The 144179-nt window shown below is 35.8% G+C and overlaps 3 protein-coding genes across 4 annotated transcripts in view; 1 reads left to right on the top strand and 2 right to left on the bottom strand.

The window, feature by feature from the left end:
- The window catches only part of LOC115212731 (dihydrolipoyl dehydrogenase, mitochondrial), a 23971-nt gene extending 13413 nt beyond the window's left edge, over window positions 1–10558 (top strand). Inside the window, exons 7-14 of the mRNA XM_029781376.2 lie at window positions 1586–1687; window positions 1927–2151; window positions 3232–3368; window positions 4246–4307; window positions 6553–6680; window positions 7176–7313; window positions 9038–9127; window positions 10199–10558. Of these exons, the coding sequence (XP_029637236.1) occupies window positions 1586–1687; window positions 1927–2151; window positions 3232–3368; window positions 4246–4307; window positions 6553–6680; window positions 7176–7313; window positions 9038–9127; window positions 10199–10264 (948 nt within the window). The 3' untranslated portion in view covers window positions 10265–10558. The remainder of the gene's footprint in view (window positions 1–1585; window positions 1688–1926; window positions 2152–3231; window positions 3369–4245; window positions 4308–6552; window positions 6681–7175; window positions 7314–9037; window positions 9128–10198) is intronic.
- A 6713-nt stretch (window positions 10559–17271) lies between these two features.
- Window positions 17272–27523, bottom strand: LOC115219775 (ankyrin repeat domain-containing protein 45-like). Its single transcript, XM_029790032.2, has 4 exons — window positions 27051–27523; window positions 22261–22428; window positions 20189–20274; window positions 17272–17700 (listed from the first exon to the last, which is right to left on the bottom strand). Exons 1-4 carry the CDS (start codon window positions 27340–27342, stop codon window positions 17542–17544), a joined length of 705 nt encoding a protein of 234 aa, XP_029645892.1. The 5' UTR covers window positions 27343–27523; the 3' UTR covers window positions 17272–17541.
- An 8846-nt stretch (window positions 27524–36369) lies between these two features.
- Window positions 36370–117930, bottom strand: LOC115212900 (universal stress protein in QAH/OAS sulfhydrylase 3'region). 2 transcript variants are annotated; one of them, XM_029781705.2, is made up of 4 exons: window positions 117621–117930; window positions 42647–42724; window positions 40113–40207; window positions 36370–37809 (listed from the first exon to the last, which is right to left on the bottom strand). In XM_029781705.2, exons 1-4 carry the CDS (start codon window positions 117685–117687, stop codon window positions 37615–37617), a joined length of 435 nt encoding a protein of 144 aa, XP_029637565.1. In that variant the 5' UTR covers window positions 117688–117930; the 3' UTR covers window positions 36370–37614. The 2 variants fall into 2 exon arrangements, with proteins under 2 accessions (XP_029637565.1, XP_029637575.1); XM_029781715.2 differs by lacking the exon at window positions 117621–117930 and adding an exon at window positions 78147–78678.
- Window positions 117931–144179: the final 26249 nt, after the last annotated feature.

The raw sequence follows: 144179 nt of genomic DNA, 5'->3' as shown, positions 1-144179 counted from the left end.
CAGAGTTCTCCAGAACTAATTTTGCTAATTAATAAATGTCATCAGGCCAGGTATTGATAAGCTTCAGGTGAGTTGAATATCTTGCTCAAAGAAATGGCAACTGTGAAAAAAAATATAAAGTCAGAGCTGTGGGTAAAGTGTTTTAATTTATCCACTAAGTTATTATCTTAGAACCAATTGTTAATAATAGCTTTTAAAGTTGCAAATATGTAGGAAGTTTTTTGAGCCAAGAAATATATTTCAAGTGTAAGCAGCTTTTTATACTCTACAACAGTGGTTCTCAACCAGTTTTTATCTACGAACCCCTTGGATTATTATTGTACTCAGGTGGATCACAGAGCCATTTGATGTTTAAAAACTAGTTTTATTGATACATCTCTCAAAATTCCTATTTTGTTTGTCACACAGTCATTTGTGTAGGTAGAATAATGTAAACATTAGAGAAAGAAATCTTGCTGTTTCTTGCAACTAAGACATCTAGAGCAAAATTTTTTCATGGTCCCTTAATATACTACCGTGGACCCCCAAAATCTTATATGGATCCTGATTGAGAACCACTGCTCTACAAGATTCAAATATCAAGTACTCTTATATCTGAGGCAATACAGCATATTCAGTAACACATTACTATGTGGTTATGGAGTTCACTTAATCACCACATTTCTAAATTCGATTTCATTGTGTGATACCATGAACAAGTGTCTTCTATCGTAGCCATGGACCAACCCATGTCTTTCAAATTAAATTGAGCAGACAAAATTGGAAGCCTGTCTGATCAACTACATTTGTTCTTGAATTGTAAATTTTAATGTCACCCCATTTTAACCCACTGCCTGTCTCTTGGTTGATTGCTTTTAATGAAGTCTCATCACAAGCATTCAGACCAAGTTTCCAGTCTGAGAATAACCCATAAAACAGTTTTCTTAATTTCTCATCAGTCCTGCAAAAATATCTTTGTCTCTACCCTTCCTCCTCTAAACTATAAAAAACAAAGGCTCTATCTAGAAGAAAGCTAATTTTCTAATCCCTGAAATCTTCTATCAAAAGTATTATTCTCTAGTCTATTATGTTATTGTTACTTCTCCATCTCTGCTACTCTTACTTCACTGCTATCTTCAATATGGAACTAACTGCCAACCTTTTCATTGTATTCATTTCTTACAACCTACACTGAGTTTTCTCTTCCTAACAGCAAGTATTACTAAAGGCCTTTCTTTCTCATTAGTAACTTGTCTCCTTTTTATATAGCTAAAAGAATTATGTTATTCTTACGTTTTTCTATTACTATAAGATAACATTTGTCACATTGAAGAAATTGATAGGATTCTGTGAAATACATTCATCATGCGTTATGGCTGTCTCAGTATAATGTTGGCCAAGATTAAATTTCATTGTTTGATCATCTCATTTTTTTATGAACATTTACAATTCAGACAGGTGATCCTGAAAATTTGATGGTTTCAATCTTAGTCCTTCTTCAATGAAATATTCAATACAGAATTAGATGATTGCACCTTGCTTCTATTCAGACTTGTATATTGCACCCATTTTATGCTAACATTTTCTTTTTAAATTTTTTTTAAAGGTGAATGAAAAAAATATAGTGTCTTCAACAGGAGCTTTGTGTTTACAAGAAGTTCCTAAAGAGCTGATCATCATTGGTGCTGGTGTCATTGGTGTAGAATTGGTAAGAGAATGATTTTATTTTCTTTAATGTGTCCTTTACTTTCACCAGTTTACTTTCAAAAACAGCTACTCTTAACTGCATTGGCTTTATTTTCCAAAAAATGGATCAGTTGATGTTACTAGTTTTCTCCCTTGCTTACATCTCAAAGTGTTAATTGCCAGAATAATTGTTGTTAAATTATTCTCAGCTCATTGTTACATACTTACGTCTATATTGTATTTCCTTGATAATGATTGCAGGGATCAGTGTGGTCAAGGCTTGGAGCTAAAGTCACACTAGTAGAATTCATGGGTCATATAGGAGGTCTTGGAATAGATATGGAAATCTCTAAAAATATGCAAAGAATTCTTCAGAAGCAAGGTTTGAAGTTCCGTTTAGGTACCAAGGTGATGGATGCTTCAGAAGGAAGTGATGGCAAGATTTCAGTATCACTAGAAGCTGTTAAAGATGGAAAAACTGACCAGGTAACTCTTTTTTTATTCCCCTTCTTCTTTAGCCTCAAGTTAGGCATGAACTTGCAGATTTATAATCAAAAGTATTCCAGTGATAACCTTCCTAGCCCACTTTTTGTCATGAAACTAAGCACACTTCATCCTTCTTCAGTCACTATAGGTTACTATCATATCTAACCGACACACATTATCTGTCTTCTAATATATGCAGTGTGCAATCTTTTTAATCCTGTAGGATCTGAAACATTTTCATCCCACATGTCTCCTTAATATATTTATTAATTTCCAACCCTTCAAACTTTAGTTAAATATAGTCGCTAGACCTAGTGAAAGATGCCAGTAATAAGTATGTACTAATCTTATTCATCCACTTGATATGATTTTGAACTTTCTTTTCTTTTTAATACATAATGAGAGGAAATGGCAGAAGTTGGGTGGTTAAGTTGTCTGTTACTGCTGAAGTTCAACCTGAACTGAAGCCATAGAGCTATATTCCAAAACAAAACAGTTGTCTCTACCTGCCTCCGTGTATCTAGCTACATAATAGCTGCCATTTTTAATCATTAATCATGAATGTAAAACTGTATTCTTATACTTTGAGATAAGTTATTATAGGAATATTTATGTTATTCAAGAATTTAGTTGCTAAGTAGCTTAAGTCATCCACATGTCAAGCAGATTTGTAGCATAGAGATAATTGAATGTTTAGTTCTTAACCTGTAAATCAACCACACTAAATGGAGGTCATGCTCAGGAATAATCTTCATTGAGTATTCAGTTGTACAATGTACAATATAACAGATTAAGTTTGTTGTTCACTGCTTTTTTTTTTTTTAACTGCAGTTTTCAGTCTCATGGCAGTCATGTTTGTGTGCTTGTGTGAAGTATGAATGGTCAGATATTTAAAAAGTATTAAAATATAAAAATAAAAAATAAAATTACACATTGACTATTATTAATAGTAAACCATTAAAAAAAATACAATTACACCTTATGCTAACAAGTATAAAAATATTTCAAACCAGAACTATAGTGATAAATTTTGAAAAATTTACCATTATAAGGCTTAATGTATCCAATATTTCATTTCAGATGTCTTGTGATGTTCTTTTGGTCTGTGTTGGACGACGGCCTTATACTGAGAAGCTGGGCTTAGAAAATTTTGGCATTCAGTTAGATAACCGAGGACGAATTCCCATTAACAGCAGATTCCAAACATCAGTTCCTAAGTACTTTTTGACTCTCTCTTTCTCTCTCTCTCTCTCTCTCTCTCTCTCTCTCTCTCTCTCTCTCTCTCTCTCTCTCTCATCACTGTATCAACCAAACTATCAAATATTATACACTGCTCATCACAATGCACTTCCAAGTCTTTCATAATTGCACCTGTCTTTTCTACCTTGGCCCAAATTATTTTACTAAATTGTCTTCTTGTCATCATGGATGCCTTCCAAGTCGCCTTTTCCAATCTCTTGAATACCGCTCAGCAGATAACAGTCCATCTGTTATCTATGAATCTTGCAACTTGTGCTTCAGTATTCTGTGATCATATCATTCACTCTGCTCCATTCTCAAATTATCTCATTTCAGAGACACTCTTGCAATGATATTCCTAGCATGGATCTTTCCATGGCCCTCTGCATTGTAGCCGATTGATGTTCTTCCTTCTTCAAGTATTTTATTTTCATGCATTTCATTTTAAGGCCTACTGCTGAACTGTGGGTATAAGCATGGTCTGCTACTGATCTGTGGTTTTGGCAATGAATATGATGTCATCTGCAAAAAAGTTGTTAGTAGCTCAACATTGATGTTCCTATCTCTTGTTCGGTCAGTGTCTTTGATAAACATTTCCAGACACGCAGTGAAGAGCTTTGGAAAGATGCTGTCTCCTTCTTTGACACCCTTCTGAATTGGAACTCATACTGGTTGTGATAGGAGAGATATATCAATGGATAACAACATACAAACATTATCAATAATGCATCCAGAGTTCACATTCCTGAGCTGTTTGGTGTATTGCTCCTAAACTCTTTGCATTGCCATTATGTAATTTAAAGAAAGTAACCTCTTTTTAATTTTAAATTTAAAATCCCTCTTATTTCTATTCAGCATATATGCTATTGGAGATGTTGTCCAGGGCCCTATGTTAGCTCATAAAGCAGAAGACGAAGGTAAGCTGTTGAGTCATCATTATTTATCTGCACTATAGCATCTTTTCAAAAATTTACTTAATACATTTTTTCAAACTATTTTTTTTTGTCGTTAATACTCACAGGGTCTTGGAATCTGTCTCATTGGTTATATTTCTTGTATCTCCTCCCTTTCAGACTAAGGTAGACTTAAAATAATTATGGAAACTTATCCACTCATCTAATCAGCTAATGTTTCATCTATGACTGCCAGAAAGAGACATTTTGATCTTAGCGAGTCATGGAGAGGTTATCTTCATGATTAGAAAACAAATGGTCGCTCAAATTAATGTGATCAATATGAGGATGGAAATGTTCAGTATAAGGGACAGCTTATTAATGTAGCAATCCTGCAGTGGGTAGTTATGATGTTCAGTTGGGGTTAGGAAGAGAGAAAGTTGTATAAGTTTCAAATAAAGACAGTCGATAAGTTCATTCAGCCTTTCCTGGTGTATTAGTAGTAGCAGTATCAGTGTTAGCAAAGGCTGAGTGTAGGCACAGTATGATTACTTCATCTCGTAGGTGATTTTTCTAAAATAATAGTACAAGCTTCTAATTCTGAAACAGCGAACCAATGGCTCATAGTTGAGTTTTGACATACTGCAAAATAAAGTTATCAATCCTTACATTTCCTGGTCTCGATGGAGTTACATACCTGCTTCTCAAACGTGGCAGGCACTTCCTTTTACACCAGCTTTCTATTTTCTTCCAGTACTGTCTCAACAATGGTGCTACTCCGGAGCAGTGGAAAACTGCCAGTGTCATTCCTCTGTTCAAAAAGGGTGACCGCACATCACCTGTCAACTATCGCCCAGTCAGTCTCACTAGCTGTATTGCAAAACTGATGGAATTGTGTGTCAGAGAAACACTCTGGAACTTCTGGAGCTCTCACAGTCTCATCCGACCCTCACAATATGGATTTGTCCCTAACTCCAGCTGCAGTGACCAGCTTGTCGAGTTCCTTGAGGACATTACTCAGATCACTCATGGGTGGATGTTGTCTACCTTGACTTTGCTAAGGCTTTCAACTCTGTGCCACACAAAAGGCTTATGGTGAAACTCTCTGCAATGGGTGTGGGGGATGACCTTTTTAACTGGTTGAAATCCTTCATCCTCAGCCGAAAGGAGGTAGTCACAGTTCTAGGACAGCACTCTACACCATATGAGATGTCATCGGGTGTACCACAGGGATCTGTCCTTGGTCCCCTCCTGTTTGTGGCATACATTAATGACATAGATGCCAATTTAAAGAATGCCACAGTATTGAAATATGCAGACGACATCAAGCTGTACCTTGAAATCAAGAGGACTGATCCTGATGTCTACAACTCTTTCCTGCAATCAGACCTAGACACAATGCAGCAATGGATCACAGACTGGCAACTGAAACTGGCTGTGGACAAGTGTACCACCATGCATTTTGGGAGAAAAAACCCTGCGTCCACATACTCCCTCCACAACACTGATATCAAGAAATCCTCTTGCGAGCGTGACCTAGGCATCACTGTCAGCAGTGATTTACGTTGGACAAAGCATATCTCTAAAATTGTCAAGAAGGCCGAGGGTGTCTTGGCATCACTCAACAAGACTTTTGTTAGCCGCTCTCCAGCCATCTATTTAAAACTGTATACAGCTATGGTACGACCGCACTTGGAATTCGCATCATCAGTTTGGAATCCCTATCTTGCTCAGAACATTGACCTCCTGGAATCTGTCCAGAGACGTGCAACCAAACGCATACCCTCCATCAGACACCTACCATATTCTGAGCACCTTGTTTCCCTGGGCATGGATTCACTGAAGCTCCGGCGTCTGGCGACGGACTTGGTAAACACCCACAAGGTTATCAACCACCTCACCAACAACAACACTGAACACCTTTTTGATCTCCATGTGTCTAACACACGTGGACATGCCTACAAAGTCAGAAAACAGCACAGCTCCCATGACTTTCGGAAACATTTTTTCACGCTCAGTGTTGCTGAAGCATGGAATAAACTGCCTGCATCAGTTGTTGACTGCCATGACACTGCATCCTTTAAGGCCCTCATGCTTCCCGAAATCCGTCGAAACTACACCTGATTATATATACACTTTAGATGAGTTGTAGTACACCTGAGCACTGTACACAATTATCATTATTATTATTATTATTATTATTTCTTAATATTTGATTTAACCCTCTAATAATGTACTTAACAGTAAAAAGATAACTCTTCATTTACAGGTGTAGTCTGTGTTGAAGGTATTTCTGGTGGAGCTGTTCATATTGACTACAACTGTGTGCCCTCTGTTGTATACACTCACCCAGAGGTAGCTTGGATTGGCAAAACAGAAGAGCAACTGAAAGAAGAAGTAAGACATAATTTGTATTCCCTGTAATTAGTCTCTTTCTAATTTATTTGAACTCCACAATAGAAGGGTGAAGGATAGTTTGAACTAGGTGTATATTTTTAATACATCATTTGACTCTCACCACTTCATTGAAATTAAAATGTAATGTAATCTCTGTGGAATATAAACAGAGGAAACTAGATGCTGTAAATATCTAGACTGACTTTATAAGTTTTCCTCAAAAGGAAGGCAATGTATGTTATTCTAATGAATAAAAAAGATATCAAATGTTCTGTAGTTCCAGAATTCCCAATCAAACACTTGGTACTGTCCTGTAAAATTAAATCTACCTGACAGTCAGCTCGTGTGTGTGTGTGTGCATATGCATGCATACATGTATAACAAAAAAAAGTGAAGTGTTTTCTTTTTATATTCTGAATGTTTCTTTTATAATGCTTATTAGTATGATTATAGCAGCATTTGTTAAATCGATGTCTTTTCTGTTTTTACCAACAGGGAGTGAGTTATGTTGTTGGGAAGTTTCCATTAATGGCTAATAGTCGAGCTAAGACTAACAATGATACTGATGGCCTTGTGAAAGTCCTTGGACACAAAGAGACTGACCGATTGTTAGGCGCACATATAATTGGCTCTGTAAGTTGAACAGTTAATGTTATCGATTATAATGATGTTGTCTTGTTGAGATTTTTGTTTAGTTCCAGGTTAGCCCTAAGTGAACAGATCAGTAATCAAATATATTCCACTTGTGATCAACCATCTCATTTTCATGAAACTTTAGTTGAGTTGACGAAATAAAAGTAATAATTCAGTTAAAACTCAAGAAAGAAATATTGTTTTTTGGTGGCTCATTTACAAAATTTAGAGTTAATACCACTACAGAAGACTTGAACTTTAAAATTGAATTGAGAATGGTAATACAAATGAGAATAGTGTGACTTAGATTAAGGTATAAAATAATAAAAATAAACTAAATTGTAATAAGTCCCAAACAAAAATAGTTTCAAGAAAACCAGATGTCCGTGTTAAACAGATTTAGATCCCTTCAAGTCAATGTGGTTTCAAAATGAACAAACACCATGCCTTGTAGGCAAAGAATTTAAGTATTTCTCCTCAGTATAATTAATATCCCTTATTGACATCAAAGTATAAATAGTAACATGAAAGTAATCTCATACAATTGTAGAGTTTGGATTAATTTCAGAGCTAAACCTTCCATTCATAATATTTTCTTCTATATTTCTAAGAAACTTATATAAATTCATTAGCATCAATATGAAAGTTATGAACACTATAACATTTGATGTAGATAGTTGTGGATACTAACAATTGCAAACAGTTCAACCACTGCATCAAACAGTGTTGATGTGATAGAAGTAAATATGAAAAACAAGTCTTCTTCATTGAAGTTATTGAAGCTGATAACTTTGGGCAGTAAATTGCAGAATGAATTTAGAGAAATGACTAAGGGAGTGTCTGTGACAGTAACTGGAAACCTTTGTTGCTGACATCCATGTAAGAAAGGTGAATGATTTTAAAATTCCATAATTGCTATCCATTGTTATAACTTTTACAAAATATTGATACGAAAAAGTCATTTATAACCTTCAGAGAATTACTTTTTATATGAATGGTCCAAAAGACAATGATTTGGCACCTGTATCAGATATCTCTGTTCATTTGCCTTTCAAATGAATTTTACATCCAAATTTTCTTTTTACACACTGATTGTAGTAAACCAAAATAATACTTAATATTTTCTGTAACTCTGGAAGCAATTCAAAGCTCAAAAAAGCATCCTCTTAACTGAAAATTGTACTTAAAACATTCTGTTTTTTTTTTCTTTTGTTTATAAAATATTTTGCTGTTATCTTGGTCATGCTTGCATTTATGAAAAACTAGAAAACTGATAGAATAGCCAGGATAAGATTGAATGAGAGTCATTGGATATGTAATGAGGAGTGTCTTTTAGTAAATGTTTTATAATATTTTGTTTTATATTTTTTAAACTTGTGAGGAACTAATTTTTATTTATTCACTTACTTAACATTTCATCATTTTTAAACACAAAATTGTTTAATAGTTTTGATTGAAGCACATACCAAACATTAGCCAAACCTCAACACACACACACATCTTATTCTATGATATATCAATAATTGGTTTTGTCAGATAAAATGCGTTGCAGTATTTTCTCATAAACTGTCACACAAAAAATTCAAATACTTACCAAGGTCTTTTATCTTTCTGAGATCAGAGCTAAACATGTACTGAGATCAACATTAACCAACTGTGCCTCTTACCAAGACATTTGTAACTTTGTGCCAATATAATGAATTATTATTATTTTGTATTTTAAGGTTGCTGGTGAGTTGATTAATGAAGCAGCTTTAGCTATGGAATATGGAGCTTCTTGTGAAGATATTTCTAGAGTCTGTCATGCCCACCCTGTAAGTATTGATTTCTCACATGGAGCCTGAATGATATGTTTTTTTTTATAGCTATTTGTGTATCCTGGCTCCCTCAGCAGTTAAGGTATCCAATTAATCACCACATACACATGGGTACAACCTTTTAAGTTGCAATACTATTGTGTATATTTCAGTATTCTTAGATAGAAATGTATTTCACAAACTTTGTAGCATTAGGAAGAGAATTCAGTATTACGTGTATATTGTTTTGCTCAACTCTATTGCCATGCCAACAATAAAATGTAGATGTAATAAAATTTTTAAATTATTTATGATACTTTATATTATATTGCAGTAAGTGTCATGATATAACAGTAAATTCTGAACAAAGTTTTTCTGCATCAGTTTTATTTTCAATCCTTTCTACTCTAAACACTTCTTACAACAAGGGAAATTGATATCAGGATCTGAAGCCATACTGATAAACTACTGAATATCATAAGACTTGAAACATTGGTCTATCTGAATACTGTATTTTCAAGTATACAATTTGAATTTTTCAGGCCAAAATAGTAGATTGACTTAACCCTTTGGCATTTAAACTGACCATATTTGGCCCAAATATTCTACATGCTTTATATTCAAGCTGGCCAGATTTAGCCTCTCACACCTACTCTACAATGTCATTCTAAAAATAACCAGTCACACCATCGAAATCTCAAAGCTACAAGATAATGTATGATTAATTTGAAAACAATGTGAATAAATAAGCATTAAATTTGACAGAATAATCTGAATGCTAAAGGATTAAACACAAAGATGGCCTCAGTGGCCAAAAATTCCATGTGAAGTGCAGCAGAATTTGGAAAGATAATGACAATGATTGAATGTTTACTTTATATAGTACATTGACTTGTATGCTGGAAAATACAGTATAAGGTGCTGAAATGTTTTCATCTGTTGGACAGATGGTATAGGACAATCCTATACCATCCAAGTAAACATAAAACTGACTTTGCTTTATAGCTATTATTAAATATTTATGTCCTTAGATTTTATATAATTTTTCTTCTTTATATTATTTGCTTTGTTTGTTTTTTTATTTTCCAGACGGTTTCAGAAGCATTCAGAGAGGCTAATTTGGCAGCTTCTGCTGGGAAAGCAATTAACTTCTGATGAAACACTCCTACTTTGTTTTTGTTTTTTTTTAATAGAATACAGTAGAAACTATTCAAATGTTGCTCAGTTCCAGATTAAAAAGAATGAGACATTTTAACATCTAATCAACCTGATGACTCCACTCTTGCAAAAAGAAAAAAAAAAGAAAAAACTGAATTTTTACAACTATTTTCATTTCACATGAGTCATTAGAGCCAGGTCCATATTTTCCTCTGGAATCCTTAACACCTCTGTATCCATAAAAAGATAATTAATAAAATGTTACCAAGTTATCTTGGTTGTCTAAAGCAATGCAATGTTGAGGCTATAATATATTATGTAATAAATGAATGAGTTATACATTAAATTATATATGTATATATGTGTGGGAATGTGCATTAATTTATTATTTCTTATGCCTAAAGATTTTGTATTGTATGCCTATAAATTTGAGATATTTGTATAGTTGATATTAAGGTTCTCTCATTTTGAATCTATTTGTCTACTCAGTTGCCTGACTAAAGTAAGTCATAACTGAATATATATATATATATATATATATATATACACACACACACACCAGTAGACCAGTAGATATAAATTTTTTTTCAAACAAAAGAAAAGTATTACATTTCAAAAATCATCTAACCTACTTAGTCAAGAGAAAACAATGTATACCACAAATTTTCTCTCTCCCTTTCACCAAACACATTTCCTAAGGATTATAAGTAATGTTCAATTATCAAATGAGTTGATTCAGCACAGAAACTAAGTCTTAGTGTACTGAATGAAAGGAAGGATATGATTTATTTATTTCTCGTATGTTTACTCTTTTACTTGTTTCAATCATTTGACTGTGGCTATGCTGGAGCACCGCCTTTAGTCGAGCAAATTGACCCCAGGACTTATTCTTTGTAAGCCTAGTACTTATTCTATCGGTCACTTTTGCCAATCCGCTAAGTTACGGGGACATAAACACAACAGCATCAGTTGTCAAGCGATGTTGGGGACAAACGCAGAGACAAACATATACACACACACACACACACACACATATGTGTGTGTGTGTGTGTGTGTGTATATATATATGTGTATGTGTGTGTGTGTGTGTATATATGACAGGCTGCTTTCAGTTTCCGTCTACCAAATTCACTCACAAGGCTATAGTAGAAGACACTTGCCCAAGGTGCCACGCAATGGGACTGAACCCGGAACCATGTGGTTCGTAAGCAAGCTACTTACCACACAGCCACTCTTATGCCTATACTTACCATACAGCCACTCCTACGCCTAAATATTTTTCTGACAAGTTCTCATCTTGGAAACTAGATATACATGCATTATCCAATGAGTTTTTAAATAAATGTCTTCTTGAATAGTTAAAAAAAAAAGGTTTAAAAGAAACAAAATTTTTCAATCAAACCAGCCAAGCCAGGGCAATAAGAGGTAGCAGTGTATTTGTGATTACAAACACCAATGTGAAATTCAATCCTACAGCTGTTGGGATTAATATTCAATACTAAGTTTGTTTCAGTTAAAAAAACCATTTCTTTTCGTCTGACAAAGCTATGAAAGCTATTCCAATAATTATTGTGCTAATAACCAATCCTTTACTCTATTTTTCTGAAGTAAACCAAAATAGGATTTTCTGGAGTAGTCAATTGTTTAAATTTTATGAGCTATGCATATGCATAAGACAAATCTGTAAAAAGACTGAAACAATTATCTAAAAATAATTTTAAAAATCTATATTGTATCAAACATCATTTTAAAATACAAATGTTACTATATTCGTCAAGTTAGGTTACATACCTAGTGATGGTTATGTATGAGTAGCCTTCATGTAACTGCTGGCTAGTAGATAAGAAGGGAGATAATTTTTAAAACTTTTATAACATTAAAAGCAGCGAGGAAACTATAGCACTCATATTAGCACAATGACAGAAATTTGTTGGGATGGAATATAATCAATTGAATCAGTCTTGTTTCGTGATAACTTCTTTTATTGGCCTTGCAATGTTGAAAGGTGAAACCTACCTTCACCTAATTTGAATTTGGGAGGGAGATGGGGGGAGTATTTACTCTGCCCTTTCTGTTACTTCACTTAACCTTCAGCTGTGAATCAGTGGAGCAGGTGACTATTTAAATATTTCTTGTCAGTTTTAAGTCATAGCTTTGTCAGAACTGTCACAATTTTAAATGGTGAAACTTTTTCTATAATCTAAACTGACAACTTTCTATGTAATGCTTGACACTTATTTAGATTAAATAACAAATTCTTTGTATTTTATTCATGGTTTGTCTTCATAAGAAAGAACTTCACAATTTGTTGAATAGATTTCAGTCTTAAATATTGATTGAAAAACATTTCAAAAAACATTTTCTAATTTGATCTTCCTCACAAATGTTTTTTCACCTACCAAGAACATTTTTTGCAGCTTTTTAACAGTTGTCAGTTTAATTTCAATCACTTGGTTTCCATGATGGTATGAGGCTATATTGACATTATGACCTCATACCATTATTGGATATTTAAGGCAACAAACTACTCATTTCTTTTTAAAATGCATGCTGAGGAAAAATTAATTTACTTATCCCTTTACTATATGAGGTACCCCCAGTAAAGACATTGCATATAGGTTGTTATAATCAACTAATGTTTACTGTCTTTATGACAATACAACATCTGGTATAGTTAAGAACCTACAATTAGTCAGGTTGAATCTGTATTCACTCATACTTCGAACATACTTGTAACAATTATATATCCTGAACAAATGAAACCTTCCTCTATCCAGGACATTCAATAAATCATGAAGAATCCAACATTTCCAGCCAAAATCTGGAGCAATAAAAAATTTGATTATTTGTTTAAATAGGTAACTTGTCTCTTTGTTTCGTTTTTTTTTTTTTTTTCATTACAGAAATTCTGATATAAAAAAATTTCAGTGTTTCAATATACAAAATTTGTTAAAAAGTCACATAACTTCTAAATGTGAAACAAAAACAGCTGTGGAATAGTAAAACATCAAAATTGGACAGAAATATTTATGAAAACTTAAGGGATTAAACATTGCTTTTTATTTCATTACATATTTTTTATGAATTACATCAATTGATGCTCAAAATATGTGCTTGATCTAAATACAATTGTCCATTAACTATAGATCAATGAAAGAGAACTTATAATTCTGTTCTTTGGAAATTAGAGTTTCTTTTGATATATCCAATGACAGCCTTTCTACTTAACTGCATTTGGATATTTTCTCAGATTGGTCTATCTTTAGTTCGCAATTTTATAGTTTATTCATTGTCCATCACATCGGGTATAAAATTGATATATCAATTGACTAATTTTCTTGGAGATCTTATATTCAGAAATTCATTGTTACAGACTATGAATTTAATTTCTTTCTCCACCAGTTCATAAACTCATGTGTACATGTTGATTTGTAATTCCTCTGTCAGAATATTAATGGTTCTTATTTGGCAACCTTAGATTTAGAACTGTTTTTCATTATACTTCTATCTAAAATCAACTTCTATATCTTGCAAGCCTGAAAGATCATCGTATAAGATGATTCTTTTACTGATTTGAAATTGGAATTTAGCTTTGCTGGAGCACCACCTTTTAAAGCTTTAGTTGAGCATATCAACACTCTGCCCCTACCACCCTTATTTCAGTCTGCTACTTTATTGATGTACCATCATGCAAAAGGGAATGTTAAATGATGATGATGTTTATCAAACTGCTAAGTTACAACACTGGTTTTAAGCTGTGCAAACATAAACACATTATCATCATCATTTAACATCTGTGATGATGATGACATATCTAAGTTTATGTTTTCACTGCTTAAAACCAGTGTTGTAACTTATCAGTTTGATAAACATCATCATCATTTCAGCATGTATACAACAGGCTTCTGCACAGCTTTCATCAACCAAATTGGATTCACAAGATGTTACATAGTGGGGGTCAAACTTGGAATCATATTGTTGCCAAGTAAATTTATTTACACAACCACAATGGTCATATCTCTAAAGTTAATATTTTGATTTAACTTTTGAAAGACTAAAATGGTGTGATTACATGTTTGCCCTTCCCAGAGATATTAACAATATAAATTAGGTTAAATGACATCAACCATACATCATGGGCTCTGCTCATCAAGAGCTTTATCTCTAATCTGTGTTATTTATATATTGCAGATAATTACAATTAAATGCTTTCCCGGTGAATCACACATATTTTATCTCATAGTAGTCTATATTTTCAGAATACTAAACTTTTTTCAAAATGGCTATGCTACAAATTTAGGTAAATTTACATTACAAATTAGTAAAGGTTTCCTTTCTCACTTTCTCTGCAAGAACCAACTTTCTACAATTTGATCTAACACCCAAGTTCAAGTTTACTTTTTTCTATTTTTGGCTTTGATAAAATCTTAGTACATATTTCTTCCCACATTATTCTTATTACATATCGATGATGTTTCTAATTTCCTGTAACTTTCTCAGAACGTACCTCTATTTTCAAACTTGTATCACATATCAAATATAAATCCTCATAATCTCTAATGATTTGCTATGGTAACCTTACATCTATAATATTGCCAAACCTACACCCAAAAAGCTATATCCACTTTTAGGACCAGAAAATACTTAAGTGCTGATCAGTTACTAATCCTTTACAAAGCTCAAATGTAACTCATACAAGAATACTTCACACAAATATCAAATGGTATCGCTGCTATATTACACAAACATTGTAGATCACACAAAAATGCTTTTTGGTTTATTGGCAAAGACTGACCTGCCAACACACAACTGATAGCCAACTAATACAATGCTACCTCTATTTTGTTTCTTCTGCCACCATTCCTTTGAGCTAGCAAGATGCATATTACCACCACCCAAGCTCACTTAAGTCACCTGCCTCTCCCCCTCTCGTTTATCTTTTTGTCCTGAACTTTTCACTAAATGATTTGCTCCAGAATCTTTCTCTTAGAACTGTGTCCTATTGTACCTGTCTTCATGTCTGTTTTTCCTTCAGTTATTAATTGACAGAATTTCACACACAATATTAACCACACCAATTGCATCAGTCAGTGAGGACATAAAAAAAAACATCAATGTCTGCCTTTCTTCAGCAAATGAATTACAGTTGATTAGCCTCAGAAGCCCCAAATAGACATAAAAGTATTTCAGCTGTGATGCACTTTTTTTCTCTGTCATACAGTGTGTTACCAGCACTTGGTATTCTGAGTTCAAGTGATAGACTTACTCCATTGCCTGGTTTATCACTGTCACCTCACCTTGAGTGCCTCATCAGAATCCACTCTATTGCAAGCACTTGGGCCAGGACTCCAGTTTCAGTATTCCTTTCTCCCTCCACACCAACTGTCTCAGAACCCCTGTAAAGAGTCATAACCACAGCCTTCCATCCTGACTAAAATTTTTTATAAAATTAGGTCTTCATTATCTAATATATATTTTGTAAGTCAGTAAGATACGATGTGAGAGGGATTTAGCTGCTATATATAGCAAAGCTGGGCAACCACATTGAGGTTATCTTGTTGGCTTCTGTATATATACAGAGTTAGCAGTTATAACAACCGACTAAGGAATAAAATATTCATATATACTATCGCTATCCATTACCTGTATTATTTCCAGGCCTTGATGTGCAGGCACACCAAGCACATAGAGTGCAAGTAACAGGATACACAAGAGTTTATCAGGAACCAATGCAAATAATCAGAAAATGGAGAAAACCTCAGATTGACAAACACATTTATAGCTTATTTATTAATACAAAGCATGACAACAAATATTTGTTATGGCATGTTTTATATTAATAAGCTATAAATGCAATCTAATTGATGTGTTAGTCAATCTGAGGTTTTCTCCATTTTGTGATTTTATATGTGTATATATATTATTTAATTGCAAAGAGAACATTTGGAAGAGGTAGATCCAGGAAGACATGGGACAAAGTGGTGAGAAAGGATCTACAAATGTTGGGGCTCACAGAGGGGATGATGGGGCACCGAGACACCTGTCAGTTTGCTGTGCTTGAAAAGACACATGAAGCATGGTTGCCTTTGCATACAGGCTCATCCCTTGTAACCCTCTCCAGCTGGGCATCCCTAATCTTATGGGCATGTAAGTGCTGGTGTCACATAAAAAGCACCCAGTACATTCTGTGAAGTGGTTAGCGTAAGGAAGGGGATCCAGTCATAGGAACCATGCCAAAACAGACATGGAGCCTGAACAGCCCTTCAGCACACGCACCAGCATTCTTTACACTCTCCTGTCCCAGAAAGCACTTTCTCTTTGTCCTTCTACTTCCAATAACTTCAAAAATATAACCACGCATAGATTATTGGCGATTTTTTTTTTCCTTCCTTCTTTGCCTTTTGGACTTTACCATTTCTGAAGAAGAGCTATGCTCAAAATGAAAATAACTACTCTTTTCCTTCTCCAAGCATCATATTAATATTTTGCTTGTGCTATGTCCTCAAGTTTGTGTGTTTTTTTGTTTTTCATTTTTCTCTGATTTTTAAAATTAATTATATATACATATATATATATATATATATATAGTGTGCATACACTGAAAATCTTTTGTTCTACAAATTTAAATATAAAGGGCACTCCTAGCCAAGTGTGTACATTGCTTGGTTTCAATCTCCAGCTGTTAATATTCATTTCTCCATTATTAATACTTTTCATTAACAAATAAATGCCACAACTCTTATTTCTTACATAAGCTTTAGTTTACATGCCTACTTAGAGAAAGCAATAGGACCCCATTTCAGTGTAATGATCCTAAGACACTATGACAGTCAAAGAGAACTAGATCTTTAAACACACATAGGAAAAGTATCATTATACATATTTTCTTTCTATAAATACCTTTCTATTGCCATTCCTTTTAACTGCTATTCATTTGTTCCCACCTTAGTTACATCAATATGAATTTTTTTTGGATGATTTGTTTTCCTAAACAACTAATAATATCTCTGTTATTTTATGTTCATTTTATTAGAAAGGAAAAAGTATCAAATGGTAGTCTAAGATATAATTACTCACCTCTGATAAATAATTTTCTTGTCTTTTTGAACTATCAGCAATTAACATTGATTTATTTCCAATACAAAGGAAACCCTATAAATTGGCTGATGAACAAGTATTCATTATCAATGTCTGGATAATAAATCAAATCAATAATATTAAGAACAGAGTGAACTGGAATCTCTGAAAAGGAATCTATTTTGGATAGTACACCCTCAGACTGTTGATTTATTCAGATTTTTGGTAACTTTAGATAGTACAGCAGACAATGCAGTATCCAAAGCAACTTGCTGTGAGATGAATTCTTGTGTTGTTGCTGTAGGAGTATTTTCAACCCATGCCAGTTTTTCTTTGCAAGAATTTATAATAAGGTTCTGGTGATAAGAGAGAAACAGGATTTATTTCAGCCACAAAATTGGTAAAATACAATTTTACAGGTTAATTCCTACACCGTCACTTAATGAGCAAGGTAATTTCCATATTACCACCTAATTTTCAGGTTAATTTCTCTATATTCCTCTAATCACTAAGACAATTTCCATGTTATTCTACATTGCTACTAACATATATCTTCTATACAAGTCATACATAGTGCACCATTTATATACCATTGTTTCATGAAGTCAAAAATAATTTTAGATCCCACATACTCAGTTTTAGAACCTATCTGTTTTAAGTATACAGATTAATTTCAAGTTTAAAGTTTATGCTTAGTATTAAATATAGAGATAAAACTTTACAGAATACTGGTAAGTTTAGGTGATTAAAATATAAGGAATAATATCAAACAAATAAAACTTGAAAACAAACCAAATGTTCTTCATTCAATAATACCCCAGCATAGGAGGTGACACCATATAGTTATATCAATCTTTACTTTCAATAAAATTAAGGTATTCAGTTCATTGATAATGAATATAAAAGATTAAGTCTAACAAAATTTAAACTAAGAACCATGAGACTGCATAAACAAAGAGGCTGTAGAGTTTCCTTGTTCAAGGAGTCAACAATTGGTAAATTAAATTGGAATCATTAAAAATTCTATCACTGAGTATTTCTTTTAACTTTGGTTTTACAATCTTGCTTGGTTTTTAAAATTTATTTTGCAGAAAATATGTTGATATGGCTGTAATAATTATGACCAAAACTAACTTATTGCATTCTAAGTGAATAACTTGGTAAGAATCACTGAAATTTATTGTGCATGTAAATATGAGTGTATATATATATGTAGGTCCCGGGTTGAGTCGGGGTTAACCACAGTAAATAAGGTACTCAATACATAGCAGAGTAAATTAATTTATTTTATAGAAGGAGCTTCTACAGGACTAGAACTGTTTCATTTGAATGAAACAGTTCTAGTCCTGTAGAAGCTCCTTCTATAAAATAAATATATATATATATATATATATATCATATTATATTATCTTAATATTTCACTTAGGCATAGTGGGACTAATAACTTAGTGTAGACCTCAATATACATATGGTCCAGAACACAATGTTAGATGAGTATAGAGTGGTAATAGGAAAAAATGATGATGCTGGAAAAAAACAAAGGTTATGTAATGAACTTCATTAGCTTACAGCTGTTTCTGTTATAAGATGTAGTGGACTGTTAGTTGAGTACCTGGGTAACATCCTATACTACATTAGTTGCATTATTTACATTTGACGAATATTTGTCCTCATCTTGTTTGTTGTTAACACAATGTTTTGGCTGATATACCCTCAAGCCTCCATCAGGTGTCTTGGGGAAATTTTGAACCTGGGTTCTCATTCCTAAGGTATTTTTTTTTCCGATGTTGTTATTATTATTATTATTATTATTATTATTATTATTCAGGTCACTGCCTGGAATAAAACTCAGAATCTTGGGGTTAGTAGGCTGCACTCTTAACCACTACGCCCATGGGCATATGGCGTAGTGGTTAAGAGTGTGGGCTACTCACCCTAAGATTCCAAGTTCGATTCCAAGCAGTGACCTGAATAATAATAAGAAGAAGAACATAAATAATCAACACCAATTATGAAGAAAAGAGGGGATGAAACCAATAAACTGTCTACAGTCTGTCTACCCTATGTGAAAGGCCTCTCTGAAAAGATTCAAGATATGTAACCCATATGACATCAGGACAGTATTCAAGAGTAATACAACACTTTGCAAATATCTCCCTCGGGTAAAACCACCATTAGAAGAGAATATGACCAAAAACTGTGAGTACTCCATCCCATGCAGCCATGGTAAGGGCAAAACATGCCACCCCACTCAAAATAAGAGTAGAGGAACATCACAAAGCTGTGACATGAGGAGATATTGATAAAATCGAGTATAGTTGATCATGTATGGAAAAATGGAGACCACCTCCCCCTGTAGGATGAAGTTAAAATAATAGACAGAGAACACCGCTGGAAAATATGAAAACTAAAAGAAGCAGCACATATGCTAGGACACAACAACCTCCTAAGCAGACTGAGTGCAGATATGAGTATCATATGGTAACTGGTATTAAGGAAGGATAGAAAAATATTAGATTTATAAGCCCTAAAATTCACTCCATAATTACCCACAGGCATATGGCATAGTGGTTAAGAACGCATACTACTAACCCCAAGATTCTGAATCCGATTCCAGGCAGTGACTAATAATAATAATAATAATAATAATAATATCGAAAATACCTTAGGAATGAGAACCCAAAGGCTAGAGAGTATATCAGCCAAAACATTGTGTTAACAACAAACAACATCTGTCAAATGTAAAAAATGCAAATAATGTACATAATTCCTCATCTCTTAGATATAGAACTGTGTCATTCAAACCTAATCTAAGGATATTTAAATATTTTGCTTCTGTCTTACCTTTTCTTCCCTAGAGGGTTTTTTCTCTGGTTCAATAAGTACATCTTGTATAGCTTTTATTCTGGCCAAAAGACTTTCTTTGGCAACTAAAAACAAGAACATTAAATTACAATTACTTATTTTCAACAGTGAAATATATTTACTTACAAATCAGCAAACCTACTTCAGAAACAAAATTAACTCATACAAACATAAATCCTATTTAATTAAAGATACATACAGCAGTGATATGATTAAAATAAAGCTATGCACATTTATATTAAACATGTTCGTGTACACTCAAAAACAGAAAAACTTTTGCTCTGTTGACTGACTTAGAAGAGATAATTTCCATATAAATAATGTGTGTAAAAACACCAAGCTGAGCTTTGAATGAAATAATATGTGTTTTTGCATTGTTAGCTGCAGACACAGAATCTGTCATTCATAGCCCACTAAAAACTGCCATTCTTATGTGTAAACAGTAAATAATAAATTTGCTGAGGTGTGCAAAGCTTTGCCAAGCAGTGAGGGTGCTTTCAATTAATTAATGCTCTCTAGACATTTTCAAACTAAGATGAATACAAATAGCAATTTTACCATTTTTATCCTATCAAATTAGATATGGAGTAGATTCACAACTACGGTGGCCATCAATTCCTTTGAATGAGGGCACAGAAAAATGCTATTAAGTCAGAACAGTGTATTGTCCCAATAATCTCCAGGTCATGTTACAATGGCAACAATGATGGTTATGATGGTCTTTCTATAGCATGGTTTGAAGAAGATCTGTCCATTATAACTAGCAACTAAAGCAACCAAACAGAGGCTTCCATCTTGTTGTTTAGCCCCAGGTTAATCCTGTGTGGGCAGACTTATGATCAAATGCATTCCAGCAATAACTACCTTGTGTTTGTCCAGTCCACTCCATATTACATTATCCAATGTGCATTTATTTTCTAAAATAGGCTGTGATTTAAGAAAGTATGTGGCCTATTGTCTCATGGTGTTGCACACAATCACAAAGTGTGAGATTTTGGTTCCCAGATTGGGTGGTGCATTGTGTTCTTGAGTAAAACACTTCATTTCCTATTACTCCAGTTCACTCAGCTGTAAATGAGTAACCCTATGATGGACTGGTATCCTATTCATAGGGAATGTTGTGATCTTGGTCACTTATGCACCATGGAAACTGGATACAGCTATATGGGTCCTAGAATTTGATACAGTATTTACTGGGCATGATCTAAGAAATATCTGCTTACTATTTCTAGAAGAGGCTAAGTGACTGTGTAGAGGCTCCCTCAATGGCCTGAAAGTCACCATTATTGTCATATTAAATCAAGTATAGGTAATGAGTATTAGTATGTCATGTTATAAGGCAGTGAGCTGGCAGAGCGGTTACCACATGGGGCAAAATGCTTAGCAGCATTTCATGTCTTTACGTTCTGAGTTCAAATTCCGCCATGGTTGACTTTGCCTTTCATCCTTTCAAGGTCAATAAAATAAGTATCAATCAATCACTGGGGTAAATATAATCAGCTTACCCCCTCCCCTAAATTGCAGGTCTTATGTCAAAATTTGAAACCAATATGTCATGTAATTGTTTAATGGTTAAATATGAAAGCAAGCGTTAGCTGCACCATTTTAACTGATATCTTTCATAAAAAAAAAAAAAAGAAAGAAAAAAACACTGATATACTTAATATCAATATCACCTTATCGTCGTATAACAATTTATGTTAGCATCTGAAATTATACAGTACTATACAATCCCTGTAGGAATGAAAAGTTAACAACAATGAAATAATTATTACAGCTAGCTTCATTAGAATTAGCATCGTTCTCTCTCTCCCACTTTCTCTTCCCCCTCCCTCATATATTTATTCACTCTCTTTACCTTACATACTATGATAAGAGTACACTTGTACATATATACACAGACATGCACATATAAACATACATACATGTACATATGCATGCATAGATAAACATAAAACAAACACACTTTTAAACATTCATTCTAAAGTTCTAGAAGAAGCCCCTATATTAAAACCCATAGAATTTATATGAAAAACTACAGGATTTCTTACAAGCCCAGTCAATGAAGTCAATGCATTCAACTTTTCCATAACGTTGGGCTATATCCTTTGGGCTTTCACTACGGATATTAGTTATTGTAAGATCAGCACCAAACTCTGTCAGGATTTTGAGAACAGCAACTTGACCCCAGGCAGATGCATAATGAGCAGGAGTGTACCCTAAAAATAGAAACAAAGGGTGAAAGATAAATATTTATTTATCCTTTGCTCTTGTACATAAGCAGAGACAAGCATTTGACTATTCAAAATCATATCTATGTATTAATGGTTGATCAGTCCTTCATTAGTTTATTGACCTTTAAATAGCTCCAAATAGCAACTGCAGAACACACAATAATTACTTACAATACAACTACACTTTTTAACAAGTTTTAATTAAGTGTTTGTGTGCTGGAGCATTTACAGAATACTTTAGTGGGTACTCAGAAATGCCTTCATTGCACGGTTAAGAGTAGTAGGAAATGGAGACTAATGTAGATTACACAGTCAAAACAACATACTTGCAATGTCAGACTGACCTAAAAATGACCTAGTGGATAAAATGCAACGGTTATTATTATCTTACAGGTTTTCAATCTACATAATAATAATAATAATGAAATTATTGTGTATAGTGCTCAGGTGCACTACAATTTATCAAAGTGTCATGTATAGCACATAAAATTATGTACAAATGTCAGGAAAGTGAAATATATGAGTCATGATATACATGTGTGCATGAATGTGGAGATGGGAGGATATCAGGTATACGAGGGACGTTCAATAAGTAATGCCTCTGACCCACTTGCAGTTGTTTGACCTAGCTGAAATGTTGCATGTGCAATTATTGATATCTTTATAGATTAAGTGGCAAATTACAGCTCTGAACTAATTGTGGTTTCTGATTTACAGGTGTTTGAACTGAGTCAAGTGTGAAATGGAGCCTGTTGAGTGTCGAGTAGTGATCCGGTTTTTGTATTTGAAAGGATGCACACCACGGAAGACTTTTGATGAAATGAAAGTAACTTATGGTGATGATGCCCCATCATATGACCTTGTAAAACGCTGGCATCGTAAATTCAAACATGGTCAGAACTCTGTGAAAACAGCTCCCAGATCTGGTCGTCCCCCTTCTGCCATTGATGAGGCATCTGTCCGTCAAGTTGAGGCAGCCATTTTGGAAGATCGACGCATAACTATTCGCCAAATAGCCCATGAGGTCAAGATTAGTACCGGTTCTGTGGAAACTATCATTCATGACCATTTGCATATGCAAAAGGTGTCTGCCAGATGGATTCCCAGGTTGCTCACACCTTTCCAGAAGCAAGAACGCGTTGAGTGCTCGAGGATGAATTGGAAGATGTGCCAAGAAGATGAGTAAAAATTTTTCGAAAGACTGATTACACAGGATGAAACCTGGGTCCATCACTATGATCCAGAGACCAAAGCCGAGTCAGTGCAGTGGAAGCACCACGACTCACCTCCTCCAAAGAAGGCAAGGGTGCAGCCCTCCGCTGGCAAGGTCACGCTCACAGTCTTCTGGGACCAGGACGGAGTAGTGATGACAGATTTCCTGGAAAAGGGTACCACAATTACAGGAGCCTGTTATGCTTCACTTTTGAGGAAATTAAGAGAAGCTATCAAAATCAAGAGGTGGGGCAAGATCAGCAAAGGCATCCTCCTCCTGCAAGACAACGCTCCGGTCCACAACTCGCGTGTCGCCAGATCAGAAGCACAGGTGTGCGGCTATGAACTCCTCCCCCATCCCCCCTACTCTCCTGACCTTGCACCCTCTGATTTTCACTTCTTCCCAGCCATGAAGTTGTTTTTGAAAGGAAAGCGTTTCCCAAATGATGCAGCCTTGATTTCTGAAGTCACGTCGTGGTTGGAGGACCAAGCTGGGGTCTTCTACAAAAATGGTCTCCAGAGCTGCATCAAACGATGGGAGAAATGCGTAACTCTGGGTGGTTCCTATATAGAAAAAGACTAATAACTGTGCCAAGTTTCGTTGCTCTACTGCTATGGGAGGTGGGTCAGGGGCATTACTTATTGAACGCCCCTCGTAGTGTTGGCAAATTTCAGGACGCATAGAAGTTTTAAAGGATGCATTGCCTCGGCAGCCAACAACTGATGCAGGTAGTTTGTTCCATGCTTCAGCAACTCTGAGTGGGAATAAATGTTTCCAAAAGTCATAGGAGCTGTGCTGTTTTCTGACGTTGTAGGCACACCCATGTGTGTTAGACACATGGAATTCAAAAAGGTGCTCAAGGTTGTTGTTGGCACAATGGTTAATAATTTTGTGGTTCTTTACTAAGTCAGTTCCCAGATATCAGAGCTTCAATGTATCGATGCCCAGTGAAGCAAGGTATTCAGAGTGTGGTAGATGCCTGGTGGAGGGTATTCATTTGGTCGTACATCTCTGAACAGTTTCCAGGATGTTCTGAGCAAGATAGGGGTTCCAGACTGGTGATGCAAATTACAAGTGTGATCACATCATAACCATATACAGCCTTAAATAGATAGCTGGAGAGCAGCTGACTAAGGTCTTGCTGAGTGATGTGTGTGTTTGTGTGTGTGTGTGCGCACGCGCGTGTGTGTGTGTATATATATATATATATATATATATATATATATATATATAACAGTTACAACATCACAACCATTATGATATATACCCAAAGTTGCCATATGTTCTTTGATGTGTTTTTGTCTATATAGCTGAGCATTACCATTGCTTCAGAGTTTTCTGGTTATTGTAAGAAAATATAAATTTATAACTTTGTGCCAATCAATATAGGAAATAAATATTCATATGAAATATAATAATTTCAAGCTTGTGACAGAAGAAACGTCTACTTGAAAGAAAAAAAAGAAAAATTGAACCATTCCAGTATCTTGCACTGTATCAGACATTACTACATAACACTGCACTATACTTCACACAAATACAAACACACTGTGATATTTCAAGGTTATCACTCTTCAATGGTTGATCTATAACTATGGCATTGGATTGGCAGAAATGTTATGCCGTATTTAGTTATGTCCCTTTATGTTTCATGTTTAAGTCCTGTTAACATTGACTTTGACTTTCATCCTCACTGTTGTGTGAGCAAATGAAGTAGTGGAACGAATTCATCAGATCTAATCCTTACTTGTAAATGTGAGGCCTTATGTGAGTGAATGCTTGGAAATCAATGTTAGGTTATAAAATTAAGACAAGAATCAAACTGAAGACTCCAGGATTGAATTACCAACACTGAGATGTCTCACTGATGCAGGAGCAACTATATAGTTCCTCTCGCTTGACCTGCAATGTGTCTTTAAAAATAGGAAAAAACACATTATGCCTTAAAAAAGACAAAGTAGTCATAGCTGGAATTGTTGTGAGATTGACCTGGGACTCTAAAAAACTATCAATACCATACATGCAATTTGTATCAGCTTAATCAATGAATGATAACTGATAGATTGTTATCAAGAAAAGAGATTGCTGTAACAGTTGTGCTTACAGGAAAATGATGTCTACATCAGTTACTAAATAATTCAAAAAGAATACTTTGTGTCTTACCTGAAAGACAAAATTAATATTGGTTTCTAATTTTGGCACACGGCCGGTAACTTCAAGGTAGGGGCTTTGTTGGATACATCAACCCCAATGCTCAACTAGTACTTATTTTATCGACCCTGAAAAGATGAGAGGCAAAGTTCACCTCAGCAGAATTTGAACTCAGAACATGCAGGTGGATGAAATACCACTAAGCATTTTGCCAAGAGTACTAGCAATTCTGCCAACTCACTGCACTAAAGACAAAATTAATATCATATGGCACTATTTTAGAGACATTTATAAAGAAATGATTTCTTACATTAGGACTTCATCATATATAGATCTTAGGAGAACAGAAGTCGAATTCAACTCCCAGCAGGACTGTAAAAGGGCTGTATATAAAGAATGTAAAGTGGGTGCAAATAATTACTACAAAGCTTTTAAGATACTGTAACATATCAACTATCCACTGCCTTTTAAAAATTTATGACATGTTAATGATTGAATTTCCCTTATTAATTTATGACTTTTCAAATACTCAATGAGAATTTACTAAGATATAGTCTTTCTTTTCCACTGATTTCTTTTGACTAGACTCAAGGCTTCATATCATAGGAGAAGGAAAGAAGGCGGATACAAGTCAGTACATCTCTCAATTACATCGTTGTAATGTAAATGAATAAAAATAGGTACAAGTGAGAATTTTAATAGGCTCACTGATTCAGCTTGTTTGCCTCAACTCTATATCTTACAAGTTAATGAGATGATACTTGGAGTAGTAACTAGAACCTTAATATATATACTCTTTTTTTAAAAAATAACTGAACATCTGATGAGATTTGGAACCACAGATTCTTGAGTTGAGTAGCTGACCATTAGAAAACGTATGTCAGTAGGATTGATAGACCTATTGCATTCCTTCCTTGTGTTAAGTGGGTGAAAAACTAGTTACTACCTGGGTAGGTTGCTAGTAAGTAGCTTCACAGAAAAATTAACGAGCACCTATTCTCCACAGTTACCTTAACTTAATACAGAAACTGAATCAATAAATATAAACGTCAAGAATAAATTTGAATTCACGAATCATAAGCTGACTTTCCAACCCTTTCATTTTAATGTTTAAAAAAAAAAAGATTTTGTAAATGTAATTGTTTCAAATAAAGCTGTCGTGGAGGTAGAATGAAGTATGGTAAAGTACGTCTGTGTGGTGTATGGGACATGAACTTCAGAGGTGAACTAAGAAATCTGATACCTTCACAGTTGGCTAGGTTGACGTCCGCTCCCTTTGACAACAACTCTCTCATGATGTCAGTTCGTCCCAGAATAGCGCACAACTCCAACGGTGATTTACCCGTAGCATTGCGTTCGTTCAATAACGGAGGCACTAACATTTCATTTTCTTCATCGTTTAACGTATCGACCAGAATTTTAACGCTGTTATGTAGAATACAATGGGTGATAGGAGTTTCGTCTGGGCTAACATAGATTTCTGAAGTACTGACTTCTTCTGTCACTTCTACATCTTCAGTTATTTTTTTCATCATTGCTGCGATAAATCTTGACTTTGTTGTTTGAAGAATGAGATGAACAAGAAAATAATTTAGAAAAAGAACTCATTGGACGAAGTTTCCGACTGTTGTGACGCCATATTGTTAGTCGTTGTTATAGTTACCACCAGCTGACTACTTTGAAATTATCGCGGTAAGTTTGTCTCACACTTAATCTCAAGCTCAAACACAAAACAAGTATTTGATATAGGTTTGTGATGGTATCGAATAAATAACATTTCTCACCCCACTCTTTCTTTCAGTCATTGTATCGAAAAGTAATATCTACCTAATTTTATATCATAGCTATTTGAATCCGTTCATATTTCACCAAGCATTTTACAATCTTTAAAAACAGACTATCAGTAAATTTGTCGGAGCTTCAGTCAAATTCCTTGCATTATTTATTACCGTTATCGCCTTTCATCTTTCCAGAATCGATAAAACAAAATGTAAAACAAGCAGCCGGAGGTGGGTGATTTCCCCATCATCTATGTGTGTGTGTGTGTGTGTGTGTGTGTGCGAATCATCTGACTTCTGCCTGGTCAGTCTTTCAAATGAGAATCCTTAATCTAGGTAAAAGGTGGGTACCACAGCTAGCAATCCCTTCCGTTCAGAGAAACCAAAATTTAATCTTTGTGACCAAGGGACTACGACGATCTGATGGACAATAACAAGCGTGGGAAGAGCAAAGAATTTATCCTTCCATACTTCGGACTCTATTGACTGATCACAAGTTATCAGGATACCCACTTGACTGGAATACGCACATATTGCTTATCATACTTTCAGGGTCGATAAAAATAACAATCTAAGACGGTGGTGTGACGGAAGTGTAAGAAGGTTGGGCTGTATACTTTGTAGTATTTGTTCCGGTTCTGAGTTCAAATCCCTTTTGATCGAAAACCTATCCCACTTTTTTTTTCTCTCCAAAAAGAAAAGCTATACTTTGTAATCTGTCCCGTCTGTGTGCAGCCCTGTGTGGCTAATAAAGAAACATATCTATACACACACACACACATTAATAATAGGCAGAAATTACAGTGACAATGGCCAAATTCATGTTTGATAAGTGCCAATACACGAAACTCTCAGCTTTTGACTTACTCTCTAACTTCTGCCGATGATATATCTCTATCTCTATATATATAAAACTGAGAATGTGTGTCTGTCTATCTATCTATCTGTCTGTCTGTGTGTGTTTCCCTAAAACTTAAGAACTACACAACCAATTTCATTCAAATTTTACACATGCCTTACTTAAGGTCCGGGGAGTGTCATCGGCAAAAAAAATCTTAACTTTTTCCCTAGGGCGACCCCACAGCAATATCATATCTTCTCCACTATTTCAGTATTACGTGTTAAAAGTGAAACAAAAACATCTCTCTTTTGTAATGCTGACACTTTCACTTTAATACTGAAACTATTAAAGTGAAAGTATATATTTGACACTTCCTTCAGATACACAGACACCCACACACACATGCACACATAGATGCACACACACACACACATACACTCTCTCTCTCTCTCTCTCTCTCTCTCTCTTCTCTCTCTCTCTCTATCACAAGACAATGTTAAAAAGAAATCCAAACAATTTTTTGAAAAGTGATATTTTGTTCCCCTTGGAGTGACCAGCTGGGTTTGCCATTTCTAAAAATCAAGAATCATTTACTATTGAAAGACTGCCCAACTGCAAAGATATCAACAAATTTTTTCTTCTTTCTCTCCTTCTTCCTTTCCTTCTCTTTTTCTTTGACACTTCTTTCAGATACAAACACACACACACACACGCTCTCTCTCACTTTCTCCCCATTCCTCACCCTCTTGTACTATCTTATATCTCTCCCCACCCCTACACACTCAATAATACTATAAAAAGAGACAAAATTCGTACAAAAGTTCAATTTGACAACTCCACTAGAGTGGATGAAAGCGCTAATATATGATATATGATTTATAAAATCATGTAACATACTAATAAATAGCTGTAAATATAAAACCATCCAGATTTCTGAGTACCTGATTTCTTCTAATATACTCTTTATTCTCTTTTACTTGTTTCAGTCATTTGACTGTGGCCATGCTGGAGCACCGCCTTTAGTCAAGCAAATCGACCCCGGGACTTATTCATTGTCAGCCCAGTACTTATTCTATTGGTCTCTTTTACCGAACCACTAAGTGACGGGGACGTAAACACACCAGCATCGGTTGTCAAGCAATGCTAGGGGGACAAACACAGACACACAAACACATACACACACATATATACGACAGGCTTCTTTCAGTTTCCGTCTACCAAATCCACTCACAAGGCATTGGTCGGCCTGGGGCTATAGCAGAAGACACTTGCCCAAGATGCCACGCAGTGGGACTGAACCCGGAACCATGTGGTTGGTTAGCAAGCTACTTACCACACAGCCACTCCTGTACCTATATATGTACATCACTTAGGCATTGTGAGACTAATAGCCTGGTACAGAAATCAATATGCATTTTAGAACAAGGTGTTAGACAAGTATAGAGCAGTAGTAATAAAAATGACGACACTGGGAAAACATATCACCATTGTTTTTCCTGTGTCACCTCTTTTCCTTTTGTGTGTGTGTGCATGTCTGTCAGTGTGTTTGTGCATACGTGCATGTGTGTGTATGTGCATGCATGTCTCTCTCTAACTGCAATTCTTCCTTGAGAGCACTAATCCTTCTCACTGCTTGGAACCATTTCATTGAATATTACACCACCATACATCTTTTTCTCTCCCCAAGCTGTAAGTTTTTTTCCAGTTCATGTCAGCATGGAAAAACAAACACAGAACAAACAAACATGGATATACTAAATGTAATGGAATATATTTGTTTAAAAATCATTAATAGTCTTGTTGTGAAATGCTAGTTAAGTATATACATTGTGAACTCTTGCCTGCTTACTGAAAAAGTATCTCATGCCTACATAAAAAAAATGCTTTATTTGGTTTATAACTATGTAGTCTAATTTGAATTAATGATAACAACTGCTATGATAATGAACAAACAGTTCATGTGTGGGAGTAGGAGAGAGAGAGAGAGAGAAAGTTGTTCTTTTCATTCAATGAAAGTATGAAATTCTTGGAGAATGGAAAATTGGGTAGTCATGCCTTTACAAAATGCCATTGTTGGCAAAAATAGGTATTGATACTGTTATAGTCTCAGTTTGTTAAAAACCTTCCATCATTCAGACAGGAATAATTAATGTAATTATGATGCATAATGGAATTTATACAACCATGAAGTTATAGGCTACAAGAAAGAATTAAAATTAATGTTATGATATGGATGTATAATTATGAGAAAATAATTATGCAAAATATGTTAAAACTTTGTTTTTGAAACACACTCATGCAATCTGTTTGTCTGTCTGTCTCTCTCTTTCTCTTTCCCTCTCCATATATATATATATATATGTGTGTGTGTGTGTGTGTGTGTGTGTGTGTGTGTGTGTGTGTGGTGTGTGTGTGTGTTGATGCAAACCAGAATGATAGAACTCAGAATATGAGTATATGTATATTTTTACTAATATTTAGCAGAAGTAACAGAGTGACTCAAGGTACAAATGCCAATGCATGAAACTCTCAGATTTTAAGTTACTCTGTTACTTCTGCTAAATATTAATATATATATATATATATATATATATACATATTGCTTTAACATGTCTTTTTCATGCAGATATTAGATGAACATTATTTTTACAGATATCCTTTTATGACTTCAACAACTTCAGAGAAAATATCTCTATCTTGTGTCATTTCATGTTAGGCCCCAAATACACAAACACTTATTGCTAATCCACATGGTAACAGTAATCAACAAACAGTTAATACATACACAAAAATAAACAACCATACACTTCTTTTGTTGATGTCATAAGAATTTATAAACTTTGAGAGAATGTGAAATAATTCTTTTTTAAAACATTGGATCATGAAGCAGATAAGCTATGAATTATTATTTATAGGTTATTTATTTCATGATCCAACATTCCAAAAGAGAATTGATACATTTCCTAATGCTGTATGATGCTTCAGTCTATCTTTGAATGGTTCTGTTAGCATTTTAGTTTTTCTTTGAGAATAGCATACTTTCTTCTCAACTGTTCTACTTTCTGAAGGAGGCTGTGTGGTAAGAAGCTTGCTTCCTAACGACATGGTTCAGATTCTATCCCAATGTATGGCACTTTGAGCAAGTGTCTTCTAGTATAGTCTTGGGATGACCAAAGTCTTGTGAGAGGATTTAGTAGATGGAAACTGAAAGAAGCCTGTCATATGTATATATATATGTGTATGTGTCTATCTTTGTGTCTGTGTTTGTCCCCTCACCACTATCACTGCTTGATAACCAGAGCTGGTGTGTTTACATCCCTGTCACTTAGTAGTTCAGTAAAAGGGACAGATAGAATAATATCAGGCTTTAAAAAAAAAATAAGTATTGAGATCACTACATTCAACTAAAATCTTTTCATGGTGGTGCCCCAGCATGGCCTCAGTCTAATGACTAAAACAAGTAAAAGATACAAGTGATCGCCCTAATCTTTCTTACAGTGGAATGTAACTTACTCTAAGAATATAACTTACTCTGAGTCAGACAGACACCGAGACAGGCAGGCAGACAGGAGAGTCCCTTCACTTAGTATTTGACTTGTATTTTATTTATTGATCCCAGGATGACAAAAGACAAAGTTGGCTTTCATGCTATTTAAGCTCAGAATACAGAAAGCAAGAACGGCTACCACAAAGCACTCAATTCAATGCCCTACAGCCTTTGCCAATTCACTACCTACATACTCAGTAGGGATAAAATCCAATTACTTATGTACAACTAAGGTGGTCTAATCACAACATCATGTAGGGAAACAATTCTTCAATTAATTCTGACATGCATTTGAATAACATAACAGTCATTTACAACAGTAAAAATATTTGGATTGAGACAATTGACTAAATGTCTTCTATTCAAAGGAAATAAATATTATGTACATAGGTTCTCGTACTTAAGGAAGAAGTCAATGTTTTTTTAATCTATATCATTGATAAAATTTTCTAGTCTTGATACATTTAGTATTAAAATGAGAAGTAATGCTGATCAATCTATGATTGAGTACTTGTATGACAGTTGAAAGTTATTAATATTGGCTAATTTTACATTAAAGAGTGGAACATAAAATTTTCTGCATTTCAAACCACTTTATGGTCCCAGCAGACAAAATGGAAGAAGTGTTGCTCTGGAGGATGGTGAAGGAGATGTGTTGGAACAGTCACTCCGATCTACAGGGCTAACAATTGCAGATGGCCTTCTCCATCCCGATAGTAGTAAGAAGGGATAAGGTCAGGGGTGGGGGCCAAGAACGCTGGAGGTCTCTACTGTCAGAGAGTGACCGATACCCTGACAGTTTACTTCTCTTGGCCTGACAAGTAGCAGAGACTGGACTATTTTCAATGTTATATTTTGAGTACGTACAACTAGATGTTAATGTTGTCTTCTAGCTGTATCACAGATTTGCTTTCCTAAATCTTAATTCAGTATTGAGATGGGTTGTTATAAACCCATTATCAATGAGTGTCATAAAGTAAACAGTATGCTCCTAACAAGTCAATGATGAAAGTTTTACATCCTTATTGAAGCCCTTTTACTTTATATACACTGTTGATTTATAGGGAACATCCTGAACATCCCAACATTTCATATTCAATGCTATAATTCTGCTATATTGCATTTATTTTTAAAAAATTATAAATCTGATAAGAGTGATGTATGTCTTTTCATTTCTCACAATCTCAGTTTCAAATCTTGTCAGCAACAGTTATATACCTCAGTCCCACTAGGATGAAAGGTAAACAGAACAAATAGGAATATACTTGACTATACTTCCAGTAATTAAAAAGAAAAATCTAAGAGAATTTCAACTCAGGAAAATGAAAAACAAAATTAAATATCATTAGTACATTGACTAATTCTCTGTTGTCTGCTCCATCAAACTGTTAATACTAACTATTCTCTTTCAATTTCTCAAAACTGTTGATTAGTCTACATCTGTTGCATTTTAAAAAACAGCTTTCATGATGATATCTACTTATCTAAAACATAATTACAATAGGGTAAGATTGTTTTAGTCTAAGTTGTTTCTAAGAATGCATTAAAAACAAGTATTTCTTCTTTCATAATATAATTTTGCTAGACAAGCATGATGTGTAATGTACCATTATAATTTTTTTCACTTACACATCCATTTTTCTGTGCTTTCATAGGATGGATCTTTTCCAGTACATCGTCTTGCCTTTGTTGTGATCTTGTCATATTCTTCATGCAATTTGAACTCCTGAGTTCAGTCTTCACCACTTCTTCCTATAACTTACACTTTTGCATGTTCCTTCCACTTGAATCACTTGGCACTTCTATACCCAACTGTTATCTTCAACATGTTTTACATGTCCTTACTGGTGTAGTCAACTTCTCTTATTTGTGCTCCATTAATCACGCACACTAACATTATAGATATAGTGAAGTGTGCTTGCCTCATCTCTTACCACTCTTCACACACTCACCATATTTAATATTATGCTACAAGCATCATACAATCTTCCCTTCACTCAAAGAGAAAATGCCTTTGTTGTTAATAGAAGCAATAGGTCTCTGAACTTGGTTTTTGCATATCAAGCATAAGTGCTCTGATTGCAGCAGAGTTTTGCTTTCATTGTTGCAAAAACTAAAACTTTAGTTTGCTAGGTTTGAAATTTTCTACTCTAAATCTGACAGATTCAACAATGAGAACAGGGTTATAAGCATACAGTTCCTTGGTCAGCTGGTCTTCAATTCCTGCATTAGGGCCTGGATAATGATAAACAAGAAGCCGACTGTCACTAAATTCATTGCTAACTCTCAACTTGCTGACAGCATCTTTGTAGATGATTTGCAGTTTCCCAAATGATGTCGACATTCACATTGACAAACTGCTTTTCAATGCAGAATACCTCACACCACTGATTCTCTCATTACATAACACATGCAAACCTTTATATTTCAGTTCCTCTCCGAGATATTAAGCTTCCCTTTTATTTTTTGCTTTTTCTTTTCTACCAATCTCTTTCCCAGGCTTGTCCCATAGCATTTATGGTCCTTTACTGTACCATTCTACACCATATCATTTTCCATTAAGCTGGAACCTTGCACCATCCACAATAAAAGTCTATATGGCTTACCTTTTCAGCTTATTGATAGCTGATCAAGTAGATGGCAGGTTTCATAAAGTTAGTGCAGCAAATAGTTATGTCATTTACATGATACAACTCCAAGAGACTTGATCTATAGTCATTCCTTGTACCATATGCATGTACTTCGGATAACCATCATGGTGTTATCTGACATTTTAAAAGTCAGTAGCCATGATAACATTGCTGTTGTTCATTACTGAGATAGCCTACAAAACAATCAAACAGGCTCTTTTGTTCACCTAACCCTGATTGTAGTGCATATGCAGAAATCACTGTAGCTCTCATTGCTTATAACTAGTGTTACATACACTATCTGAATTACTTTATCTCACCATTTCTCTGTGCAATATGCTTACACTACCCATTCCAACGCTGTTACTAATTCAAAAGAATCTGTATCTGTGAAGAATGTAAAGACTCCATTCCATTTTCTTATACACAGCACACATCTACTTCACTCTGATTTAGCATCTCTACAATCTCTACTTTCATTATATCAACATTGATAATAACAGTTCCGAAGTGTTTAACCAGACAGAATAAGAAAAGTTTTGGTGGTGGAGTTTGGGAGTTGTTTGATGCCCATCTCCTGCATCTTAAAGGAAGAAAAGGACTTAAATGCCCTTACTATATTGTGTCATGGTTTATTCAGATTACTGCTTTCTAAATGAGTTTCTTTCATTGCAGTTTAAGGAGTCCATCTCCAGCCAGCAACATTTCAGTTACTGTTCTCTAGTCAGATTGCCTTCACTACAGCTGAGGAGCCATGTTTCTCCATAATGTTCCTAGAGGTACTCACAGAAGTGAGGAGAGCTTTATAAGTCGTAGGTGCTTAGTTCTAGGTCAACCACTATTGAGCTGGACAACAAAGGCCACAGTACAGTTCTATATTTAAGAGATGAGGAATTATGTGCATTACTTACATTATTTACAATTGACAGATACTTGTCCTCATCTTGTTTGTTGTTGACACAACATTTTGGATGATATACCTTCCAACCTTCATTAAGTGTCTTGGGGAAATTTAAAACCTGGGTTCTCATTCCTATGGTATTTTTCGTCATTGTTGTTGTTCAGGTCACTGCCTGGAATCGAACTTAGAATCTTGGGGTTAGTACACCATATGCCCGTGGGCATGTGGCTTAGGGGTTAAGAGCGCGGGCTACTAACCCCAAGATTCCGAGTTCGATTCCAAGTAGTGACCTGAATAATAAGAATAATAATAATAACAACATCCAAAAATACGTTAGGAATGAAAACCCAGGTTCAAAATTTCCCCAAGACACCTGATGAAGGCTGGAAGGTATATCAGCCGAAACATTGTGTCAACAACAAACAAGAGGAGGACAAATATCCATCAATTGTAAATAATGTAAATAAGAAGAAATATTTGTCAACAATAAAAGTTATTTAAAATTTTGGTGAATAGTGCTGAAGAAATAAATCATTATTCTCTTATCTAAATTTTATGGCTCTGTTCTGCTAATCATAAACATCTTTGATGTCTCCAAATTTCACAGTTTGCTCCACAGATACACATATAAAATAATTGACAAAAACCCAAAAGAGTTGTCATAGCCTGAGGGTTTTGTCAATGAAGTATTTACAGAAGAGAGAAAGAAAATTAACAAGAAAAGAAATATTCATCAATGAAAAAGTTAGTTGAGAGTTTGGTAAATTGTAATGGTATTAATAAATATTTCAAGTTTGATATCCTATCTTCATTTCAGTGAAATTAAAAACAAATCTTCTACAAGTAAAAAGAAAACAAAACATAGAATTTATTAAAATTTTTATTATCTTTTATTGAACAATAAAAAATAAAATTTAAAAAAAACTATTGAGCAAACTATATTTCTAACAATGGATTCATAGAATTCAAATGAAGGTTTTGATATCTGTTCAACAGGATGATAACTCTTGAAATCATCTCTCCATTTTGGTAATAGTTATTGGAAACTTTCATAAAAATGCTTGCTCACAAAGAGATATTAAGATTTTCTGTTAATAAACATATGAGAGTATAATTAGATATGTAGAAAACCAAAAGAAAGTTAGGGAAAATGTTAAGAAAATGATTGTTATAATGATATAAAAGACTGCAGTTGAATATATATATATATATATATATATTCAAATATGAATTAGAAGTAGTGCTAATATTGTAAACATTATCGATCACACACACTCAGTGTATGTGCTTTGGATGTTTACCACTAGGGATGACAAACCTCAAAGTGCCAGGTGTTAAAACACCTGAAAGTCATAGACAGGCAAAACAATACACCCCAAATTCCATTCAGGAGCAATGGAAATTGAAATTTCACCACTTTTGTGGCTTATCAACATCACATACCTGAACCAAATCAGAGGCAAATGGAATTGCCAGTCTATGACTATAGACAAATAGTGTAAAAACCATTTGCTGGTATGCCATGATGATGATGAAAGAATGAATTCAAATATGAAATAGAAGTAGCGCTAATGTTGTAAACATTATCGACCACACATATTAAATGCATGTTTTTCTCATTTGCCAGTAGGCTGCGGTTTAGTGTGGTGGGGATGACTCCCTTGAAGTGCCAGGTGTTAACACACCTAAAAGTTATTGACAGGCGAGACAACTTGCTCCAAAGATATATGTATATATATATATATATATATATATATTATATATATATATATATATATATATATATATATATAAACACTCCCTTAAAAAACTATTTTTACTTTAACAAATAGTAACAGATAAACCTGAATAATTTTTAAAGTTTTTAAAAAATGAGTAAAATATTTATGAAATCCATGGCTGCATAAGCTAATTATCAAAACTATTCTGTGAATACTAAGTAAAATAAGATTTTAAAGAAATTAAGAAGCAGCAGGCAGAAAACACTACAAGAATTTCTTCTGGTTTAAGTAACAAGCATTGTTGTATAAAGAGAGTTTAGTTAGTACTATAAAAGATTAAAAAAGTAAAAGAAAATAGAAAAGAGGAATGTCACTGATTTAAAAACTGATTACTCTTTGCGGACAATAACAACTGGAATTTGAGCATTATGGGCCACATAATCACTAACACTGCCCAGTATAGTACGGCCTACAATTCCAAGCCCTCGGGTACCAGTTACAATCATGTTTGCTTTCTCTTCTTTTGAAGCAGCAATAATTGCTTCCTTGGGTTTGCCAGTGAGTCTTAAAACTTTGCCCTTAATCTGGAACATAATGAGATAAAGAGAAATATAACTGAGATGTTAATACTTAAAGAGAAATCTAGTTATTCAAAAAGATGGAAAGGCATGAAAAAAATGTTCACAAAACAGAGCAGAGCTTCAAAACTTTTCCTGTTAGTGATATACTTTTTAAAAATAAGATATTTTGCAGTACATTAATTAAACGTTGTTGGCATTATGAAACTAAGGAAATTAATAAATAAACAAATATCATTTCATGTGACATCAGTCACTTACTTCAGTCAAAAACATTCATAAGAATTAACCAGATTTGACATAATTTCATAACACACTTGGATATTATCAGTGACATACCAAAGTGTGATGGCACACAATTTTGGAAATCTCTGAAATTGGGTATAGACTTATAGAATACTATTTAGTAGTTCTAGTGATAACAGTGTTTTTTGTTTTTAAGGTTTATATTTGTAATGACTGTTTTATGAAGTATTTTGAATAAATTACAGCATACCAAGTAATCATTTCTTTTCAATGCTCATTTTCTCAAATGGTAGTTTATTGTCAATAGGAGGAGGTAATAGGAGTTCATGAAAGATATACAGCACTACTATATGATATGCATTGCAAATGACTATCACCAAGGTCAGCACTCCCTTATGTTTCAATTCTGACATTAATTGTAAATTAATAATAGGTGTATATGTGTCTAGGCTCAAGTCATTGACCTGTGAGTCTACAGGACCAACACAAAACTTTTACTATTTCAACAGCCCCTCATGTTATGTTTGGCTTCTCCCTTCTATAGTCAAAAATCAAACAATACACAAGTGCATAGTCATTGAAATTTCCTGACTTACTGCACTTACTTTAAAAGAAACTCCCTTGTTGCCTTGTGGTGTAGTTGAGAATCACCATCATTATCATCAACCTTTAATGTCCATTTTCCATGCTGGCATGGGTTGGATGGCTTGACAGGAACTTGCAAGGCCAGGGGCCACATCAGGTTTCCTAGTCTGTTTTGACTTGGTTTCTATGGCTCAATGCCCTTCTTAATGCCAACCACTCCACAAAGTATACTGAGTGCATTTTATGTGTCACCATCACCAGTGCTTTTAACATGGCACCAGTACTCACACCAAAGCTTTTTACATAGTACCTTGGTTTTAGGATCTCAATTCTGTTGTGGCAGGCAGGTGTTGATGTAATATGATTTATACAAGGAATTGCCAGTCTATGACTATACAAATAGTGTAAAAACCATTTGCTAGTATGCCACAATGATGCATATGTATTAGAAGCAGTGCTAGTGTTGTAAACATTATTGATCACACATATTCAATGTATGTGTTTTGCTTGTCCACTTGTAGGCTGTGGCTTAGTATATTATGTTATTTAGCCCCAGGTTGGTATTGATTGAGCAGACTTATTATCAAAGGTATTCCAGCCCAGAACATCAGGTCTATTATTCAACTGGTGTTAGACTTTCCAATGTGTTCTACCTAGAAATAGCAGGCCAACTATGTAGATATCCCTTCATTGTTTTGTATATAATAAGGTATGGTGTATAATAGCATGGCATGTTAGGGTATCGTAATACAGTAGAATAAGGTGTAGTACAGTATGTGGTGTGAAATGGATCAGTGTAGTATGGTATAATATTATATATAATAGTATCTCTGAAATACTTTGTGCAGTAGCTAAAGAGAAGAAAGATTAAGTTAGTCCTAACATGAACTGATAGTACAGAACACGCACTAAGTGTCAATACTGTTTGTATCAAAAATTATACTTTGGTATAGAGAGAGTGAAGGTGCATGGGTCAGTGGAGAGGGCATCAGGTCCACAATCAAGAAGTAATGAGTTTGAATCCCAAACCAGGTTGTGTGTTGTCTTCTTGAGCATAACACGTTATTTTACATTGCTCCAGTTCACTCAGCTGTAGAAATGAGCTGCAACATCACTAGTGCCAAGCTTTATCAGTCTTTGCAATTCCCTTGGATAACATCAATGGCATGGAGAGGGAGGGGCTGGTATGCACAGGCAACTGCTGGTTTTCCATTAAGAACCTTGCCTGGACTTGTGCCTTGGAGGGGAACTTTCTAGGTGCAATCCCATGGTCATTCATGACTGAAGGGAGTCTTTACTCTTTATACTTTGATAAGAATGTTCTTGAGTCTTCATTTTTTAATGTAAAATGATCACAACCAGCAAACAGCAGCAATCATACAACCAGTTAAGTGTGACACCAGTAATTAATACTACTTAACTATCCCTCTCCATCAATATTACTTATTCTTCCTAAAAGTATTTAGTTGAGAACTTACAGACTTTTTCTTCAGAATTTCAGCAAATTTGGCAATGAGGTGTTGCACACCATCTTCAATTACTTTAAATTGGTTACTAATTGTAACAGGGTCACCTGTTTCAAAACAGAAAAAAAATATACATATATATTTTAGGAGAAGGAATTAGAAATCTAAACAATTATAGAAAAACAATGTAAAACAAGAACAATTTAAAAAACAGAATTCAATTGAGTTGGGTGGCAGACTTCACCTGATATCTAATTTATACTACTTTGCATCTTGAGGGCTTTCGGCAGAATCCAATCTGTTGTATGCATTTGAACTAGGTCTCCAGTTTGAGATTAATTTCCTTTGACCAGTGTCAAAGGCCCTGAAAAAAAGAAAATGACAGTCCTCTTCTACCCCTGACTGAGCCTTAAAAAACAAAAATCCCTGACTATAATTGTTTACATGAAAATCTTGCACTTATACATATGAAAACAAACAAGGTTTTATAAATCAATGAGTTGTAATAATTACTCAATGAATTGTAATAATTACTATTTCATTATTAATGTCATCTGTGTGAACTATGTATGTATGAATATTACAATGGCCATCATATTTTATCCATAATATTATTCAGTATTCTAAGACAAATTTACTGTAATTAATAAATAAAAGGTGATGCATAATCAATACTTTCTCCTAAGATGTCTGTTTTCTATGCTGGCATGGGTCGGATGGTTTGACAGGAGCTGACCTGCTGAAGATATGTTCAGGCTCTATGTCTGTTTTGGCATGGTTTCTGTGGCTGGATGCCCTTCCTAATGCCGACCACTTTACAGAGTGTACTGGGTGCTTTCGTGCAGCACTGGCAAGGTTGTAGGGGACAAACCTGTATGCAAGGGCAACCATACTACTTAGCTTGATGTATCTTTTCAAGCACAGCAAACTGCGAGGTGTCTCAGTTCCCTGTCAACCCTCTGAGGATCCCAATGTTTGTAGATCCTTTCTCACCACTCCATCCCACATCTTTCTGGGTCTACCTCTCCCACATATATAAAAAATAATTTCATTTTAAACAGATTTTAGAAGGAAAGGATAAATGAAATGCTCAAGATACCAAGACTATATATTACAATTAAATGCAGATTATTTAGATCATAGGTACTTGACGTTTTATAATTCAAATCCCTAAAGGATTGCTCTATATGTCCTAAGACATATGTTGCCAAACTATAAAAATCATCATAATCAGTTCTATTCAGAGCCACTATGGCTTCAAAAGATGTTAATAACTTGGTTTTATGTCACATGTGGGTAACCATGAGAAATTAGTAATACTATAGACTATGTCTCATTCTGCCACCCTTTGGTTCCCATACTGTCAAGAAGAATGGTATCCCCAGTAGAGAAACCCTGATATGTATAATTACACAGCTACATCCAGTTCTCCATTAATTTGGAAAGAAAACTATATGTTTAACAATTAGGCTAATTAATTTTGATGTTTGGAATATACATGTAAAAAAGCAATTTTTGAAGAGCTTTTCTATTTTATTTTAAAATGCATGGAGGAAACTGCCAATTTAAAGCAAGTTACCTTAAAAAGAAAGTATTAATTGACTCAACAAGACATATACAGACCACTTCAAATACATCTTTGAATAGTTAACACACAATAATAAGCCGAATATACACAAACACACAAAATTTAGTCTGAAGCTGAGATACAGTACACACAAAATACTTGCAACCAATCCCAGACTATTGCAGTTTATCCAGTCAATGTTCAAGTTTGAACAACTACAGATTATTTTGCTAGATGATGGTGGTGTGAAATATGGGTGAAGAAGAATTCAAAAAGCTGGAGAAACTATTGGAACAAGTACTTCATAGGAGCCAAGGGAGGAGAAGCACAGTATAGATGATAAAGGAGAGTTGCATTTACTAGGTATGTTGAGTAGATCAGAGGAGGGACAGAGATCTAACAGACTTAGACCACAACACACTGCTGAGCAACAGGTTATAACAAATTAACGAAAAAGAGCTTTTGCCTTTGGCTTGATGTTTTTGTTAGAACAGTCTTGACTGTTTGCATATATGATAGCTTTACTATATAGATATGCTAACAGTACCTAATGTGGACATATTTCTACTTTGTAGTGAGTCTGCAAACTGTTCAGAGTGATATATTTTTCTTGTCTTAAAGATGGAACAACCAACCTTTGGTAAACAATGATAGCACTGTCATACCTATGTAATGGCCATGAAAAGTCATATTTCTAGAGGTCTGATTCTTCTGGGGTTTTTTTCAGCTGTATGTTATTTAATGAGTAGGAAGAGTGTTGTGCTATAGGAGTATTTTATTTCATATGAATTGTATATGGTTTATCAAGAAAGACAAAGCAGGCAACTGTAATACTCATGCCTTAGATAAGAGTTATTTTACTTTTGGTTCCCCAACAAGTTACCAAAATTGTTGAACATAACTATTAATTACAAAGTGAGATCACAGCCATATGGCTGAAAAGAGTAAAAGAGAAAAAAGGAAAGAAATCACTACTCACCTGTAGTTAGAGGCATGGGCTCAGGACAGTGAGCACAGATCAAATAATCATTTTCTTTTAATATATTTTCAATAGTCCCTGTAATAGAAGAGAAAAAATGCACTGAATTATTAAAAAAAAAAAGTCAATTAAGGGATAAATCAATATTATCATCAACATAGATGTTAATGAGCAGCCTGACCAGTATTATCTCATAGTTCTTTGTAATTGCTACTTGTCACTTCATGAAAACATCATGTTTACACCTTCATATTCAGCACAACTCATGAGCTACAAGAATGTAAAACTTTTTCAAATGCAGAGCTCAAAATGGCAGGACACAAACATGCAATCAAGGAAAAACACAAATATGCAGAAAATACACACATGACACACACATACACATCCATCTTAAGAAAGAAAGATTAAATGCTTTATTGTTGATTCTCAAACACTCTAACTTTATAAAATATATCTTGGATAAGATTAAGCAGCAGTGATCTCTGGCCACCACTTAATAAAATCAATATTGCATGTTTTATTTTATTGTTCATTTAAGTAAACATTTGTTTGATTATCAGGAAAAATGTCTTGATGTATGAAAATTGCCAGAAATTACATGAAGAAACTTGCCAGGATTCAGTTTCAATTTGATAGAACTTGTTTATGGTTTTTAAGTATGATAAACAAAGCAGGTTACATTAATATAAAAGTTGGGGTGACCAATGATTTTATGTCAAGAATGGGATGTTTTCACAAAGACATTCCTAAATCCCAATTCAGGGTAGTTTTTGAAGTGGATATTAATATCATTTCAACATTATCAAAATGATAAATTATGTCATTCAAGGAGGAAATAAAATCTACTTCAAGCACTTATGAAACTCAAGACATTACATAACTACAGAATCTTGTCACTACTGTAAACAGTAAAAAGTTTCCCAAGCAAAATATGTCCCCAAACTTACACCAAATAGTCATGAAATAAGAACATTCAAACACGTTTCGGGAGCTTGGTGGCAATTTTTCTAAAGCATTACTCTCCTACTATTACAATTGTGCGTTCGGATGGTTTTCTGGCACACAAGAAAACCATCCGAACGTGGCGGTAGCCAGTACCACATCGACTGGCCTCCGTGCTGTGGGCACGTAACAAACACCATCCGATCGTGGCCGTTCGCCAGCCTCATCTGGCACCTGTGTTGGTGGCACATAAAAACACCATCCAAAGACCCGGCAAGACTAGTCAGGCCATAACCCGTGGCCCCTACCTGGGACGTAGTCAGTCCACCTGTGCATACCTTCCTTCTTATGACACTTGTGAAGACCTGTTGAGGCAAGTATGTGACACTTGTGAAGACCTGTTGAGGCAAGTGTGTGACAGTTGTGAAGACCTGTTGAGGCAAGTGAAAATCAAACCAAATCAAAATAGATGAACATCAATGGAATTTGTATCTTTGTGGTACCAGTGCCGGTGGCACACAAGAAAACCATCTGAACGTGGCCGTAGCCAGTACCGCATCGACTGGCCTCCGTGCTGTGGGCACGTAACAAGCACCATCCGATCGTGGCCGTTCGCCAGCCTCATCTGGCACTTGTGTCGGTGGCACATAAAAACACCATCCGAGTGTGGCCGTCTGCCAGCCTCGTCTGGCACCTGTGTCGGTGGCACATAAAAAACACCATCCGAGCGTGGCCGTTCGCCAGCCTCGTCTGGCACCTGTGTCGGTGGCACATAAAATCACCCACTACACTCTCGGAGTGGTTGGCGTTAGGAAGGGCATCCAGCTGTAGAAACACTGCCAGATCTGACTGGCCTGGTGCAGCCTTTGGGCTCCCCAGACTCCAGTTAAACCGTCCAACCCATGCTAGCATGGAAAGCGGACGTTAAATGAGGATGATGATGATGATGATACACAAACAAGAACTAATAAGTAGATTAAAAGCTAAAATGGTTTTTTTTTCAAACTTGATACCATTCATGTACAAACCTAAACAACAAACACCAACTGAAAAATGTGTCTGGTACCTTGATGATGCTTGTTTGGGAGACCCTCCTGACAAAGTGCTTGCAACTGTGAAGACGATTATTGAGGAACTTGGTCATAGAGGTGTTAACGTTAACAGCTCCAAATGCCAGCTCTGGTTCCTCAATCACCCAGCTGAAATGTTTATTTGTTGATTCTCTTCACTCAATCGTGATTTCTCCTTCATTAGCATGGTGCTCCCTTGGAGCCCCAATTACTGACCTAGCTTTCAAGTCTATCTTTAGATCCAACATGGCTAACCTCGAACAACTTTTAAAAAACCTTGAAGTAATTGAGCCCCACTAAGGTTTTTTTATACTTAGGAATTACTTGTCGATTCCTAAGCTATTGTATTTTCTGAGAGTCAGTCCTTCTTACAGATTCCTGTCATCCCTCCAATAATTTGATGACCTAATCTTCAGAAAACCAAAATGATTGGTCAATGTCTCTCCCCAGGCTCCTGCGACCAAGATACTTTGACCAAACTTCCCTGTTTTCTTTCCTCCATCCACACTTGCTCCTCTTTGATAGGGAACATCCTCTCCTCTCCAACATAGACTATTTCCAACAGGGAGAAGGATGAAGCTCTATCACAGTGGAGAGAGCTGGGTTTGTCAGTTCTGGTTACAGTGGAGGATAGCCGGAAACAGAGAATGGGACAATCTGCGTTCAAGTGTCACTTTCAACTTTATCCTTCATCAATCTGATCGATTTTTGAGGTGTCGCCTACTTTCAGCTAGTGCAAAATTCTCAGGGGACTGGATTGATGCCCTGCCTGTGGCTAACATTGGAGGTCTACTCAGTCTATATGAATTCCACATCTCCATCACACTCAGAGTGAGAGCTGACATCCGTAGGGGACTAAGATGCCGCTGTGGTAGGCCCTTCCACCCAACAGGTCTTTAAGGTCTGTCTTGCCACCTAAATGCTGGTCGCTTCACTTGTCACACCAAGCTAAACCTAATGGGCCCTGGCTCGGATTAATATCCTCTCAGTTCTGGAGCCATCAAGGAGTTATAGGAGTTTCAATGAATTTGGGAAGTTGTGATCTTCATGCATTCCAGTAGCACAGTGAAAGTAAATGCAAGAAATAGGCACAGGTGTGACTGTGTGTCAAGAAGCTTGCTTCCCAACCACATGGTTCTGGGTTCAGTCCCACTGCGTGGCCAAGTTTTTTCTACTATAGGGCTTTACTTGGGCTGACCAAAGCTTTGTGAGTGGATTTGGGAGATGGAAATGGAAAGAAGCTCACCATATATATATATATGTGAGTGTGTGTGTTCATATATAACATATAAACATGTACATTTTTTAGAACATTGTCATTTTATAAGATTTTGCTGGCAAATTTTAAAATTAACATAAACATTTATTTACATGATAGAAAATTACCAGAGAACTTGCCAATCACCCTCATGGGCATCACTTGATGGCTTAGTAAGGCGAGCTGCCAACCTTGACAAGAACTTCGTGGTCAGTGGCCCAGTCCCTCCGAATGTCTCAAACACCACAGGTTGGAAGAACTAGTTCACTGTCATATCTCAATACTTCAGGGTTTTCTCCATTCAGCTGTGAAAGCAGTAACCCTCCCATTAACTACAGCATCCAGGATGTGGGAGGGAGCAAAGGACTCACAGATTGTGGTGTCCCAAATGAAGCACCTACCTTTAACCCACTTGGTCTCTTTCCATCAAGTGGGTTAAAGGTAGGTGCTTCATTTGGGACACCACAATCTGTGAGTCCTTTGCTCCCTCCCACATCCTGGATGCTGTAGTTAATGGGAGGGTTACTGCTTTCACAGCTGAATGGAGAAAACCCTGAAGTATTGAGATATGACAGTGAACTAGTTCTTCCAACCTGTGGTGTTTGAGACATTCGGAGGGACTGGGCCACTGACCACGAAGTTCTTGTCAAGGTTGGCAGCTCGCCTTACTAAGCCATCAAGTGATGCCCATGAGGGTGATTGGCAAGTTCTCTGGTAATTTTCTATCATGTAAATAAATGTTTATGTTAATTTTAAAATTTGCCAGCAAAATCTTATAAAATGACAATGTTCTAAAAAATGTACATGTTTATATGTTATATATGAACAAACACACTCACATATATATATATATGGTGAGCTTCTTTCCATTTTCATCTCCCAAATCCACTCACAAAGCTTTGGTCAGCCCAAGTAAAGCCCTATAGTAGAAAAAACTTGGCCACGCAGTGGGACTGAACCCAGAACCATGTGGTTGGGAAGCAAGCTTCTTGACACACAGTCACACCTGTGCCTATTTCTTGCATTTACTTTCACTGTGCTACTGGAATGCATGAAGATCACAACTTCCCAAATTCATTGAAACTCCTATAACTCCAAGCTAATTAAAATCATCATCAACTGGATACACTAGAAGTGAATATGGGTGAAAAGCAGATCTTAATAGGATGTAGAGCAGGAATATTTCAACGACAAATATTTTTCATTGGAAACAAGTAAAGACACAACTGAATTATGAAAAATATCACTTGCAATTTACAAAATCCTTTTAAGCTAATGAGAGCTTCTACATGGTCTATTAGAAATAGAAGAAAAACATCCCTCAAACCCAATCCTACCATCCTGAATAAGAACAAATGAGTTAATGTAGTTCTGAATACAGTATACCTAGGAAAAAGATGGGCTTCTTCCAGTTTCTGTCCACCAAATCTACTCACAAGGCTTTGGTCAGCCCAAGGCTATAATAGAGGACACTTACCCAAGGTGCCATGTAGTGGGACTGAACCCAGAACCATGTGGCTGGGAAGAGAGCTTCTTACCACAGAGCCATGCCTATGCCTGTATATATTAACGATTTAAAAACCTAAAATCATAATTCATACATGTGTGTACAAAAAATAAATTTTTCTGAGAAATAATATATATGAGGTAATATTTTATACATCCAGCTGCTTTCCTCACCATTTTTCTGTCTGTATTCTCTATATATTTTTGTTGCTTACAAGCTTTTCTTCTACAAATGTTTTCTAGTTTTTTTTTTTTTTACATTGCTCTAACATTATTGCCAACAGCTACTTAAAGCCTTCTCTACTCCCCCACTTTGTTTTTAATTGCTTTCAACATTCTTGCTAACAACTAGCCATTCACTCCTCTACCACACCTTATTTGCATGTGTGTATATGTGTGTGTGCATGCGCATACGTGTATGTGTCTGTGTATCAATTCAGTTAACCTCATTTCTCAATGCTCTCAACAGTTTTGCCCTGGTTTTTTTACTAACTTTAATCATAATATTACTCCCTATCCTCCATACAGCTCACACCTTTCAAACTCACTCCTCTAACCCTTTCATTCTATCATTTTCATTTTGTGTCCAGTAATAAGACCACTTTGGGCAGATGCAGCTCGTTACTATTTTTCTTAGATTTTATTGCTGTGCTGTTTGGTGCCACTTTCCCATCTATCTTTCCTAGCAATAGATTTTAAATACGAATGTGCACAGATGACTGGGAAAGGGTCATCACGTAGAAGTGAAAGTAATAGTGTCAAAATAAGTTCTAAAAATGAGATTTTGTTGGATGTTAAACTTGATGTAACTCCTACTGCCCATTTCTCATCACACAGTAGTCATCATCTTGTGTGGCGAGTTATTAATTCTACTAAGATATTATTGCATTCTTATTTATTTCCTTATGCATTTCTCTGTAAACATTTTTTTCATGTATACATACTGTATTGTGTATGTTTAAAAATTGTTACTTTCATGCTTAGAAGTGGTTGTACTCCTCATATATCCAACCTCTAAAAAGTTGACACATAAGTTTTTAGTTTCATTACTCTGCACAATCTTTGTAAATTATTAGACCTCATTTTAAAGTTATTAACCTCTTAGTTTAATTCTCTATTTTGAGTAATTCTTATCCAGAAATTAGATTTCTTTATCAGATTTCTCATGCCCTTATAAAAATACAGAAACACATTCTCCACATGATCTATGTTAGCTCTTTTAATCCATCCCATCCTAAACAGCCTCTACAATACTACACTAATATGTATCAAAGTTGAAAGAAATTTGATTTTAATATAACAAAGTTTTCTTTAAGAAGTTGGAACAGAGAGTAGAGAATAAGCTACTTGGCAATATATTTTGACATCTCACTGTGTGAGTTCAAATCCTATTGAGGTTTTTTTACAAGTAATAAAAGATAATCAAGTTAAGTTAGAACAGTAATGTGATGTATAAGAGATAAAAGTTATGTTACCAGTTTGACAAAATAGAATAATACCACATTGGCTAGGTTAGTATGTATGTAAGAAATATCAGAAGGCAATGCTTTTCATTAATAAACATAACACTTTTATTCCTTGATGCTAGATCACACATGTAGTAGTAGAAAAGCATATCCCTAGGTAATTAAAGGTTCATGTTAAATAGCGTGTAGTGAGACATAAGTTAATTTCTAATAACGTACAAGTTAGTTTATTTTGTAACTTGAAGATTTCAAGAATATACAACAAATCCAATAAGTGGCATGCAAAGCAAGTTAGAATCTTGCCGAAAAATCAGAGACAATATCTTGTTAACTTGAAAGTCCAACAGCAACTAGATGTTTTAATCTTGGTCATCCAATGGCAACTGGTTTTTTGCCTTTGAAAAACATGTGCTTCACTGCTGGGTGGAAGTTGCCATGTGTATTCTTATGCAACCACGAGTAAATGGATAAAATGGGCATAGCACAAATGTGTTATGTCATCAGAACAAAATAGTGTTAACATGACTCACTACAGATTTATCTATTTTACTCTCCATACAACTGAAGATTGATAAAATAAATTATCAGTCGTATAATAAATTATCAGTTGAATCAAGTACTCTCCTATTCCCTTTCAAAACTTTAAATTTGGTCTAATAAATTATAATGTTAAAATAGAACAAGCCAGTTCAATTTGAAGAGATAGCTAAAATTTCAGTCACAGCTGGGCAGGTATAACTAAAATTTAGTTGTCCTTGAACTCCTTCAATGTGTCTTACTTTTGTTTAGTCTCTACATATAGCTTTGTATCTAATAAAATAAAGCCAATATTTCAGGTGAAAATACGATAAAATATCTTGAGTCGTAATAGTGTGACAGTACGCTATGAATTATTCATAAGGGAGGAGGGGCTAAGCTAAGGAATTTGAACACAATCAAGCAGGGAGAAAGTAGACTATACAAAATCTCTTAACACAGCAAATCAACAACTAAAATTAATTTTTCAAATGAAATATGCTAGCTATTCATTAGAATAAATTAAAAATCAAAAGAGTAAGTCACAACTAATTTATTATGTATGTTGCTCTATGTCTCCTAACATAGAGAGAGAGCGTAAGCGAGATTATATTCTCTTATGACAATAAATTATAAATACCATCATGCAATTTATGTGAGAGAGAGTGTGACCCTTCAATGCAGAAAATTATATACATATAATGGCTGTTGTGCAAATATGGTGTTTTCTCTCTTTCTTCCTGCCTTTTCCAACAGCTTCATCAAAGATTTGTGCAGGTGGGTAATCAGACATCTGCAAATACCGACAGCTTGTGAAGGTGACGTATTGTTCACCATTTCCCAAAGCTGATATGAGCAACTGTGCTAATTTTAAGCTAAGAAAATATTTCTGTTACTTTTATTACTATTACTATTAAGAGTCTTCTTTAACTTCTAGGAAGTGTACATAATCTCTCTCTCTCTCTCTATTTGTCTCCATGCAAACATAATTGGTGGCCCTCCATTCTCCCATCCCTAGCTTGACAAATTTGAGCAGCCATTACTCAAACTATCCTTATATTGCTTCTCAACTTGCCAACTTTTCCTTCCACTCCACTTGACCATGGAGGTTCCCTGTCTAATACTATGAAGATAGCCTAATTCCCAGCTGTCTGCCATAGTCACTAAGGGCAAAATGCAACAATCTCAGGCAATTCCCATCTACTTGGTAATCAAATACCTAACCCTAACCCTACCTATGTCAGGGAGAGATGTGCTACCATGTTATTCTTGAAGCATGACTAGTCTAGAAATTCAGGTACCCCAAACAAACTTACCAGTTCACTATAATTCCCAAACCTTCAGCTACCACACTGTGAGCCCCCTTAACAGTATATTATACTGTGAGCAAGAAGCATTAAGGAGAGGCTTGACTCCACATCTGACTAGGAGGCTGGGCTGTACAGTAACTAAACTGGGAAAGCAGTAATTGTGAATAAACTTCTGCAAGTGTGAGATGTGGACTCTGCAAGACACAGCAACAGCAATTCTGATTAAAAATTGATGCAATAAGATGAGATCCATCAATGCTGCCAAACAATCTCTCTAATGGTAGCGGTAGAATAAAATATATCAAGTTCATGTTATAAAAACATTTGTGATAGGAAGGGTATCTAGTTGTCAAACAAACAAAAATAACATGCCAAAAACATGACAGTCAAATCAATGAACAAACCTAATTCTGTATAAAAAGCCTCCCATTCTAGTGTTGTGCATAGCAGTGTGGTGACCAAATGGGAACATCTGGCCATGTGCATGAACCCTTTGGCCATTTACATCAACTCAACTCTTCTTTTCAGATGCAGAAAATTGGCATTAAACAATCCTAACACCACCAAAAATTCTCTTCTCCCTGTCAGGTGCAAAACTTCAAGGTTGCCACCTTCAGCTTTGACACAATGAAAAGTAAGTCTGAAGAGGATACAGAGATGTTAAAGTGGAGGCAAGTAGATAACTGCTGAGTACAAGAGATAAGCTGGAGGGGAGTTCAGTCAGACTCCTCATGGGCAAATAACATAGGTGCAAATTCTTCCAAGTAATTTAGAGAGAGAAATGTAGACAGAGATATGAATAAAGAAACTCAAATAGTCAGAATGTGATACAATATTTACCATACAAGTCCCTGTATAATATACATCTCAGTTGGTGTACTTAACTTATCTTAAAAACATATAATTCTACATATAACATGCAGTGTTGCACAACTGTTATAGGATTAGATAATCTATTATAGTCCAATGTACTAATTTTTCAATACATTATTTTAAATAAAATATGTGAAGGTATAATAATATAATTATTTGAAAAACGAAAAAGTTTTACTTTATTTCATAATAAAAATGCATTGAGAAAAATAGGTGGCAGCCTTATACTATATGCCCACTAGTTTTAATATTGATTTTGGTAGGGTAAAGTGTGTAATTAAACATGGTAAGTTTAGGCAAGTCAAAAGCAACATGACAGCAACAATAATCTTTGCAGGTGTACTACAATCAGGACTGACAGATGAGTGAAAGGTTATTTGTATAGAGCCTTCTTGTAGACTATCTTCCTAACTGATGACAACTTTAATGGACATGCTTAGCAACACCACAGTGGCTAATCTGACAGTCATGGAAGCTATGGTTATGGTATAACAAATGAAGATAAATTAAGTCTCTTAAAGTTCTGTGAGCCAAATTACCTTATTTGCAACATTAACTTAAAGGAAACAGCTAAGCACCCACTTTATCACCTATCACTCAAGTGAACACACACAAACAAGTCAGACTTCAGAAAGAATGTAGAAAGTTGAAAGATTCCTTGGATAGATATAGTTTCAAAGAAGTACTAGATGATGTACATATTGAGAAACAGGTGGAGATAGAAACCTATAACATAGAGACAACAGGGAGTTTCTATAAGACAACCTACTCTAAGTCACAGCCTATATCTGGTGGACAGAGCTAGGTTCTACCCAAGCAGAAGGGGATATAGCCATGGAATGATATGGTAGATAGTATCATAAAAACTCAAAGACAAGCCTGGAAGGAATGGAAAAGTGAAGTACAAAGAGCAACACTAGGTAGCTAGAAGGAGAGCTAGATGTATTTATGTAGTCCAAGATATACAAAACTAATGGAATTGTCACAGATGGAATGCCATTAACCATACATCTGTTGAATCAGAGCTAACTTATCATTAAATAACAACTCCAGAGAAATTTAATACAGACTGCCTGTGAAAACCTTTGTATGCTTATGACCTATTTCTCTTAGCTGAATCTGTTAAAGAGTTAGAGAAAACATTATAAATGTGGAAGTAAGTTCTAGAAAATGTTAGAAGTTTTAGTTAACTAGAAAGAAGACAGAACTGTACTGCAATCTATGAAGTGGCTATGCTTACCTTGGAAAAAGGAACAGAAAATAATTCAATACTCTTGTTCACTCAATGTGGACAAAAGATGCAAAAGTATCAGAATGTATAGGAAAAAGGAGTAAGAGCAGCCATGAATTAAATTCTTAGAAAGGCTTAGGTTTCTTTGTAGTTAATGAGTTTGTTTACCTAGGTGACCTAAGCAGTACTGGAGGAAGGTGTTCTGGAAGTATAAAAACCAGAGAAAGGATGGAGTGGGAAAAGTTCAGCAAGCAATCTCTGCTGTAAGTGAAGGGATTCTCTCTCCAAGTAAGGATCAGGTACACTAATAATAGCAAAACATGACCACTGAATGCAGAGCATGTGAAAAGGTTAGAAAGAGATAAAGGACTAAGTTAAGCCTGATGGGGTTTCTACTCACAATGTAAAGGCACATATCACAATATTGTAAAGCATTTCAACAAATGTACTACCTTATCTCCCAGACACTACCCAAACAATTAATAATGATAATAATAGGTACATCATCAATGTTACTAAATTATCTTTTGAATAGATCTATCTTTGAATTGAAAATGCTTTTAACTGTTGACCTAGTTTTTTACCCATAAAAAGCAAAAAGATTTATCCCTTCTCTTGCATTTTAAATTATTTGAAATCATGAGAATATTTTTTCATCTCTAATTTCACTTGAACTCCAGTTACAAAGCATCATATATATTCTAATGTGCTGTTTATCAGCCCTTCAATTTCAAGATGACAGCAACTGATACAGGTTATAAATGCATTTATACAATTATTGATCAATAACTATCAAAATATAAACAAAATAAAAACAATAGCTTTGAAAATCATGAAATCTAATGGTCAATATAAGAATCAGCATTCGAGAGATGTATAGCAACATTATGCAGACAATATTTTAGTTTCGCCATTGTCATAAAGCCAATCAGAAACTGGTAGTCTGTGAGCTAATTTTTGGTTGCTGAAACAGAAGTAAAACTACTGTCTATCCCAACTCTTGTAGTTGTCATAGGCAGCCTTAGGTAAGATCTCTCTCTCTCTCTCTCTCTCTCTTCATTAGTAATTAAATTCTATCTTGGCTTAGCCTCTACAGCATAACTTCTAACAGTTTAAAAAACGAACATTTACTTCTTTAGCAATCTGCTCATAAACATTTTGACCTAAAGACAATAAAATATACCTTGATTATTGTGATAATTTAAGAACTACTATATTTACTGCATCTAAATAATGTTACATTGCATACCTGTATTCACAATCACATAGTGTGTAATTTTAATTGCATTATTCTACCAATAAGAAACAAAGCATTCTATTTTCTCAATATATAGTTGAAATACAGAAAATAAAAGGAAGAATTGTATATAATTTATCACTATACATAGCTCTGGGAACAATTCTGTTAAGTTTCCACGGATGCCTTACTTTCAAATGTATTCAATTTTCAATGTTTAATTTAAAATGGTTCCAAATTTAATATTCTAAGTCATTATCAACTTAAAATGTTCTTACACTACAAGAATGGAATGAAAGCATTACGAAATATTCTATAGATGAATTACCACCTAAGGCTGGCATTCAAATATCACAATATGTGAGACTAGAATTAATATCCCCTGAAAAAAGATTATAAAGTGAAAATGATTTGTGCTGTTATATCACATTGACTGACTCTTCCTTTTACATTTCTCAGAGGAAATTCATAAATACAGACAATTATCATGAGTACAACTATTATAACATTGTAATCAGTTATAATTGCTCTTAAAAGTCACAAGATATTCCAAATTACAAACTGGTAGAATATTGGTCTTTAGAGATTTGAAACTATTGACACATGAATATATATGTCAGTGCACTTGATGCTCATATCATAAGTGACATTTTTGAAACCCAAGAAAAAAAGAAAAAAAACTATTTTTATACACAGTGCAATATGTATACATGAAAATATTTGAAGAGAAATAATAATAGTAATAATGATAATGATAATGTAATAGGGAACATTAGTACCACGAAAGATGTTGACTACTGTGTGAGGGATTGTGGTGATGGTGGAATAAGAGTTACTGGAAGGACAAGGGACACTATTTTCTATCTTACATTTCATCTAATTGAGGAGCAAAAAATCTTTTTATACAGTTCAGTGTAGAAACTGAGCACATTGTTAACCCCTCTTGTAAATTTTATGCCACATTCATGATCAGGGTGATCAGCAAAAACTCTATAAGTACCAACCTTTTAGCAATATTCTTTGCAGTCCATTTAAGTGGAGTTGGTGAAATTTCTGTATTTTCATTTGTATTCTCAGTTTACTTTTGTTCTAACAGCATCAACACCTAATTAGATAAATTTTCTCTATAGAGAAATCATTCAACTACATCATCCTATATGACTTCTACAAAGCGTCAACTAATCATTCAAATACAGCATCCTATATGACTCCATTTGCAAGTGTCATATCTTTCCAATTTTGATGTAGATATTCTATTTGTGATAACACTGTAGTTATGGATGTTGTCTGGCCTTATATTTTTACCAAGTACCATTCAAAGTTGAAGGTTTTGTCATCCCATGAATCAGTATCCATTACGTTGAACCTTTTTCATAAATCTCTAACTACTTCCATAAATTGTTTGAAAGTTCTTAACAGATAATATATGCCTTGAAGTTAGATATCACACCTTGATTCATTGGATAGAATGAAGAAGTTGTAGTGTTAAGGACAAATTCTACTCTCACATTACCAGAAAGCTCATTTAAGTTTACTGGCTGGTTTGGTGCACTGTCTAAAAGAAGCAATGCATTTGGAAATATTATGTCTGGCATTCTCTTTTTGAAAAAATATCCAAGCAGGTAATTGAGTAAATTCTTCAGCACTTGATTTAATTTTCTCCCGATTGTCATGTAATGATCTCACTGTAGATGTTGCAAGTATCAATGCTTTGCCAATGAGGTTGATTTTCTTCTTCTACTTCAAGCCCTTTTAAAACATCGAGTTTAATATCCAGTGTAATCCTAAAACAATTCCTTTTTGCCCTACTACATTCAGTTCCACTTGATGATTTCTTTCTAGATAAGTTGAATTGAAGATAAATCCAACAGCAGGAGCAATCAATAACTATCCACATCAAATATGCAGTGAAAAATAGCACTAGGAAAGAACTATTTTGTAATAGCAAAAGATTGTTGTCTTATTCCTATAGATGTAAGAATGGAAATGAGAAAATGAAAAGGAACGAGGTAGAAGAAAATACTTTATGATTACAGGTTCATGGGCACTTCACCAATGTACCTCTAAATTGCACCATAAAAATGCACCATCAACTCACACACATACATGTACATACACAAATAGTTACGTTGACATACAACCCACATAGCTACAGACATTCTGATATTATTATTGTTGTTGCTAGTTGGCTATTCAAAAGTTGGTAGGTTGGTAGTGGCACTTGTAGAGGTGTTAGTTGCATTGGTTTTGATGTTAGTGCTGGAGGTAATGATAATGGTGGGAATATTGTAGGTGATTGTAGTGGTCATAATGTTCTTTTAATTTTATTGGTATTGCTGTTTAGTCCCAAATCAATCCTCATTGGCCTAAGATCAAAGACATTTCATTCAACATTTAAAATACACTAGAGTACCACATTATCTCAAGTGATTATTTTAGATGCAGTTTCTTATCTTATGCTAGTGTTGCTCTTGTTGTGCATTAAGGATGTAGTTGTATTATGTTTCGTGTTGATGTTGGCTGTGTGAGTATCAATGGTTGGAAGTGGTGATGGTGAATGTTGAGACAGATTGACAAAAAGAGAGATAAATGCTCATTGTGGCCAAAGAAAATGTATATAGACAGATGCACAAATATTTATGGTGAAAAATTGCACCTGACACTTCATGTTTATAGTAACACATACACACACACAGATATATAAATATATATATATATATATATATATTATATATATATATATACAAACATGCATACATATGTTTGTGTTTGGGTGTGTGTGTGCACAAGCACATGCAAGTGTTTATATATACTTTACTTTAAACAGAAAGTATGAGAAAGTTTTTACAGGAAATATTTGTGTATGTTTTCTTGGATTGGAAACCTTGTATGTATCATGATTATAGTTCTTCAAATTGTTAACTAGTTTCATCTTAGCTAGAAAGTTGAGAAGCAGCTTTCTTGCTCAGAAAAATGTGTAGCTTTTTAAGGTGACCATTATCACCAGTGAAAGAATGTGTGTATAGTTAAGAGTAACAACAAAAGGAATATCAAAGTACAAAAAGAGGGTGGGGTACACTTGTATTGGTAGAATTTGGGTCAGTAAGAGTCATCAGTGCTCCCTGCAATAGATAGTCTGAGAGCAAACTTCTGATCCAAGAATTGAGAGTTAGATCAAGCTCATCAAAGATGTTTGACTGAAGTTCATAAGGGCAAGCAACCATAAGTGTGTGACACAAGACTGCAAGTGTCTGGTAGATCCAGCTCTAAACAAACTCTGTTAGTAGTTCCTGGGAAAGGAGAAAGGAGAGTGATTCCAGATGATAGAGGAGTTGGCTGTTTACAAATATTTTTATGTATGAATTGCTGAAACAGTTGCAATGTCAAATAGGTTGCCCTTTTTGGAAATGAGTTCCACCATCATATGTTTCCATAGATTAAGATTGAAAAACTATAGGAAGAGAAAAATTGAAGAATTCATGAGGTAGTTTCTGGGCATACAGTTTGAAGATAACAGGAGTACTGTTAGTACACGGTACCACACTTGATGACTATATGTGGTGATGGTGTGATGAAAATGGAATCTTCTAATATAATATTGAGTACAGTGTTTTTATATATTTGTCCAAAATCACACAGGAGGCAGTAGGAAAAAGAGTAATATAAGTGAAGGGAGAGGAGAGAAAATAGTAATTCAGTGAAGGAGAAGTAATGCAAAATTGGACAAAATGCTGCTAAGCCAGCATGCTAACGATTCTGCAATCTTGCCACCTTCAATAATAATAATAATAATAATAATAATCCTTTCAATTAATTATAATCCTTTAATTCTGCCACAAGGGCAGCAATTTTGAGGGAGAGGATAAATTGATTACATCAATCCCAGTGTTCATCTGGTACTTATTTTATTGACCCTGAAAGGATGAAAGGCAAAGTTAACTTCAGCAGAATTGAAACTCAGAACATGGCAACAAGCAGAATATCACTAAGCATTTCATCCAGCATGCTAACAAATCTGCCAGCTTACCACCTTAATAATAATAATGATTTCAAATTTTATCACAAGGGTAGCTATTTTTTGTGGGGAGGGAACAAGTCAGTTACATTGACTCCGGTACTCAACTGGTACTTAATTTATTGACTCTGAAAGGATGAAAGGTAAAGCCAACCTCGACAGAATTTGAACTCAGAACATAAAGACGGACAGAATGCCACTAACCATTTTGCCCGGCATGCTATTGATTCAGCCAGCTTGCTGCCTTAATTATCATCATCATCATCGCAACGGTGGTGGCGATGACAACAACAAGGATGATGATGGCAATAGGAAATAGCTTACCTTCTGTAATAGAACGAGAAATAAACAGCTCTTAGTAAGCTGCAAAGAGTTAAATCTAATATATATTTCCTTGCTATTAAGTCTATCAATATACTGACATTTAAAAGGAAATAAAATAACAAGAAGCTTATTTTCTCCATAAATAAATTACATTATTTGCATACAGTAAAACCAGTTTGACTATAAGTTTTAAATAGCCTCTTCAATGCTTGATATTAATGCTACTGTCTTGATTTTTTAATGTTTAATATTAGCACTTATTGCCATATTTAAAAACTCAGGAAATTTGCAATAAATCTAAGAAATGTAGTGAACAGAATATGAGCAATTAAGTTTACGGTTCCAATGTATTAACTATATGTAGGTTGAAGTGGAATTATTGTTAGTTTTTAATCTGCTCCAAGAAAAATAAGGATGTATAACTAACTGAAATAGACACTTAATCACCATAATTGTTATTTATTCAAAAACGTTTTTAAAATTAAATCCACTATTGAACTGCTTCAATTACTAATGCCATTTTGCATTAATGCATGTCTCAAAAGGCATGCATTAATGCATGCCTTTTGAGTTTATGAATTTGCGTTGCAAGATTCCTGGTGTGAAGTTGTACGTTGAAACAGATATTATTGTATTTCAGGATGGTCATTTTTGTTTTTTGCCAAATAAACATGCGCAATATATATTTGTTCTTCACTCATTTATTACTGTTCTTATTCTAACTCACTCATGTCCATTGAAAATGGAATAAGTAGAGCAAGAGCACACACGAAGACGGAAAGTGTCACTGAGAAGATCACAGATGTGTGACAAAAGATTTCAGGAAAATGAACATGAGTTAGGAAAAAAAACAGTAATAAACAAGTGAGGAACGAATATTGTATATACTTGACTATAAAACATCCTCACAATAAGACACCCCCACCCAACTTACAAGGTTCAAATCGGGAATTTTATCATTGACCTGACTATAAATCACAGTGACTTTTTTTATGTTGGAGAGCAAAGTTGAATTAGGAATCATGCAGACATAGTTGTTCAGTAATCAAGCTTTCAGTAAGCTGAAGATGACTTACAACAACTGTTATCCCATTAAGTCCATGCATTTTAGAAACTGTTGTTTATGATGTAAAATTTTATCCTTGATAATGCTAGTTGACTTGCTTATCATATTGAGACTTAATTGCCTTAATCCTTTCCCTTTACTTTTTGATTTATGCCTTTCATTATTAGAATAATTTTGCAGCAACTGGCACACAAAACCATGCAGTCATATGCACTATGATTGGAAAAAAAAATACAATAAACTGTTTTAACCCTTTCGTTACTGCATTTATTTTGAGATGCTCTGTGTTTCTTTCAATTACTTTAAATATAACAAAGAATTTAGTAAAATAACTTGGTTATCATTCAGTTAGTGTTAGGAACATAAATTGTGACTAAGGTTTGGTGGAAGATTTTAATTCAAAACTTATGAAAACATGGACATTTGTACTCAGAGCCAGAGCTGGTTTTAGCCAGGTTGGTAATGAAAGGGTTAAATTGTAAGGAAGTGTATGAAACATGGTGACAAAAATCTGAAGAATAAATGAAGGAAGAATCAAGTTATATTAATCATCACTTTCACCAAACTGGTAAAACTCCTCGGTTGTGATGGTCTCGTCATATACATCCTGATCATGGTCTTCATTAACTGATGAAGCACTGAGGATAACATTTCTAGTACCATCCATGGAATTTGAGATCCCACGCTTCAAAAATGATTTCATCACAAGTTCACTCGATATTTCAGTCCATGACTCTATTACCCACTAGCAAACAGTCTAAAGGTCAGGGCATTTTAAGTTCCCAGCCTTTGTCATTTCTTTGTCACCATTAATTGGCCATTCATTCCATTTGGCATGCATGTTCACCATAAAAGGCTTGCTCACTGACATGTTGAGTGGCTGAAGCACAGATGTACACCCACCTGGAATCACAGCTTGGTATGTACAATGCTCCTTTAATCTATAATTTATGCTGTCGATCAGATGAGCCTGAGTATATCCCATACAAGAAGTGACTTTGACTTAAGCATAACCCCTGGGCACTTGAACCACACACTGTTTAACCAGTTCGTCAATACGGTTTCCTCCACCCCCACTTTCTCCAGAACATACACCACCATACCCTTTGGAAACTTCCCTTTGGGAAAGTCTTTCTTTTGAAAACAACAGCTGGGGTAAGTTTCATATTGTCAGCTATACAAGCCAAAATTGCAGTGAAGTGAGCCTTGTTGCTCCCCATAGTTTTTACCGAAATTGTGTTTTTTCCTTTAATGTCAACTGTCCGAGTTTCAACTATATTGAAAAAAGGGATGTCTAATCCATATTATCGATTGCTTCCAAGGCAAACTTGTGGCTCTTTCGTAGATCTATTACACACCGATGGAAGGAATCAACTTTGCTCTCTCTATGTTGGCAAGTAATTTCTGTGCAATCTCAGCATAAGATTGTGGCATTTCATAAACCTTGTACACCAGCCAGGAGATGCTTTAGAGTCAGATATATCATGTGCTTTAGTTACTTGGAGATCCCACAATCTAATGATGTTTCTTGTGATGACAAGTCCATTTGTGCGTAGTTCAGTCTCTCAAAATAGCTTCCATCTCTTCATTGGGACTCATTCCTATACTAATTTTCTTTAACAATTTGATGTCTATAGATTTTATTTTCTCCTCTTTCAAACGCCAATCCCTGACCATTTTTTCTGGGACCCCAAGTTCTCTTTCTGCACCTTGATTCAAATGCGACTTTACATATTCAACAACTTTCAGTTTGAAAGTGATATCATACAAATTCCTCTTTCTCTTCATGTTAACAAATAACATGGTGTCAAATTACAGAAAGACAAGTACAGTACAAAAACAAACAAGTATTAAACTCACTTTTTAAAATTAATTGCCTATTTCATACTAAAATAAGTAAAGAAATATCTAAAGATCGTCTTCCAAATACTTCTTGGTTTCAGAATTAGTGATTCAGGTTTTTTCAGTTATTCCAAGTGTCGGAACTTCAGACATGGCTTGTACCAAGAAAATATCTGAAAATTTTTTTATAGGATGCATTTATAAGTTGCACCCCAACTTTAAAAGAAAATTTCAGGGTAATAAAGTGTGACTTATAGCCAAGTATATATGGTATATAGTGCATGTTTATTTTGGAAAAACAAAAAAAAAACAAAAAATGACCATCCCGAAATACAACTATATATATATATACACACACACACACACACATATAAACATACATAACACATTTTTATATATATATTACTTTGAAGTATAGTATTCATTCTATCAGTCTCTTTTGCTGAACCACTGATCTACGGGGTCATAAATAAAACCAATACTGGTTATCAGCTGAACACACAAACAGTACCTATCACTGAAATCTACAAGTTTTTTTCATTCTCTCTGTTTATTTTTTGCTAAAGAGTGTAGACTCAAAACATAAAAGACATTTTCATTTTTCTGAGCATCAAACTAATACACTTGCTTGTTGTTCATACACCTGTCTTCGTTTTTTGTTTTTCTATAAATTTCAACTACACACATTTATATATATATATGCACACACACAAAACGGACTTTCACTATAGCCCAGGGCTTTAGTAGAAGACACTGGCCCAAGGTGCCTCACAGTGGGACTGAACCCAAATCCACCTGGTTGAAAAGTGTACTTTCTATACATACAGCCATATCTTTCAGTTTTTTAGTTAACAATAATTCCTTGTTTTTCTACCCCTCCATGAAGCTGGTGGTGAATGAATAGCTGTATTTTCATGAGGGAAAGATGATAACTTTATGAGCAACAAATAAATAAATAAATACTGAATTAATTAGAAGACTAATCTGAGAAACAAGTCAAATGCAGCCTCAGAAAATTTGTTTATATACTAAACTTCTGCAATGGAAACTATATGAGAGTGGTTGCATGGTTGGCTAAATATGTAACACTCATTAATGACTGTGTTGCACCAATTATCCCTGGCTGTGTGGGTAGTTTGACTTGGGTCATACTGTGAAAACTATAAAGAGATTTCATTAACAACAATTTTTAGAACTCTCATCTTTCAGAAGAATAAAATGCTCATGAGTTACATAGGACACTCATCCAAAAACACTACCCAAAAAGAACTGATAGAGAACTGTATTTTATATGTGTGTGTGTGTGTGTGTATATATATATATAAGATAATATTGGTTTCAAATTTGGCACGAGTTCAGCAATTTCAGGGGAGAGAATAAGTCAATTACATCAACTACAGTACTCAACTGTTACTTATTTTATCAATCCCGAAAGGACGAAAAGCAAAATCAACCCTGGCAGCATTTGAACTTAGAAAGTAAAGTCAGAAGAATAGTGCTAAGCATTTTGTCCAGCATGGTAACTATCTGCCAGCTTGCCACCATTATATTAGATTATATTACACATGTATACATAAAGATACATATACATTCTCATACATATACATGCATGTTTTATAATTGTCAAAGAAATTGGAAGCCGTTTGTTAATCACCTGTTGTACATCTGCTTTTCTATTTGTTTTTCTAGGTCTGTAGCAGACATTATGGGGAAATAGCCAAAGACAATGAAATCTAAAGTTAAAGGAACTAGACAATATGGCATTCTTTCAAAGAAGAATATTTTTTTTGAAGTTCAGAATCATACATTAAATCAATTTATAAGACACATACCAACTTAAAATATTCATTAAGAATAATGTCATCATGAAAAAGAAGACAAATGTTTCATAATTATTCGTAATAGCCAAGTTTAATTATGTTTTTCTTAGGCACAAAGCCAATAAATAACAGTATAAATAATTATGATTTCTATCATTGGCACAATGCCTTACACTTTTGCGTTGAAAGCATGACAACTTAATTGACACTGGCACTTAATCAACCTCAAAAGTAATGAAAGGCGTTGACTCTAGCAAGACTTGAATAAGCAATGTAAACAGACGTTAATTAAATATCACAAAATATTTAGTTTGGTGCCATTTATTTCTTACATCATACAGGTTAGAAATGTTTTCATGTAAAGAATATAGTTGACCGAATTGACCCTGAGTACACATTTTATTTTAAGTCTATCAAATCTGTTAGTATTTGGTGTATGATTGTATCAGTATTGTGTCCAAGGATCTGCAAGGTCAAGGATCCAATCACATGTCTAGATTTGACAATTGAAAGACAAGAGTTGAGACAATATTAATGATAATTATTCTTTCAGATCTAGTTTGTCTGGCTGCCAGCATTAATTTCTGTTCTAATTGATTTCATATTCAATGTAATGATACACTTTTATAGGCTAATGAATGACATGAAAATAAAGAGTTATTAGCAATTAAAGTTTGAAAATGTTGGGTAATTTTAGCCAATCATAAGCCACAGACACATTCATGCCTGTTTCCATAGTAACAAACCAGACATTAGAACTCTTTTGTCAGTTAGAAAGTACATGTCAAATATATTCTATACGATGTTATGTGCGTTGAAACTGTGTTCTGTTGCTTGTATCATGGTCGTGAGATGTGCTACAAATAACAGCTAAATAGGCCTTAAATCCCCCGCCCATTAAAATGTTCTTCGCATAATCGTATGGATTCCCATGTGTAGAGTACAAATTTGCAAAATTTTTCTGAAAATTTCAAATTTAAAAAAGTCATGAGGGGCTATATGTCGTACATTAAGCAGAATTTGATTTGTTTACAGTTAAAAACGCGCTATTTTCAGCAGTTACACACAAAATGACAGCTTCCAAATCTTGTTTCTTCACTGGGTGAAAATGATCAAAACTTTAAACCTCTATAACTTTATAAAAACATTTTTTCTGGTAAAAGTAAAATAACTCCAGCATTTCAGTTTGGAAAAGTATATTAATGTGCCAAATTAAAAAAAAAATTCGATAAACTTTAATTTTTAAAATGCTGTCAGCCAAACCAACTAGATCCATTTTTTCTACTATAAGCACAAGTCCTGAAACTTGGGGTGGGGGGTATTTTATTCTAGTTTATCGAGCCCGAAAGGATAAAAGACTAAGTTAACCTCGGCAGCATTTGAACTTCGAACCAGAAGAAATACTGCGAAGCATTTTGTCTGGCATGGTAACAATAATAAAATTAATAATCATGATGATGATGACGATTTCAGATTTTGGTTCAAGGCTGCAATTTTGAGAGGAGAAAGTCGGTTACTTCGACCGCAATACTCGACTGATACTGAAAGGAAGGTCTGAACTTAGACTGTAAGGTGTCGGAATAATTACCGCAAGGGCTTTGTTTTGTCTGATACTGACGACACTGCTAATCCAATGATTTTTAACGTCGTGATGCTAAACATTTCGAAGGAGATATTTAATCACTACTTATTTTATCAGTTATAGAAGATAAGGCAAAATCGACCTTCGCGGAATCGTCAGACCGTTGAACAAAATGCTTTGCTATGGTCCCTTACGTTCTTAGTTCAAATCGCGCCAAGTTTAACTTTGCCTTTCATCCTACTAAGTTCAATAAAATACAAAGGCCATTCAAATACTGGTGCCGATTTACATTCGTATAAAGTATCAACGTGTGAACAAAATTATATTATGAAAACTACGACAATATTGCAATACCTTAGGCACAATAGAATAAGTGTTTGTTTTCCCAAAACAGTTGTGGAGGAAAGCTAAATATTTTTATAGGCTAAAAGCTCAAAACAATATTAACTATTCATTGATAAATATTCAACAGTCTGTTCCGAAAGAATACGGTAACAGTAATTTTGTTCATAACGAAATATTAAGTTACGTAATTCGCGCACACAGACACACAAACACATTAGCAAACTTGTAAGATTATGTATTTATTGTATTAAAATAACTGGCTTGATAAAATTTTTATTTTCATATATATAACATGTAAACATGTACATCTCTTAGATCACTGTGATTTTATAAGATTTTGCTGACAAATGTTTAAATTAACATAAACATTTACATGAAAGAAAATTACCGAACTTTCGTCTAATTCTTCTAAATTTTTCTATCAAAACTGTATGGAAGCATTTGAGGGGATTTTTTTTTATCACACCACAAGGTTTAACGGAATCTACTGAAGCAAGCCAACACACTCACAGCATTACTACAGTCGATGGCTATATTAGATTTCATAAAACAGAACAATGTGACTGAAACAGCTACAGCAATATTTAATGTCCGTTGGCACGACCTTGACAATAAAACCAGGGTCATGGACAAAAATATTTCACAATTAGAATTTCTCTAAGGAAGCGTAATATTACTTTTAAAAAATTAATAGAAACATTAAAAAACTAGATGCAATAAATAAATGCCAGCTTGGTCACTATTTTTCTTCTTCAAAGAGGCCATATTTGTGAGTTACCTTGATAGATAATAAATGATATCCATGTTAACAGAATATTGCAAATGGTATAAACACATTTTTTTTGTATGTAATGCAAGTGTACTTTTTACCACTAGGTTTAGTGCCAACTACTATGTCTGACACATGCTACACATAGAGATAACAATAAAGGTGTGACGTTAAAGCAATGAAGTAGTGACAGTTAAGAGGGAAAATATGAAATGAAATTCCAGCTATAAGAATGAAAAAAGTGAAAAACTGCTCAATAAGGTGTGCGTGTGTGAAGCTAACATCTTTTAGTATTATTTCAGTGATACACTGGAAAAAACCGGGGAACTTGGGTCGCCATGTGGTAAGGGGAACCAAGGAGGGCGTGACAAAGACAAGGAAATTTCCACGACCGAAAGCTTGTACAGTTCAGCTTGTTTGGGACGACAGCAACCCTGGGGCCGACTGCGAAATTTTTTATCCCACGAGTGTTTCGGACCCCAGTAATGAACTCATTTGCATATAGCCAATCAAAGCAGACCACCTTTATCCTTTCTAGTCAGTACCGTGCATTCCTTACTCTTTCCCTCTCTACTGGCAGACAACAACTTCCTCTAACTACCTGTCGGGAAAACGAATAAATATATGTAAATAATATTTCTTCCTTCTCGGTGTTGATCCTTCGATGTTCACTGGTTACTCCGACGTTGGCACAATACACTTGCCCAAACTCAATTACTGGAGTTATTTCATTTTTTTTCTAGAAAAATGTTTTAAAAAAGTTATTGAGGTTTAAAGTTTGATCATTTTCATCCAGTCAAGAAACATGATTTTGAAGCTGTCATTTTGTACGTGACAAAATAGCACATGTTGTCAATATTTGTAAACAACACGTTATGTCTCCAGTAATTTTCTTTCATATAAATAAATGTTTATGTTAATTTAAAAGAGAAAAAACATGAATGTGTGTCTGTGGCTTACGATTTACTGAAATTACCAACATTTTCAAACTTTAATTACTACTAACTCTTTATTGATTTATAGCGAAAAAATTACTTTCACTTCATTAATTTGAAAGTGTATTATTACACTGAATATGAAATCAATTTGAACAGAAAATTGACGCTGGCAACCAAGCAGAAAAGATTTTTAAAAAAATAGTCACGAAAATGTGAGTACTAAAAAATTTCGCTGAGTATTATTATATTATTAGTAGTAAATTATAGATCTATTTATTATAACTAGCTGGATCCGTGAAAATTTCACGGAAAATATAAGAAATGTAAGCATTTTCAGGATGTTGACGACAAAATGTGCAGTCACGCACAAAATGACACCTTCCAAATCCTATTTCCTGACTGGGTGAAAATATAAGTTTTTTTTAAAGCATATTTCTAGAAAAAATTAAATAACTCCAGCAATTCAATTTGGGCAAGTGTATTATTGTGGCAACGTCGGAGTAACCAGTGAACATTGAAGGAGCAACACCAAGAAGGAAGAAATATTATTTACATATATTTATTCTTTTGCCCGACAGGTAGTTAGAGGATGGAGAGTCGCTGTCTCCCAGTAGAGAAGGGGGGAATAAGAAATGCACGGTACTGACTAGAAAAGAAGAAAGGATAAAGGTGGTTCTGCTCTGATTGGCTGTATGCAAATGAGTTCATTATTGGGGTCAGATACTATCGTGGGAAAAAAATTTCGCGGTACGGCCCTCTACACACACACATATATATATATTTATGTAAAAAAATACAAACTGGGACATGAACGTAAAAAAAACGTAAAATACAGACAGACAGACATGGTGACATATACGGGCGCACGCGATCGTGGAAGTCAACTTACAAATCAATACGACCACTTTGACATTGTATTTCTTAGAGCAGTAACACCTAAGGGCGTTACCTTGCTGGTGACTGGCAGATCACGACTGCTCCTACCTAGGCTCCAACAACTATGTGTCCTCACGAGCGAGGTAAGACAGAAGTACATGTGATACCCCACTACCGGAGTGACAATGACCACTTCTGAAGGATACATTATCAGTTTAATGTTTCTTAGTTCCTATGCATGAAGTTGACTATAGCGAATGAAACATACACATGACTACATTTGCTTTTCCTCTAGGATGGGATGACCTGAAACTAAACGATCCTGGTTTCACATTTCGCAATAACTAACCGCTCAAGTGCTTTTAACACATTCATTCCCTATCTCGAGAAACTGTCCTCGATTTCTGTTGTTAGAAAATGTTGACCCTGTGACAAATTAACGAGTCTTGATTTTTATCTGGCTTACTAGCAATCCTCCTCGTCAGGCCAATTTAGTCAGCGACGACCAAAGTCGTTAAAGGTTGTATTAGGTTACATATTCCCAGAGACACTCAAAGCGACCTGATGCGCTCGTACACACACATCATACGTACATAAACACATATATATATGCAGAAAATGAAGAATACCCATCTACCCATTACTTCCTTCTGCTGCCACCATTAACGTTGTGAAATAAAATGTGAATCAAGAAAGATTTTAGAATTGTTGTGACAGAAGTAAATAAACTTTACTGTGTACATGAAGCAAAATGGAGGGGAATATCAAGTCACCTAGGAACGTGAGCAAAGAACAAACTACTAATTATTCTGGGTGCGTAACAAGGTGAATTAAGTAAATATATCGTTGGCAGAAAAATATAGATATAATAAAGTTTAAGGTAGCGATGTTTTGTATTATGATTTAACTAGCTGACGTATCCGGTAATTCCCGGGAAAGCGGGGCTTATCCCTTGGTTCTGTTCTCATAATTGTTTCGTTAATCCAATAACAATACAAAGCATGTCGCCCTTAAAACGGTTTTTGTGCATTTACAGAGAATACCGAACTGTCTTACACAGGATCTTGTTTTTAGGAATTCCTAATAACTTATGAATACCCAAATTGTGAAGTCAGTTATGTAATAACATGAAATTAGTTACCCGAAAATAAGAATTCATATAAAGTAGCCCCGAAAAGGGCTTTAATGCGTTCCCAGAGTATATAGAACATAGGAGGAAATACTAATAAGGTATGTATACTAAAATTGTGAAGCATGTTACGTAATAACAGGCTAATCAGATATGAGATAACAATTCAAAGTAAATCTGAAAAGGGATTTTGTGCGTTCCCAGAGAATATTACCCTCAGGGGTGCTATTGTTGGTATATACGTGAATAAGTCACTAACCGAAATAAGTGGATCTATTGTTTAGGAAAATACTATTTATTTGTTTAAGGGTTGTACTGGATAAATTGTGAAAATAACTAACAGTTCAAATACTAAGAAATAAGCATACTGAATTTCATTTTTACAAAATAATTTAGGAAAATGAATGGGTTATTTCCTTTGGATATATACAAGGATCCCTTCCAGGGGCGAATTGGTTATTTCCCTTGGCTTTTAAAATAATATATATTAAATATATATAAGAATCTCTTCCAGGGGCCCTATCATCGATTTTTTTTTCAACAATCTGAGTATGCCATGAGGTTTCTAGTTCTACTCACGTGTCAAGTTTCATCAAAATCGATAAAACGATGTAGGAATTAGCTAACAACTCCACAAATACACCCAGACAGAATTTCCTGCATATGTAGTAGATGAATGTTATTATATAAGTGTTAAATCAGGATAATACAAGGCAGACATGGAAAGAACGGACTAATAAGTGTATGGTATAGCATGGGACGGACCACACACACCACACATAACACACTCACACACACAGACACACTCACACGACTACAAAAATGGCAGGATGAAAAGAAGCTATTCTTGGCCACTTAGAATAAAAGTACTCAAAGATAAGTCTGAGGGTGAATGAAAATAGTTTCCGATGAGCCATACGCGAAACAAAATATGTTTTTTGACGGACTAACGATTATAGATTATATATTTTTACACACACAGCGTAAGTCACTAATCATATGTAATGCATTTCTAATTTTTTTCCCCTACTGGTGGGAAAATGAGAAAATTAGTTGTGCACGCATGGATACATGTAGTTTGACGAGACATTATAGTTTAGTTTGAACTTGTAACATCAATTAGGTTATTACGTTAACCATGGTTGCCTTGCTTTCTGTTTGCTTCAACAAATAATAGTGTTCAGTGGTCTATTTTCTGTGAGATGAAAGGAAATTCATTGAAGGCTTTCAGCAAGGAAACTACTTCTGCTGATAAGAATTGTCCATGAATAGATTGAAGAATTCAAAATGTTCACACAAGTGTTACAGAAACTTGAAACACGTCAAGACAACATTGAACTTGACGCGATTTTGTTAACAGACGGGTGACTTGATGAAATGAAAAATTATACAGAAATTAACCATAGTTCTACCTCTGAAACCATCGACAATAGACTTGGTTTTAGTAAAGTTTGTTTAAGATGCGTCCCAAAACAACTCATAGGATTGCACAAGTATATTGGAATCGACCAATGATTTAAATTACTATGGTAACGAAAGCGACACCTTACTGGCGGGAAAATCATAACAGGCAATGGAAAACACTATGATAATCACCAGTATATAAGAGTATGGAATAGGTGAAACATCTATAATCGTCCCTCGGGAAAAAAAGAGTTCATAATTCAACCAACAGCAGGAAAAGTGACGCTGGCAGACTAAAACGGAATTGGATAATAAACCGTATAAACATCCTCTGTGACAAGCTACCCGCAGGCCATTCGAAACATACCACAGATTATTACTACAGATTTATTGCTGCTCACTCTGTTGAAATTCTCTAGAAAATGAAATCACGAAATAATGGAGCGTCTTCCATATAGTCCTGACCTTGCATCTTCGGTTCACTCAAAGACATCCGAAGATGTCATTAATTTGGTATAGACAATGTGAAGGCAGTGATCGCTCAGTTTTGAACTACAGTTTTGTTAGTAGGACATGCATAAAAAAACCTGTGCTACGACGGACCAAGTGTGCTAGAAGGCACAGTAATAAGGTTAAAGAATTACTTATTTGTACTTTGTTTTCTGTAATAAATTTATGAAAAAATAATGAAAAAAGATCACTGAACTACCTAAGTGGCAACATTTGAAACAGAAAATTTAGGCAGCAAATATTATCAATATATTAACAACAGCACAGCTAGAACAATTTTATTTTTAACATAACTTCAATAAGACTACATAGTTTATATGCCACATCGGGCTTCACAAGAGCTTGTGAACGAAATTTCTCAGACGGTAACCACCTGAGAAACTTCGGATCACAAGTTAATATTAGCCAACAATATCTAGATTTCTGACCTCAATTTTTAAAATAGGTTATGGACCATATATTACTTATGAAGTATCCCTTAAGAGCTGTACGTGTGTGTATTCTTGTGTACAAGCAATGGTGAAGAATGTACTACATTCATCTATATCCAATGAATATCACCTACATTGAGGTCAAGCTACTTATTTTATATTATATCACAAGTGAACAATAGCCATTACTGATTACAAGTTCCCGATGGACCCATAACTGATACATCATACTTCTGACGACGAAAATGACAAGGTACAGAACAAATGTATTAAGAACTCTTCCTTCAAAGTGAACGAGTGTTTGGGTTTTCTCGCTGACACATACACATGTACACACATATACGCATATATATGTGCGTACGTATGTACGTATGTAAGGGATTTTTCAGTTTCTGTCAATCAAATTTCACACAAAAATTAGAGGAAGGCATTTGCCCAAAGGAACTATGAAATTGCGAAGCGAACTTCTCAACCACGCATCCATTTCCGTGGAGTTTCCTATATACTCTTTACTCTTTTACTTGTTTAAGTCATTTGACTGCGGCCATGCTGGAGCACCGCCTTTTAGGGGGACAAACACAGACACACATACTTATATATATATATATACATATATACGACAGGCTTCTTTCAGTTTCCGTCTACCAAATCCACTCACAAGGCATTAGTCGGCCCGGGGCTATAGCAGAAGACACTTGCCCAAGATGCCACGCAGTGGGACTGAACCCGGAACCATGTGGTTGGTTAGCAAGCTACTTACCACACAGCCACTCCTGCGCCTATAAGTGACTGTAACATTAAAAGGACTTCACAAATTCAAAGCTTGCTACAACCATGTTGTGACTTCTGGACAGGGTATACATATTATACTTGTTTCGTTTGCTATACTGAAAAATAAGAACCACTTAGACTTTTTATTGTTTAGCTGTGATCATCTGTCACTTTACGATGACTAGTTTACTCATAACCACATCAAACGGACTTCTTTTCTACAATAGTGGGGGAAATTTGGTTACTATTTCTAGCAACGTCTACAAAAAAGTTTCATATATGATTGAGATACGGGAAGCTGTTATTTAGCACTAAACTGATCGAGCAAACTAATAATCAAAGGCTTTTCAGTTACGACTATCACATCTTTTAGTGAAATCTAAGGCTATAAATACCCAACTAACCTCTCCCTATTTAAGACGGTAGAGTGTAACTTGAAGATGTTTTGGTTGCTGTTATTTCTAGCACGTTGCGCGACAACTTAGAAGCTCTCTTATTGATTCGAAATGCAAGACTTCAAGGAAGCGAACAATAGTATTTAAAAGTGCATATTAACATGTTGCCTTTTTCTGCAGTGATATGTAAATTGTTCCTCGTAAAGTGACGGACGGTTGCAGCTAAACAATAAAAAGCCCAAGTGGTTCTTATTTTTCAGTATATGAAAGACTACAGGTGAGTCATCCGAACCAAAATATCCTAAATATTCCTACGCCGACCCACACTCTCAATACACTGACAACATTCAACGGAATATGTTGCAGCTGCACGTGTCTAGGTGATATAATTCTGACTGAAACAACCAGCATGTGATTAAACTAGCACTGTATACAGGTGTGTTTGTGCAGTATATGTATGGTATATAATTGAAAATTCCAGAAATGTGCGCGCGCGCGCGCGAAATTTTCTGGTGGAGTTGTGTGGTGCAGTGCAGATGTCACGTATTTATAAATTGCAAGTTTTAGGATGACTGACTGGAATTAAGATTATGGCAATCTTTCGTCTCTAGTAGACCTTTCCGTCGATTTCCGTAAAATTTTTTTTTTTTTTTACATATGGGCTTGCGGGAACTTTTGAAGTAATGAGAGCGAAAGAGACTAAGAGAAAGCGATTGTATGACGAGGGAAGTTCTTTTGAAGTTACCGTGCATGGGAGCATTGATGGACATGTGTGTGTGTGTGTGTTTGATGGGGTGTGGAAGACAGACAGTATGTTGTGTAAGTGAAGTGCTTCTGTTAGTGTGTGTGAAGAGACAGAGTAATGTGTGAAAGAAAGAGATAACTGAAATTTTTTACTCGGTGTATGTGTATATGTATGTATATTACTTCAAAAGTTACTGCAAGCCCATATGTAAAAAAAAAAAAAAATTTTACGGAAATCGACGGAAAGGTCTACTAGAGACGAAAGATCGCCAAGATTATTGATACTTGTGTAATCTGTATGAAAGTAAATGAGTTAGACTAAAATGCAAACCACACCTTTGATAACATTTGCTTCCGTCAATAACATGCTGTGAGGGAGAAGTGTAACTTAGGGAGCTCACACAGGCACATATACAACACCTATGTAAATAAAGCGAAAATATGCATAATGATTCCTGTCACTACCGCCTTTACATCGTTTAGTTTTTTTGGGGTTTTTTTCTCTCACTCTAAACGTTTCTTCCCTTCCACCATCAATCGTTATTTCTACCCTTTCTTTCTCTTATCACATTCTATCTTTCTCTGAGGAAGGGTTCTTCTGGAAATGTTAATTTTTACTTCCTCGTGACATGAAATTTATTCCACTTTTTTTTTTTATTATTATTTAAGTTCTGAGTTCAAATCTCACCGAGGTCATCTTTGCCTTTCAACCCTCCGGGGTCGATAGAATCAGTCAAGTACTAAAGTTGATGGTATCGGCTAAAACTGTCCTTTAAAAATTGATGGCCTCACTATTATCTAACACTCATCAGGGAAATGGAAGGCGTACATAAAGGAACGGTATTCTCCTCCTTTCAGCTTACACTATTTCCCAACCTCAACCTCAAATACTAGCGATTCCCTAGTTCCTAAAACTCAATTTCTATCGCTGCTCACTATAAACAAATCGCTCGACAATCACGATGTAGTTGTATTGATCACAATCATGCAGCCACTCGCCAAACGAAACAAATTAGCCGTGACACAATTGTTTTGCTACAGACCTATATAAGTGACCCACGTGCAACAAGGTCAAATTTTGGTCAATGTTTTTTTTTTTTTCTGGACACAGAAGGAACAAGTATTTTTCAATTATTTTTGATTGCATAAATAGAACTTAAGTTGTTACATCGTCTTTTTCCTTGGAAAGCTTTAGTACCATACAAATCAACCTAACTTTTTTTTTGTACAGAATTCTCATTTAAGTTAGTCTTCACTTAAAAATAACACGTCACATTTAGGCTGAACGGGAAATCAATTTGTTGTATCTAATTTACTACCTGCTGTCTGTACCACGTGCTGTTTTGTTGCCTTTTATTTTGCTGTTTATCTTAGCAACATAATGCACTCTCACTACATATGACACTAAAAGGAAACTTCATGCACGTTATTTTTACAATATTCTTTTCTACTCTAGGTACAAGGCCCGAAATTTTGGGAGAGGGGGATAGTCGATTAGGTCGAACCAGTACGCAACTGGTACTTAATTTATCGACCCCGAAAGGATGAAAGGCAAAGTCGACATCGGCGGACTTTGCCTTTCATCTTTTCGGGGTCGATAAATTAAGTACCAGTTGAGTACTGGGGTTGATATAATTGACTTGCCCCTTCCAATAAAATTTCAAGCCTTGTGCCTATAGTAGAAAGGAGTTATTCCTACAATATGCATAAGAATTTTTACAAGGCATTTATACAAACCTTTCTTTTATTAACGTTGCAATTGAAACGTGTGATATTTCTCAGTATACTTTGCTGTCTAATTCAAACTTGTACTTCACCTACCTTTGAAATAATGAGCTTTATCTACAAGTTAATACCAAAAGGCCGAAAGAAGTCTTTATTTCTTATGGTAGTTAGGGAATTAAAGGGCTATCATAATTAATATATTGTTGTTATCTTTGGTATCCTATCTTTTCTATATTGCAGTAATAGAGTTATATCAACCATTCAATACCAATAACATTATAGTATAAAACACTTTGATTTCATTCTGAAATGCATTATTACGGCTGATTTCCGCAACTTATTGGAATTTTCATTGATATTTCGGCGTGACGAAATAACTTCACCCAAAGAATAGCCATAATGGTATGTTCGAAAGAGTTGAAGATTGTGCTTCATGCGAGCAACTGAATGATAGTTAAGGTCTATAAAAGCATCGTTTTTCATAGGGTGAGACCTGCGAGGATTGAAAAGTAGACAAATGGCCGTATTTTATCAAACACCAAAATACTTTAAAACTTTAAACTTGTCCAACAACACGGCGAAAGAATTGTATGGAATGCAATTTTAACTCGTCTTCCCATTAATAAATACATTATAGTACAGATGGGAAGGGCAAAAATTTTCACTTTTTTGTGTGTGTGGGTGGGTGGTGAGAGAAACTAGGACTTGTCAGTTTGATAACCACTGTATTAAAGTAGAGGAAACTATTATTCGAAAATATTTCCAAAATGTTTAAATTACACAGTGCAGACCATACTTATTTGAGAAAATAAGCCATAAGCTTCAGAGCTATTTTAGAGGTAAAGCAATCCAATTTTGCAACATTTAATATCATCAGATAATGTCCATTCCATGAATAATAAATAGGTGTGTGCGTGAGTGTTTGCATGTATGTATATAAAATAAATCATTTATGTATATAAAAAAAGCCTTTGATGTCACCACTAGGACTTCTTGACAGTCATAAAATCTTTGGATTTGACAATGCACAGGAATAAATAAATAAAGACAGAAACGCATTTAGCGTTGCAATGTAAATAGCAGACAAACCTTATAAATAGAGGACGCTAGATATAGTAACAAACTATTTTGAGGCCAAGCCCAAATGCAGTTAGATTGAACATATAAAGCAGAAATTCAAACCAATGCAACTAAGTATAGAAGCGAATTACAGACATGTAATCCTGATACCCAAGCTTTGTTTTTGAGAGAAGGAAAAAAAAGGAAAAAACGAATTGTGACATTTGTTACATCTCAATAAAGAAGTCATGGAATACTGAAAATATTTTGCAGAAAAATCAAAAGAAAATTATTAAAATGTTCTTGTAAGGAAATAAATGGCACATGATGGTTTTCGTCGACATACATCTAATGAGTGAAAGTTATGGGGTTCATTCCTTTCCCAAAACACATCAACGATGTAAGTGGGGCAATAAATTAACACTTGTGAATTGATTGAAATAAAGCAATGTCAACTTTCTTATGAATGTCATTTGAAACTGACGGGTAAGCTTTCACATGGTCCTCCCCTCAAACCACACTCTGCTGTCTTAAACACATTGCATAATATATAATCTAAAAATACATTATCGTTGAAAAAAAAACCCGGATAGTTATAATTGAAATGGCTTTGATGAAAAGAGAGTTAAGTGCTGAGCTGGAGCTATATAACAAGAATCTTTTCCATACATTTTAAAAGACGATTTCGATCGCCTCTGTGTGTGTGTGTGTGTGTGTGTGTGTGTTCGTAAGTCTGTATATGTATGCATGCATGTATGTATATATGTGCGTGCGTGTGTGTGTGAGTGTCCGCGTTCTCGATCGAAGCTTAATTGGACTTGCCACAACGCCTGCCCGCGAGAGGGGTGTAGTCGATAATTTTTCCTTAGAGTATGACTGGTATTCATGTTATTGATTTCTAATCCATGCTGAAAACGGTTAGACACCGGCTTAGATTACTGCAAAGCATCCAACTTAAGTGTCTACCTCGTCCATTACACAACGATAGCAATTAGACATGCACGTCGCTAAATATTTAAAACCATGCACCGAAATAAAAGAGCAATAACCCTTTCTATTATAGGCACAAGGCCTGAAATTTGGTGGAGGGGAATAGATCGACCCTAGTACTCAACTGGTACCTAATTTATTGTCCCCGAAGGAATGAAAGGCAAAGTCGACCTCGGCGGAATAAAAGAGTAATAATGGCAGTTCAATGAAGGAGTGTATACTACGTTATCGCTGGCCTAGCTAGAAATTGTAGCCAAATCACTCTCAATCACATACAATGGCATATCCGCTCGATCAGATTAACTTCGAGTTAAACAATAGGAAGCAATAATAACGATTTCTACAAGTACACGACGCCTTTTTTTTTTTCTTTAAGAGGAGGTTGTATGTATAATCGATATAACCTACATGTTTATTACAGAAATTTATTTTATCGATCCTGGGGATATTAAAACCAAAGTCCCAACACATTTCTCTCTGATACTGAAGCATCTTTATATTCTATATATTATGAGAAAGGAAAACGGTTTTACTTTGATTAGATAGAATTACAAATTTTGTAGAGGAATAAGCGTGTATGCATAGATAGATAGGTAGATAGATTGACAGACAGACAGACAGACAGATAGATAGATAGATAGATAGATAGATAGATAGATAGATAGATAGATAGATAGATAGATAGATAGATAGATAGATAGATAGCCAGATAGATAGATAGATAGATAGATAGATAGATAGATAGATAGATAGATAGATAGATAGATAGATAGATAGCCAGGTAGATAGATAGATAGCCAGGTAGATAGATAGATAGATAGATAGATAGATAGATAGATAGATAGATAGATAGATAGATAGCCAGGTATATAGATAGATAGCCAGGTAGATAGATAGATAGATAGATAGATAGATAGATAGATAGATAGATAGCCAGGTATATAGATAGATAGCCAGGTAGATAGATAGATAGATAGATAGATAGATAGATAGATAGATAGATAGATAGATAGATAGATAGATAGATAGATAGCCAGGTATATAGATAGATAGACAGATAGATAGATAGATAGATGAGAGAGAGAGATTTACACATACATACTGTATGTATGTACGTACATACAAACGTATGCATGTATGCTTGTGTGCATGCAAACATGCATAGGAGTATATAATTGTGATATTCATTTCATCGAAACCCTAGGAGGAAAGCGAAGTCGATCCCAAGACAATTTTCATCGATTCGCACCCACAGACGCTGAAACTGATAATTCAGAGCAATATCGTAGGTTATATAGATGGCAAATATGATAAATAAATAAAATTAATTATAAGTGTTGTTAATTGTAAACTTACATTGTAAACAATACTCGGCATGTTCACTGCCGTCTAAAGCGACCAGGATTTTTCTTTCTGACATTTTGCTAGTTAGAGCGTCTGTTTTATGTCCTCGGAAGTTTTTCTCCCTCTCTCTTTAATGTGATTTTTTTTATCTCCTCCGAGAATGACAAAATTCCTTCAGTGACACCTGACAGGAGGAGTTTTTTGTGTTTTTTTTTAGTGAACCGTGTTTGCGTTGCTTTCCGTCACCCTCCTAGGCTGAGCAGATGAGTGTGTCTACGTGACGTTCGCTCTATAACGTCATCTCTGACTTGAAGCATAAAAGTGGTGGCGTCGAAAGACTGTGGCGAAAGTGGGGGAAGCATTCGTGGCTAACAGTGGGAACTGCGGTGGCGACGGAGAAGAGGTAATATGTATCGTTACGCTGTGGAGACGAGGCTGGTGGGGCGGGCAACGGTGGATCAGATGGTGGGATTGTCGTGGAGGTGGTTTGTGTTTAAGTAGAGCAGAGGGGGTTGGGTCAGAAGCGGTACTCAAAAGGCGACTTCTGTAAGTATGTATAGTGGCGATACGATTGTATAAAAGGAGAAGGAATATAGCATAGAGAATAAAAGAAGTAGGTGGGTGGAACAGAGAGATGAGTGGAGTGCGGTATCCAATCAAATTGCAGTATATCAAGAGGGTGGGAAAGTGTTTCTTCTTCAATTCACGTTTTTTCCCCATGATCGTCTGTATATTTACAATTTATTAATTAAAAAAAAAAAATAATAACTCGAATATATTCTTCGTTCTAACTAGAGGAAGCTTGCCAGATCTTCATGATTCGCACAACTGATGTTTTCATACACCCAGCTCTCGACGCTCGCTCAAGAACTGATTGAAACAACCTTTTCTTTCTGCATCCATCCTCACACTTTCCGACGAAATACGTTCGCAAATCAGCTTGTTTGGCTTCTCAGTTTTCAGATTATACGTATTTACATGGAATAAAATTAAAAAGAAAACTCCATTTTATACTTAAGACACCAATTGTTGCAAACTTGGACAAGATGTAATTTTACTCAGACTAACGCATTCTTCTACCTCGGTCTTTCTATTCTGTATTGATTAGCTGGAGCCAGAGTCGGAATTCTGCAGAAATTCCGTTCAGATCGCTTTTGCATTTACGGAAACGACGGTTTCGAACGGCGTTTAAAGAAGTAAAAAATCAATATAGATTTTAGCCTCTTTCGCGTTCTCTTTTACTCTTTCTTTATCTAATTTCCCATTCCCCTTTCAACAGTGTTCTCTTTTATCTTCCCTCTTTCTCTGATTCTCCTCATACTTTCCCTTTCTCATTAACAATTTTTCCGTTACAGTATCATTGACTGCTAAACTTAAAGGAGAGAAAACTTACTAACGTAGATTGATTGATAATTGGTGCAGAGAACCGCAAATTTCAATTGTTTATAGCTTTAGAAATCAATAAAGCTTGACACGGTCGATAGATCTACTGATAGCAAAACGTAATACAATCCAATATTCCTTAGTTGATTTGACCTAATTGTCACAATTGGGAATTGAAAGTTGTTAAAGGTCCAGGTAACAAAAGACTTACCTGATCTCTTTACCAGCTTTTATATTTATAAAAGAATTAAAATTATAACAATCATTGTCTATCAAGCAATGTTATAGTAATATATTCTTTGGTGGATAATTATCCCAAAACACCTTGCTCCCAAGACACAATCTCAGCCTTTCTTTGAGCACCTTAGAATCAAGGAGAAATTTTAGCTCAGTACCTTAAGTGAAGGGACTTGGCTTAGTAGTTAGTGTATTCGGATCATGATTGTAAGGTTGTGAGTTCAAGTCTTAGTGGTGTGTTGTCCTTGAGCAAGACACTTTATTACACATTGCTCCAGTCCAATCGGCTGGCAAAAATGAGTAGTACCTATATTTCAAAGGGCCAGCCTCGTCACATTCTGTGTCACACTGAATCTTGAGAACTACGTTAAGAGTACACATGTCTGTAGAGTGCTCAGCCACTTGCATGTTATTTTCATGAGTAGGTTGTTCCATTGATCGGATCAACTGGAACCCTCAGTGTCATAATCAACGGAGTGCCAGATACCTTAAGTCAACAAAATGCTCACTTCTAGAGTCTCGTTAGTCATAAGACCTTGGTGGAGTGGGCCAGAATGAAGATATGAACAATTGAGCCTTTGGTATCTATTTGGTGCCCTGGCTTTCTTAAAGAACTAGGCTTTAAAACAATATATTTTGTATTTTATTGTTAATACGTTAACATATTCGGTCAACTTCTACACACTGTATCTACCTGGTCTGTGACAGCATTGTTATTGTAATATCATTGAAGCGCTGTGCTTTGCATCTGGTCAGAAAGATTTCTGATGACTCAGTTCAATGTTGTGAACAATTTTACAGGTTACTACTTAGATTAAGTTAGTGAACCAAATATACCTTCACCTACATAACTGTCTGTAGACAAATTATATCACTAGTTTATTTTGTGGATATTCTCATTACACTGATGTTGTTATAGATAATCAGCTTATCTGTTGGTGTATAAAGATAGAGAAACATGAGTTTCAAGATCATGTATATAGAGACAAGATTTACTTCTGTCAATAACATAGTGCTATACTCTGTAGTTCAATAAAATATCATAGCAAAATACTGTTAATGCACCAGTATTTTATTAATCATAATATAGTAGCCAAGGACACATTATAACATACAAATTGGTCTATCTAATTTAGCTAAATTCTTAGTAAATAATGTCCTTGTGAACAGTTCAAGAGACTCTTCAGTCATTGATGAAATCCTAACAGATCTAACAAATATTTTAGCTAATCCCACTTTATCTGTCTGCAGAAACATGGTATAAAGAGATGAAGTGTTTATGTCTGTCAATTACATAGTAATAATCTCATCTGGACTTCCAAGACAAGCCATTATCAATATTATACAATGATATATTTATGTTAATGTCCCCATTTTGGTTGTTTTAACCACAATGCTTCAGTCTTAGGTCTCCATCAAATATCTGTCACATTCAGTAATGTTCTCAGAATTTTAAACCAAACCCTTTATAAGATACATGGAGTAGGGTGTTCTCAATCTATTGTCTACACCACAGATATTCAGCTATCAGTTATGCTCCTACATGGAGTGTCACTTGTTCATTTTTTTTATTTATTATTTGACTGACCCAAGAATTGAACATATATTTTCCAGTTAAATTTCTACTCTTAACACTTGGCACTTAATCAGTGCTCATATTCACTATTTCATCGTTCCATAAACAAGTTATGACTAGGTAGAATATCATTCAACTGTCTGATTCATCATTAAGAAAATCATACAAAATATAGGCATAAACAGGTCTCACTCATTTTACTGAAGTGCATATTAATGCAGTGTTAATCTGCTGTTTCAACTCTATAGAGTCTGTTTTCTATAAAAAATGCAATTTAAGATATCAACAGAAGTTATGGTTTAGTATGAACGGGCCTTAGGACATAATGCTTATCTGCCTGTATACTAGGCTCTCCTTCAGCTTCCCCTTGCTGACAAATAAGAGCCTGTCCTACATAACATTTGGATGTGTATTTTCAATACCTTCAAATGCATTATATTACTGATACAGCAGAAGAAAACATATAAATTAACTTCAACATTTTCTGCAATTTGACAAAAGAAACAGCTGCAGTGCATTAGAAAACAGAGGCATTGTTTGAAGGAAATGGTTCACATATTACATATCCTATGAATTCTTAAACCAGGCATTATGCCAAGAGATCAATCCAATCCTCTGTAGTAGTTGAGGTTTGTGTTAATGTTCTTGGTTTCTTTGTTAGTATCAGTTCCAATAGATTCATGTATGAATTGACCCAAGCAAGTACATTTGTTTTCCTTCCTTTGATCTGTATGGATCTTGAATATATTTCACTATTTGTATTATATTTCATACATAATCCTAATATATAATTTCTTTTAATTTCCTTAGAATATTCATTTAACAATAATTAAGCTAAAAAAACCTGTAACTTTATGGATTTTTGGCTTTTTATGAGTTCATTGCCACTTCTTGTCTAGTTTTCGTATATATATATATATATATATATATATATATATATATATATATATATATATATATATTATATATATATATATGTGTGTGTATGTATATATACATATATATGTGTGTATATATATATATAAATGTATAGATATATATATGTGTGTGTATCAGTACATGGACCTAGACACAAGCACTTGAAAAGAAACTTGATGATGCATACACTAAAATGCTTAGGGTTGCACAAAACATAAACTGACATCAACCTATTACAAATGAAAGTTTATATGGAAACTTGCCCAAGATAACAACAGTTGTTCAAAGGCAGTTATGATTTGCAGGATATTGCTGGAGAAGTAAGCAGGAAGTTATATATACAAGCAACTGTTGTGGGAACCAACTTTGGTAGTTACAGTAGAGGAAGACCTGCTTGAACATTCATCAATTTGCAGTACTTTGCAGAGATGTTAGCAGTAAGTTATACACAAGCCATTATTGTGGGAAACAGCTTACAAGAGATACAGTAGAGAAAGACCTACTTGGAACATTCATTGGTGGACTCTTAGATGATACAAAACTCAATAAGGGGCAGTTGCCATGAACAATGGAAAATCATAAATTGTGGAGAAACTTTGTAATCTTCAACCATGGTCACAATGAAAATTCACAATAACAAATAGGTTTAGTAAGTTGAACAACTAGAATACACATTATCAAAATCTACTGAGATTCATACTGTCCAACAAATCCATGTATGGATTGATCCCCACCCCACAGCAAGAGCACTCCTTTTTGTTCCTTAGATTTATGGTATTGATTTTAAAATCAATAATTCTTCAGGGTATCTGTAAGTCATTGCCTTTACCCTTTACCAATAAACACATAATTTTCATAATTCCTGCTTTCAGTATAATAGTGTGTGTGTGTGTGTGTGTGTGTGTGTGTGTACACAGGAATGGCTTGAATAGTTAAAATGTATGCTTAGCAATTGACACAAATAAAAAAATATATTACACACACACGCACACACACACACACACAAATGTATGTGTATACAGATGGATAGATGATGTATATGTACATATATCTTCAGAATTTTTCATACAAGCTAAGAAATTATAAACATTGGTTTTGTTTGAAATAAGTACAACAGTCCAAACTTATATTTGGAGTGATTTGATATTTTGACATTCATGCTTTTATTAAAAGCATAAACAATGTGAGCAGATGTCAAAAATAACCACAAACCTTTTATTGTCTCAGCTTGCTAGAAGCTTATCTCTTTCACTATTATACTTTCATTAGTTTGAAACACTATCCTTTTAGTTCCTTTATTATCATGCACTTTTTTCTTACTTCAATTCCATTGATGATCATGTTATTCATTAACTTATTAATTATTAACATATGTTATTTGTTAACTTATTGAATATTTCATGTTAAATCTGAATCAAAACATGCTATGTATAACCCAATTGTTAATTGCTTGTATTAATGTGCTGTTAGAGCCAATTTTATTGATCTAAATTAAATAAAAATGCCATGCAGACCTTTTCACAGATTCAACAGCAGAAAAATAACATACCACATCATGTCCACACCAAAAATGTTGCAACTAGTCTATATCTGGTTATAAATCTGAAGAACTAGCTTTAATTGAATTTATTTCACTGATAGTTATCATATTCTATGCTTATTGTTGAGCATTTTGATCAAACATTAATAGCAAGAGGCCATTTTTTATATCATGTTATTATTGTTTTTATGCTATTATCACAAGCACAAGTGTGGCTGTGTGGTAAGATGTTTGCTTCCCAACCACATGATTGCAGGTTCAATCCCACTGCATGGCTCTTGGGCAAGTGGCTCCTTCTGTAGCCCTGGGTCAACCAAGGGTTTAGTGGATTTGATAGACAGAAACTGGAAGAAGCAAGAAGCCTACCATATATGTGTGTGCGTAAGTCCTTATGTTTGTCACCTACAACCACTTGATAACTGGTGTTGGTATGTTTATATCCTTAAGTTTTGCTTATGAAGTGGTTCAGCAAAAGTCACCGATAGGATAAGTACCAGACTTTAGAAAAGATATAAATACTAGGGTCAATTCATTCAACTAAAACCTTTCAAGGCAGTGCCCCAGCATGACTGAAGCAAGTAAAAGATAGAAGATAAAGCACATTAAAGCTCTAACATCTGGCAACTGACTTGGTAGACACCCACAAGATTATCCACCATCTTTCCAACAAAACCTTTGCCACCTTGTTGACATACTCTTTACTCTTTTACTTGTTTCAGTCATTTGACTGTGGCCATGCTGGAGCACCGCTTTTAGTTGAGTAAATCGACCCCAGGACTTATTCTTTGTAAGCCTAGTACTTATTCTGTTGTTCTCTTTTGCCGAACCACTAAGTTACGGGGATGTAAACATACCAACATCGGTTGCCAAGCGATGTTGGGTAGACAAACACAGACACACAAACACACATATATATATACATATACATATATACGACGGGCTTCTTTCAGTTTCCGTCTACCAAATCCATTCACAAGGCCTTTGGTTGGCCCGAGGCTATAGTAGAAGACACTTGCCCAAGGTGCCACGCAGTGGGACTGAACCCGGAACCATGTGCTTTGTAAGCAAGCTACTTACCACACAGCTATTCAAAATCAAAAAACAACTCATTACCCATGACTTTCAGAAACATTTTTTCACGCTCTGAATTGCTGAAGCATGGAATAAACTACCTGCATCACTTGTCAGCTGTCATTATTCTACATCCTTTAAAACTTCCAGCAATTCACCAACAGTACACCTAATGTCTCCCCCCACCACTACTTTATTTTTTTTAAACAGCTCATTCATTGTTCACTTCATGTGCATTATTCTATGTACTGTTCATGCACTTTAAGCTACTTTTCCTCATGAATTGTAGTGCACCTAAGCACTGTAAATAATAAGATCATTATTGTATTATAAAAGATTATAAATATTATCATAGAGCCAAATTCTTGGTGTTAGGATTTATGTGTTGTAGTCCTATTCAATAAATTATGCTTATTTAATTTTGATTTTCATTTAACTACAATCAAACTCAGCTTAAAAAGGCAAAAACTACATTTTTTGCTGCCAGAATATGGAAGAAACATTGGCAATGAGAGATGCCAATATGCTAAAAAAAAAAAAAAGCAACCAAATCTCCCTCAAAATGCACACAAACATCATTAAGCTTTCTGTTACCTTATTTCTGTTGAAATACACTGCTTTTGTTTAAATTTATTTACAAAATAATGAGGAATTTAAGTAAAATAGGTTTGTCATTATTAAGCTGGTCTCTGGAACATAAATTAACATGAAACTTTGATGGAAGATTTTAATTTAGGTTACTTTAAAACAGGTAGTGTTTATCAGAGGGAAGCCTTGGGTAGGTTGATATCAAAAAGGTTAAAAAAAAGTGGGAGTACATTGGATAACATCATTCCTAGATCCATTGTATCTGAGAAAAAGAATAGAACATTTTTGCTTGTAGGCCTACTCAATCAAGGCTGACCTGAGGCTAAACATCAACAGCAGTTGTAGAAACAGACATGAACAATTTAATATTTCAGTAACATATTGGGTGTTTATTTCCCTATTCCCCACCTGAATTAAAGAAATAGTTGACCCTGATGGTGAATCAGTTGAGACTTACTTGATTTGTAATTCAAATAGGTAGATACCTGAATAAACAAAGAAAATTCACCAACAATTAAGCTCTTTCATTATCATATTTCTTTTAAAATACACTGTTTTTGCTTTAATTAATTTTTGAAAATAATGAAGAACTGAGTAAAACAATTTTGTCATTATTAAGCTGGTGTTTGAAACAAATTAATACGAAATTTTGATGGAAAGTTTTTAATTTAGATTACTTTAAAACAAGAAGTTTGTATCATAGAACCAAGGTCAGTCTCTGGTGGGTTGGTATCAAAAGAGTTAAGGTTTCTTTGAGAATAAGGGAAGTAGAGACTATGATCTTTGTTTCCTTGAATTCATTAGCATTTAAACTTAACCCATTAGCATTTAAACTGGCCATATCCAACCAAAATATTCTACCTGTTTTACATTCAAACTGGCCAGATCCAGTATCTCACATCTACCCTACAATGTCATTCTAAAAATAAGCAATCATATCATTGAAATCTCAAAGTTATGAGATAGATGCATGATTAATTCAAAACAGTGAATAAATCTGAATAAATATGCATTACATTTGACAAAATAATCTGAATGTTAAAGGGTTAAAGAAAATTATTGGTAATAATGGAGATAAGGATAGCAGATATGAAGAAAAATCGCTAACAAAAATCAAGAGAGAAAGATGATAATTAATACAGATATTTTGTGTGTGTGTGTGTGTGTGTGGATGTGTGTGTGCATGAGCATATGTGTGTGCATATACATGTATGTATGAGTGTGAGTGCACGTGGCCAGGTGGTTAGGTAGTTGCACACAAGATCATGACATCATGGTTTCAGTTCCCAGAGGTAGTGCATTGTATTCTTGAGTAAAACACTTCATCTCCAGTTGCTCCATGCACCTGTATAAGCAATGTCGATTTGATGGAAAGAGTGAGCTAATATACAGCACAAATACTTGATCATTATAAAATTATCTGTAGAGGTTGTTCAGCAAGAAATTGCAGAAAACCTTATCTGTTGTCTACATTGTTAACCACCGTGCCAACAACCACCTTGAGCACCTTTTTGAGCTCCATGTGTCTAACACACATGGGTGTGCCTACAAAGTCAGAATACAGCACAGCTCCTATGACTTTCGGAAACATTTATTCTCACTCAGAGTTGCTGTGCATGGAACAAACTACCTGCATCAGTTGTTGGCTGCCGAGACAATGCATCTTTTAAAACCTCTATACTTCCTGAAATTCGCCAACACTACACCTGATATCACCCCCTTCATATGCATGCACACATGTATATCATGACTCATACAGTATTCACTTTCCTGACATTTGTACATAATTCTATGTACTGTACATGCACCTTTGATAAGTTGTAGTACACCTGAGCACTATACACAATAATTTCATTATTATTATTATTATTATAACAAAAGAGTCCACTGTATACATATTACTTTCTGGGTCTGAAGAAAAGGGTATTCTCCATGGCATTTACAGTCCCTCCAAGACCAATGAGATTGATGGCATTAAGATTCCTCTTGAACCTTTGTTAAATTAACACCTGCAGAAAAATAGGAGCAGGGAGGGAATTCCAAAGAGCTGGTGTTCTGAGAAGGGTTCCAGTTGATCTTATCAACAGAACAGCCTGCTGAGCATTCCACAGACACATGTACCCTTAACGTAGTTCTCAGAGATATTCAGCGTGACACAGAATGTGACATGGCTAGCCCTTTGAAATACAGGTATTACTCATTTTTACCAGCTGAATGAACTGAAGTGATCAGAAATAAAGTTTCTTGCTCAAGGACACATGTCACTGGAAATTGAACTCATGACCTTACGATTGTGAGCCAAATACCCTAATCACTAAGCCATGTGTTTTCACTCAGAGAAAGAAGGAATGGGAGTAGAGATTAGTGTAAGCTTGACAAGTTGGAAACAACAAGAATGATGATAGAAGGAGAAACACATAGAACAGAGATGCTTAAATGAAGGTGTCATGAGTGCAGTTAGCTCCAAGGAGTAGAAGCCATTATAGTACTGGTAGAAAATGCAAAGAGAGGAGACATTTACGGCAATAAACTTTATGTTAGTCAGATGGTCTGCCAGCTAGCTGACCAGTTCACCAATCACCTATGAGATGTTACCAGTCACTTTTGCTTGGCTGACCACTCCACCTTAAACCTCACCATCTTTGGCCTTGCCCCACACCATGGATCCATCAACTCTAGACTATGCCTGGAACTGTGTTACATTTTCACTCTACATACTCAAACTCCTTGTGGACTCTTCCCCACCCCCTTTTTAAAAAAAACATTTTATGCTCTATCCTATTCTTTATTCGTTTAATTCAGTATTTTAATTTTTTTTTTTTATAATCTTTATAATTTTCATTTATTTCTGTGACTGATTTTTTCTCTAACTGATTTTCTTTTTTTTATTTATTTCTGTTACTGATTTGTTCACAATTATTATTATTATTGATTTTTACATTCATTATTTATTTGTATTTTTTATTTTTTATTGTTTATATTCCTATACCATACGTCACACACACACACACCCGCACACATAATACTCACATGCTTGGCTACATTAATGCAGCCATACACACTCCACCTCTCATACATGCACACATGCACCCTCTCACACACACATGCATGCACACATACCCACCCACACACATGGTAATATATATTTTTTCCCACTTTTTAAGGCTAAATTATTAATAACAATATACCGTATTTGCCAGCTTATTGGACACCTCTTCAAATCACGTCACATGATTATTTTAGATACAAGTACACTATATCTTGTATTTCTTTTTTCCTGCTTTCAATCAAAGCTTGCTAATTTGTATAGTGATATCAATATCTATAAAGCTGAAATGCAAAAAAGTTGTCTGATTTCTTGGTTATTTGTCTCATTTGGGGATGGGAACGGTTTAAGGGGCAGTAGATGGGGTCGGATTGGTGCCAAAATTTTCAGTGGGAGGTAAAATGGGGTGGGCAATGGTGTGAGGAGGGTTGCAAGTCGCTCGGGGCTGCCGTTTGGTTGCCATGGTGAGGAATATGGGAAAAATTGAGTTTTATGGGATAGACAGGTTGTGCTGTTTGAATAATGGCAGCTTTTCTTGTTGCTGCAGAGGCTAGAGGTGGTTATCTTTAATTGTGGGTGTAAAAATTTGGGGGATTTTGGAAAGGGGAGTAAAGAAGAGGGCAATAAAAAGAACCAGGCAAAGAAGATGAACAAAAGAAAAAAGGGGAAAGGAGACAACATGCACAAAACAACACCACCACCAAAACCCGAGCGAACCACGGGTCAAAATATTTATATTTCACATACATACACACACACTCTCCACCTGTCTTGCTGTATTTGTCTCTCAACAATTCCGATTGTAGTGACAGTATATATATATATATATATGTGTATATATATATATATATATATATATACACACACCAGAGTAAGCACATAAATGTGAAACAAGGTGAAAAAAATAGTACTCAAATACTGGAGGTAGATTAATATGCTTTATTAATAAAGCTGCAAAGGCATCATAGAAATGTTCCTTATTGTTGGACAGTTTTGGTTGAGAAATTGTCTGATGAATGGGAACGTAAAATTCTGAATAACAGTTTTTGTGATGTCTTTCAAGCTTTATTAATAAAGTATATATATATATATATATATATATACTTTATTAATAATGGGAACGTAAAACTCTGAGTAACAGTTTTTGTGATGTCTTTCCAGCTTTATTAATAAGTATATATATATATATATACTTTTTTTACGAGTTTTACGTTCCCATTCGTCAGACAATTTCTCAACCAAAACTGTCCAACAAAAAGGAACATTTCTATGATGCCTTTGCAGCTTTATTAATAAAGCATATTACTCAACCTCCAGTATTTGAGTACTATTTTTTTTAACCTTGTTTCACATTTATGTGCTTACTCTGGTATGTATATATATATATATATACACACACACACACACACACAGTGTATTGCACCTGTATTACTTGACAGATCAGAGATATATACAATACGAGACTGGCCGTTATTTTATACCACTGCTTTTTAAAAATCATTACTACATTTCTTTGTAAGCCTAGTACTTATTCTATCGGTCGCTTTTGTTGAACCACTAAGTTACGGGGACGTAAACACACCAACATCAGTTGTCAAGCGATGATGGGGGAACAAACACAGACTCACAAACATATACACACACACACATATATACGACGGGCTTCTTCCAGTTTCCATCTACCGAATCCACTCACAAGGCCTTGGTCAGCCCAAGGCTATAGTAGAAGACACTTGCCCAAGGTGCCACGTAGTGGGACTGAACCTGGAACCATGTGGTTGGTAAGCAAGCTACTTACCACACAACCACTCCTATGTTATATTTTGACATTTATAGACATTTTTATGGATCACGTCCAATATTCGCGGTTTTTCACTATTCGCGGGTGCTCTAGGGACGTAAACCTCGCGAATGCCGGGGTCTACTGTATCTCTAATTTTACTAGTAAGATAAAGGAAAAACGATATGAGAATGGAAACAAGGAAAAAGAATTTCGGCTACATCATCTATCAACACAGTGACAAAATAAATTTTTGAAGTATGATCATAAATCTAAAAAATTATTTGTAACAGCTGCTAACAGACTAATAAAGCAAACAATAAAATATCAGTTTTAGTCTTATCTCAAAATAATTTAATTTTCTCAATTTTAACCCAGTTCCTTCAAATTAGAAGCGGCGTTTTCATGCTAAGGGACATAACTGTAAAATACGTTTATCATTAGTTACCTCCCCTGGAACATAATTACAGTTCAATACGTATGAAATTATTGAAGTAGTCTGGTTTTCTTTTTTCTGTCATTTAAATTTCCACATCAAAGCGTATAGTTCCGATGAAAGATTTCTATTTGAAATTTGTTTATATATAGATACTATGCCATTCTCTCTTAAGATTAACAAAACATTTAAAGGAGAAAGGAAATGGAAAATTGTAATATTCGAGTTCAAGCTTTATGCATAAATGATTAACAATTCTATTTTCCTGCTGCAACAAATGTGCAATATATTATACTTCATATTGTGGAGATATTCTTTTATATAATATATTGTTCAAAGATTCTTTTATCATTGATTCGTCCCTTGCTGGGAAGGCATCGGTTACGTACTTACAAGTTAACTAAGCTGTCTCCGAAGTTGTCTCCCATTTTTCCTGAAAATTTTATTTTTATAAGGCTTAAAGTTTTTGAGGGCGCGCGCTTTGTCGATTACATTGACTCCAGTGCTCAACTGGTACTTATTTTATCGACCCCGAAACAATGAAAGGCAAAGTCAACCTCGGCTGTATTCGATCTCTTTCCAGAAAATAAATTTAATGATTTCGTTATCAATACTAATCAAAACTCATTGCTTACTGATTGTTACGCGACCTAATAATAAATTACGCTACCTTATATGGAACACTAAACATGTCACACTACTTTATATCGAAATAATCAGTGTTACATTTATAAGTAATCAATATTTAAATACTAAATAATGTGAGCTGGTAGAATCGTTAGAATACCGGACAAAATGCTTAGTGGCATTTCATCTGTCTTTAGTTTCTGAGTTCAAATTCCACTGAGGTTGACTTTGCTTTCCATCCCTTTCAGGGTCAATAAAATTGAACACTGGGGTCGATGTAATCAATTTACCCTCTCCCCGAAACTGCTGGCTTTGTGCCAAAATTGGAAACCATTATTTAAAATGCATTATTGCCATTAATATAATATCTGGTTGAGTAAAAAGTAAGCAACGTTTTGAACCATGAGGAATTTGTATCGGATTTTTGCAGTGTTTTGAATTTTTTTAAAACATTTTTTGCAATTGTCTGATAATACAGACATAGACTTGCCAAAATGCATCAATAAATTAACATTGTTATTTTTTCCACCGTTGTTACAATCATCTATGTGTCTTCATGATGTATGAAGATTTTTTCAGACAGAACAACATCTGAAGAGGAATTGCTGAGGAGCCTGGGTGCAATAGACCGAGAAATACAAATGGAAAGGAGTGCAGGAGTAAGTTTTGCAGCTGTGGCCAGAGGACGCAGTTAAGAGCTAGGCACAGAGAGGTTTGAGAGAGACAAGTTCAAGACATGTTATGCAGGGAGAGACAGAAAGTCATTGTGTCCCCTCCCAGCAATGTTATAAAGTCGACAACAGAAAGAACTGTAGTATACAGGATGTTTAATCCAAAGGTAACGAAGGTGGAGGTGACAGCAACACTACAGATCGAGAAGGCATTGCAACCAATCTGGCAAGATGTTGCGTACCATGCCAGAGGACAAAGGTTTGCCATGGTGGAGGTGCAGTTTCATACTGCAGCGAAAGCCAGGCTACACGCAGTGATTCCACTGAGAACAGATGAGGTGGTGCTTCTACTCAGCTACCTTGCAAGACGTACTTCCAGAATGAGGGTGAAAGACATCCCTCCGGAAGTAGATACCTGGAAGACTGTTTCATACTCTGGAATAATAACCTAGCTTATTCCCCAGACCCTTCTCCTACCGGCTACCACTTTTTCAAGTATCTTGATGGTTTCCTGTGAGAGAAGGAGTTCAAAAATAAAGCTGATGCTGAAAGTGCAAAGAGTTCATCAGCTCCAGAACTCCAGATATTTAGGTTACCAGAATAAACAAACTTGTAACTCATTGGCAAAAACGTGTTGATTGTAATAGTACTTACTTTGATGAATAAAATTTCTGCATTGTTGAAATATATTGTGATGAATTTCATGTTTCAAAACGTTGCTTACTTTTTACTCAGCCTGATAGTTAAAGTGAAAACACAAATGAGAAATCAATTTCATTTAATTCTATTTTTAAGTTATTAAAAAATTTTATTTTATTATTTTGTATAAGCACTATGAAATTTGAAATAAAAGGTAAAGTTAAAACCATTATACCTAAAAGTAACATTACCTGATATCAACTGATTGTGGTGAAAGAATTGGGTCATGAACTAAAAGTCAGAGGGGAACAGGATAAACTACCTGCATCAACTTGCTATATAAGAAGATAGTAATTTTACCTTGCACTTATTCTTAGTACAAGTTTTGAAGAGTGTAGTTCGATTTAAATAGTTATTTTTCAAGCTATAATGGAAGTAACAAGGGGGTATATTCAGCATATTTTGCTTTACGAGTTCAATAAAGGCAACAACGCAACGGAAAGTGTGAGAAATATTAATGCAGTATATGGGGATCGGACAATGAACGCAAGCCAGTGTCAACGGTGGTTCTAGAAATTCTATGCCAGAAACTATGGCCTAGAAGCCAAGCCTCGTCCTTGAAGATCTGTAGAGCTCCACAAGGATGTCCTGCAAACACTGCTAGAACAAAACCCCATAGTAGCTGCTGAGGAACTAGTAGAGAAACTTGGATTTGGTCATTCAACCATTCATCAACACCTGCGTGCCATCGGAAAAGTCAGTAAATTAGGTCAATGAGTTCCTCACAAACTTTCCGAGTCTAATCATGTGCAAAGAGTGAATGTGTGCTCTTCTTTGCTGTCATGTCTCACGGATGAACCTCTTTTGGACTGAATAGTGACTGTTGACAAGAAATAGGTTCTCTATAAAAATGTCAAGTGGGTAGGGAAAGGAGAGACATTGGCACCCAGACTAAAGAAGGTCTTCACCCATGTAAGGTGTTGTTGTCTGATTGGTGAGATATGAATGGTTTAGTCCACTTTGAACTTTTAAACCCAAACCAAATGATAACGAAGGAGATCTACTGCGAGTAGCTTCAGTGGCTTAAGTCAGCACTAGAAGGAAAACAACTATCTTTGGTTTCAAGACGAAAGGTACTCTTCCCTCAGGATAATGCTCAGCCACATACAGCGAGGATGACATTCCAAAGGCTGGAGCAGTTTGAATGAGAAATGATGCTCCACCAGCCATATTCGCCAGACATTGTCCCATCTGATTATCATTTATTCCACAGTCTTCAAAATCATTTGGGCAGAAAAAATATGAATTCTGTAGACGAGGTCAGTACTTTAGTCATGGAGAAGTGAATTTTGGAAGGTGGGCCTTGCAAGTCTACCAGATAGATGGAAGAGCATTGTAGAAAATAAAGGAAAGTATATTTTAGATTAAAAAAGAACTTTGTTTATCTTAATTTTGAAAAATAAAAGGAGTATAAAAAAAACTGCATTATTTATAGGATGACCCAATATATTCTCAACATCACCTGTCATATCACAGATACCACTCTACATGCCTAATATATTTTTCTAAATGCATATTTAGATGTGGTGGAGGCGCAATGGCCCAGTGGTTAGGGCAGCGGACTTGCGGTCGGAGGATCACGGTTTCAATTCCCAGATCAGGCATTGTGTGTGTTTATTGAGTGAAAACACCTAAAAGCTCCACTAGGCTCTGGCAGGGAGTGGTGGCGACCCCTGTTGTACTCTTTCGCCCCAACTTTTTCTCACTCTCTCTTCCTGTTTCTTGAGTAACGCTGCAATGGACTGGTGCCCCGTCCGGCTGGGGGGAACACATATGCCACAGAAGCCGGGAAAGTCTGGCTAGGCTTGAAAAGGGCAACAAAAAAAAAAAAAATTTAGATGGCCAAATGGTTAGAGTGCTGGGCTCATGATCATAGGGTTATGGGTTTCAGTTCCTGGAGAGGACATCATGCTGTGTCCTTGAACAAAGGATGTCATTTTATGATATTATAGTCTACTCAGCTGAAAATATATACCAGCCAAGTGCTCTCAACTTCTAGCTGTCATATCCCCTTTTTGTTCCACAGAGATAATGGTGGGAAGACTGAGAGGGTGTCTGCTTGTAATTATATAGGTACCTAAAACCTGAAAACAGGTACATAGGTACCTGAAAGCATGATACATGCTACCAAGTCATATTTGCTTGCAAGTGACAGCTAAGCTTTAACCCTTTAGCATCCACAGTATTCTTTCAAAAGTAATACTTATTTATTCACATTGTTTTCAATTAAACATGCATTATTTTGTAACTTATATTATTGAAGAGTGAATGACAGAACCATGTGTATAGGAATATATGTTGTTCAAGGTAACACCAATTATATCATGTGAGAGAGAGGTGGCGAAAAGAGAATGAAAAGAGGAATAAGAAAAGAACAAACAGAAAGAAGGAAAGGTAAGGTAAAGGAGAAAGAACAAAAAAATTAAAGAAAGTAACCTGGTAACTGTTAAACACTATTCAGTATTTTTGTGCAGCGATGACACTGCTCTCCAATTTCAAATATCTAGAACAAAATCAAAAAGGTCAAATTATGTGTATGAAACCTGTACTCTGTAGAAGGCAGGTTGTGTATGCTGATCAACACCTGTGAAATCAAAGAAAGTTTAATGACTGATATTTCGTTGTGATGTCTGATACTGATATCAAAATATCGGTGTCATAATCTCTCAAAATGTAGGTTCTAGCGTGGAAGCTGTTGTTTGTCACTTTAGTAAAGGACATTATGTTAAGACAAATGACCTCTGCAGTCATTATTGTTTTAACCTTTTAGTGTTTACACTAACCATATCTGGCCAATGTAAACGCTAACTGTTTTATGTTCAAAGTAGCCAGATCTAGCCTCTCACACTTATTTAAAATGCCAATCTAAAAATATACAATCACATCATCAAAATCTCAAAGCTATGAGATAGTGCATGGTTAATTCAGAACAATGTGAATAAATAACCATCACATTTGACAGAATAATGTGAATACTAAAAAGTTAACTTTGAGTAAACCTATGAGCAAGCAAATTCCCACTGTAGCCACCTCATCTTTTATTCTAATGTATAATTGCTTTCTTTAATGCAGTAGAACAATGTGGGGTGTCTGCAACCCCTGGGGATATGGAAGTGGCATTTCAGAAGTTGTAACAAGGAAGGAAAGTAATATGTTATTAAACTTAACACTTGAAAATAGCTTTGTTTTTTTAAGTACACCATGAACTTACTTACTGTACATAGGCTAATGAAAACAAAAAAAAACAAAAGAAAAGAAAGAAAAGAAAGAAAGAAAGAAAAGCACCCTAACTATTATGCCACACCTAAATACACTTTGAGAAAAAAAAATATTAGAAAGTAAGTTATTAGAAAATTGACTTTTTTCACCTTCGAACATGATATTACATTTGCAGGGACATGAAAACTAAATATTTCCTTGGGGTGTGGGACATAGAAAAGGTTGAGAACTACTGCAGTGGAGTGTAATTTGACCTCCCACTGTTTAATGTGAACATGAATAGCTAGTTTATTCTTTCTTTGTGTCTCTGAAACTTCCTTACATACTAACAATCTCTCAACCCTGGCATTTAGCACAATAAAACAATCACTTAAGTATTATGTGAAAATAATCAAAGCTTAGCATTGTATTATAGGAAATGAGAAAGATATATAGAGAAGGGAGAGGTAGTAAAGTAACTGACTGCATGTGTATGAATGAGAGATACACAGGTTTAAAGAGATAGAGGTGGAAGTTCTATCTCTGTGGTGAAGCTCGTGTAACTGGTCAGGTTTTATTACTGCCATTATTATGACCACTGCAAGAGGTAAAATCGTTAACACGCCAGGCAAAATGCTTAGTGGCATTTCGTCCGGTTTTATTTTCTGAGTTCAACTTTTGCCGAGGTTGACTTTGTCTTTCATCCTTTCGGGGTCAGTAAAATAAGTATCAGTTGAGTACCGGGATCGATGTAATCAACTGTACCCCTCCCCTAAATTTCAGGCCTTGAGCCTATAGTAGAAAGGATTATCACTACCAGCTGGCAGAATTGTTAGCACACTGGGCAAAATGCTAAGTAGCATTTTGTCCATCTTTACATTCTGAGTTCAAATTCTGCCAAAGTCAAATTTGCTTTTCATCTTTACAGGGTCAATAAAATAAGTATCAGTTAAGCCCTGGGGTCAGTGTAATTGACTTAACCTCTCCCCTGAAATTGCTGGCCTTGTGCCAAAATTTGAAATCAGTATTACTATTCATCTCATAAGGCAATGAGCTGACAGAATCATTAGTACGCTGGGCAAAGTGCTTTGAAGCATTTCATCTGTCTTCACATTCTGAGTTCAAATGCTGCTGGGGATGACTTTGTCTTTCATCCTGTTGGTGGTCAATAAAATAAGTACCAGTTGAGTGTTGGAATTGATGTAATCGACTTATCCCCTTACCCAAAATTGCTGGCCTTGCACCAAAATTTGAAACCATCATTACAACCATTGTAATAGTAGTAGATGTATTGGAATTACTAGGTGGTATCTAGTTACCACTAGCTTTTTATTTAGTGGCATTTAGTTGGCACTTTAGTAGCCCCTCTTTACATTCTAAATCCAAATCCTTCTTAGATTGATATAAAATAAAGCATAAGTCAATTACTGAGTCCATTATTTCAACTACATCCTTCCCCAACATTTGTGACTTTGTGCCTATATTAGAAATCATAGCAGGAGAAGTGGAATGCAGACAGATAAAATTTCAGTAGAGACAATCACCTCGCAGTACAGATATCCAATCAGTTCTCAACCTATAAGTCAGTAAAGCGACTTTGCAGTTACTACTCACAGGTCAAGTGTATATGAGTGTGTGTATCATAGGTCAAGTATCCGTTTAGACTCTCCCTCTGTCTGTCTGTCTATGTGTCTGTCTATTTCTGTCTTTCTTTCTTTTCATTATTATTCAGATACCTAAAGTAGCAAACTGGCAGAATCATTAGCACACCTGAGAAAATACTTAAACAGTATTTCATCTGTCTTTACATTCTGAGTCCAAATTCCACTAAAGTTGACTTTACCTTTCATTCTTTTGGGGTCAATAAAATAAGTACCAGTTGAGCACTGGGGGTCAATGTAATAAGCTAAACCCCCTTCCCTCTAAATTCCAAGCCTTTTATTATAATAGAAAGAATTATTATCCAGACACCTGAGAGGATAAAAATGCAAAAATGACCTTGGGAGGATTTGAACTCAAGGTAATGACTGTAATAATATACAAACTAAGATGCTTGTGGCTGCAGGACCAATTCCCTATTGACTAAGCTAGCAGCAACTCTAAGGGTTATAAATGTAGACAGCAAATCAGTTGACCTATAAAAACTAAACATTTCAAGCCTCTCCTCTCAGAAAAGTCATTTAAAAAACGTATCGTTCCTTTAAAACACACACATTGACACTAACACTAAAGACAGACTGTAGCTTTATATGTAAACCAGTATTTCTGTAAATATATTCAGTGTCAGTTTCTAAAGGAAATCAGAAGTTGTGTAGATATTATATGAACATTGGTTTCAAATTTTGGCACAAGACTAGCAATTGTGATGTGGGAGAATCGATTACATCAACCCAACGCTCAACTGGTGCTTTATTTTTTTTTTATCAACCTCCAAAATAATAAAGGCAAAGTTGACTACAGTGCCTTTTGAACCTAGAAGGTAAAGTTGGAAGAAATGCACTAAGCATTTTATCCATTGCAGTAGTGACTCTGCCAGCTTGCCACCTTATATGAACATTACTTCTATAGTTAGTATCTTTATAAGTCAAATAAAATCAACATGAATATTTGAATAAGAGGTGCTAAATTATGCTCCAATAAATAAAATCAACACGAATATTTGAAAAAGAGGTGCCAGAGTTATGCTCCAATAAATGCAAGTTTGCAGTCAAGTTATGATATTCAGCAGGAGTTATTTGATTTCACTTAAATTGTTAATAGCCTCAATAATAGTTGCAACATCACACAGCTTTTTCTCTTAAAGTATATCTATTATACTTCAATCCTAAGCAAACACAATTTCTATAAAGAGTCAATGTTTCTACAAATAATAGTTAATTAATATGTACATAGTACTGGAATTAATGCAACTGTCACACAACCAGACTAATGGTTTTCTTCCCACATCAATAAGTACAAGGAATATCGTGAGGGGCTCAAATCAATTACCATTCCTTTTACTGTAAATGTGATTTGTATCTCAGGCAAAAAGAAAAATGGAGGAAAATGGGGAAAAGTAGAGAAAAATATCAATTGCTATTGATTTCAGTTTTAGTAATAAAGCAAGAATCTAGACATTTTGCCAAGTGATTGACTTCTAAAACTTAATGGCTGCTTGTCGTATACTTATTTTACAATACCTATCTTTCTATAAGTCTTTCATATTTCTATGTAAGCCCGCTGATACCTAAGTGTGTAAATCCAGACGTATTAGCAACTATACTTAGAGCTATTTACAAGCTCGTAGGTGCTTACCAACTGCATACAGTTGTACAGATGCTTTAAATACAAGGTTACAGCTATTATGTGTATACAATCAAGTCAATATATACGTTACCATATATAATATACATCGTAATTCTAAGGGCCTAAACTGTCGTTATAAAAAACCTTACATGTGTCACACTATATTACACAACTGCTGCATGAGAAAATAATCTAATAAATTAGTTTTGTAATATTTCGTTTTACATAAGACAGAAAGCTGGCAGAATTGTTAGCATGCTGGACAAAATATCCGTCTTTACATTCTGAATCCAAATTCTGCCGAGGTCGACTTTGCCTTTCATCCTTTCAGGTTGATAAAATAAGTACCAGTTGAACACCTGAGTCAATAATAATAATAATAATAACCGACTACCCCGAAATACCTATTTCTTTACTACCCACAAAGGGCTAAACACAGAGAGGACAAACAAGGACAGACAAACGGATTAAGTCGATTATATCGACCTCAGTGCGTAACTGGTACTTATTTAATCGACCCCGAAAGGGGGCAAAGTCGACCTCGGCGGAATTTGAACTCAGAACGTAACGTCAGACGAAAATACGGCTACGCATTTCGCCCAGCGTGCTAACGATTCTGCCAGCTACTAATAATAATAATGATGATAATGATGATGATGATGATGATGATTTCATGTATTTGCCACAAGGATGACAATACAAAGATATATTTAACCCCCACGCTTTGTGTGTGTGTGTGTGGGGGGGGTTATATATAATGAAATGATAAAAATAAAAAGAGAAAAAGGAAAGAAAGTACACACGGTATACACTGAAGGAGAAGGAACAATAATAATAATTTCTTTTATTGGCCACAAGGACCCGAGACAATAATAAAACGACTGGAGTCATAAACTCAACCAATAAACTGCAACCCCTATGAAGGTTAAAATAACAAGAGCGTTGAAAAAAAAGCGGTTGAACAGAGCAGCTGTTAAAGAGAATGACAGAATGGAGAAACTATGATGCGGAAAATAGACACTTCCGTAACTGACAACCTCTATCCTTGAAACATCCTTGAGTCGCTCAGCAAAGTCCTTGACACCTGAGAAGGCTTGTAACTAAATATGAAAGCAAGCGTACCTTCATATGGTCATGAAGCAAAATACACGTTTGATATAGTAATATATTATGCGCGCGCAATCACACACACACACACACGTACATGCTTCTATGTGAGAGATATTCATATACGACAAATATATGACAATATATATATACATGTATCGTCATCATCATCATCGCTTAACGTTCGTCTGCCATGCTGGCATGGGTATATATCGTCATCATCAGCTAATGTCTGCTTTCTATGCAGGCATGGGTTGGACGGTTTGACAGGAGCTCGTAAGGTAGAAGATTGCACCAGGCATCAGTATGTTTTGGCATGGTTTTTACGGCTGGATGCCCTTCCTAACATCAACCACACCACAGAGTGGACTGAGTGCTTTTTATGTGACACCAGCATGTATTACAAAATAGGAATGTGGAAGGTCTGGTATTATTTATTCATTATTATACATGTTTCTTTGCTAATAGGATTCACAAAGTCGTACATATCAGATACACATGTAAGAAATTTCCTGTTAGAAATTCATCAGACAGAGAATCAAATAATATGTAATAAGTATTATTTGATTCTCTGTCTGAAGAATTTCTAATAGAAATTTCTTACACATTTATCCAACATGTACAACTATGTAATTCCTACAAGCAAATGAGGTATGGGCAATAGTGAATAACTGATACCAGAAAATTCTTCAACCTTCCTATTTTGATATATCATCCTTTCTACTAAAGGCACAAGGCCTGAAATTTGGGTGGTGTGGACTAGTTGATTACATCAATCCCAGTGTTTCATTGGTGCTTAATCCATCAACCCCAAAAGGATGAAAGGCAAAATTGACCTCAGCAGAATTTGTACTCACAATGTGAAGATGGACAAAATGCCACAAAGTATTTTGCCCAGCATGGTAATGATTCTGCCAGCTCACCACCTTAGATGCTCCTGCTCTGGGTCAGAGTAGACTAGGGAGCAATATTGGCTAAGAGGTGATTTCACACTCCTCAAAACACTGGAACTCCTGAACCAGAGCCCCACTTTCAGATGCAGTTTTAAGTCATACCCAGTCTCTTTAGGGAGATCTCATCTGTCATTCCATCTACTGAGGCCCTATGGTGATTGAAGAGTAGCAACATGTGCAGAACTAGCTAGTTAGCATAACACAGTAAATTACACCTTTCATCAGTCACCTATGCTTTAAATGATGCAAATCTACAACAAGACTGAGAGATCATGGACAGAAGGTCACAAATGGCATAGACACGGAAGCATCAGGAGACAGCAATCATCCTGTGAAAGGGAGCAATCACCAACATATATATACATGCATAACTAAATACACACACACATATATATAATTTATTATACATGTGTGTGTGTGATGTTTATTGCCACATCAATATAATATATATATATACACACACACATATATATATATATAAATATACACATATATATACATATATATATATTGTGTACACACACATATATATATATATATATGTGCATATATCATAATTATCATTTTATGTCCATGTTCACATGAGTTGGATAGTGTGACAGGATTTAATGGGCCCAAGGACTGATTCATACCCCAGTGTCTTCTTTGACATTTTTACAGCTGGACACCCTTCCTAATGCCAACCAATTCACAGCATGTAATGAGTGCTTTTTTCATGTCACCAGCACTAGTGAGGCCTTCATGCAGCTTGCAAGACTTCAGGAGATAGGGAATCTTCCCATTAGGAGATAAGGGGCATAAGAATGGTAAAAGTATTCGAGAAGGAGCCAGAGTCGAACAGGTTTCTAGATGTAGAAGAGCTACATGACTACACACATTTTAGAAGTGAGTGATGGAGTAGGGGTAGACAATGATTGATTGTGCTGAGCATCAGAAGAGCAATGCTGAAACAGTAGAGAAGAGAAGGATGAGAGAGAGGGAAGCATAGTGCACGAGAAAGGTGGAAGATGTATGGTGGTGGGAGAGGATAGTTGTTGATTCAGTGGAGTGGTGAACGATGGAGTGGTTCTGTGTAGTAACAAAAGTGGTATTTTGCTGAGGTGGGTGGGGCTTCTCTGAAGCTGCATATTTCCTGTCACATCTATTTACACATATGCACTCACACACACACACACACATATATACATATACAGGGGTTGGACAAAATAATGGAAATACCTAGCATCATAGCATCATAATTTTGAAATATCTATAAAACTGTCAAAAGCTTGTTTATTTTTATGTTTTTTGATTTATTTTTAGTGTCACTTACTATATTTTGCTAAAATTGCTGTTTCTTTTCAGAAATCATCAGAAAAAGGTAATTGAAATTCATTAAAATGTCAGATCTATTGAACTTTCAAAGAGGTCAAACTGTTGGTGCTCATATGGCAGGGGCTAGCATAATGAAAACAGCTGAAATGTTTGGTATATCAAGAAGTACTGTCTCAAAAGTAATGACAGCCTTTCAGAAAGAGGGAAAAACCTCCTCATCAAAACAAAACTCCAGAAGAAAACCAAAACTTTCAGATAGAGACCATCAGACTCTTACACAAATTGTTAGAAAGGATCACAAAAGTACAGCTCCCAAAATTACTGCAGAGTTTAATGACCACCTCAAGAACCCAGTTTCCACAAAAACTGTTTGCTGGGAGCTGCACAAAGCCAGATTTCACAGGAGGGCTGCAATCAGAAAACCACTACTTTCAAAAACAAACATTACAAAGTGTTTAGAGTGGAGTAAAAACCTACAGAATTGGTCCCTAGAGCAGTGGAAAAATGTTATTTTCTCGGACGAGTCATTCTTTACTTTTTTTCCAACTAGCGGCTGAGTAAACGTGTGAAGACAGCCAAAAGAAACATTTGACCCAGACTGCCTTCTTCCAACTGTTAAACATGGTGGAGGATCTGTGATGATCGGGGGAGGGGGGCTATACTTGGAAATCTGCCAGCCTAATGGTTTCCCTTCTTGGCAGAATTAATAGTCAAGACTATTTAAGCATTTTATCTGATCAAATTTATCCTATAGTTGTTGAACTGTTTCCAGAAGGAGCACAATCTTTCAGGATGATAATGCACCAATTCACACAACTAAAGTTGTTACTGAATGGCACAAGGAACATTCTAGTGAAGTTGAACATCTTATCTTGCCACCACAGTTCCCAGATCTCAATATTATTGAACATTTATGGTGCATTTTAGAAAAGCAAGTAAGGAGTCAATATCCTCCACCATCATCACTACAAGAACTGGAGACTGTTTTAGCTGAAGAATGAACAAAAATTCCTTTGGAAACAATTCAAACTTTATACGAGTCCATATCTTATAGAATTCAAGTTGTAATTATTGCCAAAGGCATCCAACCTCATATTAAAATTAATTTGTTTGAAATTTTAAGGTGTTTCCATTATTCTGCCCAAACCCTGTATATATATATATATATATATATATATATATGCAGATATACCCAATGTTGCCTGTGTCATATGGAATTGAAGAATTAGACTTTTCTTTTATATTTTCTCTAATGAACTGGAATATCTATGATATGAATTTCATTAAAATTGGAGATTAAGAATTTTAATGAGGGTTCTTTTCCTCTTTACCCACCCTAACAAAAATTCTAATCATGACATATTTATTCCATAATACTCATCTTTATGCTTAGATTCCAAAATCCAAATCTTATAAAACCTATTCAAAGGGTTTTGCTCCTGAAAAATGGAGCACATAGAGCTCTAAAATGTGTGAGTAAAGCCCCTATTAGCAGGTGGTCTTAAAGTCAACCAGAGAAGTTGAATTGTTGGGAAACTTTTTTAACTTGTGTTTTATATCTATTATTTAAATTTCTTCAAAATTGGAAATATATGAATGCTCACTGGGTTTGTATAAGAGAGCAAAGCTACAGGAATCTAAAAGACAAATGATCACAATAAGCAATCAGCTACCCTACCCTAGTTATTACCGCTCCCCACTGTAGGATTCCTCACCATACAGGTGACCGGCACAGCTGTAAGATGCATTAATGATCTATAGCAATTGGAAGGGTATGACCCAACTGAAATAAACAGTAACAACTGTGTGACGTGAGGACTAAGGGGAAATGTAAGTGCCACCTCTGGAGTTTGCCAATGATCACTATGCAGATAGGTAACCTTATAGAATAAATTTGCAATCTATAAATGTCTTTGAATGACCAATCACTTATCTGCAAAGACCTTGAAATTAATGTTACCATCTGGGGACTATCTCTGACCCAATGATAATAAAAAAAAACTCAAAGGAGGTCTGCAGCCAAATAACTTTACTCAAAATAACACTTTGCAACTGAATCAGTGGAGACAAAGATGCTTCTCCTTTACATGGACAATTTATGCACCACATTGCAGAAATCACAATCTAAATATATTTCAAAGTAAACTCTTACACAGTTGTATCATTGAATTACAAATAGCACTCATCTTGTATACTCAGGTGATTGTACAGCTTCCAAGACTACAATTGTATTTGTCTTGGCTTATAAAAAGTGACTAAATTGTGGGGGTTAAACCCCCATTAAAGGGTCTTACTAACTCATAAGAAGTTGAAATTTTAGGAATATTACTTCATTTGTGTCTAATATCTATGGTTTAAAATTTCATCAACAGCAAAATTACATGAATTTTCATGGGGTTTATGGCCTCATTTTCAAACATATACTGCATTACATCTGTCGAATTCTTTGTCGACTGAATCGATCCCAATGTATTTGTTTTATTTTTATAAGCTTGGTACTTATTCTATCGGTCTCTTCTTGTCAAACCAGTAAGTTATGGCAATGTAAATAAACCAACACCAGTTGTCAAGCAGTGATGAGGGAGAAGCACATACACTTACATATATATACATATACGATAGATTTCTTTCAGTTTCTGTCTACCAAATCAACTCACAAGGCTTTAGTTGATCTAAGGCTATAGCAGAAGACACGTGTCAACTTACCACACAGTGGGACCATGTGCTTTGGAACCAAGTTTCTTACCATACAGCTACACCTGCACCTATATATATATATATATATATATATCATCATTATTATTATTATTATTTGTTCCTTTTCAAGCCATGCCTGGCTTATAGGGCCGGTTTCCCAGTTTCCTTGGCGTATAGGTTCTCCACCTGGAAGGGACGCTGGTCCATTGCAGGTGAGCTGCAAGATGCAGGAGGAAAGAGTGAGAGAAAGTTGTGGCGAAAGAGTCAGCAGAAGTTTGCCATTACCTTCTGCGGGAGCCGCATGGAACTTAGCTGTTTCACTCCTAAACCCACACATCACCCGGTCTGAGATTTGAACCTGTGATCCCTCAACCACAAGTCCGCTGCTCTAACCACTAGGCCATGTGCTTCCACATATATATATACATACATACACACACACACACACACACACATATATATACATATATATATATATATATATATAATATATATATATATATATATATATATATATATACAGGAGGTTCCGCTAGGTTCCTCACAGGCAAAGAACATAGGTACAAAATTTTCTGGGCAGGGAACATTGACGGGGTCGGGGTGTGGGTATACTTCTTGCGGAGAAATGGGTTGATAAGGGAATAGAGGTAGTCAGAGTCTGCGATAGAATATTTAGGATTAGATTAATGTTACATCATGGGTTAGCAACCAATATCTCAGGCTATGCCCCTCAGCTGGAGCTACCTGATGGATAGAAAGACTGATTTTATGATACCCTCTTGCAGACTACCTCGTTGACAAATGACAGGGACCTTCTCTTTGTGGATGGCGACTTCAATGGACATGTTGGACAACATGGCGTACATGGAGGCTATGGTTTTGATTCCTGCAATGAGGAGGGAACCAGGCTGCTGAAGTTCTGTGATGCAAATGATCTTATGGTTTGCAATACTAACTTCAAGAAACCTACCAGTCACCTAGTTACCTCCCAATCTGGTAGACTACATCCCCACCAGAAAAAGGGAAAGATGGCAGCTTATAAGTGCCAAAACCTTCCCAGGCGAAGAATGTACTCTACAACATAGACTAGTAGTTAGTGACTTCAGGATCAGGGCTAAATGGATGCCCAGAAGACGACCAGCATGAAGGAGAAGGGTCTGGAAGTTTAAAGATCCTGCAAATGGACAGAGATTTAGAGACGTATTACTCAAAGCTTTTGACAAAATAGAAGGAGATATAGCATCACATGATGTGGAAGACAACTGGAAGTTTCTATGGGACAACCTGCTGAGGGCCACTGACCAGATCTGTGGATGATGCAAAGTCCCCTCTCAACGCAAAGTAACTTGGCGTTGGAACATTGTTGTTGACAGGGCCATTAGAGAAAAGAAACAGGCTTGGAAGGACTGGAAGAACGGTGGTAGCAGGGAATGGTACCAGACTGCCAGAGGGGAAGCAGATAAGAAAAAATTTGCCAATGTTCTGTGCCATGAGGACCAAAGACTTGAGGTATTTCGTGTTGCAAGACAGTGTGTGAGAGAGAATCATGATGTCGTAGGAGAGAAATGTGTCTGCATGGATGATAGTTCACTTGCATTAAACGCGGCTGCAAAGAGAGAGTTTTGGAGACACCACTATGAAAGGTTGCTAAATCAAGAGAGTGAATGGAAGAAAGAGAGTCTGCTGAATGCTGACCCAACAGAGGGACCAGCTATCCAAATTGACAGTACCTTGGTAGACAAAGCAATTAAGGGTAGGAAGACAGGGAAATCCCCTGGCCTATCAGAAGCCACTGCAGAGATGCTCAAAATATCTGGCGGTGTAGGCTATAGCCTAGTCACCTGTATAGTTAACCAGGTGATAGACGAAGGAGTCATACACAATGACTGGTATAGCAGTATAATAGTCAACTGTTACAAGGGTAAAGGTGACACTTTAGATACAAATAATTACAAAGGTATAAAGTTGTTGAATCAGGTAATGAAGGTCATGGAGAGGGTCATCGCCCAACTAATTAGGGAGAGAGTCAGTCTAGATGAGATGCAGTTTGGGTTCGTGCCAGGGAAAAGCACCACTGATGCTATATTTCTGGTAAGACAGCTGCAAGAGAAATACCTAGCCAAAGATAAACCTCTTTACCTGGCTTTCATTGACATGGAGAAAGCCTTTGACAGGGTCCCCGATCCCTTATCTGGAGGTCAATGAGGAAACTAGGGATAGATGAATGATTAGTGAGAGCTGTGCAAGCCATGTACAGGGATACTGTCAGTAAGGTGAGGGTTGGCAACAAGTACAGTGAAGAATTCCGGGTAGGGGTCCACCAAGGATCAGTCCTCAGCCCCCTTTTATTTATCATAATCCTCCAGGCAATAATGGAGGAATTCAAGATAGGATGCCCCTGGGAGCTCCTCTATGCTGATGACCTTGCTCTAATTGCTGAGTCACTATCAGACCTAGAGGAAAAGTTTCAGGTATGGAAGCAAGGATTAGAATTGAAGGGCCTTAGAGTCAACCTAGCTAAAACCAAAGTCTTAATAAGTAGGAAGGCAGACAAATCACAAATCCCTTCAGGTAGGTGGCCCTGCTCGAACTGTAGAAAGGGCATAGGTAGAAACTCCATAATATGTACCCGGTGTAAGCTATGGACACATAAGAGGTGCAGAAATATCATAGGAAGGCTAACTGGGAAGATAGTTTTTGTATGTGGCAAATGCTCAGGTGCTATAAACACTGAAAATGTACAGAGAACAGCTTCTGTCACATTCCAGGGAGAAAAACTACAAGTAGTTAATAGCTTCCGTTACATAGAGGACCAAGTCAGTAGCAGGGGTGGATGCTCTGAAAGTGTAGCTGCTAGAATAAGAATAGCCTGGGCAAAGTTCAGAAAGCTCCTACCTCTGCTGGTGACAAAGGGCCTCTCACTCGGAGTAAAAGGTAGACCGTATAACACATATGTATGAACAACCATGCTACATGGCAGTGAAACATGGGCTGTGACTGCTGAGGACATGCGTAAGCTTGCAAGGAATGAAGCCAGTATGCTCCGTTGGAAGTGTAATGTCAGTGTGCATACACGACAGAGTGTAAGAACCCTGAGAGAGAAGTTGGACTTAAGAAGCATCAGATGTGGTGTGCAAGAGAGACGACTGCACTGGTATGATCATGTGTTGTGAAGGAATGAGGACAGCTGTGTGAAAAAGTGTTACACCCTAGCAGTTGAGGGAACCTGTGCAAGAGGTAAACCCAAGAAGACCTGGGATGAGGTGGTGAAGCATGACCTTCAAACATTGGGCCTTACCGAAGCAATGACTAGTGATCGAGACCTTTGGAAATATGCTGTGCTTGAGAAGACCTGGCAAGCCAAGTGAGACCATAACTCATGGCCTATGCCAGTGGGTGTAACCAGCCCACTTATGCATACCCCTCATTCATTGGACAATAAACTTTGCTTGTGAAGACCTGTTGAGACAAATGAAATCAAAATCAAAATTGCTAATGTGGCCAATGACAGTACTGCCTGATTGGCACTCATGCAAGTGGAGCATCAAAAGCACCATTTGAGCGTGATTGTTTCCAGGGCCACTGATTGGTTCTCATGCCGGTGGCACATAAAAATCACCATTTGAACATGATCATTGCCAGCATCACCTAACTGGCACGTGAAAAAAACAACATTCGAGCATGGTTGTTGCCAGTGTCAGCAGACTGGCCCTTGTACTAATGGCATGTAAAAGCACCCACTACACTCTCGGAGTGGTTGGCATTAGGAAGGGCACCCAACTGTAGAAACTTTTCCAGATCAGATTGGAGCCTGGTGCAGCCTTCTGGTTTGCTAGTCCTCAGTCAAACCGTTCAACCAATGCCAGCATGGAAAGCGGATGTTAAACAATGATGATATGTATATGTATGTATGTACGCATATATGTACATATATATATATATATATATAATATATATATATAATATATATATATATATATATATATATATATATGTATAAATATATGTGTGCATGTATATATGTGTATATATGTGTGTACAAATTACATATACCATCTCTATATATTTATACGTACATATATATATATACAAATATATACATGCATACATATATATGCATACATATATTTATAAATATATATACATGTACATACATATACATGTATACTCTACATCTATACATTTATATATATATACATATGTGCAGATGTATACACACACACACACACACATATATATAATAGACCAGAGTGTACATACATCGCTATATGTATATAAAAAAGAATACAAAAAAGGGACAAGAATGCAACAGGTGACAACAAAACATCCAGACAGTTAGATGATACAAAAAGGGACAAGAAAAAACAAGGACAAGTCATTCCCTGCCGTAAGGCTTCACTTCCACACATGCCAGCTTAATTTAATTCATCTTTAGTTGAAAGACACCTGTTATTTGCATTTATATTTGTGTACTATTTCTCTGTTTTTTCCCGTCCTTGTTTTCGTACACATTTGCTTTCTTCCAAGGAATCTAGTGCTCTTAGCTTAGATTTTACAAATACAAATAAGAGGACATCAACAACAAGTGTCTTTCGACTAAAGACGAATTAAATTAAGCTGGCATGTGTGAAAGTGAAGCCTTACGGCAGGGAATGACTTGTCCTTGTTTTTCTTGTCCCTTTTTGTATCATCTAACTGTCTGGATGTTTTGTTGTTGTAATTTATATAAATAAGGATGATAAGAGTGTTAATTTAAATATCGATCTTATCAAGTGGCCAGCATGGGAATAAAAACCTTCAAAGATAATAATTATTATTAAAATTATAATTTAGGGTATCTTAGAGATACCTCCACGCTGGAAATAGCAGCCAAAACTTGACTCTAAAACCACATTAAATGTTCATACAGCACCAGGAGAGAGGTTTTGACTGCTATTACCAGTGAGGAGGTATCTCTTAGATACCCTAAATTATAATTTCACACACACACACACACACATATGTGTATGTTTGTATGTATATATGTATGTATGTGAAATAATAGTTTCACTTTAATAGTTTCAGTATTAATAGTGAAACTATTAAAATGAAAGTATTTCACATTACAATAGATAGATGTTATTGTTTCACTTTTGACATATAAGACTGAAATAGTGTAAGAGATATGAGATTGCTCTGGGCTCACATTAGGCAAGAAGTTGAAAATTTTTTTTGACCCATGACACCGTATGGATCCTAAGTAAGGCATCGGTAAGAAATCGGTTGTGTAGTTCTCAAGTTTTAGGGAATCACACAGACAGACTGACAGATAGATACACACACACACATTGTCATCTTTATATATATATATATATATATATTTATCATTTAATGTCTGTTTTCCATGCTGGCATGTGTTGAGTAGATTGACATGAGCAAGCAAGCCAGAGAACTGCACCAAGCTCCACTGTTTTGGCACACTTTTTATGGTTGGATGCCCTTCCTAATGCCAACCATTTTCCAGAGTGGACTGAGTGCTTTTTACATGTTACCCACACCAGCAAGGCCACCAAGTAACTTGCAAGAGAAAGATCCTTTGAGAAACATTTTTTCTCTCACTTTTTCTCTTGTATTTATTCTATATCCTTTCAAAATTTCTCCCAGGTGTTACCCATTGGCCTAACAACCCTTAATGTTTGTCTTCATCAATTGTTTACACCGTACATCCACTCTGTCATTGTTTGTTCGTTCAAAGCTCTAATTCTCCAGAAATTTTATATTTTTAAAATTTCTAGATATGCTGTTTTATGAAGTTTTCCTGTATTGTCATTGAAAGCTCCAAATAGGGAGTAATTAACAGTCAACAACTGAGGAGGGGTTAGACTGTTTTTTGGTATTTTATCCCGTACTTGTCTCTCATTATGCATTTATGTATTTTTCACTCATTGGTGATGTCCTGTTCTTATTGTGTATTTTTTGGTAATTCATCCTGTACTTATCACTCAGGTGTCTACGTAATTTTCACTCATTGGTGATGCCCTGTACTTGATGTATTTTATCAGCAGCATCATCATCATCGTTTGACGACCGTTTCCCATGGTGGCATAGGCTGGATGGTTTGACTGAGGTCTGGAGAGCCAGTGGCTGCACCAGGCTCCAATCTGATCTGGCAATGTTTCTACAGCTGGATGTGCTTAACACCAACCACTCTGAGAGTGTAGTGGGTGCTTTTTACATGCTACCGACACAGGAGCCAATCAGGCGGGTCTGGCAACAATCACGTTCAGATGTGCTTTTTATATGCCATTGGCACAGGAGCTAGTCAGGGAGTACTGGCATCGGTCATGATTGATTGGTGCTTTTTACATGCCACTGGCACAGGCAGGCTTGGCATCGACCACATTCGGATGGTGCCTTTTACGTGCCACCAGCACAGGAGCCAGTCAGGTGGACCTAGCATCGACCACATTCGGATGGTGCTTTTTCCATGCCACTGGCACGCAAGCCAGTCTAGGGGTACTGGCATTGGCCACTTTTGGTTGGTGCTTTTTACGTGCCACCGCACGGAAGCCAGTCAGGCTGACTTGGCATCAACCACGTTTGGATGGCGCTTTTTATGTGCCACCAGCATGGGAGCCAGTTAGGGGCACTGGCCCCAGCTACAATATTAGCTTTATTTGACTCAACAGGTCTTCTCAAGCATATGTATTGCCCGACACAACAGGAGTATTCTTAACAAGGCCAGACATGTGTGGCTGCAATCTCACTTTAACTGCTGGGTCTTCTCAATTACAGCATATCTCCAAAGGTCCCAGTCTCCTGCCATTGCCTCTGTGAGGACCAGTGTACGAAGGTCATGCTTCACCACCTCATCCCAGGTCTTCCTGGGTCTACGTCTTCCACAGTTAGGGAGTGGCACTTCCTCACACAGCTGTCTTCATTCATATGTAACACATGGCCATACCAGTGCAGTCACCTCTCTTGCACACCACATTTGATGCTTTTTAAGCCCAACTTTTCTCTCAGGGTGCTTACACTCTGTCGTATATGCACACTGACATTACACATCCAGCGGAGTATTCTAGCTTCATTTCTTTCAAGCCTACGCATGTCCTCAACATTCATAGCCCATGTTTCACTGCTGTGTAGCATGGCAGTTTGCATACATGCATCATACAGTCTACCTTTCACTCTGAGTGAGAGATTCTTAGTTGCCAGCAGAGGTAGGAGCTCTCTGAACTTTGCCCAGGCTATTCTTACTCTAGTCGCTACACTCTCAGAGCAACTGCCCCCACTACAGACTTAGTTGCCTAGGTAGCAGAGGCTATTAACTACTTCTAGCTTCTCCTCCTGGCATGTGATGGAATCTGTTTTCTGTACATCTTCAGTGTTTATTGCCCCAGTGCATCTTCCACACACAAAAACTATTTTCCCAGTTAACCTTCCTTTGATATTGCTGCACCTTTTATGTGCCCATAGCTTACACCTGGTACATCATATGGAGTTTCTACCCAAGCCTTTTCTACAGATCGAGCAGGGCCATCTACCTGAAGTGGGTTGTGATTTGACAGCCTTCCTACTCACTAAGACTTTGGTATTTGCTAGACTGATTCTAAGGCCCTTCAATTCTAGATCTTGCTTCCACATCCAAAACTTTGTCTCCAGTTCTGGCAGTGACTCAGCTATTAGAATAAGGTCATCAGCATAGAGGAGCTTCCAGGGGCAGCCTGTCTTAAATTCCTCTGTTATTGCCTGGAGGACTATAATGAATAAGAGAGGGATGAGGACTAATCCTTGGTGGACCCCTACTTCTACTCGGAATTCTTCACTACACTCGTTGCCAACCCTCACCTTACTGACAGCATTGTAGTGAAATTTCTAAAAATATTCACTACCCTATATATTTTACATATATGATTTAAGCATTTCGAAGATCAGTTCGGCATTTTTCATTTACTGCTGACTGAAACTGCGCTTGCGTGGTGAATTTGAAAAATTATAACATATAATGATGAGACATGTGTTATTTGTCTCTAAATTATATGTTAATGCTATGGCGCAGTTACTGATGAGAATTTTGCCTCGCAAATTATTTTATTTGCTAAAAAAATTCGAAACCTAGGTATAACGGTAAAAAAAATAACAAGGTAAAAGTTTTTATTTTTCATTCCCTTCAAAATTGCTCTTAAATGTGGTTTTGGTCATTTTGACTGCTTCTTCTAGCATGTAAAATTACCTGTTAAAGTTCTCTTGTGTTTAAATGTACACTATTTTATATTGAGTATATATATATATATATATATATAATATATATATATATATAATCTTTTATTCCTCACTTGTTTCAGTCAGACAGTGGCTATTCTGGGGCATGGCTTTGAAGAACTTTTAATTGAATGAATTGACTCCAGTACCATATTTTCTTTTCAAAACATGCTAATTATTCTATTGGTCCTTTTGCTGAATTACTAAGTTACAGGATGTAAACAAACCAACATCAGTATATATGCATATATGCATATGCATATATACATACATACCTACATACATATTTCTATATATATATATGTGTGTGTGTATATATATATATATTTGTCTACATATAGATAGACAGACAAAATAGACAGACAAGCAGACAGACTGACAGGCAGGCAGGGAGGCAGGTAAGTAAGCAAGTAAGTAGGTAGGTAGGTAAGTAGTTAGGTACATTCTGAGAAAGTGTTTATAAACATAAGCCACCCACTTGAAAAGAGGCAGTATGGAAATCCATACCATCCCACCTCCAGATGATGGGTCTACAACTTGGAATGTTGATGAAGATTCATTTGGGAACCAGGCAGGAAAAATACATATATGCACACACACACACACTCACTTATAAACACCCATGCATACATATATGCATGTATTTAATAATACATAAATCAATATTTGCACGTGAAATAATATTACATCAACAAGAGAATATGTATCACATTTATAATGTATGTACTAACATAGAACAACTCTAGCTGCAATACTTTGGGTCAGAGAAACTTCTTGTAGGAGACTGTGCTTTAAAGAAGTTTCTCTGAGGTAGAATTTTACAGCTAGAGCCATATGTTAATACATAGATTAAATGTAACAGGCACACTCAAATTAATATATCTACACACACATGTCATCATCATCATTTAATGTCCCCTTTCTGTGCCTGCACGAATAGAACAGTTTGACAAGCTAGAGGTCTATTCACAGGTCTAATGTCTACAAAGAGTATAGAGTGTCTATATATACACATATATATGTGTATATATATATATATAGATACACATATATACATATATATATATATACACACACATGTATATGTATAAATACATACACACACACATATATGCACATACATACATACATACATACATACATACATACATACATACATACATACATACATACATACATACATACATACATACATACATACATACATACATACATACATACATACATACATACATACATACATACATACATACATACATACATACATACATACATACATACATACATACATACATACATACATACATACATACATACATACATACATACATACATACATACATACATATGCATAATAATTTATTTCAGAGAAACTTATACATGCACAAATGCATGTGCACACACACACACAGACACACACATTTATACACACACAACATGTTAGTAATGAACCTCTAAGCTTGTTTAACATATTATTGTGCTGATGGTATCATATGAGAATACTGTAGATTTTATTTTATTTTATTTGTTTACTTGATAAAATGTGGTAATAATCATTTGAATAATTGCTTATTGAATGATTAATTAATTTAAATTTACTAGTGATTAATAGATGTTAATCATGTTTCAGTGTGTTTCTATTTTTTTTTTTTTTTTCGTAAATACATTATTGGCAAGAAATCTTGAAATGAAACTGAATAATGACATACATACATACATACATACATATATCTGTATGCACATAGTGCCATCTAAAGGTATTAGGACACTAAGTATTTGCCCAAGGTACCTCACAAGTCTAGGGGTCCAATTCTAATCTATGTATGCTGTCCCTTGTTGTCAATAAATATATATAAATACTATAGGTCCCAAGACATCGGTTTGCCTGTGGGACTATAATGCTGCTGAGACAGCCTTGCATACAGATATATATTTATATATATATATATATATATATACATGTATGTGTATACATGTGTGTGTGTGTGTATAAGAAGGTAAAAAGAGAGAACATAAAAAGCTTCTGACAATGCGGAAAGTTTTATAAAACGGCTACCACATCCAAGGAAGGCAGCAGGCGCGCAAATTACCCACTCCCGGCACGGGGAGGTAGTGACGAAAAATAACGACGCGGGACTCTGTCGAGGCCCCGCGATCGGAATGAGTACACTTCAAATCCGTTAACGAGGCCCATCTTCAGAAGAAAAAAAACAGTCTGGGAAATGTCCAGTTATGTAGGTTCCGTTAACCAATTCAAATTCCCTAGTGTTATGTATTATACCTAATCATATATATATATATATACACATACATACATACTCATCTACCTACATACACATGCACGTATATATATATATATATATTCACCTTCATATACACATATATACATACTCATCTACCTACATACACATGCACGTATATATATATATATATATTCACCTTCATATACACATATTTACTCAAATACAGACATAAATATATACATAGATGCATACATACACACATACATACATATTATATATAGTAATACAGAGCAAGTTTTTGTATGGCTGGATTGTCAGCACACTTGTTGGGTTCAAATATGATGAAGAAGGTTGCTAGATTCCCAACAATACAAAGAACCAGTACTTCTCAAAAATAGGGATAAACCCAGTGTAACCTCAACAACTTGGTTACCCACTCCGCAGGGACTTTGAAATTCCAGATTGGTTTTCAGCTTTATTTTAGGGTCCCTGGCTTAAATAATGAGAAAATGTGGTGTTCTACAAACTGTTCTTGACTTAAATTTCATACAGATTTTGCTAGCTTATTTTCTAATTGCTAGTGATAGTCATATTAATTCCATGAGAGGACAGACAACACACACACACACGCATACATGTGCACATACATACATATATGCATATGTGTGTGTGCATGTATATGTGCACATGTATATATTATACATATACATAAATACATGTGTGAATGTGCGTGCGCTTGTGTGTGTGTGTGTGTGTGTGTACGTATATGTGTATTTTCATTTCTGTATAACTATTTTATAAATGTTTTGATGCCATTAATAACCACCTGGATTCTGTCTCCCATCATTTGCCGTTGGATTTTACTACCAGCTGGTTCGCTCTCAGCACAAATTGTCTCTATATTATGCGCCTTTTTGACGTATTCTTATCCATTACTTATATATATATATATATATATAGAGAGAGAGAGAGAGAGAGAGAGACAGACAGACAGACAGACAGACAGATATACTACACTTCAATTTTAGTCCCAAAATTATATTATGTGTGTGTGTGTGCGTATATGTATGTACATATGTTATATATATTAGGATTTTTATTTCGTATAAAGACAGATGTATAAGAATGTGTGGCGTTAATGTTTATACCACTGGAAATTACAACTTTAATCGTAAAAATGTATATCTGGTATTCGAAATATGATCATTGATTTAGTTTCTTAACGACAGTTATCAGTAATTGAACTGTTTGTTACGTAAGCATGATAAATAATTCTTAAATTGAGAAAATTAAAAGTTTGGAAGTCTATGCCCTTTATCAAAAGCACTAACTACATAAAAAAGAATGAAAAATTAAAACGTTTCTGACAGGGAATCGAAACCAGGTCGTTTCTCTTGAAATTGCCTTCTTTAGGACTTGCCCACAGGAATAGATTATATAAGCCTAGAGACAGTGTGATTGGGTGACATTCATGACACGCTCATTATGAGTATATTGAAGAAACTGCAATTGAAAATCGAAAACGTGTGGCGATTTTGGTTTGTCAGTAACTTACGGGAACCTATTAGTAATAATGTCAATAATTTATTATAGCTTGGAGACAGCCTTGATTTATTAAAAAATGTATAAAAATGGTCATCTGTCGTCCATACCTTCTTCAAAGCATCAGCTTAGCAGTTTAAGTAAAGTGAAATATGTGTAAGATAGAGAGACGGGATTTCAGCTCTCCGGGTACTTATTTCGACTGCTTGGTACCAACGCCGAAAATAGAATAAGCTTCTATGATGTAAAAACATCTTACCTCTGTTGCTTGGATATGCGAATGTATTACACTTATTAAAAAGAGTGAATGCATTAAAAGTAGTTTACTTACAATTGAATGCATATTCGGAATCGCTGCTGCCATCAACAGCTATCACAATGGTTCTTTCTTGTGCCATTGCTAGGGTAGTCTTTTTCTATGACGTTTGAATGAAGGTCAGGGATAACAAAGTTGAGATTTATACTGAATAAACCCGACTGTAGTCAGATCAATGGATATCTGGGACAGACCACTGGACGGCAAAACGATCGTTGTGTGAAGGACTGAGAGATGGAGAAAGTGATTTTAGAGGTAGGCAGAGGTAGTGAATAAGGTAGAGAGGAATAGAAATAAAGAGAGGTAGGAATACAGCAGAAGAGATAGAGGTACAATGAGAGGCAGGGGGATAGAGAAGAGGAGGAGTTATGAAAAGATAATAGATTTATATTTATGCAAATATGTAAAAAGGAAAAGAGGGATGAGGGTTGGAAGTTTTACTAGAATGGAGAATAGGATGGGAAGGGAGTGGAGAATTTAGAAATAAGAAAGCGAGAGCAGGGTTAGACCGAAACAATATGATAGAGGGGTTGAGAGATAAATACTAAGAGAAACGGGGAGAGAAAGAGACTGACGAGCGATAATGAAAAAATAGTAATCAATGGATAGCGTTAAGAGAAACAGGGGAAATTAGGAAGACCTACAGAGAAAAAGAGAGGGTGAGCTATATGATGGAAGAAAGAGTCGCATAAAGAGAGGAGTGACAAAGAGTGTTCGGAGAGTTAGGGTGTTAGGAGAGCAGAACAGAGCAGAGAAGAGACATGGAAAGAAAAAGCAGAAGACATACAGATAGAGAAAAAGGAGGGATGTGTGACGCAGAAATTCGATCGTCTACAGAGATGATGGTGGTGTCGAGAAGCGCAATGAGCATTGCTTTTAGAATCAATAAGGAAATTTTGTGGCAGACGACTAGTTGAACGTGTTACACATGATAGCAGTGAAGCCTTCATGTTTCATTACCGAAAATACAATTACTGAACATCTCATAATGCAGGAGGTGTTGCTATGGAAAAGATATAACTAAATATTTTGTTTATTAGCAACCAAGACCGTATTAAAAAATCCTTTTTTAGATCAACTATATATAATCACACACACGTGTGTACATGTATGCACGCCTGTGTGGGTGTATGGGTGTGTGTGTGTGTGTGTGTGTGTGTGTGTGTGTGTGTAGGCGCAGGCGTGGCTGTGTGGTTGAGAAATTTGGTTCCCAGTCATGTGATATTGGGTTCTATCCCACTGCGCGGCATCTTGGGCAAGTGACTTCTACTATAGCCTCGAGCTGAGCAGAAACTTGTGAGTTGATTTAGCTGACAGAAACTGAACGAAGCCCGTCGTAATTGCGTGTGTGTGGTGTGTGTGTGTCCTCCCCCACCACCTGACAGCTGGTATTGGTTTGTTTATGTTCCCGTAACATAACGGTTCAGCAAAACAAGCTAATGGTATAAGTGACCAGGCTTTAACAATAATAAGTACTGGGGCGGATTAGTTCGACCAAACACTCCCAAGCGGTGCTTCAGCATGGCCGCAGTCCAATGACTGAAACAAGTAAAAGCTAAATACACACGCACGCACAACCACGAACACCTGCGAGCGCGCGCACACATACTCACACACACAGATAGATAGATAGATAGATAGATAGATAGATAGATAGATAGATAGATAGATAGATAGATAGATAGATAGATAGATAGACGGACGGACGAACGGACAGACAGACAGACAGACAGACGGTCAGTCAGACAGACAGATAGATAAACAGACAGACAGATAGATAGATAGATAGATAGATAGATAGATAGATAGACAGACAGACAGACAGACAGACAGACAAACAGACAGACAGATAGATAGATAGATAGATAGATAGATAGATAGATAGATAGACGGACGGACGAACGGACAGACAGACAGACAGACAGTCAGTCAGACAGACAGATAGACAGACAGACAGATAGATAGACAGATAGACAGACAGATAGATAGATAGATAGATAGATAGATAGATAGATAGATAGATAGATAGATAGATAGATAGAACATGTAATCAATGAACTTAAAAAGGCGACGAGCCGGCAAAAGTGTTAGCACGCTGGACGAAATGCTTAGCAGTATTTCTCCCGTCGCTCCGTTCTGAGTTCAAATTCCGCCGAGGTCGACTTTGCACTGGGGTCGATCATATCGACTTGCCCCCCCCCCCCCCAAAAAAAAATTTCAGGTTTTTGTGCCTATAGTAGAAAGGATATCACAATATAACTACAGCCTTAACTCACATTCGAGGATGACTTAGTATGAAGTACGCTTTCGCTAATGGTTATTAGTTGCACGAGCAGAAATAGACTCGCTCTCTCTCTCGACCCGCCCACCCTTGTACAAGACGGAGAATCCAGGACGTGATAGGTGAAGAGAGAGAAAGCTGAATCAGCATTGAGCTGATACTATGGTTATCGTCCTGAGTAGATGAAAAGTAAAGTTACTAACGGCGGGATTGGAACTCAAGAGCAGAAAGCCGGGGGAAATATCGGCTTTGACAATCGCGGCTACCTTTGTTTTAGTGTGTGTGGGTGGGCGTGGATGCATACGCGGAGTAGATGAAACCATGGCGACTGAAGAAGAGGAATTTTCCTTGTGTTATTTGTCCTGTACTCTATTTTTTCGTTGTTTAAGAAAAATGTCCAGTTCCTTGGTTTTGTGTTTGTTTTCGTTTCTCATTGTGTTCGACGTTTTTTTTGGTGTCCTGTACCCAGATATGCATGTATATATACATGTAGATGTAGGTACGTACATATATGTTATATATATGCATATGCTTTATTTTATTTATTAATATTTATATATATATATATATATATATATATATATATATATATATATATAATATATATATATATATACATATGTTTATATATTTATCTATCTATAAATGCATGTGTGTGTACAATATAATTACAGCCTTAACTCACATTCGAGGATGACTTAGTATCACAATGAAGTACGCTTTTGCTAATGGTTATTAGGTGCACGAGCACATACAGACACTCGCTCTCGACCCGCCCACCCTTGTATTATAAGCATTTATAGGTGTATTGTGAGCATTTACAAAACGCAGTCCTATATAAACTCAACAAAGATAGAGATGTTAAAAATTTTATAACATATATTACATGTGTATATATATATATGCAATAAATACATACATCTGTCGCTTTCTCCCTCCCTCTCCCTCTCTCTCTCTCTTTTTGTATATATATATATATATATATATATATATTCTTTCATTCTTTTACTTGTTTCAGTCATTTGATCGCAGCCATGCCCGAGCACTGCTTTTAGTCGAACAAATCCTCTCCAGTATTTAATTTTGTAAGCCTAATACTTATTTTATCGGACTCTTTAGCCAAACCGCTAAGTTACGGGGACTTAAACACACTAACATCGGTTGACAAACCGGGAGGACAAACACAGATACATACATATATATGAGACGGGCATCTTTCAGTTATATATATATATATATATATATATATTGTTCGTGATATTAACTTTGATGCGCACTCTTAACCTTTCTGTCCCATCCCATTCTCAGCCTTCATTCTTTGATTTCCTTTTCCTCTACTTAACTTGTCTCTTCCTCTCTCTCATTCTTCACTCTCTCTCTCCCCCTCTCTATTCTTCATGGTTTCCTCGCAGCCATTCCCCTTCTTCTCTCCCTTTCTCTTGCTCCTCCTCCCTCCTCCCGTCGTTGACCCGCGACGAGACTTCTGCTGCCGTCTTTCTGGCCTGGCCCTCTCAAGGTATGGACGATAATTCTTTTTGCTCCGCTCGTCGTTCATAAAAAAATCCGCGTTCGCAATACTTTTTTTCGTTCGGCGTTAACAGCCCTTCTTATCTTGTTTTTCCTTGTCCTGTCTTTTACTGTTTATAATTTGTACTGTCGTTACTGTCCTGTTTTTGTCACCATTTTTTTACCCCTCTGCGGAAAGATCTCAGAATTTTAATTGATTTGCTTTTCGCAGGAAGGAAAGTTTCTTGTCGAAGATACGTCTCGCTTTTATCCTTCGATACGTAGAGTAGATGAAACCATAGCGACTGAAGAAGGGGTTTTTTCTTTGTGTTAATTGTCCTGTACTCTATTTTTTTGTTGTTGTTTAAAAAAATGTCCAGTTCCTTTGGTTTGTGTCTATGTTTTCGTTTCTCATTGTGTTCGACGTCCTTTCGGTGTCCTGTACTCATATATGCGTGTATATGTACATGTAGAGGTAGGTACGTACATATATGTTTATATATATGCATATGCTTTATTTTATTTATTAATATTTATATATATATATATATATATATATATATTATATATATATATATATATATATTATATATATATATATATATATACTAGCAGAGATACCCGGCGTTGCTCAGGATTAAAATAGCCTAGTTTGAATATAATATATTACAGTTATGTTGAAACAGGTGATATGGAAAGTGCAGCATTGACAACAAAACATTTGTGGAGTAAATAGACTAATTCGACTAAGCAACATGCTATGCGTCTGTTTGGAGTATTTCAGGTCTTAACCTTTCAGGGTTATGTGATTTTTGAACGCACCGAGAAGCTGTCAGTGGATATACTATCTTTTGCAGCAGTCGGCGCTGTGTTTAACACGACCCATCATCTGAAATGTTGACACCTACATCACTCATAAAGTAAATTTGGAGGAACTGTGGTTGTTCATTTATGTGTAACAGGAACCAATGAGGTGAACTTTGACGTCGTCGTAAATTCATGTTTATCTATCTTCTTTGATGCACCAAACGATGTCATTTGCAGAGTTGTATTGTCCGATATTGTTCAGAAAATCCTTTGACTGGCTGGAAATGCCTTCTAGAAGATCCGTAAGATGTTGAAGAGCTGGTAGTGCTGGCAATGTTACCTGACCGCCTGAGCAGCACATACCATTTGTTTCAATTGAAAATTTTAAAGGTCTACAGAAAAGACAATTTGTGTTTAGCACACCAATTTGAACAGAGTTATTAATTTTATAAGAATGGGATGGATCACATCTGAAAACAGCTTCAGGAGTTGTGAAGAACGAATTTGTATGTAGTCTGTTTCTGAGAGTTATTCCATTGGACCTCTGTCTAACCATTAAAACATTTATTTAATGATCCAGCATTAAGTGCTGCAACATGCATTTGCTGATCTTGAGAAAATCTCATCTAGCTTCTCTCTAGCGGTTCGTTGAAAGAAAACTGTTGGAATAAGTACCAGACATTAAATGAATAAGTACTGTGATCGAGTCGTTGGGCTAAACCCTTCAGGTGGTGCCCCAACATGGCAGTAGTCCAATGACTAAAACAAGTAAAAGGCAGTACATTCACTTTTTTTCATGCATCAATATTGGTGTATTATAAGGCAGTGAGCTGGTAGAATCGTTAGTACGCCGGGCAAAATGCTTAGCGGTATTTCGTCCGTCCTTATGTTTTGAGTTCAAATTCCACCGAAGTCGACTTTGCCTTTCATCCTTTCAGAGTCGATAAAATAAGTACCAGTTGAGTACTGGGGTCGATGTAATGGCCTTACCCCTTCCCTCAAAATTGCCAGGCTTATGCCAAATTTGAAGCCAGTATTTATACGTTATTGAAGGCGGCGAGCTGATAGAATCGTTAGCACGCTGGGCGAAATGCTTTGCGGTATTTCGTCTGCCGCTACGTTGTGAGTTCAAATTCCGCCGAGGTCGACTTTGCCTTTCATCCTTTCGGGGTCGATTAAATAAGTACCAGTTACGCACTGGAGTCGAAATAATCGACTTAATCCATTTGTCTGTCCTTGTTTGTCCTCTCTGTGTTTAGCCCCTTGTGGGTAGTAAAGAAATAGGTATTTCGTCTGTCTTTACGTTCTGAGTTCAAATTCCGCCGAGGTCGACTTTGCCTTTTATCCTTTCGGGGTCGATAAAATAAGTACCGGCTGAGCACTGGTGGAGTTGATGTAATCGATTTACCCATCTCACCCAAAATTCCTGGCCTGGTACCAAAATTTGAAACCAATATTTATTTGTATGTTATTGGACGCATTTATATCTATGCCCAATATTTTTAGTGTATTTTACGTGCCTTTCGGTCTTGTTAAAAGTTCAAGTTGTCAAGATTGATATTTGTGCAGTCACATCACTTCCCAAACAAGGAAACCTCTACGTGTTCACTTAAACGACAAGAAATAGCAGTTAAAGCTACCTCATATCAAACCTAGCCATAACCCTTTGAACGCAGAAAGCGGGGATATCCGCCAAAAATTTTATCACCGTTACCTGCGGAAATCGATTTTACACCCACGGCTTTGGAAAAAAAAAAAAATTTTTTAAACCCGTTCTTCTTATGCTGCGAGAAGCGGAGATACCCCTCAGCGACACAGATTTTCTTAATTTTTTAATATATTTCGTTAGATGTCTGAGCAAGAATCAAATACTCTTCGTATAGATAGAACCATACCTGCAGAAGATACTGAAAAAATTATTGCAGAAGCAGAAAATATAATTTTTTTTTTATAGATAATTTATATCATTACGGGAATGACTATGAAATTTAATTTCGCAGTCAAAGGGTTAAAAGAGGGAAGGATACAATAGATACTGTTGTCTAAGATAAACCGCGTCTGACAAAAAAACAACGAAATTACTTACGTCACGGCAGGAATGCTTTTGATGCAGTGACGAAGCTAGAGTGTGTGCTGCTCCGGACAGTCCTTGAATTTCACATCTCATCCCCGGACTCCAAGCCTTCATAGGCTTATGCTGCAGACCCCAGTACACACTCATAAATCGACGGCCGGGATAGACCGCCTTCTTTGCTACACTACTGTCTTGATAATAGATGTTAGATCAGATTTAACCTGGAACTACACTAAAATAACCAGCTACCCCAATGACTGCAAATATGATTTTAAAATCACGATTGGATTATACATTGTATCTTGAACTCTCTTGAGTCGTTTTCCTTTAATTTCTACAACAATGCACGTTTATTTTTTCTCTATTATAGATAATTTGTCTGTTGCATTAAAATTTTACAAATGCTGCGCAAATACACGCACTTGGATGCATGAATGGATGAGTGTATAAATAGATAGGTGTGTGTGAGTGTGTGTGTCTGTTTATGTATGTGTGTGCGCGCGGGTAATTAAGCTAGAAGTGATAAAATTTCTGATCACCTGGCACTCGTTTTCTTCCACGGATATCCTGTTGATGCGTTTTAATTTAATACATTTAAAATGTGTGTGTGTGTGTGTGTCTGTGTGCGTGTGTGTGTGTGCGTGTGTCTGTGTGCGTGTGTTTGTGAATGCGCGCACGCGTATATATGTATCTATGTATAGAGAATCGTGTAAGTATCACAGAAAGTTCTTCTAACGGATTCGGCTATCAGACCACATAGCAATTCAAATGTAATGCAGTATCCAAGAACTGATATATGTAATAATATTAATAATGCGATGAATGGTTCTTTGTGGTTTATACATGCGAGCGCGCACACACACACACACACACATACACACGCACGCATCCACGCACGCAAACACAACACACATACACATAGAGGCGTGTATGTACATGGATAAACATATACGTATATATACACACTGATGTAGGAGTAAAGTTCGGGGTGTATAAGTATGCGTGTAGGTATCTGTATGTGCACATCCGTGTGAGCATTATGGTCAAATGGACACCTTCGACATTTTCAATCCAAAGGGATTTTTAAACCCAATATTTATACGCTATTATTTATAGCTTACCTTTCAAGAGCCAGTGTTCCAAAAAGAAAAGAATTATTTCATATGCCATGAGAATACACACACACACACACACTCACACACACACACACACACACACACCACACACACACACACACACACACACACACACACACACACTTACATACATACATACATACATACATAAATGTGTGTGCGCGTGTGCATATGTTCATATGTATGAGTCCGACATAGATTCAACGGTTTTTATTATATAAATACAGCATACATACAGTATGTGTAGATATCACTGCATCATTTTGAGATACAGTCAGACATTCTAAATATTCAAAAAATAACTTTCAGGAGAGGAGCACTAAGCAGTGACAAGTAAAATTGTCTCTTCAACCAACTCGTAACGCTGCCTGCCTGGTATCTGCGGCCGAAGAGGAGATAACTACACCGAAATGCTTTCATCTCCCAGTCTAGGTAGGTGGTGCTGTGAGCTTATCTAGATGTATACACATCATTTGTCAATAAACGGGATATATTTTCTGTACCAACTCAGTGCCTCAAGCATATTCAGACTAATAGTAATATTACAATAAAAAAATAGCATTCCTATATATTGATTTATACCACTTAGATTACGCCAGCTACGATAAATTTATCGTGTCGCCATAAATGGCATTAACACCTATGTAAACATGATTCGACTTGTCAGATCGGTTGGTATGTTACCTGTAGTGGTGGTTCTAAACCCTAACCGATAGATAATCGGTCAGACAACACAAATAAACCACCATACTTTCATGTGATCAGTCTATTAATCGACTAAGCGTGAAACTGCTGCGTGATATAGTTTTCTCGAATGTTCTTCTCGTACCCTATAGAAAAACGTTTTGCCGCTGTTAATCGCAGAATGTTGAAACCGGCTGAACGACATGTGCCTCTATTCTTGTTTTTCTTTATATCCCAGTCAGCAAATATTTATGTTATTCATTGTATTTAAAGAACATCAAATATCTTTATGTCCAACAATAAATATTTTAGCTGAATGTCAGCGAATGTGCTTCAATTATTCACGCAACCAAAGAAATATATTTTCATTAACCAGCTTAACTCGTGACAAACCGAATAAACTTTAGACTTGAAAGTAGGTTCGGTGAATTTTCCCGTCAAATAGATCTGTCGAAAATTCTAGAAGCTTAACCAAATGCTATAAAAAGTTGGGATATTCAACTCCCAATCAGAACACCCTCAGGTGCTACACAGAACTTTATCGGGCAGTTTTGTGATAAGTTGTAAAACATTTGATTTCTACCCCATTTTCGACTATATGTGAATAACGAGTTTATTATGCATGCAGACCCCATTTCAGCCAATCAGAACTTTTTGTTCACGTTATAATCACTAGAACTTTCTATGAACGGAGGCTTTAAATACAGCATTATTGGCGCGAAAAAAAAGCAAAATGAATCGGGACCCCGTTGGTTACGGTCCAGGGTGAATTTCTCTCTCGCTAATAGCTGTTTTTCACTCTCCATACTCAACCCAGCGTGAGTTATCTAATAGCTATTTTCACAGCTCTATACTCAACCCGGAGTTGGATGAAGAATCAACACAACCTCGTGAATATGCATCGTTGTGAAAAATCAGTCTAATTATCAAATTTCTGTAGATCTCCAGCTCCTGTAAAACGCGATGTTCATATAAGATTGACGTTGCCTGTATGGCAAGAAGCCTTGTACTGATGTAGTAATAAATAGTGTATATAAACTGACAAGTCTTTTGTCATAACCTCACTACTGGTGTTTTCACTCTTTTTACTTATTCTGTCTTTAATAACCATTAACGATTTTCACATAAATAGCTAAATTAGTGTATGCAGTTGTAGCAGAAGTGATTTACACTTTCATTGTGTGAGGTATTTTCATTTTGACACATCTAGGCTTTACCCAAGTATCGGCTCCTCAAGGCCTTTTCATTCCAGCGGTCACATGACCTCGTGATTAAACGAACCTGTTGTTTGAATTGGTTGGCTTCCAGCTGTCCAGTTGCGTTGGCGCAACAGTTTATTTTTCCGTACGCAAGAAATTAATCACCAGCTTCTAGGAGCCCACTATTCTCTATAAGAACGACAGTTCTCAACTGTTCTAGGTCTTTGGCACGCGCCACAGACCACACGCAACTCGTCTCCCGCAATGATGTTCTGACACCAGCCAGTTTCCGCTTTCATTTTCTCTATCAGACGCCTGTCTACATCATGCTGTATAGACAAGCATACGACCAACAGACCAACGGCTGCTTCTACATCACCACTAAACAGTACGTCAACTTTATCTACCAGATCAGTCCAGCCTAACCACGAAGTCTCATGTAGATGCAAATGTTCCGAATAGTAAAAAATATGGAAAGCTATATAAGTATTAGTGTGGTAGTACCTTCAGACGCAGCCTACCTAATTTTGTATAATACCAACAGCGATTTAATGACCAAACCTACTAAATGTGTATAATTTTTATCTTTTATCTTTTACTTGTTTCAGCCAGTGGACTGTGGCCATACTGGGGCACTACCTTGAAAGGCATAGTTGAATAAATAGAATCCAGTACTTATTTTTTTTTAAGTCTTATACTTATTCTGTCGGGTTTTTTTGCCGAACCGCTAAGTCATGAGTACGACAGCAAATCAACATTGGTTGTCAAGTAGTAGTGGGTGGCAAACATATATACAAAGACACCCCACATACACACACATATATATATCAGTTTCTTTATTGCCCTCAAGGGGCTAAACATAGAGGGGACAAACGGATTAAGTCGATTACATCGACCCCAGTGCGTAACTGGTACTTAATTTATCGACCTTGAAAGGATGAAAGGCAAAGTCGACCTTGGCGGAATTTGAACTCAGAACACAACGACAGACGCAATACCGCTAAGCATTTCGTCCAGCGTGCTAACGATTCTGCCAGCTGGCCACTACCAAACTCACTCACAAGACACAGGTTGGCCTAAGACTATAGACTATGATAGAGAACACTTGCCCAAGGTACTGTACAGTGAGACTGGACCCGAAACCACGTAGTTGCAAAGTGAGACGCGCCTGCGCCTCTTAAGCATAGACGCATGCCTGCGCTTATACGTTTTCTTTTTTTTTGTTTGGTTTCACTTTTTGTTGTTGTTTTTACCAGAAACAATACTATATGTCCAGAAAAATATATTAAGTGTATATTTCAAATATAAATGTTTTGTTAAAATGTTCCATCGTTCGCATTACTTTATGTATTATTATGTCTCACCTACATGAGATTGTATTTTGGCAGAATAATAAGAGGCACAAGTGACAATATGCGGTATTTCTTTCGATTTATATTATGGGCTCGAATCCTACCGAGGTTAATATATTTTTTCCATCCTGTCAGAATCACTTTAATAAAATACCAGCCAAGTACTTGGGCATATTTAATTTACTAGTCATCTCCACCAAATTTCTGGTTTTGTGAATCTGTTGGAATCAGTTACTGATATCTATGTGAGGTATTCAATTACCAGAGTCGTTAAAACGTCGATATTTGTTCCGCTCTCTGTGTTCTGTCTACAAATCTCGGATCTTTTCCTTTTGAACGGCACATGTCAACACAATTTCTAGTTAACTAAACACTTTAAAACTTCGTATACTGGTAGAATGTGTCTAAATAAAACATTTTTTCTCTTGGCTTTCTTGAGAAAATTGTAATTCGTTTGTTTAACGTAGTTTAATTTTTCGAATTTTAACCAATCAATTGCATCTAATTGAGCTAAAATCATTTGCTGCGTCTAAAACTGAGACAACATCCTGTCACTAACCCTAACTCTAACCTCGTTTTTTTTTCTTAATTGTTAAATTAATTTAAGGATAACAATTAAGAAAAAAAAACGAAAGCAATGGAAAATAATTTAAACAATTAACAAACAAAAGAATTCTATAATTTTAAACACACGCTTTCCGTAATTAAATTAATTTAACAATTAAGAAAAAAAAGTGAGGGTGAGGGTTAGGGTTAGTTACAGGATGTTGTCTCAGTTTTGGACGCAGCAAGTGATTATAGCTCACTAGAGGCGATTCATTGGTTAAAATTCGAAAAATTAAACTACGTTAAACAAACGAATTACAATTTTCTCAAGAAAGCCAAGAGAAAAAAAATGTTTTATTTTGACACATTCTACCAGTATACGAAGTTTTAAAGTGTTTAGTTAACTAGAAATTGTATTGACATGTGCCGTTCAAAAGGAAAAGATCCCAAATCTCACTAAGGTCAGCTTTTGTCGTTTATTCTTTCGGAGATCGATAAAGAATGTACCAACCGAGCTCTGGTATAATTCTTTCTCCTTCCGGCTGTCGGATCCTGGACGTTCCACTGGGTCAATGGCGGGAGGACGAAAAGTGGGGGAGTCTTTGACCGCTCGCGTCAATATGGACTCCTAAAACAATAGGCGCAAGCATAGTACAAGCAGGTACTAAGTCATCCTTGATACTGAATGACAGCAATAGTTTCGCTTAATGCCTATACTGATATACGCACATGCATATATGCGTGTGTACAAACGCATAAAGTTTGAATTACCTTGGTGGAAAAGTGGTTAAAAAGTTATGAGGTTAGAAGCATTAGAGATACAGCGAAATGAAATGGCACTAAATTGGAATCGAAACCAGATGATGAGAGTTCAAGACTCTCCACAATTGTCACATCTGGACTCGAAGTCAATGTTTGTAAAGTAAGAGAAATAAAGGTGTCACTTTAGCGAGTGTTTATTTGGCCATTTACACTTTAGTGTACAGTCTAACCTTAACCCAGCTCTAAACCTAATCCTAAACTGTAACGATAAAAAAAAAAAAACCCCAGAAGCTAGCCAGATCCTAAAGTTAAGGTGAACGAGTACATGAAAAAAAAAAGGCGCTGTGACACATAGCAAGTAATTTTTAGCCCAGTTCTCTTATATTACGTGAAATATTTCATTAGTTACAATATATGTAATTGTATTCTACATTCATTAATTTCATATTTCAGTAACAATGTGATTTTGTATGAAACTTACAACTACTGATATACATAAGTAAAGATTTTTTAGCAATTGTTGAAAAGGCGCTAATTTTGAAAAATTTGCTCAGGGAAGGTCGTTCCCCCTGCTCCCCTATTAGCTACGCCACTGATCCTGACCTTACACCCTAATCATAATCCTAGCGCAAATCAGATTATTTCACTGCGTAAAATACAGACATAGCGATAGACGGCACGCTAAAGTAACATCGAAACGATGTTGTTAATGGAATGTATTCCGGTGTTGTTTCAGTATTTGATATATCAACAGGGTGAAGTGTACGGCAAATTTGACTCCAACGAGCCTAAATCAGAATATTTAGGGCAGCAGCGACAACAATCACAATAATGATAAAAACGTTGTTGATAATAAAACGAAATATTTTATTTCAAAGCAGAATCTACACAGGTAATTATTTCGACTCCAACATGAGATTAAAGAGGTATTTAACATTTCAATTACTGTCATGAAAACGTTAACAACACTAATCAAAAGCTATTTGTAGTAATTTACACGTCATTATCGTAATTAATCTGATTATAGACTTGAGTATGATGGGTATAGTTAATAATACAATGGTTTGCTAAGGTACAACTTAATGCAACTGGAGAAAGCCTTTTTAAAAAAGATATGTTGGGCTTAGGTGTCTGACCTAGTAAGAATTGAAAGGTTGAATTCTAATTTCAAGGTGATTTAACGGAATGCAGCATAGGATTAAGCACACATATTTCTCAGAGATGAGGTTGAATAAATTAATAATTATATATACATATATTATGCATACTCAAAAAGGTATACATATATCATGCGTACATACATACATACACACATGCACTCACAAATAGACACTCACACACACCTACACTTGTACACGTAAATATATGGAAGTACATACATATATATATATATATATATATATATATATATGTACATACATAGAAACATACATACATACATGCATACATTTAATGTACAATATATAGATTTGTATAATCCAATGGTAACCACAAAAAAGGCTCCTTTAGTGGGGCCGGCTACACCCCACATAGTAAACTAATACGTAGGAGTGTAAGGTAGAGTCCTATGTAGTTGAAATCCAGTAAATCCAATCACTGAAAATTTATAGAATATTACGAAAGTTAGGAGGTATGAGATGAACATATTTATTTCACCAGTTGATATCCATAGGGTGACAGCCGTTTCGCAGCCAACATTATGCAAAAATAGCTTATTTTAGTATATAATGAATTATGCAATTTATAGCACAAGTATGTGTGCTATAAATTGCATAGTACTATTGTACATTTTACAAACCAATGCAGATATAGAAGGCTAGCTCTTCAGATTGACAGAATATCATGGTTAAATCAATTTTTCAACTCCTGTACACACTTACAAAAAAAATCGTCCTCAAATTTATAATGTATTGAAGAAAAATTAAAAGGCTTAGAAAAACTGAAGAACAATTACAATAAATGTGTTGATCTGAGGTGGGGAATATGTTTAATAAAATTATAATTAATTGATCCTCCGGTATTTTCTTTTACCCAAAGCCTGTGTGTGTGTGTGTGTGTGTGTGTGTACCAGTGTGAAGAGCGGTTATATGCCCGCAGCCATTGGAGTCTGACGAGTCGCCTATAAAGCTGAGCGCTTCATGGATGCGAAACCATTGGTCACTCTATGACCAGACATATATTTAACTGCACGTAAATGCATTACTGCTCTAACTTTTAGAGTGTACTTCATTTTTGGATATATGATCCACTAACGATATAGATGGAACGAAAATGGAGTAGCCAGTGGCATGTATTTGAACAGCAAAAACGAATGAGTAAGTTAAATAACTTACCAGATACATACTTCATTAATGGAAATAATCTCTGATTCCAGTGTGGATAGACCAATCACTTGATACCAATTGGTACCATTTCCAAATGAGAAACTGAGATAACATTAAGAACCAACATTTCTCCAAAAGTTAACATGCCATTAAAGAAAACAAGAAAACACAATCTGATTGCCTGAAGACAAAACGACTAGTCTGAATACGCGTTTCTGCTTGAATAGGTGTCATCGGTGTGGCAATTGTCCAACCTTATTTTCAGTAGACGATACACATAGACAAGCTAAACACAGCAGAACACATTTATGGGCAAGATGATTTACATATGCAAATATGTACGTGCATAGAATGTGTGTTTATTTGTGTGTGAGTAAATATATATATAGAAATGCATAGTCATATACAAATACCTACAATATATAATATACATATGTATATACATGCACACATTTATAAATACATGCGTGCGCGCAGGCACACATATATACGAGGGGGTACCAAAAAGTTAGTGGAAACGTTCTCTGAGATGTAGTTCAGATTTCCGCCGCTTGAAACCACTTCCATGAAATTCTGTTTTCTGCTAGGGAAAACGGTGGCCGGAACAGTTGTTATGCTTCAAATAGCTTACAAGGCCGCTGCCATCAGCAAAACACGAGTTTACAAGTGGTTTTTCTCGCTTTAGGAATGGTCACTTGTCGCTTGAAGACCAGCCTTATTCAGAGCGACCGTTGACCTCTCGAACAAATGAAAGCGTCACGAAAATTCACGAATTGATCTTGGGGAGCTGTCGCCGAACAATTGACAAACTTGTTGATATGACTGGTGTGTCCTGGAGCGCTTGCCAAAGAATTTTAAGCGAAGAATTGCGATTGAAAAGAGTTGCGACAAAATTTGTTCCTCACTTGCTCACGGAAGTTTTTGACCAAAAGTAGCATAATCCCGATCTTGCTCTCTGCAACTGTTTTTTTTTTTTTTATTCCCCCAAATGAAAAAAGTACTTAAAGGAAAACGTATTTGCTGATGTGAAAGAAGTGAATAAAAAATGACGGAGGCGTAAAAACGGCATCACCTCACAAGAGTTCCAGCTCTGCTTTGAACAGTGGGAAACGTGCCTCGACCGATGCATTGCTTCAAATGCAGAATAACTTGAAGGAGGCGATAAAAGTGTGAACATGTGAAACTATGCAAATAAAATAATACTAGCAGCATAGCCCGGCGTTGCCCGAGTATGTAAGAAACTTTGTCGATAAGCAATGCCCTTTACCTTTTTACCCTTTTTTGTACTCATTGAACCGTTATTTTGTAAAATGAAGCCTAAAAGGCATTAAGGCAGTCAAGGCACCATTCCCTTGCATGCATGAAGAAAATCTATGACAGTCAAAGTGCATTTTCTGGTTTTGTTAACTGCATTGACAAAAGGTCGTTAGCTTGACATTTAATGCAAACTTGATGTCCAACATCGGTGTAGGGAAAATCTATGTGAACTTTCATAAAATATCGCAGAAAAATCGGTTTGCTATGTGTGCCACATATGATGTAATTAACCGATTTTTTCCAGTGATAACGTATCCTATTGGAATCAAAAGGGCCATATAGCTCCTTGGAGCAGACATAATGCTCGCTGTGAATTTCAAAAAAAATTCCTGCCAATTTGTTAAAGATATTGTCGAAAATATGTCATCTTGAATTTGAATGCGATTTCCCAAAATGTCATGATTTTATCGATTTTTTCTGATGGTAAGGTATTGCATGGAAAACTAACGACAGAATTAAGTTCCTTAGGGTAACATTAAGCTTCACCATGAGTTTGGTGAAAATCGATTGCAAGTTGCGAAAACTACAACGGAAAATGTGTTGCATATGATAAGCTTAGATTCTCGACCCCATGTCGAATTTATCAATTTTTTTCAGAACTGGGGGAACTTTTCAAAATTTTCGCTGCGTTAGTTTTGAATTATGACATTGGGCTATGTGTGTGTCAAGTTTCATCAGAATCAGTTGAAAGAGTATTTCACGTTTCGAGCGGAGCTCTTCATCAGAAATATAGAAAAAGTCCAAAGAAGGGAAGACGGAGAAAAAAATCGCCAACGGAAGTAAATAGACACCTTTAATTTTCAAAATTTCTGATCTAAGCGTCCTAATGTTTTCAGCGGTGTAGAATTTACAATGTAATTATTCTTTTTCATTCTTGGTGCCATTATATTAAACATTTGCAAAACGTAACCATGCCATGTACAAAAAATTCAGCAGAACTGTCAGATTTTCAAAGAGGTCGTATTGTTGGACAATCTGAAGTTGATCTTAGCCAGCGAAAAATTGCCGAAAATCTTCAAATTCCTCTTGCTACTGTTTATAGAATTATAGTGCAAATTAAAAACCAAGGAAAAGAATCAACAGATTCTCATCCCGGCCGACCTGGGCCTTCAGAAAGGAAGCTTCACTGTTTGAAGAGAATTGAGGAAAACGAAGGCGTCTGACATTGCAAAACAGCTAGAAGTTAGTCCAAGAACGTGTGTTACATATCTGCATAAGCTTGGGTGTTATGGATGAGCAGCTAGAAGAAAACCTCTCCTTCAACCAATTAATATCATGAAAAGAAAGAAATGGGCTGAGATGTCAGAAAAATCCAGTTCATTTTGGGATAGAGTGATTTTCTCAGATGGATCCAGATTTGCATTATTTTCAGACAATGGACATGTTTGGGTCTGGAGGCTTACCAATCAAGAATTTGATTTGAAACGACTCCAACCAACTGTGAAACATGATGGTATCTCTGTAATGGTATGGGAAGCTGTCAACAGCAATGGTCGTTCTGAGCTGATCGAATGAGTCGGAACCATAAACTCTGAAAAATACATCGAAATACTTAAGTAAGGACTACTTCCGATGCATTCACACGATAACAATGAAAAATGAGTTTTTATTAATGGAAAGAAATCAAGAATGGACGACTGAAAATGGGACCAAAAAGCTTCCTTGGCCGGTCCAATCTCCTGACATGAACTCAATTGAAAATCTTTGGAGCATACTAGATAGAGCTACACGAAAAACTCGGCAGATGAATTGTTTCGATTGTTGCGTGAAAAGTGGGCAGAAATTCCACAATAGATAATCACAACGCTCATCAGTTCAATGCCAAAAAGAGTTTCTGAATTAAAAACTGCAAAGGGAATGTCAACAAAATACCGAAGTATGTAGTCCTACCTATCGATTACATTTCAATTGTTCGCTTTGCGTATTAAATAAAAGATTTTGAAAATTAAAGGTGTCTATTTACTTCCTGCATGTCTGTGTGTGTATATATATATATATATATATATAAAATAAATATAAGAGAGTGGTCACTATATTGCTCACTCTAGCACCAGTTAATCCAAAAGGTTTCAACCACGAAAATACATGTTCCCATGAAAGTTAGTACGACTGTTAGCTCACACGGACAGGGCAAATAAAAAAATAACAAAAATACAGATTATTTTGGGACAATTGTTTCGCTATTAATGAATTAAATGTAATATTACTTACAAAAAATCCATTTGTAGCTCGTCAGCCAAGACTATCTGGATGAAATCCACTCAATCACACGCCAGATTTTACCATAACGAAAATACGCGTGTGGTTCAATTGATTACATCCGACGTTATAATTCAAATGCCCCAACCAACAGCGCGCCAACTTTCACGGAAAACAAATACAGCATTTAGAAATAAATGCAGCAGCATAATTATAATTAATAATAAGGGTGAGAGAATTAGATACTAATTTAATAGTATATTTATTCAACACCAAGTGGCCTAGTGCTACGAGAAACCTGGATTATTATAATATTTTATAACATATTATAATATTTTTACAAAATAAATATAAGAGAGTGGTCACTATATTGCTCACTCTAGCACCAGTTAATCCAAAAGGTTTCAACCACGAAAATACATGTTTCCATGAAAGTTAGTACGACTGTTAGCTCACACGGACAGGGCAAATAAAAAAATAACAAAAATACAGATTATTTTGGGACAATTGTTTCGCTATTAATGAATTAAATGTAATATTACTTACAAAAAATCCATTTGTAGCTCGTCAGCCAAGACTATCTGGATGAAATCCACTCAATCACACGCCAGATTTTACCATAACGATAAATACGCGTGTGGTTCAATTGATTACATCCGACGTTATAATTCAAATGCCCCAACCAACAGCGCGCCAAACTTTCACGGAAAACAATACAGCATTTAGAAATAAATGCAGCATAATTATAATTAATTAATAAGGGTGAGAGAATTAGATACTAATTTAATAGTATATTATTCAACACCAAGTGGCCTAGTGCTACGAGAAACCTGGATTATTATAATATTTTATAACATATTATAATATTTTTACAAAATAAATATAAGAGAGTGGTCACTATATTGCTCACTCTAGCACCAGTAATCCAAAAGGTTTCAACCACGAAAATACATGTTTCCATGAAAGTTAGTACGACTGTTAGCTCACACGGACAGGGCAAATAAAAAAATAACAAAAATACAGATTATTTTGGGACAATTGTTTCGCTATTAATGAATTAAATGTAATATTACTTACAAAAAATCCATTTGTAGCTCGTCAGCCAAGACTATCTGGATGAAATCCACTCAATCACACGCCAGATTTTACCATAACGATAAATACGCGTGTGGTTCAATTGATTACATCCGACGTTATAATTCAAATGCCCCAACCAACAGCGCGCCAAACTTTCACGGAAAACAAATACAGCATTTAGAAATAAATGCAGCATAATTATAATTAATTAATAAGGGTGAGAGAATTAGATACTAATTGCTAGAGTGAGCAATATAGTGACCACTCTCTTATATTTATTTTGTAAAAATATTATAATATGTTATAAAATATTATAATAATCCAGGTTTCTCGTATCACTAGGCCACTTGGTGTTGAATAAATATACTATTAAATTAGTATCTAATTCTCTCACCCTTATTAATTAATTATAATTATGCTGCATTTATTTCTAAATGCTGTATTTGTTTTCCGTGAAAGTTTGGCGCGCTGTTGGTTGGGGCATTTGAATTATAACGTCGGATGTAATCAATTGAACCACACGCGTATTTATCGTTATGGTAAAATCTGGCGTGTGATTGAGTGGATTTCATCCAGATAGTCTTGGCTGACGAGCTACAAATGGATTTTTTGTAAGTAATATTACATTTAATTCATTAATAGCGAAACAATTGTCCCAAAATAATCTGTATTTTTGTTATTTTTTTATTTGCCCTGTCCGTGTGAGCTAACAGTCGTACTAACTTTCATGGGAAACATGTATTTTCGTGGTTGAAACCTTTTGGATTAACTGGTGCTAGAGTGAGCATATAGTGACCACTCTCTTATATTTATTTTGTAAAAATATTATATATGTTATAAAATATTATAATAATCCAGTTTCTCGTAGCACTAGGCCACTTGGTGTTGAATAAATATACTATTAAATTAGTATCTAATTCTCTCACCCTTATTAATTAATTATAATTATGCTGCATTTATTTCTAAATGCTGTATTTGTTTTCCGTGAAAGTTTGGCGCGCTGTTGGTTGGGGCATTTGAATTATAACGTCGGATGTAATCAATTGAACCACACGCGTATTTATCGTTATGGTAAAATCTGGCGTGTGATTGAGTGGATTTCATCCAGATAGTCTTGGCTGACGAGCTACAATGGATTTTTTGTAAGTAATATTACATTAATTCATTAATAGCGAAACAATTGTCCCAAAATAATCTGTATTTTTGTTATTTTTTTATTTGCCCTGTCCGTGTGAGCTAACAGTCGTACTAACTTTCATGGGAAACATGTATTTTCGTGGTTGAAACCTTTTGGATTAACTGGTGCTAGAGTGAGCAATATAGTGACCACTCTCTTATATTATTTTGTAAAAATATTATAATATGTTATAAAATATTATAATAATCCAGGTTTCTCGTAGCACTAGACCACTTGGTGTTGAATAAATATACTATTAAATTAGTATCTAATTCTCTCACCCTTATTAATTAATTATAATTATGCTGCATTTATTTCTAAATGCTGTATTTGTTTTCCGTGAAAGTTTGGCGCGCTGTTGGTTGGGGCATTTGAATTATAACGTCGGATGTAATCAATTGAACCACACGCGTATTTATCGTTATGGTAAAATCTGGCGTGTGATTGAGTGGATTTCATCCAGATAGTCTTGGCTGACGAGCTACAATGGATTTTTTGTAAGTAATATTACATTTAATTCATTAATAGCGAAACAATTGTCCCAAAATAATCTGTATTTTTGTTATTTTTTTATTTGCCCTGTCCGTGTGAGCTAACAGTCGTACTAACTTTCATGGGAAACATGTATTTTCGTGGTTGAAACCTTTTGGATTAACTGGTGCTAGAGTGAGCAATATAGTGACCACTCTCTTATATTTATTTTGTAAAAATATTATAATATGTTATAAAATATTATAATAATCCAGGTTTCTCGTAGCACTAGGCCACTTGGTGTTGAATAAATATCTATTAAATTAGTATCTAATTCTCTCACCCTTATTAATTAATTATAATTATGCTGCATTTATTTCTAAATGCTGTATTTGTTTTCCGTGAAAGTTTGGCGCGCTGTTGGTTGGGGCATTTGAATTATAACGTCGGATGTAATCAATTGAACCACACGCGTATTTATCGTTATGGTAAAATCTGGCGTGTGATTGAGTGGATTTCATCCAGATAGTCTTGGCTGACGAGCTACAAATGGATTTTTTGTAAGTAATATTACATTTAATTCATTAATAGCGAAACAATTGTCCCAAAATAATCTGTATTTTTGTTATTTTTTTATTTGCCCTGTCCGTGTGAGCTAACAGTCGTACTAACTTTCATGGGAAACATGTATTTTCGTGGTTGAAACCTTTTGGATTAACTGGTGCTAGAGTGAGCAATATAGTGACCACTCTCTTATATTTATTTTGTAAAAATATTATAATATGTTATAAAATATTATAATAATCCAGGTTTCTCGTAGCACTAGGCCACTTGGTGTTGAATAAATATACTATTAAATTAGTATCTAATTCTCTCACCCTTATTAATTAATTATATATATATATATATTCTTTTATTCTTTTACCACCATGAGGAATTTTAGTCAAACTAATCAACCCTGGTACTTATTTTGAATCTGGATACTTATTCTATTGGTCACTTTTGCCGAACCGCTAAGTTATGGTGACGTAAACGCACCAATACCGATTGTCAAACGATGGTAGGGGCACAAACAAACACAAGAACACACCCATGCATATATATATATATATATATATATAATATATATATATATATATATATATATATATATATATAATAGGCTTCTTTCAGTTTCCGTCTATGAAATTAATTCACAAGGCTTTGGTCGGCCCAAGAAGATCTTGCCCAAGGTGTCACGCAATGGGGCTGAACTCGAAGCAAGTTTCTTGCCATACCGCCATGCCATCGACTATACAATCGCGCGCACACACAGTATACGCAGTTGGGGCAGTATTTGATTAAAATACTCTGAAAGTTACACTTAATGACACTGTTGATAGACCAGTCACTGCAGTATTTGTCCTGAAATAACATTTCTTATGGATTTGCTGCAAATACAGAAAGATGTGACAATTTGTAAACAGAATATCCCATATAATGGTTGATCTGTATCCTACTTATAGACCTCAGATGCAAATCTATCTGAAACAGATTAGTGCTGAGTTTGAGGTTCTATAAAATAAGATTAACTCTATTACGCCATGAACTGCTAAAAACACCTCAGGAAAACGACAATAACTCGAACATTTTATAGGGAAAATAGTAGCCGGAAGTAACAGATTTACGGTCCCAAAATATGGAACATTCTTTTGTAGCGAGACTCAAAAACCAAGTCGTCGAATAACGAAGTTAAAAGTCACAATATAACAACGGTTTGTTCAAGTGAAAGTCCGAGTTCTTGGCCAATCAGCCGCCAAACTTCACGCGATAGATCCTTCTGAAACTTTTCCCTACAAGGGTTATATAAAGGTTAGTTTTAGCACCAATTTTCAGAGTGCAAACCTACGACACACATCCTCTTGCCTTTTGTAATAGTCATTTTTCACAAGTCAGCTCAGCTTGGCTATGACGATTTAACTGGCCAAAATAAATCTACTGTGTATATTCTCTCTTGTCTTGGCAAGCTTTAGTACAGAGCTTTGGTAATCAACTAGTTATGAATGCAACAGAATTCCTCAACTGTGTTGACTTAATGTTAAAACTTTATGGTTCATGAGCAACTTAGATATTACTTGTGCAGTGAAATAAAGGTTACTATTAAATGTTGGCCTGGTATTGTTATATCATTCACACGCAGTCTCACATATAGCAAATGTCCACTTGCTATATTTTTAACTATTGCCAAATCCCTAACAATCTCGAACCTTAAGAAGAAATTTGAAACTTTCTTTTCATTGAACTTGAATATCATTTCGTAAACGTGAGACAACATTTTGGACAATTGTTAGGCTACTGTGACACAATCTTGGATTGGTAAACAGATTACGTTTCATCATCATCATCAGCAGCAGCACCATCATCATATGATGGAAAATATCCGCTTACTAAACGAGTAGTTAAGGCATTTACGTCAATAGATTTGTTGTCTAAATTGTAACAAAGGATCCTTTATTGCTTTAAACAAAACCGACTCTTCTGTTATAATAAAGAGAAATTATATTCTCACACACATTCATATACTCGTCTACTCACCCACCCACCAAACCATCCATCCACCCATACACTCACACTTACATACACACATACATATATACAAACATACATACATACGAACATACACGCGCGTCGTGCACACACACACACGTAAAAACTGTGTATCGATGCATCGTATAAATGATTGCAGAAGAACAATATCAATTGCTTATTAAGATGGGTATTTATTTATGTGATTATTATTATTATAATAATGAAATTATTGTATACAGTGCTCAGTTGCACCATATATGGTGCACCTGATGGTACAATATAGAAAATACAACTTCGTCGACTTGTACAGGAGTTATTTGTAGATCTCGAGTCCATTGTGTAGGTAGTAAATTCATCCGTAACAACTAGAGAAAGGGAGAGAGAGAAAGGAAGAATGAAAATCGAGGTAATTAGAGAGTATAAGCAGTGTTGTTCTACACATATTGATGTTGCTTCCCTATCATCGACGGATGGAAAAAGGAGGAAGAAAAAGACGTGTGCTCCTGGTGGGCGTCACAAGGTCAAGTCAAAACAAAAGGACTTCTCTGTATCAGATTTCACTCGTGTATAACTCGTAAAGGTCTAAGAGGTCATCTTAATTTCATTAATTTCTTAGTGCCACAGGCTAAAACTATAGGTTGATGACTTGTGGCAAAATGTGGATTCGATTTCGAATCATAGCTTAGAAACTTGGTAGCTGTTCTCTCTCTACACGCACACATTTTTTACTTGCTTCACACACACACACACACACACACACACACATTCATTTACCTGCTTCAATCCTTGACGGGTTTAGTCTTTCCATGATGGCGTCTCCGCAATCTGGCACTTATGTTTTCGATCTCTTTATATTTGTAGTGGCTTCATGCAGGCATGGCGTGGATTCACTCCTCGATAGCTAAATTTCACTTAACAGTTCAACAGCACTTTTCTCACAGTAAAACAATAGCTTTTCTGTGAGTGACAGCAGGTACATTTGCCAGATGCCTTGCTAAGCAGAATAATGTCTTCGCCACTTGACCCTTCTAACCTCTTCTAGACCACCAGGGGCTGGAATGGAGATAACATACCTCCAACAAAATCTATTGTTCTCAACAATATGTCTGTCCTTCTGGCTAGTTTTGGATAGTTATAAAAACAAGAACTCCATAAGCCATGGTCAGTTAGTCTGGGCAGTCGGACTGGTCCCAACTGTCTGTGGATGGATCAATGCTATGTATAGCGACATCGATTCAATCATCCGGGTGAATGGTTTCTTCTTGAAGCCGTTCGTGATTGAACGTTCAATTTGCCAGGGCTGCCCCCTGTCCCCACTTCTGTATGTGTTGACCCTTAAACTATTGCTGAGGAGGCTGGAGGCCACGGTGGGGAGACCCACGTGATCTATGTTACAGTAGGAGAGCGACGGCATATGCGGATGATGTCACCATCATCGTGTCTGATGAAGGGCAGCTACCTCGTGTAGAAGACGCCATCAAAGGATACGAAGCGGTGGCAGGAGCAAAAATTAACCAAGAAAAATCAATTGGCTTGCAACTTGGCACCTGGAGAAGCAAGTCAGTGCCTCCCAACAGCATCATGGGATGTTGGATGGAGGGCCCAGTTAAATTGCTTGGGGCCTGGTTTGGACCAGATCTCAAGATGGAAAAAAACTGGAGCGAGGTCACAGGCAAGGTGACTGGGTTATGGCCTTACTAGGGAGGGTCAAGGTTGCACAGGTGTTTATAGCATCTGTGATAACCTACCACCTAACAGTTGTGCCTTGCCCTGGGATGTGACTGACCAAGCTGGAACGGATCCTTTTCCGCTTTTTGTGGAATGGAAACCACCAATTGTGAGGCGCTCCATCTGATGCCAGAAACCGTTAAAGGGTGGGTTAGGGATGCCTTGGCTGATGATGTGCTCTACCTGGATGGTGAACGGGTATGGTCACCGCATGTCAAGTTCTTCCTGCTATAATTGACATCCCTTGGGATGTAGGCACATGGATCACGCAGAGACCAAAAATGAGCGAATGGCAGAGGGAGTGCAGACAAGTACTCACTCTCTTCTCCCGAGCAAGCAATACTAGCAGCGAGGCTACCACTGTGAATTTTTATAGTGGGTTGGTAGAGCACATGTCCAATGACATCCTGCAGGAGACTCTAGGCTTCAATGAAGAACAGCTTGTCAACCTGTTCAGAAGAACATTCCAGAAATCCCTGGCCTGGTTGTGCTACCAATCGGCCTTGCCAGTTCAAGAGAGGTTGTCAAGGCACCCCACCTACATGCCCGAGGTACGGGAGTGTCAGTGAAACTGTCATGCATGCCTTTGTACATTGTGAGGAATTGAGGGGACTGATAACCTATGTCGAACAACTAGTTTCAGATACGGAAAGAGTACAGTTATCGACTGAGTCTATCATCAAGATTGTGCCGCCTACCTCCTTTAACAAGGAAAAGGAGGCGTCATCTTTCTGCGTAGTAGCCGTATTGAAAGAGACAGTATGGGTGATGCATGGAAGAGGAATTGAGACAGGCAACTTCATCTCTGGACACAGGCTGGTTAGTTTTTTTAACTATCACCTGTCTAGAAAGATCATTCTGGAGAAAAGGTGCCTGCCTTGAAGAACATTTGAGAAAAGATGGACAAATGTCATAAGGAAGTTGAGAGTGAATGGGGCCATGTTAGTGTATGAATGGAAAAGAAGGAAAAAAACGAAAGAAAAATAATTAAAAAAAGGGGGAAAAAATGGTGGGTTAAACACGAACCCAAAAAATATATCATCATGTAATTTTTAAAATTCATTTTGATTTCATTGTACTGTGTAAATTCATCCAATTTCATTATATTCGATTTTTAAATAATGTATAATCCCACCCCCTAAGTGTTTCTTGTTTTGTCCTTGTGCTGTCCCCTCTGTGTCATGGCCTGTGTGCCAAATAAAAGAAATTAGTTAGTGAGAACCTAGTTGGCAAAAAGGAGATGACAGAGAGGCAACCACAGGCAAAATCCAGTTAGTGAGATAATTCAACTGAGAGAAGGCTTAACTGTGAGAATGCCAACTATGATAGTGTCTTATCACAATACCACTGCTGTTTAAATCGTGAA

This window comes from Octopus sinensis, linkage group LG1 (assembly GCF_006345805.1).
Source record: "Octopus sinensis linkage group LG1, ASM634580v1, whole genome shotgun sequence".
NCBI classification, from domain to species: Eukaryota; Metazoa; Mollusca; class Cephalopoda; order Octopoda; family Octopodidae; genus Octopus; species Octopus sinensis.
Note: the sequence above shows the minus strand (reverse complement) of the source record. Positions and strands in the feature narration are given on the sequence as shown.

What these genes read in the sequence shown, in the direction of transcription:
- LOC115219775 (XM_029790032.2), bottom strand. Translation starts at nt 27,342, where the DNA reads ATGATGAAAAAAATAACTGAAGATGTAGAAGTGACAGAAGAAGTCAGT. An exon ending in CAACCTAGCCAACTGTGAAG is followed by an intron (nt 22,429 to 27,050) that starts GTATCAGATTTC and finishes TTCTATTTTTAG; the next exon opens with GGTACACTCCTGCTCATTAT. An exon ending in TGACTTCATTGACTGGGCTT is followed by an intron (nt 20,275 to 22,260) that starts GTAAGAAATCCT and finishes TCTTGTTTTTAG; the next exon opens with TTGCCAAAGAAAGTCTTTTG.
- LOC115212900 (XM_029781705.2), bottom strand. Translation starts at nt 117,687, where the DNA reads ATGGCACAAGAAAGAACCATTGTGATAGCTGTTGATGGCAGCAGCGAT. An exon ending in TTCCGAATATGCATTCAATT is followed by an intron (nt 42,725 to 117,620) that starts GTAAGTAAACTA and finishes CTTCTATTACAG; the next exon opens with GGACTATTGAAAATATATTA. An exon ending in GCCCATGCCTCTAACTACAG is followed by an intron (nt 40,208 to 42,646) that starts GTGAGTAGTGAT and finishes GTTTTGAAACAG; the next exon opens with GTGACCCTGTTACAATTAGT.